General features: G+C 39.3%; 2 protein-coding genes and 1 long non-coding RNA gene across 3 annotated transcripts; 1 reads left to right on the plus strand and 2 right to left on the minus strand.

The window, feature by feature from the left end:
* The first annotated feature begins 236 nt into the window (after window positions 1-236).
* BLNK (B cell linker) lies at window positions 237-51,087 on the plus strand. The gene is made up of 16 exons (XM_090277920.1): window positions 237-298; window positions 3,751-3,800; window positions 14,190-14,230; window positions 18,811-18,967; window positions 21,416-21,576; window positions 23,585-23,666; window positions 24,049-24,120; window positions 31,118-31,190; window positions 33,714-33,741; window positions 34,557-34,599; window positions 36,846-36,930; window positions 37,400-37,431; window positions 42,583-42,653; window positions 43,478-43,561; window positions 45,606-45,761; window positions 50,695-51,087. Exons 1-16 carry the CDS (start codon window positions 246-248, stop codon window positions 50,812-50,814), a joined length of 1,308 nt encoding a protein of 435 aa, XP_090134046.1. The 5' UTR covers window positions 237-245; the 3' UTR covers window positions 50,815-51,087.
* A 22,970-nt stretch (window positions 51,088-74,057) lies between these two features.
* Window positions 74,058-83,232, minus strand: ZNF518A (zinc finger protein 518A). Its single transcript, XM_090277919.1, has 3 exons — window positions 83,139-83,232; window positions 80,735-80,850; window positions 74,058-80,587 (listed from the first exon to the last, which is right to left on the minus strand). Exon 3 carries the CDS (start codon window positions 80,454-80,456, stop codon window positions 76,026-76,028), a length of 4,431 nt encoding a protein of 1,476 aa, XP_090134045.1. The 5' UTR covers window positions 80,457-80,587; window positions 80,735-80,850; window positions 83,139-83,232; the 3' UTR covers window positions 74,058-76,025.
* A 985-nt stretch (window positions 83,233-84,217) lies between these two features.
* On the minus strand, window positions 84,218-102,444 carry LOC150009927 (uncharacterized). Its single transcript, XR_016511370.1, has 3 exons — window positions 102,357-102,444; window positions 99,900-99,982; window positions 84,218-84,342 (listed from the first exon to the last, which is right to left on the minus strand). It is a non-coding gene; the product is annotated as an uncharacterized LOC150009927 (long non-coding RNA).
* Between the last annotated feature and the right edge of the window lie 9,290 nt (window positions 102,445-111,734).

The raw sequence follows: 111,734 nt of genomic DNA on the forward strand, positions 1-111,734 counted from the left end.
CTTTTCCCTTTGCAGATGGTCACCTTAATTAAATATAATTAATATTAATTATATTAAATAAACACAATATAATTCATGCTCTTTGGAGGTTTATTATAGGGTGTTTCTCTCTCTCTTTCTCTCTCTCTCTCTCCCTTTCTCTAGGATCCTCTCTCTCTCTTCAAGAAGGCTAGAAGATTTTTTAAAATCAATCTAGTTATTAATAGTTTATGTTTAATTTTGTTTCTTATAGGCAACTTCAAAAGATGGTCCACGATATTAAGAACAATGAAGGGGGAATAATGAACAAAATAAAAAAGTAAGTTAGACTTCATAGCACCATATGAGCACTTACATGAATAACATTTCATGCCAGCCTATGCTAGGGGAGGAAAACTAAGTTTTCTGTCACCAGAGAGAGGAGTTGCAACCTCTTTAGCATATAACCCTTTCTTACTCAATGCTAGAGTTCACGGTACTCAGATCCACATTCAGGAAACATGGTGAGTGAATGGGATGGTTTTCAGGGCACTTTGCTTTTCCCCCTCACTGCTCAGAAGGTGAGCAATGCCACTTGAAGTGCTGATCAAATGTCAAAATGATGTTTATTGAAGCAGGACAATCAGCTTCCAAAACCATTTAGCTAAGGGCCAACAGGACATGGCTGGAAAAATCCAGAAGAAAGGCCAAGAACACAGCCCTAGCTTCTTTAGGATGCCATACCTGTTTTCTATATTTTAACTTTTGCTTTTTCAGTTATTATCTTCGATGTTGTTTCCAATTGGCACTTGGAGAGGAAAAGTTAAAATTCTAAATCTTCCTGCACACCAAAAACTCTTAAACTTTTAAAAAAGAGAATAAAAATTATACATAAAATTGTACATACTTGCATTTGACACCAAAATCTAAATTAAGAGAAAGGGGGAAATATTATATTATTAAGTTTTTAAGTTTGTTTGTTGGTTCTTTAAAGAAAGTAACACAGATTCATGGGGAGAGGAGGGAATCAAGGCGTTTCAGAGCTGTATAAAGTCAAAACCTCCTACTTCTTCATATCCCCACTTTAACCCACTCCCCAGAAATGGGTGTTGTCATGTGAGTTTGGTATACATATATGCTTACACACACACACACATACATACACTGACATAGCTATACACATACCTATACATACATACATTTTCATCATGAATGGTATCATACTACATAAACCATTCTACCAACTTGCTTTGTTTGGTGATTTTACTTAATGCTATATCATGGACAACTTTTTTTGTTGGTATGTGAAAATAAACGATAATTTCCTTTTAAACAGCTGATTAATAGTCTACTATAAATGTATTATTGTTCATTTATTCAACTATATATTGTTGGACAATTTTTAAAGGGGGGATGAGAGTTTAAACTGGCACAGCATTTTTGGGGGGCAATTTGGTAATATCACTTTAGATAAAATTGAAATTTGGGAGGCATTTATTTCAATTTAACTGTCACAAATAATATTTCAATAAATATCCTTTGCAGTCTTTGAGTATACCAGAAATCTAAATTCCTGAAATGAAAGTTCTGGGTGGAAGGATTTGTGCCCTTGAATTTTTTATTGATATTAGAAAATTGCTTTCCAAAAATGTTGTACCACTGATAATGTATGAAAGTTCATTTCTCTTTACTTCAAAACAGAGTATCTTCATTCTTTTTTGGTCTTTGCTAAACTTAAAAGTAAGGAATCACTTTTTGTAGTGTTTTCAGACTGTAAAAGATAAATGAGACTCAATATGTATAAGTGATCATCACAAAATAGTTACAATGATCTACTGCTTGTGGAGCAATAGTCATCTCGTAGAGGAAGAGAATTCCTCTTCATGGTATGTCCTGGGATTGGGAGAGGTGTGTGATTGCTTTCATTTATTATTTCAAAATCTCATTGAAATGAGAGAACCCTGCCAGGCATTGGTTTAATCACTAGCAATGTTAGATTATTGCACAGTTGCCAGGTTACAATACACTAGTTTTCTCAATAGTATGAAGCCTCTGTGAAATGTCTATTCCATGGTCAGTCATACTTACAGCAGCCGTGGGGCTGAAATTTTCCCAGACAATTTTTTTTCCATTATACCCATTGTCCCTAAATGCACTTGATAAATTGTGTTTCTTCTCAGCTTGCAAAATATGGCTGCTACAGTCAGCGGCTCTTTGGTTCTAAGTGACATGCAATTCTTAGCTCTCACTCATAGTCAGGCAACAGGTGCCACATTGAAAGAAGGAAGCACGGTTGAATACACTGGTTTCTTTACACAAGACCATGACATAGTTGTCACTGGTCCATGGCCAAATGAGAAAATAAGGACCTTGAAGTGCTGGGGGTTGGTGTGCAGCTGCTGGCTGCCAGGCCAGGTCCCGTCTTCTGTTCCTGGTCAGTGTTCAGTGACCAACAGTCCTTTCTTGGGTTTGTCCTTTATTCTGAGATGATGACCTTCATACATTTGGGGGGTATTAAAATATCCTTTTCATTTATGAAGTGATTACAAGAATGGGTAATAGTTGGTTTGTGCTTTTTTTTGAAATTTTACTGGTCCTTGAATAGACCTGGCACCAGACCCAGTTCTGTCTTTGTTTTTCTTCCCTACAATACCTTTGTTAATCTCTCTTCAGCACTTAGCATAGATCTAATGATTGTAACTTCCCGTCACACCCTGCTGTCTTGCTCTGAGAATTGAATGAAATAATAGAATGAGAGCCTTTGGGAAAACAGAAAGCAGAATTTCCTACAAATATAAATATTGTTATTTTTGTAACATTACAATTCTGGATTATAAGTCTTGTTTTTTTGTAATCAAACATGAATTTCTAAACTGCTTTTTTTCTCCAAAGAAATGAAATATGTTTTGTATCTAATGATTACCTTATATGCTGCTTCTAAAGAATGCAATATTTTAGTAAATAAAGTCTAGCAGATATAGGTTTCATTTATATATTTAATGTTTTAATTAAGTAAATCATTCTTTAAAAAAATTGGTAACTATTACTAAAAATAATAACTTACTATAAACCTTACCCATTTCAAATAATGGAAGGGAAGGTGTTGCCAGTACTTATAAAAAGCCTAAAAACTGGGACACTTTTTTTAAATGTAATTTTAATTTTCTTCTTTAATGAGTGGGGGAGGATTGTGAATATTCAGAACATTTTATTTGCATATAAAGATCCTACAGTAGTTTTGGAAGTGCTTGAAACCGTTCAACTTCTAAACAAGCGAAGTTTCACAACCTAGAAATCCCCAACCTAGAAATACTCACTGTTCACTTATTTGTCAGTTTTTACTGGCACAAAAATAATTTCAATCTACCCTACAACTAAAGTGCTCATTGTAACTAATTTTTCCTCGTAAGGCATTTATTAAATTATTTATTAGCATAGAGTACATCTTCCCTTACCTTCCTATCAACCAATCAACATTTATCATTTCTCTTCCTTGAACCTCTGGGTTCAGTGCTTACTAGCGCTCTGCCTTGCGAAGCCTTTTCTCCACTTGGTTTTACCTTTGCCAAGTCACAGCTACATTGTGCACTGGGGAGATGGGAAGAGGTGGGAAACCTCTGGTTGATGGCTTCGGTACATTTTCAATGTGTTTAGCCTTTCAATGAGATGGGTCAAAAAGAAGCCATTATTCTATTAGTTATCCATCTATTGTCTCTATATCTGCTTATATTATGGGCCTTGATGATAGTTGTCTTACCCACTGACCATCTGTTTAATGGTTGTTACCTACAGGCTGAAAGTCAAAGCACCTCCAAGTGTTCCTCGAAGGGACTATGCCTCTGGTAAGAGTATTGCTAATACTTGGATTCAATTTAATGTTTACATTTACCTTTTAAAAAGGGAACTAGGTTCTACTCATATGAAAACAAAAGGTGCCCATCCTAATTGTAAGAATGACCAAATCCCATCCATCCATCCATCCATTCAACCATCCATCTACTCATCTACTTACCAAACATTTATTAAGCGTCTTCCATGTGCCAGGCATATACAAGGTCTTGGGTAGAAATACAGTGCTAAACAAGACAGATATAGCCCTACACTTACAGAATTTATAGTTCAGAAGGGAAGATAGGTGTTAAAAGTAATTACAATTCAGTGTGATCAGGAAGCACAAAGTTCTACAGCCGTATCTAATTTAATCTGCGGGGGAGGATGTGGAGGAAGTGGGAAAGGAAGACTTCCTGGATCAAGAACTGCTAAAATGAATATCTGAAAAGGCGAGCCAGTGGGTGGGTGGGAATAAATTATTGACAGCACATGGTTACTCAATGCTCTCTGAATTTAACCCTACAACACCATTCCAGCTAGGGTCAATTTTGTCAGGGAAGACTAGGTTAGTCTTGAAATTGGTAGTTTTTATGGCAGTGGTGAGCAAAGTAAATTATGCAACATACTTTAATTTTCTAGAACAGACACCTTGAGAGGACTGGTCTAAAATGTGTTTCTAATTGGCTCAAATGTAAAGGCTTCTTGGATATGGACAGATCCATACAGCTTTCAGTTAAATAAATAAATAAATAAACAAACTAAAATCCTCATTTTTCTGTCCAAATTCTAAAAAAGAAAACAAAGCAGACTATATCTGTTAAGTATCCAAGGTTTGATGGAAAAATTATGAAATCATGGAGTGTCATGTTTGAAAGGAGCCCCAGAGATTATATAGTCTAACATCCAATACAGTGCTCAAATCTACCCCACCACCATGTACCGCAAACAAGGACCACTCTCCGTTTGGACATCTCCTGTGATGACCTCCCAAACCTGTCTGGTGCAGTCCGGGATAGGCAGCCCTGGAAGGATATAGATATGATTCATTTCCTTGTGGTTTCCATAGTCTGTCCTGATGGTGACACAGTGCAAGCCTTTAAATATTAAAGAAAGTAGAAACAGTGTAACTTTGGTGTAACTTCAAAGATAGAATTAAGAAGTTAGGTCATTTGCATGTTTTCTTTTCTAGAATAAACATCTCCTGGTGCTTCAGCTGTTCTACACGTACCATGATCCACTCAGCCAATATCACACAAATGTGTCCTTTGTGATCCTCACTGGGCTAGATACGAAGTGGGGAAAAAAATATAGTCCCTGACTTTAAGGTGCTCAAGGACTAATGGGGAGTCAGATAATAAATGAGAATGTTAACAGATAAATATAAATTACCCAACTTGGTCCCTGCTATGAAGGAAAACGGCAGGTGCAGTGACAGGGAATCACTGTGAGATGGGGAAACAACTTAGGTAGTCCTGGAAGGCCTCTCTAAGGAGGTGATATTTTAACTAGAGTTCTGGGAATGAGCAGGAACATTTGCCATTTTGTAGAACCAACAGCATTGGAGATGCTAGATACCAATGTTAGGAGCTCAGGAGCAATTCTCAGAAACCTAGGTAGACTGATATATCTGACTTCAGGGTGGACGTCTCCTGAGCATCCCCTCATGTTCAACCATCTTCTTGCTCATTCCCTCACCCAGGCCCCTCCTTTTCTTGTATGTTTTTACTTGGGCAAAAATCAGGTGGTATTCAGCATTTATTCATCTTTTTGCCTAACCCACACACACCAGGGATCATCGTTGATTCTTCCTCCACAAAACATTAATCTCTAAATCCTATTAATTCTAGCTTTTAAGTGTCTCTCAAATATGTTTGTCTCCCTCTATTCACATAGCTACAGCTCGACCCCTGTTATCAGACTGCTCGTCTGTACAAAGCCTTTAAGTAGTCCCCTTAATTCCTAATCCCATGTGGTCCTTTCAGTCTCCACCAGAGAGTTGTTCTGAAATACCTTTGTTTAAATGTTCTCATGGCTTTACATGATCAACAAAAGAAATAGCAAACCACTGAACCTGCCTAAAAGGTCCTTCAATGTGTAACCACAAGGCTGTGTAACCCTGGCGAATGCACTCTCTTCTCCTTATCTAGTATATACTATGTCACACAGGAACTGAACTAGAAGCTCTGTCAAGTTCCTGCCAATGCTAATACTAGAAACTCACAGAACCACAAATCTTTGGAGCCCGGGGCCCAGTGATGAAGCAAGCTTCTCCTAACCTTCCTTGGCTTTAGGAAGTTGCAGCTTCCAGTTTGTACTTAATCTGTCTTGGGACTCAGCTGGGTCTTCTAAGCCTTTGCTACTTAAAGTGCAATCCCTAGTGCACAGCATCAGCATTACCTGGGAGCTTGTCAGAAATGCAGAATCTCTGTCCCACCCTAGAGCTAAGGGATCAGAATTTTGCATTTGAACTCTGGGGGGTTTAAATGTATATTAAAACTTGAGAAGCCCTGCTATAAACCACCAACTGTATCCTTACTGCTGCTCCTGAACTGAAAGACAAATCCATTGAAGTTCCAGGATCTCAGAAATTCATCCTATTGCTTCACCAAACCAAAAGGGCCTTGCCTACTCTCCACTGCTCTGACACCTGGTCCCCAGAAAAGGTCCTTCCGGCAAAACCACCATCACCACCTGCAGTTAGTACCTCCCTTATCATTCTCACCCAACCCCCAACTCATGTCCTAGAAGCATTTCCAGCTGCTTCCCCTGAGCCTTGGGGACCCTGAGCAGTTGAAAGCCCAGGGCCTCAGAAACCAGTCCTGACAGCTCCTTCTGAACCCAGAGGTTCAGAGGTCCTGGAAGGTGCCGGTGCTGCGAGGCCTTAGCCCATCAGACCTCCAGAGCCCCAGAGGCCAGTCAGGTGCTCCCTGGAGACCTGTGTCTCTTCCAGATGCTGGAATGATGTCCTTTTTCCAGTCTCAGAAGCACGTGGCTTCCCCACCCTCTAGCCAAGGAAGTGTGTTGACCTTGGTGATGGTGATCTTCAGAAAGCAGAGGATAGAAAGGACCAGCGCCTCCCAGCGGTTAGTAGGAGAGTACCCACAGTCCCCGCTCCTTAAGAGAGTAGGACAAAGTTTGAATTAGGCAGAGAATGGAGGCCTGGATCTCCTCCAGATGCAGATCAGGCCAGGACGGAGCCTGCTGCTTTCAGTTCAGACATGCCAATCACTGCCCGAAGGGACCTCACGGCCCACTGAGCAGAATGTCTTATGCCCAAGCAGCTGGTATTCAGGAAGGGAAGATATCCAAAACATGTTGTATTTGCTGTTCTGGGTGTTAATCTAAGCTCTTTACAGACATTAGCTCCTTTATTCTCCCACTAGCACCATTATGCAGAAATGACTACCTTGGTTTCCCAGAGGAAGAAAATGCATTCCAGGAGCATGAAGTGACATGGCCAAGGTTACTTGCAGCCACGACAGGAAACCCACCCCAGGCTCTCATTCCAGTGTTCCTCCTTGACCAAGCTGAGATGGCTACACTTTGCTGGGGAATTTCTTACTATTCAAAAGGTCCAGAGCCTCTAACATTAATACCAGAACCTGCTTTCCGCTTCCTGTGCTTTCATAGTTGAACAGCCTCTTTGAAGTCTGAGGTCTGGCTCAGGAGGCAGGGTGGGGGTGGGGGTGGGAGGGGAGACTAGACATGGTGATCCCAGAGTCTGCTGAGGTCATTGCTGAAGCCCCACTGGTCACTGCACAAAGCCCGCAGGGGTCAGAACAGAATGAGGCCTTGTCTGCCTGGGCTCTGCTATCCAGGGGCTGCTTGGGTGTCCCCTGGAGGCCCACGTTCCCCTCCCACCACTGATGCCCTGCAGGGAAGAGCAGAGCAAGGACAGAGGTGGGGCAGAGCAGGGCAATGGCAGGAGTGAGGCAGAGAAAGTGACCGGGGTTGGGTGGGGTTGGTGTTCTTGGGTAAATAATTGCCACAGATATGCATAATAACCTTTTGTCCACAAAAGAAGTGAAGTGTGACCCTGCTTTTGCCCCATGCCCTGGTGTCCCTAGTGAAGCCAGCATGCACCTGGTTTTCCATCTCCTCTTTATACTCTAACTGGTGACACCAACAAAGTCTACACAGGGAGAGCTGGTTCCACATCAGTCCTGCCTCATGAAACTAAGCAGAAAATAATGAAACTTGGACTGAATGGTATTTTATAGCCTAGAAAGTCATGGAAGGTCACCCAATCCAAGCTTTTCCTGTTAGGGATAACCGGAGACCAGAGAGGCAAAGTCTCACAGCCAGGTGATGGCTAAGCCAGGACTATGTCCCCCACTTATGCACACGTACCCACCCCCTGTTAATAGGGCCTTGGGGGGAATGAATAAACATACCAAAAAAGGGAATTTCTAAGATCTATTTTGGCTCAATCACCTCTCCTAGCCAGGCTGGATCTGGGCCTTGGTCTCAGCTCCTCACACTAAGTCACACTCCTTTCTCCTCTCAGGGTGGACCTAGAGAGACTGCCCACTCACAGCCTTCCTGCAACCTCTCTAGTTCTATTTTCTGTTCCTTCCCTGAATTTTTTCCCACCACCCCACCTTGTTCACCTGCCTTCCTTCTTTCCTTCTTACATCCCACTGCAGTCTCCCCATTGGTCCCTGCATCCTGCTACCAGCTCTGAAGGAGGAGAAATAGAAGGGCCCAGTGGCTCAGAGTAGCACCGGAGTGGAATCAAAGCCACAACTGAGGCCATGTGTCCGACATGCAGCTATGAAGTGTACCCTTCAAAGCCCATGGCTGAGATGTCACCAGCACTACCCCCGGTCCCAGGGCTCCTGATGACCCAGAACCTAAAGGCTGATTTCATCCCCTCCCTTCACCCCTTCAATCAAGATCACTCCACAGAGTCCTTTGCTGTCCTTCCAGCCAGCCCTTCCCCTCCCTAGTCTGGTTCAGCCTTCATCTCTTCATGGCTGAGTTACTTAATCACCATCCTTGTCAGCCTCCCCATCTCCAGCTTGTCACTGGGACCAGTGTCCACTGTGGCTGGAACATCCCCTTGGCTGGTAATAAATCTAGCTTTGTTTTTCCTTCTTGGCGTATTCTCCTGTGACTCTCCAGGGCAGGTCATTCATTCTGTGCACATCTGTGCCTTATGGATGCTGCCTCCCATCCCTCAGCTACGCTCTGCTTCTGGGGCTGACACGCAAGCCCACCTTCATCTCCATTCTCTCACTCAAGTCCCACTGGTCCTTCAGGGTCCGATTCAATTCCACCTTTGACACAAAGCGTCATGCAGCCTCTCAGCCCTCACTAGTGCACCCTTCTGGAACTTACCCAGCACCTGGTCATGATTCCAGCTGCTGGGACACTTTTTAGGACATTTCACACCACCCTGGACTATCTAATACACAACTGTTCTCCTAGACTTTAGGTCTTTTGTTAATATTACACAGAGTGTCTCAGTGAGAAGACCTTGAACTTTGGCGTCCTTTTGGCCTGGGGTGGAATCCTGGCTTTGTCCCTTAAGCACTGTGGGAATCAAGAAAATTCTTGTAACTTCTCCAATCCTCAGATCCCTTATCTAAAACTAAGATTACCAATCCTTCAGGTTATTATGAGAATTAAGGCGGCGGCGGCAGCCGTCCGTCTCGAGAGACGATGGTGTAGCTTCTTAAGAGTCTATCTGCACCGCCGAGAATGGCTGTGCAGTCCGACTCAGGAGTGACATGGTATCTGTCTCCTCCCATGTTGAATCGACATCTTGTGATGACGCTGAAGCTACAGAGCCTGGGCAGGGTGATATGGGGGGTCTGCTGTTGCCCATGCAACAGACCCCCCCTCTCTTCGCAGCTGAAGGGTCCAAGGGAAAGACGGAGTCGATACAGCTTGGGTTCAGGTGCGCCGCAGGAGTTGCCGGTGTTGACTACGTCAAACCGCCTTAGGGACTCCGGCTCCGGATTTTCTGTCGGGGTTTACTCCCTTAGCCTTTCCCCTGAAGAGGTATGCCGCAAGGCAGCGGAGGTTTTTTGGAATCAGAGTTTTCCTTCTCTGATGTACCCTGACTGGAAGATCGAACCAGCGACACTTAGCTCGCAGGCCGACGCTCAATCCACTGAGCTAAACCAGCCAGGGCTTAAGGAGAAAGTCAATAAATAGTAATAACTATCATTCGTTGGGATCTTACTCTATGTCAGGGACTCTTCTAAGCACTTTTCATGTATTATTTCACTTTCATTCTCTCAAAACCCTATGATACAGGTACTGCTAATAATGTCCATTTTAGTGATGAGAAAGCTAAGGCCCTGAGGTTAAGCAATTTGCCTAAGGTCACACTGCTAGCAAATGGCAGAGTCAGGATTTTAAGCAAAACAGCCTGACCCTGCATGTCTTGCCTGAAGCAGACACTGAGATGGGGTCCATGGTGGCCATTGTCACATGTCACATGAATTACAAAGCCTTGGCCAGGCAAGGGGAGGAGTCCCTCTATTGTGTGGCATGAAATTTTGACACAGTCTTTGGATCATAAGCCCCAAACTAGGTACATGACACAATAGGAAAGGCTTTCCCCAGCAAGAAGGCCCACCCAGCACCTCAGCTTCTTGGCAGGGGCATGAAATCCCACACCCAAAATTAAACCATCCAGCCCATATTAAACTTGCATATCCCCTCCTGAAAATTTCACCCACTACACTAGAGGCTTCCTTGGGTTTATGTCTTTGTGGTTGCCATACGGCATGGTTACCATTAGAGTGAAATAGAATTGGGAGTGTTTTCAGGGCTTATTGAGAATTGTCAATACCCAAGACAGCAATAAGTAACATTCATACAGCATTTACTGCGTGCCAGGCTTTGCAAAGCACTTCACGTGTGTTATATTCCTTGACTCGCATAAAAACATGGGGCTTTCACTATTCTTATCCTTGTTTTACAGGTGAGGAAATTGAGCTTTAAACAATTAAAAGTACTGCTCCACTGCCAAACAGGTAGCAAAACCAGAGCCAGGATTGGAATCCAGGGAGCCTGGTTCTAAAACCACTACCTGCACACTGTAGGCAGGTCCCTGAGAGGCTGAAAAACCACCCACTATGTTAGATCTAGTACTTTGGCTTGTCACGCTTTTCAGTCTGGACAATGGCCTGCAAGGTTGACTTTATCAGTATGATGCTGTGAGGTGGTTGTGGAACCAAAAGACGGGTGTAGCTGGGGAGAGTGGGGCACCATCGAATAACCTCAACCACAAGATGCTTTTGTCTCTTTACTGCCTCAGTGGGCCACGATGCCTGGGTGCCTGAACTGGGCCATAACGATTTCGTCTAGGTATTATCTGAATGCTCAGGGAGGGCCAGGTGGTTCATATGAGATTTCAGCCACAAGAGCCAACAGATAACCAGGCCTTCAAAATGGCTCCCACACTAGCTAGCCATGTGCTCTCAGTCTGTGCCCTCAGACAGATTTTGCAACTTCTCTTAGACCCAGTTTCTTTGTGAAACAGAAATCATAATGGCACCTACCATATAGTACTCGTCGGCAGCCGTCCGTCTCGAGACACGATGGTGTAGCTTCTTAAGAGTCTATCTGCACCGCCGAGAATGGCTGTGCAGTCCGACTCGGGAGTGACACGGTATCTGTCTCCTCCCGTGTTGAATCGACATCTTGCTATGACGCTGGAGTGTCCTCTCCAGTGAAGCTGAAGCTACAGAGCCTGGGCAGGGTGATATGGAGGGTCTGCTGTTGCCCATGCAGCAGATCCCCCCTCTCTTCGCAGCTGAAGGATCCAAGGGAAAGACGGAGTCAATACAGCTTGGCTTCAGGTGCGCCGCAGGAGTTGCCGGTGTTGACAACAACGTCAAACCGCCTTAGGGACTCCGGCTCCGGATTTTCTGTCGGGGTTTACTCCCTTAGCCTTTCCCCTGAAGAGGTATGCCGCAAGGCAGCGGAGGTTTTTTGGAGTCAGAGTTTTCCTTCTCTGATGTGCCCTGACTGGAAGATCGAACCAGCGACACTTAGCTCGCAGGCCGACGCTCAATCCACTGAGCCAAACCAGCCAGGGCCACCATATAGTACTAGGTTGATGATAAATGAAGAAATACATTTATAATGCTTAGCCTAGCACCCAGCACATAGGATGTGTTCAATAAATAGTATCTACTATTATAATCCTAATTTTTGTTCCTTCAACTCATTTATTGGTTCAGACCTTTATTAGTGCATGGATTACAAATGCAAATGCCTTCCACATATGAAGATAAATTAAACAGGTCTTGCTTTTCAGTTTAGAGTGACAAAAATTAATTGTAGCACAGGGCAGGATGAAGCAGAAGTGACATCGAGGTGCCAGCAGCATCTAAGAGGGTCTAGAGGAAGAAGTGATAGGTTATGACCAGAGGGACTGGGAAGACTTTATGGAGGAGATATTTCCATTGAAAGAGGACGATAGGCTGGGGGAACAGCATGAGCAGAGCAGAGAACTATCAAAAGCACAGGATAAGAGGAACAAGCTCTCGGTATTACTGGAAGTGAACATGGAAGAGAATTCAGTGGAGGGATCGGAGGTGGAGGGGTTTGAATGTGCTGATAGGGAGTCTTGACTCTTCCATGGGAAGCCCCTGATAATTCTTGAGGAAAGGAACAGCATGATCCAACCTTTAAGAAAATAACTAGAAACAGCAGGAAGGATGATTGGAGAGGGAAGATAACAGAGACAGGAAAACTAGTTAGATGGCTACTGTGAGTACTTTCACCAGTAACTGATCATAAAGTGGACCCTGACTCACTGAGAAAAAGTCCAGCAGACACACTTGACCAAGATGGCAGGGCAGCGTGTTTTTTAAAGGCATTTTATAAAGGTTTCTATTTTAAAGGTTGAAATGAAAACATCGTCACCTTACATGTTGATTTTCAATTATCCCCAAACTTGGATTAATGGGAAGGGGACTTATCACCCATTTTTCCAGAGTTTCTTGACAAACCCCAATAGTTGCAATGCACTATAATTTAGTATATATAAGTAAACCCAAAGAATAATTTAATAAGAATTATTTTTCTGTTAATGTCCAAGTTTGACTCATTTATTTGGCTTGTAGAATGAATCTCCTTCATAGTGCCTATCATGTTCTTTCCCCAAGAGAGGATGCCATTATTTAACTTGGTCACTCTGATCCAGAGGCTTTCCTGCCCCATTTTACCTGCTCAATTTCTTTCCTTGTGCTTCTGGGGAATCCACCTGGAGCTGGAGTCAGTGGTCTGCTGTGGCAGAGGATAGAAATGGCAATAAAAGGTTCTGTTGGGTTTCTGGAGGATTCGTGGACCATCCACGGGGCCCTCTAACGGTGGCTGTTCCACAGGACGGGAAGGGCGCTAGGACCCTATGGTGCAGCCATTGGAGCCCCTCTGCCATCTGGACCTATGTCTGGCTGATCATCTACCTAAAATAGTAAATTGTATTTAAGCTCTAAGTTCAATTTACGTGATGTGACAGATGCTAAGCTTCTCATGCTCTGAGTGTGTTTAGGAGAAAAAAGGGTCAAATATTCCCCTTGGTTGTCATAATTCAGACCTATTTTAGTCTTCAAAATCAAAGACTATGTAAGACCTGTCATATCCATTTTTATACCCCTGCAGAGCCTAGGATGGTGCTCAAAGACAGCAAGGCAGCATGGTGTTGGGGTTCAGAGCATGCCTTTGGAAGTCAGCCTGCAGGGTTCATCTCTTGGCTCTACCATTTACTATCTGACCTTGGGCAACTGACTTATTTTCTCTAGGCCCCATTTTCCTCATTAGTGTTTTAAGAGAGCTCAGTGAATACGAATCTCTAATAATTTTGCCTGGCATATAGTAAGGCACTGGATACAACTTTTCTTAATAAAATGTCCACGTTAAAGCCAGAGAGAATCTTGGAAGTTATCCCCTCATTTTATAAGTCTATAAACTGAGGCCCAGGGATGTTAGTTGTTCTTGCCCACTCTCTGTTAAGAACAGAGCCTGGACGAGAATTTAGGTCTCTCTGACTGCCCAGCACTCTTCCTGCTACACTATACACCTTTTGATCCAAAGAAATCCTTGGAAGCAACACATTATGGATTGAAGATTCCTCCTGGGTTACTATAAGGTCCCCAAAATATCCCTTGACAAGGACAGACATGGGTCAGATGCACCATTTCTCTGCCCCAGTGGAACTTCTCTTCAGGCTTTGAGAATTGACTTAAAAAAAAAAAAAAAAGGATTCAGAAGTGAATGAACATCAATCAGAAGGCTGTAATAGCCATTCAACGACAGGTAAAGGGGACCAGCAAGCCCAAGGGCAGAGAGTGCTTGTGCGAGGTGCTTGTGGACAGCGAGGAGCTGGCCAGTTGAGATTTATGTTTGTGCATTCTGCTTCCTACATGCCATTTCAGAAAGCCCTGCTGATGAAGAGGAGCAGTGGTCGGATGACTTTGTAAGTATTTACTCCTGGGACTAGGAGGGTGCCACTTCCACCAGGGCCTGTGGGAGATTTTTTTAAGTGTTTGTTTCTGAATCGCATGCTGGTGGTCGGCTGCACACCACAGAGAGGAGATAGCCAGGCTAGAAGGGCCACCTACAGACAAGGCAGCAATAACATCACAATGACTGGTTTGAGCTAGCATCTTGTGGGCTCAGAGCTTTATATGCATTACCTCACCTAGTCTTCACTACTGCCCTCAGAGTAGGCAGTCTTGTCCCCACTTTATGCTAGTATTCAGAGTACTCACCAGCACGGCCAAAACAGAAGCTAATATTTCCATGTCAGTTGGCAAATGCCTCTGTCCTGAATTCCCCAGTGCCCTCCTCCTCCTGGCCCCTACACAGGAGCTCTAAACAAACCAACAGCCAAAGAGTAAGGCCTGGCACATCAGGGGGCCTCAGGACATTCTTTAATGCCACAGTTAAACATTTTGAATATCGGCCCCATCCATTCTACAGGTGAAGAAACCAAGGCATGGAGAGTTTAACCGACAGTTCCAAAAGTCACTCTCAGGCTCTCGGATCTCAGACTCGGGCTTTTAAACTGCCAATGCGCTTGCTGTGACCAAGCAGAACTTAGCAGAGTATTGAAAGCCACAGAGTGAGAGAGAGGAACCTGGCCATGATGACATTGCAGGGTGGTATGTCAGAATTCACTATAAGCCTCTTTGAGGAGCCTTTACAACCCACAAAGCCCCAGCAGTCACTTTTCTCTTAGACTGAGTCTTTAAGGGACAAGACATCCTAAAAACTTTTCTTCACAATAATTATTCCTCACATATCAAATTCATGCAGAATAGTAGCCTGCTCCAATCTGTGCATTTTATATCTGGAAATGGATCGAATAGAGTCTCCACACAACAACGCATAATATAAGAACACTAAGGCCAAGAGAATGAAAATGACTTGTCCATTATTCCTCAGTTACACAGCAGCCCAAGATGAGAACCCACTATTCCTGTCCAGTGCCCAGCATTCAGCCTGAGCTCCAGGTGGTGTATACCACCTGCAGCTTGTTTACTCAGAGTGTGAGGAGACAGGAGTTCCTTCCTTTTCAACTGCAGAGAAAAGATTTTTTAGAAGAGGGGACGAGATGGCCTCTCTACAGGTCACTTGGGCACGGAGTTCTTTCCCTGAGCCCAGCAACCACTGAGCCTGCAGAAGCACTGCAACTGCGCCCTCTGCTGGCTTCACGTAGAGAGCCACATCTTAAGTGAAGTTAAGAAGTTGGTCCTCAGGCTGAGGGAAGCCAAGAAAATTTAGCTTGCTGGCTGGATAAAAAAGAACACACAGCGAGGACTTAGGAAGCACAAAATAAAACCACCCTGGAAAGGAGGAAATGAGTTGTGTCTCAAAGTCAAACAACCAAAATCAAGGTACCAGCTATAATAAGGATTGAGAAAACATTTGCTTACAGTTATTTTTACCTTATTGGACTCTGATTGCACATAGAATGAAATCCAGGCTTGTTGCTAACACCTCTAGGCTCAATAGAATCTGGCTCCTGGGGACCTGTCCAGGCCGCACCCACTTTCATCAGGGCCTTGCTCATCACAGCCCAGTACCACAGGCCTGCCCTCAGTTCCTACAGCATAACAGGGTCCTGCCTGCCGCAGTGATTTCGGACTCATGGTCCTTGGGCAGGAACAAGAAGGTAAAAGAGGAGACAACACAGAGCCTTCTTCCATTCTGCCACAGTTGGGCAGCTCCTTCTTGTCCTTCAAGCTTGGTTTAAGTTTCTCCTTCTCAAGAAGGCCTTTCAGGTATCCCCATCCAAGGTAGGGTCGCTCCTCCCACTGCTGTCTGTCTCAGGACTCTGAGAGTGGCAGCTATTTTATCTGTTTCATGATCTACTTGTCATTTACTATTCACTATTTGTGTGTCACTGGGTGCCTTTGCTGGAATATAATTTCTGTGTGGGCAGGGACTGTGCTCAGAGTTGGGCAGGATGCCTGACACGTAGTGAGTACTCAATCATTGATAACTAAATAAATGAATAAATGGACGATTTGAAATTTTGTCTTACTACACATTACTTTCTTCAAATTTTCTATCAGATTTTCCATCATACTGTACTTGTTAAGTATTGAATAAATGAATTTAGAATAATTTGGAGGAAGGGGAATTTTTTAAAACTCTCAGAAGTTTGAGTATATTCCTTTTTTATTCTCTTGATTAAAAAGGCATTCAATGTATTCCACTATATTTAAAGCAAGAGGGGCACCGTAGCTGGTGTGGCTCTGTGGATCAAGTGCTGGCCTGCGAATCAAAAGGTCACTGGTTCAATTCCCAGTCAGGGCACATGCCTGGGTTGCAGGCCAGGTCCCCAGTTGGTGGCGCGTAAGAGGAAACCACACATTGATGTTTCTCTTCCTCCCTTTCTCTCTCTCTAAAAATAACTAAATAAAATCTTAAAGCAAGAGGGGCTCATGGGGCATCTCCCACAGAGAAGATTTTCCAAATGAAGGGCCAGCCCAGCACTTCTCCTGAGAGCCCATTCCTTCCTCCTCAGTCCCTGCAGAGCCCAGAGAAAGCCACTCAATTTATTCATTCATTCCACGGCTGTGTAGGGGGCCCCTACTCTCTAAAAGGCCTCATGCTGGGCCCTGGATGTACAGTCTCATTCCCTTCCTCATTGAGGGTTCCCATCTGGTAGGCAGGCCAGTGTCAGAGGAACAGATGGCATGGAGTCTTTCTTCCTCTACTTCTCTGCCACCTCTGCCAAAGTGGTCCTCTTATTCAGACCACCCAGTGTGAGGGGCTACAAGGACTCTAGTGTCCTCCCCAGGATACACACTGCTCCTCAGCCTCCAGCTGATTACATCTCAAAAGTTTCATCTCTCGTCCATGAAAACTGAAAGAAAGTGGGATGCCCAAACCGTCTCCCACGCAGGCACGTGTATCTGGGTGCCTGCTGATTCTCTCATTTTCCAGATGTCCATTCAAACAACTGCTTCTCAGCACTTGTACTAATGTCACCCTGAGAGGTCACCACAGCAGTGACTGGGTCCTTGTCCTGGATGAGAAGGGTGCCAACCACCTCATGCTGGACTAGATTAGCCTTGGGAAGCCAGACTCTTGTTCTGTAAAGCCTCCCCCCGCCACCCACACTTTCACTCCCTGAGAATTGTCATGCACTTCTCCAGAACACAGATTGCAGACTCAAATTACTCAATTCCTGTGCCTCCATTTTCTCAGCTATAAATGGGATTTTTTAACTATCTTGATTGTGGTGAGGAATAAATGAGGTATGCAGCTCATAGAAATGTCAGTTATAAGAATACTATTATTACTATCGTTATTTTATTCAGCCCAAATTTATGTTCATAGTCAGAAAGAATTATTGAGCCCCACTCCATCCCACCCCACCCCATCTGTGATTGCCGAGATCAGGGTTTGGGAAAATCCTCCCTACTGGAATTTTCTCATCTCACCCTACCCACCTTCTCTCTCACTCTAGGACAAGGACAAACCCAATCTTTTTTCAGCCTCCTTTCTCAGTCCTTATCCTGCTCTTCACCCCATTCTTCTCCTCTCCCCATCTCCCTAAAGATCAAAGAGGAAAACACAGACCTCACTCATGTATTAATTAACTCATTCATTCATTCCAACATACTGAGCCCCTATCATGAGCCAGCCCTGTTACAGGCCCTGAGGATACAGCAGTGAAGGAAGCACTACACCTGCATCCCGTACACCTGCATCAGTGTTATACAATTGCAAGTAAAGGAGGCAGGCCAAAGGGCAGGTGCATCACCCATTCACTGGGAAATCATGTATGGATCATGCATTGTGTCAGGCAGCGTGGGGGGGCAGGCAGTAAACACAGAGGTCAGAGGACCTTTTCACTCCTGAACCAAATATTTCTTCCCTATGAATATACTCATATGCACGCATGCTATACACATAAAGTATCTCTAAACAAAATGCACAGGACACTAGTAATTCTGTTTGCCTCTGGGGAGAGGAACTGAGTGACAGGGAAGGAGACTTCATTACATCCTTCTGAACTGTTTGAACTTTAGAACATGTCAATGTATTTTTCAATATTACTTAAACAAAATTTCTATTTAATAAAAGGAAGGGAGTGGACTCTGAGTCCGTTTGAAGCCAAGCCCCTCTGGCTTACCAGCTCTGTTTTTTAAAATAACTTTTTTTTTTAACTTCATCTCCTCAAATGTATTTATGTATTCCTGTGTGTCCCCTTCCCCTCCCCTTATTAAACTTACATTTTTCTCAACTGTCAGCATTCATGATAAATAAAACCTATCAGTTATTCTATTTTTCTGTCTTCTCTCCAACTATTCTTTGCCCATGTAGGATCTCAGCCACCTTACAGGTTAAGTGGTCCACTTGTTCCCCTCAGCTCCCATCCCACCATGACCACTTCTGGCTGCCTAACCTTGGTGAGCCAGCCTGTCCAAGACTTGCTTCCTCATCCCGACACTGTGGGGCAGCTCTGGCCCCTGAAGGCAGGAGCTGTCCTGAAAACTAAGCACAGCTGGGCACTGAACATGCTGTCTGCCCTTGCAGGACAGCGACTATGAAAACCCAGATGAGCACTCTGACTCAGAGATGTACGTGCTGCCCGCCGAGGAGATGGGGGATGACAGTTATGAGCCACCACCCGTCGAGCAGGAGACAAGGACAGTTCATCCAGCCCTGCCCTTCACCAGGGGCGAGTACGTAGGTGAGACTACCCACTGCCCCAGACCCTGGGTGCTCAGGGGGATGGTGAGCAGGGCGAGGTTGGTGGGGAACCTCCCATTTGCACCACTTCCATGTGGGTCATCTGGTCACTCACAGGTAATGGAACCCCAGCTGGCAAACTTACCCATTTGAGGGGGAAAGTTCTCCTCCTCAATCAGAAATAGTGGAAACAGGCACAAGATAAGCGAGCGCACCCCAATGGCTGCTCCCAACTCCCGACAGTCTGAGAAATCAGCCCTGTGACCAGGTTCTGAATTTTTTCTTGAGACATCTATACAGAATAAAGATGACCGCCAAGGCCCCCAGTGTCTGCTAATGCCCCTCCTTCTTCCATGCCCACCCCCACATTGGCTGGCTAAGACTGTAGACTTTTAAGTGTGGGGTAAAGGTGGGGTGAGGAGGTTTAAGCCTGGAATTAGCCTCAAAGGTTAAATGGACACAGCTCAAGTCTGACCTCTAGGCCTGAGTGTGGCTTTTAATGTCCCCCAAGTAGCAGTTCATGCTTCAGTCTTAGGAGGGGTGTGTGTCAGTGATAATCACAATGATACTCACAATTCTACAGAGCGTCCTTACCTGTAAAGCGCTTTTTGTCCATTATCACTGCCATGAACTGCCGCCTTAAACCACCAGACACTGCTGCTTCGTGCCGCAATCTACCGAGCACCCACTATGTGCTCTAGCTGTGCTAAGCATGGAGCATTCCACAGCAAGCAAGACAGACATACCCCCAGCCTTCTTAGTTTATGACTTAGTGCTTTCCAGCTACAGCCTGCTTCACCCTTTCAATAATCTTGAGAGAAGCATTCATCCCCACCTTACAAAGGAAGCAAGTGAGGCTCAAAGGAGTGAACTAACGGGCCAAAGTTTTATACGTGCTGGTGGAGCTGGGATGCAAGCGAGCCCATTCAGCCTCCAAAGCGCACACTCTTCACCGCTCTGCTTTGCACACTGCCCACCATTATTTTCAAGGGACTGTTCGATCATCGCAACAGCCTTGGGAAGGAAGGGGCTGTGCTAGGCCCATTTTACAGACCAGGAAACCACAATTCAGGGTGGCTAAGTGGCTCACTCAAGGGCACACCCTTCAAAGCCTATCTTCTGTGTTTTGCTAGTTCTGATGGGCTTAAATCTTACATTAAGAAATCTAAGTAAACTCCAGGAGCTCCAAATAAAACTATAAAAACTGACAATTAGGCACAGCAAAATAGATGCCCTACTGGCTGAGCACAGCTGTATCATCCAGGAAGAGGCTGCTGAAGAGGAATCAAATGTGAAGTTAACCACATAGCTTCAGCAGACATATGGGCTGAGGGCAGGAGTGGCACCAGGAGAAGAACAGAGTTGGGGGCATGACAGGGAGGGCAGTTGCATCAAGCTGGGGGTGAGCTGTGGCAGGAGGAAGCAGCAGGAAGTCAATGTAAGCACCCGTGGTTTTCCCAGAATGGGGAGTACATCAAGTTATTCCTATGGTAAGATTTTCCCACAATGCATAAGTTGGAATGCGTGTTCACAGAACCGGCTGGGCAGATGCCATGTTGCCTATGCCCTCCACCACCTTATGTGGGCAGTATCATTTCTATTTGTTAGGTGTTGACTCTACCAGACATACTGCTCCTCCTGCTTTCACTGTTCTCTTACTGATCCCTACAATATCTCTCTGACGCCGCTGTGATGATCCTCACCTTTAAATGAGGAATGTGACTCCCAGAGAGGTTGAATAATGAATAACTAGCCCAAAGAATTGTAGCAGAGCAGGGGACTGAACTCAGGGCCATTTAGCTTCAGAGCCTGGACTCCTTCCCTGATACCTGCTGAGGACACTCCTGGGCAGGGGAATTCATGGATTCTCCATGATTTGAGGGAAATCATTGAGGGGAGAAGCATGTAGGTTCATCCAAATGAGTAGTCACAACCATGAATACACTTTATAATAACCTGGGGAACCCTTAAAATCTATAATACTAGGTCCTTCCCTACAAGTTCCAACAAGTTATGTCTGGGGTGGGGTCTGGGCCTTGGCATTTTTTAAAACTCCCAGGTCGTTCTTATGTGTAAGTGAATTTGAGAATTTCTGCTCTTAAGGGTCATAGGGCAAGTGGACTCACAGCGGAGCACCCCCTCTTTAACCCCATGCTGCCAAGGTCATCACCTACTCTGCTGGGCAGAACGCTGGCTGTCAGCTCTCCTGAGTCAATGGGTCTCCATCCCTCCTCTGGGAGGATGTTTTTAATGAGGATCTTTTCCTAGTTTTTGTAATGTAAGCCAATGGGCAATGGAAGTTTTTTACTTAATGTGTCATTTTACTCCTTTAAGGAATGCCCTAATTAATCATTTGTGGTTACTTAGGCGCTGGGGGTTCCCCCCAGGGAATGACCCAGAGCCCCTTTCATCTTACACTTTGTTGTCATTGTTTGTTGTTCCTTCCAAGACAATCGATCAAGCCAGAGGCAGTCTCCACCCATCAGCAAGACCCTTCCTAGTAAGCCCAGCTGGCCTTCTGCTAAGGCGAGGCTGAACTCCACTCTGCCAGCTCCAACTTCTCTGCAGAAACCTCAAGTCCCACCCAAGCCCAAGGATCTTGAGGATGAGGTAAAGTAAACCTGTCCTGATGGCTTCCCATACCAAACGGAAGGCAGGATGTAGGTGGGGGAGAGAGGAAGGCACGCTTTCCTTCCTCCACCCCTGCTCTCCATTCAGCATTAGCCACTTTTCCCCTTCACTGCCTTACTTAACTCCAAATGTTATGCTGGAAGGGCGTTTTTCTTCTCTCTCTAAAAGTGGTGTATATGGCGTTATTATAAGCATTTTCTATCTCTAGAGACATATGGTATAATATCAGTACTGGATCTGTGCCCCTCTTTATTATCCCCATTCTCTTCCCTGGTTTCCTGTGAGTCTTCTCTTTCTTCTCTAAGATAGTTCCCTGCCTTTATTCTCCTTTGCTTCTCTGCCTAGTTTCCTTTCCTCCACCTTCTTTTCTCTCTGCTCTGCCATGGTCCTCCTCTAAGATGCAGAAGGGTGGCATGTATAAAGGAAACCCCTCATCTGAAGGAAGAGCGCATAGCAGTACTCACTTAAGTTGTCACAATGATCAAGTGACACAACACAGATAAAGTTCTCAGACAAACACCTGGCAATGCGTGCTCAGTGTTTGGTTTCTGTTTCTCTCAGTGCCCATCTTGGCTACACCTACCAACGCAGGCAGGAAAATCACTCTTGGGCTCTGATTATCTCATTTGCCTCATATCAATGTAAAAGCCATACCCTCCCTATATTTACAATCAATTATCAACAAAGGTGCCAAAACAATTCAATGAGGAAAGAATCGTTTTTTAAACAAATTGGGCTAGGATAACTGTATAGCCACATGCAAAAGAATAAAAGTGGACTTCTGCCTCACACCATATACAGAAATTAACTAAAAATGGCCCTTTCACTTAAATGCAAGAGCTAAAGCTATAAAACTCTTACAAGAAAACATAGGTATATATCTCCATGACCCCGGGTTAGGCAATGGTTTCTTAGATACAACACCAAAAGTACAAACAACAAAAGAAAAACAGATAAAATGAACTTCAAAATGTAAAACTTTTATGCTGCAAATGATACCACCAAGAAAGTAAAAAGACAACCTATAGAATGGGAGCAAATTTTTGCAAATTATATATCTGATAAGAAACTTATATTTAGAAAATTTAAAGAACTCTTACCACCCAATATAAAAGATGAACAACCCAATTCAAAACGGGCAATACGCTTTTCTCAAAAATATATATACAAATGGCCAATAAGCACACAAAAAGATGCTCGACATCATTAACCATCAGGAAAATGCATATCAAAACCATAATTAGATACTATTTCATACTCACAATGATAGTTATCATCAAAAAGTCAGATGACAACAAGTATGGTGAGCACATGGAGAAAGTGGAATCCTCACACATTGCTGATGGGAAACAGTTTGGTAGCTCCTCAAACTGTTAAACATAGAGCTACAACATGACCCAGCAACTCTGCCACTAGGCATATTCCCCAAAGCAATGTACATCTGCACAAAAACTTGTACATGAATACTCATAGCAACATTATTCATAATAGTCAAAAAGTGGAAACCACCCAAATATCCATCAACTGATGAATGGATAAATAAAATATGGGATAGTCATACAATGGAATATTATTTGGCCATAAAAAGGAATGAAGTGGTGATATATCCTACAACATAGTTGAAACTTGAAATTACCATGGTAAGTGAAAGAAGTCACAAAGGACTACATGTTGTATGATTCCATTTATACACAATGTCCAGAATGAGCAAATATTAAAGGCAGAAAGTAGATTATTGGTGACTAGGTCACAGGAAGGCCCGGATCCCTTTTTTGCATGATGAAAATATTTTAAAATTAGATTACAGTGATGGTTTTACACTCTATAACTATACTAAACACCACTAAATTATGCACTTTACATAGAGAAATTTAATGGTATATAAATTATATCTCAGTCAAGATTATGTTTTAAAAATTCACTCCTTCCCATACAATAATCTGTGAATGTACAGCATTTTTCTCATTCATTTCTGCATTCCTTTTAGGCTGATTATGTGGTCCCTGTAGAAGATGAAGATGAAAACTATATTCATCCCACAGAAAGCAGTTCACCCACATCTGAAAAAGGCAAGTGATTGTAGTCTAAAGCACCTGAAAATTTCTACCAGTTGATGGGGGCATATAAGATTATTTGGTAGCAAGCACCAAGGGGCTCAGAAATGATAGAGCCCAGGCCCTGGCTGCTGTGGCTCAGTGGATTGAGCATTGGCCTGCGAGCCAAGTGTCGCTGGTTCGATTCTCAGTCAGGGCACATGACTAGTTTCCACATCAGGTCCCCAGTTTGGGGCGCAAGTGAGAGGCAACCACACAGTGATGTTTCTCTCCCTCTGTTTCTCCTTTCTCCTCTCTCTAAAAATAAATAAACAAACAAACAAATAAAAAAGAAAAGAAATGATAGAGCCCAGGAGACTGCATCTATAATCATTATGTATATATTTGTGTGTTTTAGCTCCCATGGTGAATAGATCAACCAAGCCAAATAACTCCTCCAAGCCAGCCCCTCCTCCAGTGACAGCTTCAGGTAAAGTATATACGTGATTTTGTGTTTTTTAAATTGTGGGATGATTACATTTGGGGGTCTGCATCATTCATCCCTCAGCCCTTTGCTCTTCTTTCAGAATATCATGGTGGTTAAGAGCCTGGGTTTTGAGCCAGACAGACGTGGGTTGGAATCCTAGTTACCAGCTCTGCCACTTTGGGCCTTACATCACCTCGGCAAGCATCAGATTTTCTTACCTGTAAATGGGGATAGTGCACTATGACAGAAGAATTCTGAAATTGTGAATGCCAAACTCTTAATGCAGTATCTGGCACACAGTAGGTGCTCAGTAAAGAGTATTATTTTTCACTTCTTTAGGGTTCATCCATTCTTCTGGCTTTACTTCTTTTGTCTGTGGTGATAATGCTCTGGTGTCCAGCCCTGACCTGCTTTCCCTTCTGGACACCTTGACATGCCCAGTGCCTCCTACTCATCCATCACCTCCCCACCCTCTGGGCGTCCCTGTTCCACATTGCATGTCAGCCTCCAGGCCCCATGTATCAGTGCCTGTGTTCTTCCCAAAGGCTTTTTTTCCCCGAATTTCCTCTGCTATTTTAGTTGCCACCACCCTAGTCCAGGCTTTCTTTGCCTCATCATCTCACACCTTCTGCCTACGGGTGTCACTAGCCACAACTTTGCCTCTAGGCTCTCTTCTCAGTCATAAACTAAGCTTATTTGCTTATTAAGCTTATTAAGCTTAAAGGTTCTGTTATGATGCCAGTTTTATCCCATTACAAAGTTAATCTTTACCATGTCACATCTACCCAAACCATGAACTCCCAGTGGTTCCTGTAGGGTTTGGCAACCTCAAAACTGAGGCCCACAAAGCCCAGTGGTACCCGCACCCCCACCCTACTACAGCACAGAGAGGTGCAGGAGCCTCCTTCCAGCCCTCCCTGCTCCTCCCTCTCCTCTCCACCCACCACTCACTCACTACGTCTCTCCCGGAGCTGAAGGCCTGGAATATGGAGCTCTGTTTCCAGGGCCATGGTCCTTCAGAAAAAATGAAAGAAGAGGTTTTTTTTTTTTTTACCTTTTCCTACATTCATTTCTTGTACAATTGTTCACCCTCTTCACAAATTCTTGTCTCATTTATCCCCTCCCTTGGAACCCACAGACTCTTTATATCTGGAGAGTGACAGAGCCATCTTATCCAGCTCATTTAACTTCTGGGAACAAATGTCAACATATCAGTCTAATATCAAAACATCATGATTGCTTTGGTCCCAGCTGAAATGGAGACTCCTGACTCAGGAGAAGGCTGTTATCACTGGAACAGAAAATCTTTCATTGAAATAGATAAATGGAGGCTTAAACTTTCCTTTAGGAGAATAGTTTAATAATCTCTCGTGTTTGCATCTTCAAATGCTCTTACCGAATAAGGGCTTTTCTTCCTAAAATGCACCCAATGCTCCAATCATTCTATATTTCATGGGTTCAACCCTTTGGTCTTTGTGGTCTCATTTTTATGAAATCAAACCCTACCCATCCTTCAAGGCCCAGCTTGAGGTCTCCCCCTCCAGGAAGCATCCTATGGTTTCTGTAACCCTGAGAGAGCTAACCTTTGCCATCTCATCCCACGTACACTTCTCCCATACCTGTTCTCTAATTACTCTCTGTCTGACTCTGATCTCCCTCACTACTCTGCAAACTCCTTAAAGACATAACCTTAAACATCCCTTGCTCAGGAGGCCCTTCTTGACCCCATTTAGGGCTAGATCCTCTTGGTGTGTGCACCTTTAGTTCCTGACACTCCACCTCTATCCTGTGGTCCCTCCTGAGTTCTCGAGCTCTCCTATAAAACTCTCGGTGTCGCATCTTGCTCACAGGACCTAGACAGGACTGGCCCAGAGTAGGTGCTGAAATGGTGGATGGGTCAGTGGTTGAGAGAGTGGCTGAGTCCCCAATGCTGGCTATAGTTAAAGAATCACACGGCACCATCATGAAGGCCTCAGCCCACTGGATTTATTATTTATTATTTATTAATTTTCTGTTAATCAAGTATAGCTATATTTTAATACTAGAGGCATCAGATAAACAAACTAAACTTGAATAAGAAAATAGTGTCCTGATTATATGATTGTTGGATACAGATAGGAGAAAGTACAAGAGGGGAAAGAAAGTAAGATCATTTGAATGATTAGACTACTAGCATGTGTCCTTGAACCCTCTGTCGTACGTTAAAAGCCTCAGACAGCACCATCACAGCCATCATGAAAGGGCTAAGGTTTCAGGCTGGTGAGACACCATGTCACTTGCCTCTGGCTAATGTTGCTTTTGGCTCTTTGATGGCTATTAAGGTGCTATGGAGGCTTGTGTAGGGAATTAGGTGCAGCGGCAGGCTCTCCGTCCGCTTTGTGTTCTGGCCTGAGAAGGCCTATAACAGGACTGAGCACAGACTCCAAAGCCAGAGTGCTTAGGTTCTGGCTCTGACACTTGCAAGGGCACCAGACTTCTAACAAGCTAAGTAATCTCTCCGTTTCCTAGAGTGCTCCTCTGAAAAATGGAGGAAAAAATCTTGCTTATGCTTAGGGGTGTTGTGAGAATTAAATGAGTAAATACACATGAGTCACACTCCTAAAATGGTAGCTCTTTGTTCCTTGGTATTGGTCTTACTCAGAATCCCTAGTTTAACCTGCCTAAATTCCTGAACAGTCTGGCAGAGAAACATCTCAGGAAACAATTGTGTTTCTTCCATTTCATGTAAAGCTTTACGCTAAATCAGGGTTTCTCAGCCTCAGAACTGTTGGCATTGGGGGCTAGAAAATTCTTTGTTATGAGGGCTGCCTCGTGCATTGCAGGATGTATGGTTAGCAGTACAGTGGCCTCTGCCCACTAGATGCCAGCAGCACCCTTTCCCAGTAGTGACAAGCAACAGTGTCTTCAGACATTGCCAGATGTCCATGGGGGACAAAGAACCACCACTTTAAACCAACTGAAAGACTCAAGCCCATGGTGATTTATCTCTCAATGAACATTTAGAAGACAGTGCAACCTCTGGCTGAGGTGTAGCTTTTGTCAGAAGAGGGTAGACAGGGCTTGTATTTTTGACCTTCTTCTAAGTAAATAGCATTGTAAAAGTATTCTATATCCTTAGTTCCTAAAATAGGGGAGGAATTATTTACAATTCCTTGCTAATATGCAAGTTGAATTTTACACATAGTCCAAATTGTCCTGAAGTTGTTAAATTAAATCTCTTTATTTTGTAAGAGTCCATGTGGTCCCTGAGCGTAAGGGCTGCTTCAGATGGTGTGCAAGCCCCTAATGATAACAGGGTTTCTATAACCGCTAAAAGACAGTTAAATCCCAAGGGCTTAGAATGCAAACACTGCAATCATTAAGAATTAAGGAAACTTACCAACGTTGTATGTAAAACTAAAAAGAGAATGATGCATAAAATATATGTGGTAGAAGGGAAAACCAAGGGTAAATTGTTGAGAGACTTTGGTAATCACCAGCTTGTACAAAGCTCACATTCTTGTATCAACCCTTAACATCATTTTTTGATCAACACAATTAAAACAAAGCCTATTTTTCACTTTTATCCTTATACTGTGGGGCACATCTCCCTCTATCACATTCCCAAGTTCCCCCTTGGAGTATTCCAACCAAGAACTTGGCTTTGTTGGAAGGCAAGGATCCTGACAGTGAGGAGGGTACCGGGTTGTCCCACCCAGACCCAGAGCAGCAGAAAGGGTCACTGGCCTGTGCAAGAGAAGAGTCACACTCCATTCTCCCATGTGCATCCACAAAAGCAGACACTGTTTCACTAATCTTTCCCCAAATAAGGGAGAAGCGGCCAGTGAGTCCACATGCCAAATCATGCCCCAATGTAGCACGAGGTACTGGCTCGGGGAGAAAGTGCTTGCCTGGGCTTTAAACTCAGATGGCCTTGGTTTTCAACCCCGGCGCTGCCACTTAACCTCTCTGAGATTCACTTGGCCCCAGTGGATGTTAAGTGAGGCTTAGAGATAGCACATTTATAGTACCTCATAGAGTGCTCAGGTACTAGGGTGGTTGATAACAAAATGATAAAACAAAAACAGCAAAAACAGCAATAATCATATGTACTGAATTTCTTTATGAGTTATAATTTTTCACTCATTTTTCATATACAATTCAATGATGTTTGTAAATTATTACAATTACAGGGTCTTGTAACCATCACTGCAATCCAGTTTTAGAAATTTTCCATGCCCACCTCAACTCTGAAAGATCCCTTTCGCCCGTTTGTGTCCAATGCTGTGCCCACCTCCAGTCCCAGACAACCACCAGTCTGCTTTTTGTTGCTATAGATTTGCCTTTTCTGGACATTTCACATAGATGAAGTTATATAATATGTAGTCTTTTCCATCTGGCTCCTTCTACTTGCCATAATGTTTTTAAACCTCAAATACTTTTAATCCCTTTCCGAGAATATTACTTTATATTTAGCTAATTTTTTACATTTCTCAAGTTGCTCTATTATCTTACCACAGTAACTCTGAGTTAAGTAAGGTAGATGCTGGTGTCCCCATTTCACAGAGGTGGAAACTGAAACACAGTGGCTTATAAGAGGTCACCCAGCCAGCTTTCTGGCAGAGAAATAACTAGAACCCTGTCTTCCTGACTGATGCAAGACCACAGGTTTTCCACCAGCTCTGTCCTCCCCCACCAGCAGAGAACAGACATACCCTCTGATCTGATGGCAGAAGTTACTTGTAAGGAGGGAAGAGGAAGGCAGATGTTGGCAGACTGTTTGGAGATATGAAGGAAAGGGAAGCCTAGTAGAACAGCCAGGCAGTAGATGCGACAATGATAATGAACTCAGGCCAAACGAGCCCTTGGCATTAAAAAAGAGGCAAACCCCTCACCCTCCCTGGGAGGAAATTCTAACTTAGACTTTCTTTACACTTCCTTATTTTTCAGACAAGGTTTATTGTTCCTCTTCCTTGAAATTTTCATTAAAATCCATGAGTAGCCACGTGTATTTTTAGGGTCAATCCTAGGTATGAAGAATTTAAAGAACAATATCAGTTTGGTACAGTAGCTAACAAAACATAATGGGACTCATACTACATACTCAGATGACATTTCAGTTTTCTTGTCACATGAAATGTTACAAATACCAAACATAGCTTTTTTTTCAAAATGTTTTTAAAAATCACATCAAGGCCCGGTGACATGCAGGTAGGACTTTCCTGGGAGGGGGCATTTCTTTACGGGGTCCTGGGGAAGGCGGCTCATGGAATCAATACCACCCACTCTGTGCCACTGAGTATTTATGGGAGCAGTCCAGCATAAGAGCTGTGTGTGGAAGGGATTGGGAGGTTCAAGTTGGTAGTTGCAGAATGGTCATGAACATGGAGACTGCAGCATGCGGAACATGGCCAATAACATTGGAACGGCTATGTATGAGGCCAGGTGGGTGCTTGAAGTATTGCGGGGACCACTCTGTAGAGTGCGGGGTGTCTAGCCACTGTGCTGTGCATCTGAAGCTAATGCAGAATGATATTGAATGTAAATTGTAATGGGAAAAAAGAGACAGAAAAAAGGCACCGTGTGTAGAAAAAGAGCAGAGGGACTGAGGAAAAGCCTGAAGGCCTGTCTGGTAAAGTACATGAGAACTTTAAGATCTCTATTTTTTATACTTTTTTGAGGCCTTCTTTTGTTGTCTGCGTTTGGAATAGATGGTCCTGTCAGGTGAGGTGGCACGAGGTACACCTTCTCTCCTGTTGTAAATTCTGAGAGGTCAGAGGCCGGTCTCCACCTCTTCCCCTCTTCCATGGCCCCTGACATAGTGCTTTACAGATACCACATCCTCAGAATTCTTGGTAGCTGATCATTACTTCAATGTTTACTTTGTGCTTTATCTCGCAAGTGAAAATAATATATACTGAGGGGAGGTCCAAGCAACATCTACAGAGCATCCTCTTTAAGTCAATTAAGAATTGTGGACCTATAAATGTAGGTTCTTGATAAAATATTTATTCAGTTCAATTTAATTCAATAAATAAGCTTGGTCTCATCACCGAGAAATATGTCCATGCAGGTGAGCACGGACCTAAGAGGGGGCAGCCAGGACATGCTGAGGGGAGCTGCTGAGCTTCTGGCCTGGCCCCCTCCAGGCTCGCTCTCTGTCTCAGTGGTGAAGCTCTCTGTCTCTCTCATCTCCCTCCCCGATAGTGATTGCTTGGCTTCTATCTTCAGGGAGGGGGAGGGGGCACTGGGTGCAGGGGACAAGGCCCTCAGGATCCCTTCTGTGACCTCAGAAATGAGAGCAGGGCCGCAACTTGCCACTTGTCTCCATTTGTCTGTTTGTGTGGTGGGTAAAGGCCCTCAGAGCTCAGAGATGAATGAATGAGAATGCAAGAAGTTAGGTGTAGGTACCGGTGTTTGTATGATTATGAATGAGCAATGTCAACGGGTGTGTATCAGGCATGGTGGGTCTATGCCGCCATCTCTAGGCACCTCTGGTGTGCACATACATGCCAGTGTGAGCTGTTGGCTCTCTCTCACAGGAATCCTCATGTGGCTCTCACTGAGCCCACAGAATCAGGGCTCTGGGTTTGTCCCATGAGGAAAGGAGAAGGTCACTGAGAAATGTTAATATTACCAACTATATTCCTTATGCTGTACCTTATGTCTCCATGACTATTTTGTAACTACCAATTTGTACTTCTCAATCCTTTCACCTTTTCACCCAGTCCCCCAACACACACTCCCCGCTGGCAACCAACAGTCTGTTCTCTGTACCATGGTGAAGTCCTTAATTCACATCCTAGTTTTGAGCCAATAAGTGGACATTTTTAAAAATGTGTCGTCACCTTCACCTACAGGTTTCCCCCAATAGCTTCCATGTAGCTACCTATATATGCTCAACTGAAAGTAACAAAACAGTGTGCATGTCTTTCTGAGCCTGTCAAAAAGGCCAGCCCCACTGTGACCATCAGCCCCAGCTTTAGGACTTAGAGACTGACATGTGTATACATTTGTACAGGTCGAAGCAGCGGGGCCTGGGACTATAAGTCCTCTTCTTTACCTGCTGTGCCATCCCCACTGCCCAGGGCCGGGTGAGTACCTGTTGCGGAGAAGCAGCTCTGTGAGATTGGAGGGGACATTCTCCATCACTACTGGGAGCAGGGCTTGCCGGGAATCACAAAAGAGTCCTGCCTGAGAATCAGGGGGAAGGGTGCTTTTCAGCTGTTTTCATACAGAAGAGCACACCTGACCCAGCCTGGATACAGGTGAACCTCACATTACAATATACGTGTTCCTGAAGAGTGAGGAGATGAAACCCTGCTGCCCCGTTGTTCTCCTCCACCCCACAGCACGCTTCAAGTTGTACCAGGGACCCCTCTGCTGAAATAAAAAACAAGTACTCTTTCCTCCCGTTGACCCTTAGTTAGATCTTGAGCTCTCTGACCTACAATGTTCCACAAGACAGAAGCTCCAGCCCCTGAATAACCCTGACGCCCACTAGGGGGTTTCATCTCCACTTTCTACTCCTCGTCTCCTTTCAAGTCCCTAATGATCTCTAAACAAACATGTAGCTCATGCAGCATACACCGGGGTGTTCCACCAAAACAACGCTGCCAAGGTTCCTTTCAAAAGTGAGGTGAGAGAACCGCATCTTACTGAACCCCAAGGCGCTTTGTAAACTGTCAGTGAGGATTGTAATGTGCTACTGTCACCCCACAACTTTATTTATTTATTTTTTTAATTTTATTTTTTGGTTATTCAATTACAGTTGTCCCATTTTTCCCCCATTGCTCCCCCCTCTCAGCCCATTCCTTCTCCCACAATTATATCCCTCCCCGTTGTCCATGTCCATGCGTCATTCATATACGTTCCTTGACCTGACCCTTCCCTTACTTATCCCTCTTCTCTCCCCCCACTCCCCCTACTGACTACTATTCTAGTCTTTGCCTATTTAGTTCGTTTGTTTATGTTGTTCTTTAGTTTCCTGTATTAGGTGATATCATATGGTATTTTTCTTTCTTTACCTGGCTTATTTCACTAAGCATAATTCTCTCTAGTTCCATCCATGTTGTCGCAAATGGCAGGAGTTCCTTCTTTCTTTCTGCTACATAGTATTCCACTGTGTAAATGTACCACAGTTTTTTGATCCACTCATCTACAGATGGGCACTTAGGCTGTTTCCAGCACTTAGCTATTGTAAACAGGGCTGCTATGAACATAGGGTCACCCCACAACTTTATATTGGCTCAATATGTTGTTGTAAAAGTCCATTTAAATATGTCTCAGCTGGTCTGCATTCTGCCTCTGTGTAAAGCAAAGCAATTCTTAATTTCAGGGGTGTTTGTTAACCGAAACTCTGCACATCTCCCACACTGGACAAGTTGCTGAATCTTTTTGAGCCTCATGTCCTGATCTCTAAAATGTAGTAATAACATCCATTCCTGGGAAGTTTCAATAACATGTGAAGAACATAATTCAGTGCCAGGCATCATAAAAGCACTTGAGAATTGCTAGTATTCTTCCCCCATGCTTCCAGCACTCAACCAAAAACAAAGTAAGAGAGAGACAGACAGACAGTATTTAAAATAAACACAGAAGCATTAAACCTTAGAAATGTTAGATTCCAATCTCTACTGGAAGTAAAACAAACCAGAATGTTAGTTGAGGAGATCACCTTCAGGACCACAAATCACAGTGATTTTCTGTGGGGAACTAAAAAGTTCCTCGGCTAAAGTCTTGCTGACCGGCATCCTAAAGTTCTGCTTGGCATGGCCTCATTATCCCATAACAGTTGTCTGCTCCTAATTAAGGGCAACTTCCCTCTTTCTCTTCTTGGGAGTTGCTGTCCTTCATCGTAACTCTTATCTGTCAAGATAACGCCCCAGCTGCAGCTCCGCTCCTCCCTAGTGAAAAATTCCTCCTCTCCTGAGCTATAAGAATGCTGTTTTTACTAAGAATAAATGAGACTTGATCAGAGCACTGTCTTGTCTCCATTCTTTGTGCCTCTTGCCCCTTTCTCATCCTCACTCCCCCTCTAGGGTCCTCGTTGCTCGACCTGCGGGACGGGTCAATTTTCAAACTGGTGTTGGTCTTGACTTGTCTGCTCAGAATGAAATCCTAAAGTCAAGCAGAGAATAGTCACCTAGAAAAAGGGTGAAGTTGGCGTGAGGAGGTACCAGCGGCAACCTCACCCACAGGACCACGCTTGTATCTCCAGTTGGAGGAGGGAGGGCTCTGTATACACATTGAAAACACTGATTCTGGTCCTCAGTTTACAGATGAGGAAACTAAAAGTCGGACTGAAAGAGGCCTGAGGTCACGGAGTAACTAATAACACAACTGGAACAGAGCTCAATTATGCCAACTCCCTGGCAACTGATGCTTTGTTTATCCCCAATTAACTTCTTTGCCATCTGCTGGTATGCTCTATCTGAGGTGGGAGGTGGGGTCACATCCAAATCCTACTTCCTCCCTCTCCACCCTTGCAGGATAGTCTTTCTACACTCATATCACTTTAATTGCTCTAATTTAAATTTGAGAATAAAATGATAAGCAGATGGCTCTACTTTCTCTTTTTTATGTTTTAACAAAGCCAATCTTTTTTTATCCCCCAGGAAAAAGCCAGCTACACCACCGAAGACAGTAAGTTAATTTTGCAATTAGACATGCTTCACATTTCCCACAATGTCGATTCTTATCCACGTATTTAAGGTTGACAATGCTTCCAACATAGGTGAACACAGCAATATGAGCAACTGAAGCTATTTTCTGGACAGTCCAAGAAAAACTTGGGATCCTCAGTTAGCCTGAGAAAATGCTGCCTGGTAGGAGGTCATCCTCATTAGACCCTGGCAGCTTCCATGAGAGGCAGCAGCAGTGGCACATCAGGGGCCAGTTTCTCTGCCTCCCATGACATCTGTCTTCCCCTCGGGGATCCCATGTCCACTTCCCAACCCTCTAGCTAATTGCATATCAGGCACATGTAGGCCTGGCTAAACTCAGATACTGGCCAGAACAGAGGGAACCCAGACCAGTCCACTATTCAAGCAAGCCCACCTTGACCTGGTATCTACTCTGTAGCCTGACATTTATAATCACCCAGCAAACCCTGAGACGGTGGGATCCTGAGACCAAAGCCATACACTAGATTCCTATTGCAGAAGCACTACTGCCCAGCAGCTGCTGGGAGTCACAGTATCCATCAACTCTACTGACAGAGCAGGGAGGTCTCAATACCAAGCTGACATTGCTCTTTCCATGAGACACATCCAGTCAGTCGTCACTTAATGCAAAAGTCACACTGGACATCACGTGTTTTTAATTGTTGTTCTTGTGATTGAAAGAATAACCATGCACCAGAGAAATGTTCGCCCCCAAATGTTTATTTTAATAATATTGCTTTGACTTTTATTTCCACATTGAACTATATTAAATATCTTTGCTTTTTTTTAAAATAGACACCATTTGACTCTCAACAGAATGCCTCAAGTGTTTGTGAAGGTAAATCTCAATTATTTTAAAGAAGGATCATGTCCTCTAAAAATTATTTTAATTAAGGATTTGTATATAAATATCTTTCTAAATTCTCTTGTTATTTATAAGCTAATCATAAATATGAAACACAATTTTCTAAACAAAATGGCCTCCCATTGCAATGAGTACTGAGTAGCAAAGCTGGTCAGGACCTGAGCTTGCCTGGGCAGAGTCTCTGGGAGCGGTTAGTACACACACTCCAAACCTGTCTTGTCTGGACACAGGTATTCCTTGCCAGAAACAGTGCCATGGCCTTCCACTGGTGTGAAGACTAATTCAGAGCCATTCATGTGTCTTAGACTAATTGTTTAGTTCAGGAATGAAACTTTTAAAAACCTGTTTATTTGAACCAATTCTTTTACTAAATTTTCAAAATAATGTTTTCAGAGTTCAAATGTTTGTCTTAGTACACCTTCAGATGCTTTCCTTCTTTTGTTTTATCATAATCCTAAAACTTTACATATACTTCTTATTAGAACATTCCCATTTGTAAAATGTTTGTATTTGAAAAATCCTGGAGGGAAAAAAAAAAAACAACAGAAAGAAGAACCGTCCATAATTTCAACATTTAAAATACTATGTAAAAGTTAAATTTCTGCACCCATCTGATTCCACACTCGAAGATTCCTAATGTTAAAAGCTTGGTGCTTGTTCCTCTCACCATTTCCTGAGTTAATACAGGCAGATCTACATAAAGTGTTCTGGTTTCTCTGACAATGGATGATAGATATTTTCTGAATGTCCATTACAACTCATTTGTCTGCTTTAATTGCTCAATGATTAATTCCTTCAGTAAGTTTTATATCTGTTCCCACATCTCCACCCACCCCCACCCCCCGCCCAGAGCTATTTCTGAGTGTCCCTCTCTTACTGCTGTCTTGTTTTCTTCTGCCTTTCCTCTGGTGCTTTTCCTTGCTGGCCTTCCATTCCTTGCTGTCCTCTGTGCCTGTTGAGCAGGGAGCTTGGAGTGGCAGTGGAGCCACAGGGTGGGCCTCTACGGAAAGTTAGCACCATCCTGTGCAAATTTCATGGCTTCAGGAGCCTCTGAAACCAGCAAAGAAGGGGCTCATGGCATGTTCTGTGCGGCTCAGATGTCCTCATTCCCAACGGGCTCCCAGTGCAGAGCCATCCAAACCGAAAATGGGGAGCAGCCTCTTCTCACCTAGGAAGGAAGCCTCCAGGAAGACAGCGCCAAGCGGGTGTGGTCAGAGCTAATCAGCTATGGGAACCTAATGTGCTCATTGTTCCTCCTTCCAAGTTAAGTTGTGAACAAAACCTCTTCCACAGCAGCTCAAAGTAACTTGCCACAAACTTGAAACACGATCTTCAGAGGTTCGAGGCTCCTGAATTTCAATGCACTGCAAAAAACCCTGAAGTCTGTCTTACCATTTATTTGAATCTTTGAGTTCTTACTACTTTTATTCCTTGTGGGTTCCTATAAAAGGAGATAAACAACTCTCAAACTTTTTTCCATGCAAGAGACACACCATGGACATACCCAGATTTTAACACACCCTAGACCATATTTGAGGGAGGATAAAGCATTGAATAATTTACAATCACACCTATGAATGGTTCAGCAGTAAAGCTCACGATGGGCTTCAACATAAATGTCTTACATTGCAGGCTGCACCCATTTCCCTGTGTACTAGTTATAACTCCTCCCCTTCCTCTCTCCCTCAGGAAAATAGTGAAATGCAAGAGAGATTAACATTGTTATAGAGAGAACCTTGAATTTGCTCAATTAATTCTTCAAAAAGAATAGGTCATTCACAAAATGTCATATCTTACTGCTTATCAGTAAGAAATTTCTTAGAGTCACATCTTATGACTAATGAAGACACACCCAGGCTGTGGGAATACCAGTGTGGAGGCCGCATAGAAAGCAGGAGGTGGGTGGCTAACACCTGCTTGTTTTCTGGTTCCCACCTGCACTCACACACTTAAAGGTCCAGATCCCATGGGTTCGGTCTCCATGTACCTTACCAAGAGATGAAACACTGGGAGTGTAACACTGGGAGTGGGAGTGCTGGGCCAATAGCACAAACACATCACCAGACTGACAGGTGCACAAACAGATGGCATCCTGGTGAGAGACATGTTCATAGGAAGACATTCAACTAAATCCAGTGCTTCTCAGTTGATATTCCCCGGTTTTGGCACAGGGACCGTCATTTCACTCTAATTCTAATATGAGAATTTTTTTGATACAGAAAAACCTATACCTGCTGAACGCCACCGAGGGTCTAGTCACAGACAAGAAGCTGTTCAGTCACCAGTGTTTCCTCGTGCCCATAAGTAAGAATCCTTTCCTTGGAAAACAAGTTTCCTCCTGTTGCCGCAGGCATTGACGTCTGCGTTGTTACACCACACAGTGACACTGGCTTGCAGGGTTTGGTAAAGGTCTGATGTTCCATTGCTTTGCAATTAAATTCTAAAGAGTGTTACATTTTTAAGTAGGTAACAACTTTAAAAGAACGGCTTAGAATCTCAGAGACCTAATATTCAGGTTAACTACTGGACTTAACTAAAATGTAACACCTTAGTCAAGGTTCCTCCTCTTTCAAAAGTAAAGAGAGTAATTTTTTTTTTTTTTTTTTTATCTTGAAGGTTTGGTGTCTCTCCTACCTTTAGATCTCATTCACTGGCCATTCCTGTTGATTTCTTTGTGATGTACATGCCCACCGAGCCTTCACTGAAAACAGAAAGTCAAACTTACACATCATGTGCTTTGTCCTTTAATTAATCTGAAATTCTCTTTTTTCAGACAAGTCCATCAAAAACCCATACCTCTGCCAAGTAAGTACAATGAAGTCATGAAGAGTATTATCAGGTAGTCGTGGTTAAGGCTGGATCTTCCTGTCTGAGTCACCTGGGTTCTAATATAACTCTGTCACTTCCAGCTGGAGGAACTTGGTGTCCTTTCTAGCTGGTTTCATCTGTAAAATGGGGCCAAGAATATTTTTCATAGAGTTGTTTTGAAAAGTGGATAGATTTGAGATAATTTTCATGTTTTCATTTTTAGTATGTTTTATATTTTACTGGTCATCTTTCATTGATTTGACTTGATTTGATTTTTTTTATAAAACCAATACAATTGTTTTCAAAAGAGGTGAAGCAACCTATGGAAAGTACCTGGTATAGTGCTCAGGACATAAAAGGTCCTCAATAAATGATAGTTCCTTAAATTAAATCTGAAATATATTTTAATAAGCATATACTTGATCTGCAACAGTTACCCTGAAAAGAGTTGGAAAATATCTGGATAATTTTCCGAAGGCAAACATTACATCACCCTAAAAATATATAAATCAGAAAGGTTACACTTGCAGAACATAACTGCCCAAAACTTGATTTGCTTTCTATTCTATGTAGGGAGAAAGAATTGAAAAAATAAAACAAAATGAACCCTGCCTTACATGGGTAATTTGGAAAATATTCCAAAATAATCAAGATTCAATAAAGTTAGATACAGAGAATAACTGTTATATAATAAAATTTTGTGTTTGTTTATAGTGAACATAAATCAGTTTTTTTCACTAGACTATTCATTCTTCTTAAATGAAACATACAATTTTTTTTCAAAAATTCTGAACACGTGAAAATGGTTTGGCTATAGAAATTTTATGGTTCACTATGTAAAGCTTTATTATCTCTTTTATTATTTTGAACCCAAAGTCATTCTTTCAATTGGGAAATAGTTACTGACCACCTGCCATGTGCCAGGTGCTCTTCTAGACACAGGGAATAACAGCAGTGAGTAAAACAGAGTCCTTGCCCTTATGGAGCTTCTATTTTACTGGAGGAGACAGGCAGAAAAAATCAACAACCAGATGAATTACATAATATCAAGTATATGCTAGCATGCTACAAAGAAAAACAAAGCAAGATAGCAGAGGATGGGGTCGCAGAGACTACTGTTTCGGATGGGGCAGTCAGAGAGGGCCTTGTCTGTAAAATGGGGTCTAACAGCTTCTCCCACAAAGGGCTGAGGTGAGGACAGAATAAGCAAAGATGTGGAAAACAGAACAGGACTGGTACATATTTATAGCTCAGAAAATGCCAGCCTTGAACTGCCCAAACTGCAGAAACCACCAATCATCTTATACTGTATGTCTTGGGAGAGCCTGATATCCCACTGTCTTCTGCTTCTCCCCACACCCCTGGAACACATCCTTCCTTCAGACCCAGCCTGGCTGGGCCTGCCACCCTCAGTGCTCCTCCCTGTTACTTCGAACATCCTACTCTCTCCTGTGAACTCCTAGGACACGTTCATCTGAAGCACTTACTTTATCTAAACCTGTTTCTCCTGCAGATTTTGCCTTTTCATAAAGGACAGCTCTGATTGCACTAGTCAAAACCTTAGAGTCACCCTTGGTTGCTTTCTTCAAACACGTTCCAGCTCTTTCTTCAAAGTATATTTGGAATCAAATAACTCACTGCTTCCACTGATGCCATTTGCTTCCTAGACACATCATCTCCTGCCAGGGTTTGCAGGACCCTGAATAGGCCTCTTCTCTCTGCCCTTACCCCTTTTATCTGTTTCCAACCCTGCAGCTAGACTGACCTTGTTAAAAGCACAGATCACATTAACTATTCTGTTCAAACCTCCAAATGCTTCTCATACCATTCCTGTTAAAACTCAAGCCATGTCAAGGGGTTCACCAGGTCCTACAAATCTGGTTCCTTCATTACCTCCTGTCTGACTTTACCTCTTATTGCTCTCTCCTTTCCCCACTGCACTCAAGGCCCTCTCTAGGCCTCAAATATGCCAGGCCTTGCATTCACTGATCCCTCTACCTGGAATATTCTTTCCTGGGATTTCATATGCCTCCTCCCTCACCATTGCAGATCTTATCACAATGTCTCCTCAGCGAGGCCTTCTTTCCCTGACCAACATTTTTTTTAAAGTATATTTTATTGATTATGTTGTTACAGTAGTTCCAATTGTTTTCCCCTTTGCTCCCCTCTGCTCAGTACCCCCCTTCCCTCCAGCAATCCCACCCCTCTTAGTTCATGTCAATGGGTCATGCATATAAGTTCTTGGGCTTCACCCTTTCCTATATTATTCTTAACTTCCCCCTGTCTATTTTGTACCAACCGATTATACTTCTTAATCCCTACACCATTTCCCCATTTATCCTCCTCCCCGCTCCCAGCTGATAACCCTCCAAATGATCCCCATACCTATAATTCTGTTCCTATTCTGCTTTGCTTAGTTGGATTTTGTTTTTATTTTTTAGATTCAGTTGTTGATAGTTGTGAGTTTGTTGTCATTTTAGTGTTCATAGTTTCGATCTTCTTTTTCTTAAGTCCCTTTGACATTTCATATAATAACGGCTCGGTGATGATGAACTCCTTTAGCTTCACCTTGTCTGGGAAGCACTTCATCTGCCCTTCCATTCTAAATTATAAATTTGCTGGATAAAGTAATCCTGGTTGCAGGTTGCCCTTCATCACATTGCATACTGCTTGCCAGTCCCTTCCTGCCTGCAAAGTGTCCTCTGAGAAATCAGCTGATAGTCCTATAGGCACCCCCCTGTAGGCAACTTTCTGTCTCTCTCTTGCTGCCCTGAGGACTCTGTCTTTATCTTTCACCTTTGGCATCTCAATCATAATGCGTCCTGGTGTGGTCCCCTCTGGGTCCAGCTCGCCCGGGACCCTCTGTGCTTCCCGGACCTGTATGTCCATCTCCTTCGCAAAATTTGGGAAGTTTTCCGCATTTTTTTCAATTCTTGCTTCCTCATTCTGCACTGGTTGACTGGTTTTTTCTTCCTTATATTCCAAATCATTGATTTGAACCCTGGTTTTCTTCCCTTCACCGTTGGTTTTGTGTGGATTTTCCTTCGTTTCACTTAGCATAGCCTTACTTCTTCTCTTATGTGTTTGCCATATTCAAGCATATCTTTCAAGCCTGTGAGCATCTTTATCACCAGTGTTTTGAATTCTGCGTCTGTTAGGTTGTCTATCTCCTCATCCTCGTCACTTAGTTCTCCCACTGGAACTTTGATCCGTTCCCCCTTTTGGGCCATCTTCTCTGTCTCCTCATTCTGACAGGCTTCTGTGTTTGTTTGCCTCCACATCCGAGGTAGAGCTGTCACTCCTGTTACATTATAAGGGGGCGGAGCCTTAGGGATTCGTCAGTGCAGAGCGACCTGTTTCACCACATTGTGGCGCTGCATGTGGGGGAGGGTCTGAGAGGGAACAATGTCACCTGCCCAGCACTCACCCCTTTTCCAGGCACCTCTCCCTCTTCTGCACCAGACTGGCACCCCTTTAGTTGCTCCCCTGGCCGTCATTCCCAGAGTGGGTGGGTCTGTGAATGTTCTAGGACTGTGGGGGCCCTTAAACAAGCAGACTCTGCTGAAACCAGTAGTTTATGCCTCCACCCCAACCCCCACTGGTCTGCACAGTCAGAAGCAATGAGGCTTGATTTCCCCCGGTGCTGGGACTATGAGCTGCTAGGTCCCGTGAGGAACTGGGAACGCTCCCCAGGTGTCCCTCCTGACCTTTTAAAACATGTGACTGCGCTTTCTGGCAGCCTGCTGCTGTGGCTGCTATTGCTGCCACTGCTGCTGCCACCACACTGCGTCCTTTCCGCCCCAGCTCCGCCCCTCCTACCTGTCTGGATGAGTATTTCTTCTTTATATCTTTGTTTGCTGGACTTCCATGTACTTTGATTTTCTGGAACTTCTGGTTTTTCTAGTTTTGAGGTAGTTGTATTCCTTCTTAGTTGTGGAGGGAGACACAGTGTGTCCGTCCTATGCCTCCATCTTGGCCGGAAGTCCTCAACATTTTTTAAAAATATTTTATTGTTATTTTATTATAATGGAATATTATGAAGCAGAAAGACAGAAGGAACTCCTACATTTTGCGACAGCATGGGTGGAACTGGAGAATATTATGATAAGCGAAATAAGCCAGTTGATGAAAAACAAATACCTTATGATCTCATCTTTAAGAGGAATTAAATGATAACAAAATAAACTAATGAACAAAATGGAACCACAGGAATGGAAATATGTAACAGACTGACAGTGACCAGAGGGGAGGAGGAAGAGGGATGTTGCTGACCAGCTGTCTTCCCACCCTTTCCCTGCTTATTTTTCTCCAGAGCACTTATGACTCTGTAATATTATATCTATTTACTTATGTCTTTATTGCCTATCTCATTCCATTAAAATTTAAGCTCCAGGAGGGAAGAACATTTTGCTGTTTTGTTGACTTGTATATTCCTAATGCCTTGATCCACAGCAGACACATAATCATGAATGAATGAATGAATGAGTGAACGAACAAATAAAAGCAACTAAGTATTTTCTCTATTTCATGTGTCTTCACACTTAGACTGAGTTTATGCCTTAAGGCAGCAGTTCTCAAACATTTTGGTCTTGAGACCATTTAACACTCTTAAAATCAGACCCAAATAAATTTGGTTTATATATTCCTATTGATATTGAATGTATACATTAAAACACATTTAAAACATATTTATTAATCCATTAAAATATTAAACTAATTACATTTTAACATAAATAACATTTTTATGAAAAATAATTATATCTTCCAAACAAAAACAATTAGTAGGAGGAGTGGCATTGTTTTACATTTTTAAAATCTGTATAATGGCTAGAATAACAGAGACAATTGGATTCTCCCATCTAATTCTAAAGTCAATCTGTTGCAATACATTTTTCTGGTTGAAACATATGAAGAAAACTGGGCTTCACAGAGATATATATTTGAAAAAAATCCCCTGAAACGATCTTGGGAATTCTAGGCATCCTCAGACCATACTTTGAGAACCATCGCTCTTAAAATTTTTTTTTGGTGTGTGTGTGACTTTTTAGTGTGTGTGTCCCCTGCAGCACCGCTATTGGTGTTGTGGTATGGGCATAGTAATTGCTCCAGAAATAATAAACATCCATTGATTTTTCAAATCCATTTCAGGGTTTCCAGAAGGGGGCAGCCCAACTGTGGATGTTCCATTACCCAGCTTTTCATCTAATGTGTCAGAACAGGTATGAAATGAACTCTAATTGTTATCAGTAAATTGCAGAAAAGGGCGTGTTTTCTTAGAGAGTTTAGAGTGAAGCTTGAGAACAGACTATATTTTAAGCTGGCTTGTGAGTTGTCATTTGCTGATGGGTACAAAATTTTTTCCCCAGTTATTAAGACCTTTCTCCATTTGTTCTAATTAGTATTCTAGATGTCCTAAATAACATTGTGGTTCTTCAAAACTATAAAAGAAGTGTGTTGTTTTTTATTGTTCTTCCTCTCACACAGCTTCTCCTAAAACTATGTAATTTTCTCAGAATAGATCTGTGGAGGCATATGGTATTAAAACACACAAAACAGCACAACCTATAAAAAGAGAAAGGACTCTCTGTGCCCTTGGGCAAGTCTCTCTAGGCTTTTTCAAATGTAAAATACGGATGACAGCAATTATCCTTCTTGCTTTCAAAGTAGTTACAAGAATCATATAAGGTAACATTTGAAAAATACTTTTGAAATTATAAAGCACCCCACAGAGCAAAAACAATGAGATCACAATGGAAAGGGAGATTACAACTTATTTAGGAGAAAGGAAAATGGTTTGAAAATCTAGGAAAATTTAGTTCTTATGTTCAATTACTACAGTTAGTAGCTAAGGCCAAATGGGAAAAAAGTAAATTACATAACAGTGTAATTGATCAAAGGAAGCATAAATTCATTACAAATTACTGGTCCACATGCAGTTAGGCCTGTCTTGGTAATGCAAAATGGAACCCTGTTTTTCATGCACAGAAGGTACAGTGTCACTGAAGGACCATCTCATGCTAAACCAATTCCCTCTATTTCACAGGAAGCTGATGTTCACTGTAAGCCATGGTATGCTGGTGCCTGCGATCGAAAGTCTGCTGAAGAGGCATTATACAGATCAAATAAGGTTTGGTCATTTTTAAATCTCATATCCTGTCCTCAGCCTATAATAGGCACAGTTGTCATCCTAACATTAATAATATGCTAATTAAATAACTTTACTTACTCAAACGGAATTGCCATCCCCTCCTCTCTTTCAAGCATTTTCCTTTGTTCCTCCATCTCATCTCTATTTGTCTTTTTATCTTGACAAGGATCCATAGGCTCCTCTGCCCTCCAAATAGTGGGAGAGAAGTAGGCTCCAAGGGGCGATCTCAGAAAGGCTTGGTGCTACATGAGATCCATTGAGGAGTGCAAAGTAGCAGGTTATTTTGGATCAATGCACGGTATAAAAAGGTTGAGGTCAAGATGGCACAAAGTACCTGGAAGGAGATTTTAGAAGTAGCCAAGCCCGGTCATGTAGGAACACTAGGAACAATTTGGATAATCCAAGATTAAAGTACCACTTTTCCTTTTCTTTCTCTTTTCCCCTTCCACTTTTTTTCACTTGCACCCTACAGTGTCAGAATATGTAATATTTATGTACTATATTTGCCACTCTCATTTTAATCCTAACTGTACCATTAAATATATTAAATGCTCTCCATCATTCCCTTTCCTGGCTTCCCCAGTTATCTATTTGTTTGATGAAGCTTACCTTGTACTAGGTTCTTAGGGAGAACTGTGTTTACATTATCCCCTGAGTTATTGCACATTCAAAACTTTTTTCCATAGCCTGATACCTGGAGAAAATCTTGGCTGGATATAAAATCCTGGGCTTGAGTTTTAAAGTATTGCTCCACTGGATTGCCTTGTTCTACCTGATGCTAATGTTATTTTCTTGCTATTATATGTAATTTAATATTTTAGTCTAAAACTCTGCAGACTTTTTGTTTTTAAACTTTGATAGTTTTGCCAGAATATGTCTCTGAGTTGACTTCCAGGTCAGTTTTTTTCAGATAGATGGGAGCGTTTCAACAAATAAATTTGTTTTCTTTTATTTTTAATAAATTTTCTTAATTATAGTCTTAAAGAGTCATTCTGTTTCCTTGTTTTCTTTTTCTTCAAGGACTCAAATTACATGCATTTTGGACCTTTTTTTTTTTTTTTTTTTTGCATTTCTTTCATTCCAACCAGACTGACTCTGTTGTTGTACTTCATTTTTTAAATCTTCCCCCACCCCTTTCTGTTGGTGGTTTCCATGCCTTCCTTCAGAGATTTATTAAATCTTCATTTGAGATAAGTTTGTCTTTCTTTTTATTTTCTTTGCCAGTTTGAGCAACTGTTGTTGCATTTTTCTTCCTGCTTTTTGTCCATTTTTAGTTCATAATTTTTGAATTTATGATTCTAGAACATTTTATAAAATATTTAACTAAATTTGGAATATTGTGTTAGTTTTTATCTGCTTCAATATAAGTTTTTGGGGAGAAAATTTTCATCAGCTAAAGTATTTTTATTCCCAATTTCTACTTTCTTCTTACAAGTACTTCAGAATAAAATTTGTTTGGTCTTTATTTTTTTAATAGGCAACTTGTGGACATAGTTCTTTGTTTGCGTATCCTCTGAGGTTGATCTCAATGTGTTCCTTCAGACAGTCTAAATCCTATAAACATAATATCTTATTTAGTGCATCAGAAAGTTCATTGAGTGCTGGCTGGTGTGACTCAGGTTGCAGGTTCAATTCCTTGTCCAGGCGTGTACAGGAGGCAACCAATCGATGGTTCTCTAATGCATCAATATTTCTCTCTTTCTCCTTTCCTCTTTCACTGCTTTTCTCTCTAAAAGCAATGAAAAAATGTCCTCAGGTAAGGATAAAAGGAAAGTGCATTGCTCTCATTCAAGATTTTCTGTAAGTATATAAAACATATGTAAATATAAAATATAAGTTTATATTTTGTATAAGTATATAGCTTACTGAAGTAGTCCCTTGGAAAATGATAAAACAAAATTATCAATAATAAAATTATATAGCTAAGTAATTATATTTCAAATATAAGTATTTTTCATAAACTGATTTCTAACCTGTAGAAATATAATACTAACCATAATTATGCTTTTTGTTTAATAAACAGGATGGATCATTTCTTATTCGGAAAAGCTCTGGCCATGATTCCAAACAGCCATATACATTAGTTGTATTTTTTAATAAGCGAGTTTATAATATCCCTGTGCGATTTATTGAAGCAACAAAACAGTATGCTTTGGGCAGAAAAAAAAATGGTGAAGAGGTTAGTAATTTCTCTTTTAATCCAAGTCTATACCTATGTATTGAACACAATGGCATCATACTATATTAAGAAGCTAGAAATGAGGGAAAAGGATACAAGAGTACTTGGTCCAAGCCTTGCATACATGTTATAAACAGATAAAGTACTATGTTTGGGGAGTATATCCTATGAGAGAATAGAAAGGAGGAAAGACTGCTATGCTGTAAAGACTACACTTTAGTCCTTTTACTCTGTTACTTAGTGAGGTCATTCTGATTCAGTATTTTAGTCCACGGGAACATAAAAATCAAGATTGAAATGTCAAGTGAAATCAATATTGTAAACATCAAGTTCAGTGTCCAGAGCTCCTAAGTCAAGAACTAGGATCTCAACTTAAATACGACAGTGGATGATCAGGGAAGGATCAAAAGAGATGCAGTAACCTGAGTTGAAATGTTAGACTATATCCCTGGGCCAGAATAAGCTTTTGGGCTTGCAGCAAGAAAAAAAAGCATTGCAGTAGGTCTTGAACTTCAACTTTTCTTTAATCTGCACCAAACTCAATGCTTACCATAGCTCTCTTTAGCCAGTTTGTTCCTATAAGTAAGCCTAAAATATGGACCAGAGTAACCCATGAATGGTCAGAAAGGGAGCAATACTTGTTCTGGTCTTGAATGATGGGTTGAATTATAGACAGAATGGAAGTTGAAATGGATGAGAAGAAAAGTGGAAAGAACAACCTAAACAGAGAAAATAGAATTTTAAATGTTCAAAATATTTATTTTCAATATTCTTCCAGGAAGAACTACATCCATTCCAAACTCAGCACTCGTTAGTTGTTAGAAAGTGTCTTCTCCACTAGATGAGGCCAGGAACGAGACTATGTCTTGTTTATCTCTCTATTTCTAGAACCACAGCACAATGGCAGGCTTCAGTGGATGCTTGATCAGTACTTACTATTAAATGAATGGATTTGTTGATTGAGTGATTACAGGCAGGAAAATAGCATTTGTAAAATGAACTGATAAGGTCTTATGTCAATTAGTGTACTCTTTATTTCACTTTTTTAAAAATATGGTAAAAATACACATAATAAAATTTACCATATTACCATCATAAATGTATAGTGTAGTAGTGTTAAGTATATTTACAATGTTGTGAAACAGATCTCCAGAACTTTTTCTCTTGCATATCTGAAACTATTGAACAATTCCCCTTTTCTACTACCCACAGTCCATGGGAACCACCATTTTACTTTTTATTTCTGTGAATCTGACTACTTTAGGTACCTCATATAAGCAGGATCACATAATACAATGTTTGTTCTTTTGTGACTGCCTTACTTCATGTAGTATAATAACCTCAGGGTTCACCTGTGTTGTAGCATGTGACAGGATTTCTTTCTCTTTTTAGGCTACATAGTATTCCATTGTATTATGTACCACATTCTGTTTATCCACTCATCTGTTGATGAACATTTAGATTGCTTCTACCTCTTGGCTATTGTAAATAGTACAGCAATGAACATGGGTGTGCAGATATCTCTCTAAGACTCTGCTTTCAATTCTTCTGGATATATATTCCAGAAGTGGGATTGCTAAAACATATGTAGTTCTACTTTTAATTTTGGAAGGAACCTCCATGTTGTTTACCAGTGATTGCATCATTTTATAATTCTACTAACAGTGCACAAGAGATCCAACTTTTCCACATCCCTGCCAACACTTGTTTTTGTTTTTTTTTTAAATAGTAGCTATTTGCATTTCTCTGATGGTTAGTGATATTGAGCATCTTTTCATGTTTGTTGGCCATTTGTATATTGCCTTTAAAGAACTGTTTATTCAAGTCTTTTTCCAATTTTTAAATCAGGTTATTTGATCTTTTGTTGTTGAATTGTAAGAGTTCTTCATTATTCTGGGTATTAACCCCTTATCAGACACACAATTTACAAATATTTTCCCCCATTCCATTGCTTACCTTTCACTCTGTTGATTTTGTCCTTTGGTGAACAAAAGCCTTTAAGTTTGATGTAGTCCTATTTGTCTATTTTTTTTTTTTTTTTTTGTCACCTGTGTTTTTGGTGTCATGTCCAAGAAATCATTGCCAAATACAATCTCATGAAGATTTTCTCCAATGTTTTCTTTCAGGGGTGTTTATAGTTTGGGATTTTATTTTGCTTTTAATTAAGTCTCAGATAGTTAGAAAATGCAAAACTCTTAAATCTGAAACCACAAAAACTGATCAAGATTAAACTTGGATTTTAAAATATAGATTGCATTATCATTTAACACCAGTTAAATGTTAACACTGTCTGCTTTTCCCCACTCACAAAACCTTCATTCTCACTACTACTTTTATCTGACAAATCTTTTCAAATAAGTGCTTCTAACTGTAGTAATCAGTGGTAGGACATGGTGGTGATCCTAGCAGGAGGGTGACTTTGGATGGGTGGTTTCATTGAAAAGCCTCCCCAGGGGTCCCATACTTCTATAAGAGGCTTAAGGGTGGGTGAGGGAGCTGTCCTCTTAGAGGTCCTGAAATTCTGGTAAACAGGGAATCCTCTTGGCTTTAAGAATCTTCATCCTAAAACCCTAATTCAAAAGAACTTATGCACCCCTATGTTCATAGCAGCACTGTTTGCAATAGCTAAGCGCTGGAAACAGCCTAAGTGCCCATCTGTAGATGAGTGGATCAAAAAACTGTGGTACATTTACACAATGGAATACTATGTAGCAGAAAGAAAGAAGGAACTCCTGCCATTTGCGACAACATGGATGGAACTAGAGAGAATTATGCTTAGTGAAATAAGCCAGGCAAAGAAAGAAAAATACCATATGATACCACCTAATCCAGGAAACTAAGGAACAACATAAACAAATGAACCAAATAGGACAAGGAGCAGAATAGTAGTCGATAGGGGGGAGAGGGGAGGGAAAGATGGGGGATAAGTAAGGGAAGGGTTTAGTCAAGGAACGTGTATAAGTGACTCATGGACATGGACAATGGGGAGGGATATGATTGTGGGAGAGGGGATGGGCTGGGTGGGGGGAAGCAATGGGGGAAAAATGTGACAACTGTAATTTAAAAATAAAAAAATAAAAAATCTTCAACCTTATCTCAGAATGGATAGATCAAAGCTCTTACTTAAATTTTCTATAATAAAAAGATTATTTCTCCCATTTACTGAACGTCTGAATGGAAAATGAAAACTTTAGTTACAAGATGTCAACCTTGAGGATATTTTGAAAAGTTTGTCTGTATTTGTGTTTGGGTGTATATGGGTAGAAAAAAGCAACCAATTGATTAATTGTTTGACTTTTTATGTAAGTGTTTTGGCATTATGTAAAGTATTGAGTAGTTTTAAATATCTGTTTGCTTTTTTAAATTGGTCATGAGATTTTCAGTTATCAAACAAGTTGTTTGCTTATGTATGAATATCTTGAATACACTGAATTAGACTAGACAGGGGGAAAAAGGACCACTGAGGAGAAAGGATCACTGAGGAGAAATGCAACGAAGTTAGGCTCAATTCTTCATGTAATTAAATTTTTTTTAAAAAAGGCCAAGAGTACTCCCTACTACAAACATTTCAACTCAACTCTCTTCTTCAAACATTAACTCTCCAAGCAATACTCAAAAAATATTCAAGGACTAGGAAAGAATGAGATGTTTGTTTAAGTATATCAACTCTCTTATGTTTCTTGAGTTCAGAACACGCTTTTCCCTTGGAATCCACTTCAAAGAGGTTCTGCTATTTCATCTCTGGTTCTTCAGTCCATCAATTTAACTTCTAACTGCATCAGTTTAATAGCATACTATTCTAAACAAACAGAATGAATGTCTTTATGCATATCATTGGCAATTGCAAAAGAGCTAAATGATTATAGAGAAAGTAGGAAATAAAAACTGCAGATACTCAAAGGTCCCCATCTCTCACTTCTCCACCCTGAGCTAATATTGATAGCCAATTATCTAAAAGACAACTGATATTTCATTTGAAAAAGTTGACCAGTATTCTGAATAATTTATTTTATTCAATATAGAGATATTTCAAAGCTATCTAAAGAATTAATATGGCTTTTTAAATATTTTTATTCCAGATGTTTGTCTTTAAAAAATTAAAAAACAATAAAATCAAGTGGTGATAACTGCTAAGTTTACGGCACTGTTGCAAAACAATTACCACTTTTTAAAAGGTGATTCTGAATGCATTTATTTGATGATTATGAGCTTGCAGTACTTTTGTATAATCAATGAATTTGACTTCATGGACTGTGTTACATTTATTTTACCTTTCATTTAAAACATTGATCATTCTAAGAAAAAAATATTATAACCTTAAAATCTAGAAAGCAGGAATATATGGAAAAATAAATATGTATGATAAAAGCCTAGCATGAAATTCCATTTTCAGTTAGGCACTAATTTACCTCTAAACTTAATGGGTGCTAAAGCAAAAATGGAAATATGAGGGTTTATAAAGCTTTTCTTATTTATTCAAAAAAATAAACAAAAAGAAAAACGTGAATTAACTTAGGAAATAACTCTTTCCTGATACTAAATTCTACAGTTAACTTATTACATCAGTCCTTGTATCTGACTGTGCAACCTAACAGTAAATCATGTAGAGAAATTTACTGTATGACAGTTTTACACTTGACACTAACTAAAAAGACAATATTAAATATTACATCATAATTCAATGAAATAATTTCTCTAAGTACTTACACTAATTGAAGCTGTCAGTTGTGTTTTTAGTCTTACTGAATATAGGAAAGGCCAAGGTCTGCCACCTTGAAGTTTATAGTCTTTGTTAAATTAGACATTTTTGAGTAGAATGTTAGCTGGGGCCTAATAACTGACTAACTTGAGAAAACAGAAGAAGGGGGGAGGCGTGAAGCTCAAAGTTAATATAAATGCAAGTGTATAATTCATCTACATTTTCTTGCTCCAGTACTTCAGAAGTGTTGCTGAAATTATCAAGAATCATCAACATAGTCCCCTGATTCTTATCGACAGTCAGAATAACACAAAGGATTCCACAAGACTGAAATATGCAGTTAAAGTTTCATAAAATCTTTTTAAAAGGGGAGATCAACGTCATTGCTCCAGACATTTACTCTATTTCTACTTTTAAGAAAAAGTGCCCAAGCTTCATACTTTGGATTACGGTTCATCCAGTAACAAAGCAGAAGATGGAGGCAGCTACTAAGGTGGTCACCATTTCCTTATAAGAAGTTCACATGAACTTGTTCTATTGCCTGACCTGATGAACTGTTAATATCTGGTGAGGTGGAATTATCATGCTATTAATATTCTCCAAATAAATGTTCTTATTTAAAAGAAATTGGTGTAAAGTATTTTCAATTATGTAAGAAAATAACACTCTTTTCAAAATAAGAAGACAATAATCTTGGATAAAACAGAGCAGCTGGAAATTTAGGCCACTACACTATTCAGTAGTGCACTAATGTTAACTGAGATATCTACTGCCAATACTTGAGAATTATGTCTTGGTTATAATTTTTATTGGTAGAAAATAAAATATAGATAACTTATGATAGGGGAGGTGTAATGATTCCAACTATGGGAGATGTATATAGGTATAGCCTTTCTAGAAGCTTTTGTCCATGATTATGTTGTTAGCTTTGCTTATTAAAGTAATTATACCCTCTTTGATTTGCATGTCTATTAAATGGGCACTAAACTTGATATGAGGTTCAAAGTAAGAGGAGAACAAAATTAGACTAAAAAAAGCCTAGGGAACAGAACAAGGGCAGGAAAGCAGACTGATGAACACAAAAGATACCATTGTGAGCAGCCACACCCAAGGTCTTAGCTCACCCCAGAAATGTATCACACTTTGTACTTTTTATTTTACTCACACTTTAGACAGCATTAAAATGATAAATTAAATAATTAAGATAAATATAATAATTAAATGAGGGATGTACTTGATCACTGAATAAGATAGCAATCTCTGAAAGGATTTTGAAAAGCTAGAAGGTAGTGATTTCAGAGTAACTCAGACTCACCTGTAAAGATAACTGTATTTTTAAATGTCATATCCGTCGTCAGCAGCCGTCCGTCTCGAGAGACGATGGTGTAGCTTCTTAAGAGTCTATCTGCACCGCCGAGAATGGTTGTGCAGTCCGACTCGGGAGTGACACGGTATCTGTCTCCTCCCGTGTTGAATCGACATCTTGCGATGACGCTGAAGCTACAGAGCCTGGGCAGGGTAATATGGAGGGTCTGCTGTTGCCCATGCAGTAGACCCCCCCTCTCTTCGCAGCTGAAGGGTCCAAGGGAAAGACGGAGTCAATACAGCTTGGCTTCAGGTGCGCCGCAGGAGTTGCCGGTGTTGACTACAACGTCAAACCGCCTTAGGGACTCCGGCTCCGGATTTTCTGTCGGGGTTTACTCCCTTAGCCTTTCCCCTGAAGAGGTATGCCGCAAGGCAGCGGAGGTTTTTTGGAGTCAGAGTTTTCCTTCTCTGATGTACCCTGACTGGAAGATCGAACCAGCGACACTTAGCTCGCAGGCCGACGCTCAATCCACTGAGCTAAACCAGCCAGGGCAAAAAATGTCATATACTGTCATGATTACTATTTATAAGTTGAATTGTGTTCCCCAAAGAAAGATATGTTGAGGTCCTGACCCTCAGCACCTCAGAACGTGTTCTTCTATGGTCTTTACAGATGTGGTCAAATTAAGGTGAGGTTATTAGGGTGGGCCCTAATCCAGTATGACTGGTGTCTTTATAAAAGGGGGCATTTGGACACAGACACAGACATACACAGAGGGAAGACAAAGTGAAGAGGTACCCAGGGGGGGATACCATGTGAAGACAGAGGATTAGCGATGCATTTACAAGCCTAGGAGTGCTGCAGATTCCCAGGAAGCCACCAGAAGCTAGGAAGAGGCAAGGAAGGATTCCCCCACACATTTCAGCGAGAACATGGCCCTGCTGACACCTTGATTTCAGATTTCTAGCCTATAGAACTGGAAGACAATAAATTTCTGTTTTTTTAGGCATGCAGAATTTTTATGAGAATAATATATATAAATACCTAAGGAATAGTAGGTCTCAATAAATGCTAACACCATAGCTGAAGTTTCAAATACTCCACTTGTAAGTCTAAAAGAAAAGGACACAATTTGAAGGTTATTATCACAGGTCTGTTATGAGAAGATATGAACCTAAAACTATGGTAGCGACTGAGCCCAAAAAGAAACAGATATTAAGTGAAAAAAAAAAAAAAAAGAAAAAGAAAAAGAAAGAAACAGATATGAGGGACATGTCTAAGGACAGTTGCAGGAAAGCTACCGCACTGCATTTCGGGGATAGAGGAGAAATAACGAGTTCATACCGACTGCTGTTTCAAGCCTGGTGACTAGGAAAACAGACGTGCCTCTTTGCTCTTCAGGTTGTTTCTCGGATCTTTGCATTTTAGTTTTCATACAATTTTTGAAAATAGGATTTCAATTATTAATCCTTCAAATTTTCTTTTTTCTGTCCTTCTTCTCCTTCTTGTCACAGTTGCATGAATGTCGCATTATTTGATATTGCCTCACAGTGTGGCAGTCATGGAGGTGCACTGTTCGGAACTGCCAAGAAGAAAAATGTGGCATTCGTCTCCCAGGAGTGTAATTAACTGGCGGCCTTTAGTTCTTAGTGTCTTCAGAATCTGCATTGGGTTTTGAGCCAAGTCTTTGCTCTTCCTAGGCAGCCCTCATTCTGGCCATTTCTGCCCAGAATGGAACTCCTCTAATACACAGTCTTTAACCTGAAGCACCGTTGGGTTGGCTGACTTTATCAGTGATGCATGGAAGTCTGAGGCTCTCTATACCAAACCTGCTTCCACTCACCAACACTTTTCTTTCACCAGTATCTTATCTGCCTTATGGTCTGAAGGCTTTTCTTACTAAGTCTTACTCCCTCCCCTTTCATCTTTCCAAAACATTACTGCCCAATAAACCTTACACTCCAAACTCCATCTCAGCATCTTCTGCCCAGAAAACCCAGCTGACAGAGTTAGTACCAGGAGTGGTCCAAGAGAGTAGGTAGTAAGCTGGAGTCTTTGGACCAGATTACTCACCACTTGGCTGGCAATAAGGACCCCATCCTAGGGGTATTTGAGGCATGAATCATCCCTGGTACAAAGTGCAATTCAATTGCTAATCTCCTGCAGTGGAGAAAAAGGAAGAAAGAAAAAAAAGGGGGTGGGGGGAAGACCAGACTCAGGATTGAATAGAGTTGCTGAGCTGCAAAGATAACTTAATGCCAAACCAAGACAGAGCTCTTATGCCAAAGTCAGAGTCCTAGTCTGAAAAACCTGGGACCCTGACAGATGGGATGAGTATACCTGGTGATGAATGGTAGTGAATATTACCAATTATTTGGCTTCCCACATTCCTCTGAATGCTTGGAGTCTGCAGAGATGTCACATCTCACTAAGAACTAGCACTCTCCCTATGTGGGAAGATACTGTGAAGGCCTCTCCCCTACAAGGCAACAGAAATTCCCCTCAGGATGTGTCCCCACCCCCCATCAACTGCCAGGCCACAGAAATCAGCTATGAGTGCTCTAGGACTGCTAAGGTAAGAAAAGAATAAATCCTGAAGGAGATGGAAGAATTAGGCACCATGAACTGACAGGAGTCAAGGGAGTACCATGGGACTAGACTGTGAGAATGCTTGAGCCAAGGAGCCAGGATATGAAGAGAAAAGGAAGATTTTATTAACTTAGGGGGAAAATCTCAGGATACAAGATTAAACACCCAAGCAAAAACCCTAGAAAATGTGCAAACTCATTGGATGGCTCCTGGGAGACGAGAGAAAGTGATGACCTTCGCTGATTTGAGGCTGCAATGCCTGAATCACTGTGGCAGATGGTGGAGGAAAGGATTTAAAAACTCAGGGAAGAGGGCATGCTGGAGTGGATATATTGTGTAAAGGCAGAAGACCCACCACAGAATTACATTCCAGAGGACAAGGGTGTTCACCAAGGTCATCAGAAATGCACTGGTAAGAGAATGAGCATCACTAAGAAATTCATTGTTGGTCCTATTCTGCTGGCCAGGGCTAACAGTACCTAGGGCTAATTTTCACAAATACTGGCACACTGATAGCAGCACTTAATTATCAGAAGTCAGGAGTATCAATTATCTATACAATTGACAAAATATGGGTGCTAGTCAGGGGGCTTGACTCACGGAGTTGTAAATACAGTTAACAGAATGTGGCAACCACTGAGGCAGAATACGGGCAGCCAATAAGGTGTGGTTTAATATATATATATATATATATATATATATATATATATATATATCCCTTCCTGGTTCTAGGGTGTTTTTTATCCTATCAGTGGATTAGGGAAGCCCAGAGACAATCACCATCCAGGGAGTTTCTCAGCCACCTGGCAGGTCACATTTTTCAGACCAGTTCTGGCCTGTGACATTCTCCACTGAGCTTCCATGCTATCCTCCAGGCCAGTTTTTGCTAACTGGATCTAGCCCATCAATGCTCAGCAGTGAATTTCTTTCAGCCACCCATTAGGCTTCAGCTGGGCCACACCCTCTAGTGAGTTTCTCTGCTACCCAGTGGGGCAACTTCCTGTGGATCAGCTCAAGGCTCTAGTTTCTTTAACACTCAGCAGGCTGTCTACAGCAGCCCAGCTCTAGCGGACCTGTGCCCTTTAATGAGTTTCACAGCCACTGAATTGATTACTCCTACAGACCAGCTCAGGTCTGCACTCTCTGGAGAATTTCTTCACTATCAGCAGGCTGAATGTATCTGTGGCAGCTACAACCTCTTCAATAAAGTCTGAATCTCAGACAGGGGTGTAGGGAGCCTTATTCTAAGTGCTCAGTTTCTTTCTTGTTTATTCTCTCTCAATTCTATACACAGGGGAACAATTTTTAACATAATTTCTGTTGAGTTCTATTTTTCAGCTGTTTTAGACTTAAATATGCATGCTGACTTCAAAACTATAGTTAGTTTTCTTCTATCACATCAAGTTTTTTCTGTACAGCTTATCTTAATGTGACCACTCTAGGCTGGATCAAGCCTGGATCAAGGGAAGCACTAGTGCTCTCCTATTGGCTGAGAGCAAGCCTCCCTCGAGTGGGGAGGGGTGGGGGACCACCTGGGAGACCAGCGACAGGTTCATACTTGTCTAGGCTATTCAGTTACACATGAGACAGTGTGGTGAGAGGCTGTGTGCCGCTCTATATAGTGAATTGTATTCCAAACTGTAGTCTGAGTTCTTGTCTGTATACAAAGAGTTAGCAGAATTTATTTTTTTTATTTACATACTTATTTCCTTTCCTTCAGATCATGTCTGCCTTTGCTATTTCTCATCGTAAGTGCCTAAACAACACTGATTTATTTTGTTATATCTTTCACCATTCCCAGTCAAAGGACAAACATCAGCGCATTTGTCAGGCAAGCCTATTTTGCATATTTTAAAGTAAAACTTGGTGATCCAGATAAGTCTTGGGCCCCTCACAAGGTATGCAAGCAGTGTGTTGAGAGTTTACGGATGTGGACTAAGGGAACACGTGATAAATTGCCATTTGGAATACCTATGGTTTGGTGAGAGCCCAGAGATCATTCAAGTGATTGTTACTTTTGTATAGTGAAAACGTCAGTACATAACAAGAAAAATACATGTAAAATAGAGTATCCTAGTCTACCATCAGCTATACGCCCAGTGCCTCATTCAGCTGAAATCCCAGTGCCAGTTTCCATTGAACTACCCTCTTTTGAAAAACAGGAATATGTTGAAGAACTAAGTGACAGCAACGATGAAGATTTTGAAATTGAAGATGACTCAGTTCATATGGGATTTGATCAGCATGAGTTGAATGATTTGGCACGAGATTTGGGACTATGCAAAAAGGCTTCAGAACTCCTAGCATCAAGACTACATGAGAAAAACTTGTTTGAAAAAAGAGCGAAGGCATCCTACTTTCAATCAAGAGAAAGTGCCTCTGCAGTACTTTCAAAGTGATGGTGACTTTGTGTATTGCCATAACATACATGGTTTAATGGAGGAATTGGGAATTCCAATCTATAAAGGAACTGAATGGCGACTGTTCGTTGAGCTCAAAGTGGAGCTTGAAGTGTGTCCTCCTCCACAATGGCAATTTATTTGGTATGGTCCCAATTGGCCATTCAGTTTGTTTTCATGAGGAATATGAAGACATAAAAAGAATATAATCAATAAAATATACTTAAAAAAAAAAAAAAAGAACCTTGAAAGGTATGTAAAATTTCTATTGTCATCTGATAAACAGAGGCCAGGGATGGTGCTCAAATCTTATAATGCACAGAAGAGCCCTCACAATAAAAAATTATCCAACAAAAAAAAAAAAAAAAAGAGTCATTGAGGAGAGGAGAAGATGGCAGCGGAGTAGGTAGCAGTGTTGTCTGCTCACTCCCATCATGGAAGGACTTGGGGTGCAAACATGGAGAGAAGTGAGTGAGTGAATGAGTGTGAATTTCAGGCAGCGTGACAGGGAAGGGAGTGTGGGAGCAGCGTGAAGGAGGGTGGAAAGTTCACCCGTGCACTCCAGGCTGAGTCACTGGGCCTCCGGGACTGGCGCATCTGCTGTACCACACCTGACGGGGGCAGCTGCTGACTGGCTCGTTAGCCAGGAGCTGCTTGGAGGCTTCCCACTGCCAGGGGTGCACCGACCAGTGAAGTCTTGCAGGGAGTCAGTGAGAAGGTTTGGTTGAAAAGGCTGGAGGCGTGGGAGGACAGTGAACAACACCGACTGGGAGAAACTGTATGAACTGAGTCTAGGTGGAGACTCCCTTGGCTGCAACCTGGGACTGAAAGCTCTGTGCTCTGGGTGCACACAGCGCTCATGTCAGGGCCCCACTAAGCAAAGGGGCAGCTTTGAGCCATGGAGAGGGGCCCATACCAGAAAGCTGTGGCAGGACTGCAGACTCAGTGGGGACCCCAGGCCGGCAGGTGGCGCACACAGACATATAGGCAGGGACGCGAGCGGATGCTGTAGCTCGGGAATAGAGACACGACTGAAGGTTGAGCAGAGATGACTGGCATGCGCATGCTGGCCCACCCGCAGAACAAAATTGCTAGACAAGCCTGAGGAGGGCTGAGGGTGCCGCAGGAGGGGACTTAACTAAACGCAGCTCACAGCGGAGCGGCAGTAGGCTCACGAGTAAGAGACTAGCAACCCCAGAATCAAGCTGGATCTCCCCACAGCCAGCCAACCAACCAGAAAAGATTTGAAACCCATGGAATTTTGACCAGGGGCGGATCCAGAAAAAAGGAGACTGCGCCTAAAGGTTGAACTGAGTAAAAACTCTTTCTTTTTTCCTTCTTTTTTTCCCCCTCTTTCTTTTCCTTCCATTTCCTTTTCTTTTCTTCCCTTCTTCTTTTCTCTCTCTTTCTTTTTTCTATTTCTTTCTTTCTTTCTATTTTTTAAAAACTCTTTCTTTAATCTGTTTCCTACCTTCTATGCCCCCAATCCTTCTGCTTTAATTTTTGTTTTTTTGTTTGTTTGTTTCGTATATCCTCCCTCTCACACTAAACATATAGCATATAACTGTTATACAAACTTAATACTATACACTTCCACTTTCTCACTTCATTCTGCATTCTTCTCTTCCTTTTTAAACAGTGTAAATATTACTTGCTGTCTTGCATGGCCTTGACCTTACTTGCTACTATTATTATTATATCACCTTCCCTCTCAAAAATCATCTTTCTTTCATTTAAAACAACTCCTATCTCTTTCTCCTATAAGAGTCTTAATTTCTCTACATTTATATTAATATTGACTTGTTTGCTGATGATAGTGGGATTGTGGGTGGGGGATATTTTGGAGGGTGTGGGTTTCTTGCCTGAGTTGTGTGCTTATGTTTTAACAGCATATCCAGAAAAGAACTCAGGACAAGGTGGGCAGACTGACTCTCAATTAACTAGGCAGAGGAAAGGATACACCAAAAAGTAACTGAAATACAACCAGACAGCTTAAACAAATGGCATAAAAAGCAACACAAGAGCATCAGTCTCAGAAGATCAAAGAGACTACACCAGCGAATCCCCCAGGTCTTCTATAAAGAATCTCAGATCACGAAAGCGGGAAATCGAAGCAGACAAATCTAATAAAAAAAAAAAAAAGAACAAGAAGAATTCAACATGAGAAGACACAGAAACAACTTCCCAATGAAAGGAGAAGAGGAATCCCCAGAAAGAGAGATAAATGGAATAGACATAAGCCAACTCTCAGACATGGAATTCAAAAACATGGTTATAAAGCTCAATGACCTTGACAACTTCAAAGAAAACTATGACAAACTCCAGGGAAATTACCAGCAACTCCAAGGAAACTATAAAGAATTGCAGGGAAGCTACAAGGAACTTACGGAGACCAGCATAAAAAAGGACATAAAAACTATTAATAAGAACCAGGAAGAAATGAAGAATACAATTTCTGAACTGAAGAACACAGTAGAATCAATCAAAAACAGGCTAAACGAAGCAGAAGATCAGATCAGTGAGTTAGAAGACAATGTAGAAAAAAATTCCCAGACAATACTACAAAATGAAAAAAGATTTAAAAAGAATGAAGAGAATTTAAGATAACTGCAGGACAACATGAGACTAAACAACATTAAAATCATATGGATACAAGAAGGAAAAGAGGAGGAAAAAGGGATAGAAAACATGATTGAAAAAGTAATGACAGAAAATTTTTCTAACCTGGTGAGAGAAAAAGTCATGCAAATCCAGGAAGCACAGAGGGTCCCAATGAAGATGAACCCAAAAAGGCCCACTCCAAGGCACATCATAATTAAAATGGGAACATTCAAAGACAAAGCAAGAATCCTAAAAGCAGCAAGAGGAAAACAGCAAATAACATACAAGGGAGCTCCAATAAGGCTATCAAATGACTTCTCAACAGAAACACTACAAGCCAGAAGGGAATGGCAAAAAATATTTCAAGGAATGAAAAACAAAGGCCTACAACCAAGACTACTCTACCCAGAGAGGCTCTCATTCAAAATCGAAGGTGAAATAAGGAGTTTCTCAGACAAAGGAAGACTAAAAGAATACATCTCCACCAAACCAGCATTGCAAGATGCTAAAGGGAATGCTTTAAGAAAAAGAAGAAAAAAAGAGGAGAATAGGAACGCCAGTACAAGGGGAAATGAATAAATACCTATCAATAATAACCTTAAATGTAAATGGATTAAATGCTCCAATTAAAAGACATAGGATAGCGGAATGGATACAAAAACACGACCCACATATGTGCTGTCTACAAAAGACACACCTCAAAACAAAAGATTTACACAGACTGGAAGTGAAGGGATGGAGAAAAGTATTTCAAGCAAATGGACATGAAAAAAAAAAAGCTGGGATAGCAATACTTATATGAGACAAAACAGATTTCACAGTAAAGGTCATAAAAAGAGACAAAGAAAGACATTACATAATACTTAAGGGGAAAATCTATCAATAAGATATAACCCTTATAAACATATATGCACCCAACATAGGAGCACCAAAATATGTAAGGAAATTTTTGAAAGACTTCAGGATGGATATAGACAACAACGCACTCATAGTAGGAGACTTTAACACCCCATTGTCAACAATGGACAGATCTTCAAAGCAAAGAAACACCAAAGATATTCAGGCATTGAACACTCTAGATCAAATGGACTGAGTTGATATGTATAGAATTTTTCCTCCCAAAGAAGCAAAATATACATTCTTTTCTAGTGCACATGGAACATTTTCAAAGATAGACCACATGGTAGGACACAAAACAAGCCTCAACAAATTCAAGAAAATTGAAACTATATCAAGCATCTTCTCATATCACAATGGCTTAAAGCTGGAAATCAACTTCAAGGAAAAAACTCAAAAATATTCAAACTCATTTAACATGCTGTTAAATAATGAATGGGTTAACAATGACATCAAGGAAGAAATAAAAAAGTTTCTGGAAACAAATGATAATGAACACACAACAACCTAAAACCTATGGGATACAGCAAAAGCAGTCCTGAGAGGAAAGTTCATAGCAATACACACCTACCTAAAAAGGATAAAAGAATCTCTAATAAAAAAATCTAACCCTACAGCTACAAGAACTAGAGGAAGAACAGCAAGCAAAGCCCAGAGCCAAGTATAAGAAAGGAAATCACCAACATCAGAGCAGAGTTAAATGACATAGAGATCAAACAAACAATTCAAAAGATCAACAAAAGTAGGAGCTGATTCTTCGAAAAGGTAAACAAAATCGACAAGCCTTTAACCAGGCTCCTCAAGAAAAACAGAGAGAGGACCCAAATAAATAAAATCAGAAACGGAAAAGGAGAAATCACAACCATTACTACAGAAATACAAAGAATTGTAAGAAATTATTACGAACAACTGTATCACAAGAAATTTGACAACCTATATGAAATGGACAAATTTCTGGAAACATATAATCTTCCAAAACTGAATCAAGAAGAAGCAGAAAGCCTAACAGACCAATAACAACCAGTGAAATTGAAGCAGTAATCAAAAAACTCCCAGCACACAAAAGCCCTGGACTGGATAGCTTCACAGGTGAATTTTACAAAACATTTAGGAAAGAAATAACTCCTATCCTTCTCAGACTATTCCAAAAAATCCAAGAAGAGGAAAGACTCCTAAACTCATTCTATGAAGCCAGTATTACCCTAATTCCAAAACCAGGCCAAGACACAACAAAGAAAGAAAACTACCGGCCAATATCGCTCATGAACATAGATGCTAAAATCCTCAACAAAATATTGGCAAACTGGATCCAACAACACATTAGAAAGATCATACACCATGATCAAGTGGGATTCATCCCAGGGATGCAAGGATGGTTTAATATTCACAAGTCAATAAATATAATACACCACATAAACAAAATGAGGGGAAAAAAACCCCACATGATAATATCAATAGATGCAGAAAAAGCATTTGATAAAGTACAACACCCATTTATGATGAAAATACTCAGCAAAATGGCAATAGAGGGAGCATACCTCAACATAATAAAGGCCTTTTATGAGAAACCTGAAGCCAACATCAAACTCAATGGGCAAAAACTGGAAGCATTCCCTCTGAGGTCAGGAACAAGACAAGGATGTCCACTCTTTCCACTCCTATTCAACGTGGTCTTGGAATTTCTAGCCACAGCAATCAGACAAGAAAGAGAAATAAAAGGCATCCAAATTGGAAAAGAGGAAGTAAAACTCTCATTATTTGCAGACGACATGATAGTGTACATAGAAAACCCTACAGACTCCACAAAAATCTACTCGACCTAATAAGTGAATTCAGCAAAATACCAGGGTATAAAGTCAATATTCAGAAATCAAAGGCATTTCTGTACACCAACAATAAAATATCAGAGATAGAAACTAAAAGAAAAATCCCATTTACCATAGCAACAAGAGAAATAAAGTACCTAGGAATAAACTTAACCAAGGAGGTAAAAGACCTGTACTCAGAAAACTACATAACACTGAAGAAAGAAATTAAGGAAAATACAAATAAATGGAAGCATATACCATGTTCATGAATAGGAAGAATCAACATCATTAAAATGTCCATACTACCCAAAGCAATTTATAGATTCAAAGCAATCCCTATTAAAATACCAATGACATATTTCACAGACCTAGAACAAATACTTCAAAAATTTATATAAAACCAAAAAAGAGCCCGAATAGCCACAGCAATCTTGACGAAGAACACAGTAGGAGGAATCACAATACCTGATATCAAACTATACTACAAGGCCACGGTAATCAAAACGGCCTGGTACTGGCATAAGAACAGACACATAGACCAATGGGACAGAATAGAGAGCCCAGAAATAAACCCAGGTCTATATGGTCAACTAATATTTGACAAAGGGGGAAGGAACATAAAATGAAGTGAAAAGAGCCTCTTCAACAAATGGTGTTGGGAAAACTGGACAGGGACATGTAAAAAAATGAAACTAGACCACCAACTTACACCGTATACCAAAATAAACTCAAGATGGATCAAAGACTTAAATGTAAGTTGTGGCACCATAAAAGTTCTAGAGGAAAACATAGGCAGAAAAAATATCAGATATTCCGTGTAGCAACATTTTCACTGATATATCTCCTAAGACAAGGGAAATAAAGGGAAAAATAAGCAAATGGGACTACATCAAACTAAAGAGTTTCTGCTCAGCAAAAGAAAATATCAGCAAGATGAAAAGGAAATCAAACATATGGGAAAATATATTTGCCAATAATACCTCAGACAAGGGATTGATCTCCAAAATATATAAAGAATTTATATGACTCAACACCAAGAAGACAGACAACCCAATTAAAAAATGGGCAAAGGACCTGAACAAACACTTCTCCAAAGAGGACATAAAGAGGGCCCATAGACATATGAAAGAATGCTCAACATCACTAGCCATCAGAGAGATACAAATAAAAACCACAATGAGATACCACCTCACACCAGTCAGAATGGTCATCATCAACAGATCAACAAACAACTTGTGCTGGTGAGGATGTGGAGAAAAGGGATCCCTGGTGCACTTCTGGTGGGAATGCAGACTGGTGCAGCCACTATGCAAAAACTAAAAATGGAACTGCCTTTTGAACCAACAATTCCATTGCTAGGATTATATCTGAAGAATCCTGAAACACTAATTCAAAAGAACCTATGCACCTTTATGTTCATAGAAGCACTATTTACCACAGCCAAGTGCTGGAAGCTACCTAAGTGCCCATCTGTAGATGAGTGGATCAAAAAACTGTGGTATATTTACACAATGGAGTACTATGTAGCAGAAAGAAGGAACTTCTACCATTTGCAACAACATGGATGGAACTAGAGAGAATTATGCTTAGCGAAATAAGTCAGGCAATGAAAGAAAAATACCTTATGCTCTCACCTATTACAGAAGACTAATGAACAACACAAACAAATGAGCAAAATAGAACCAGAGGTTTGTAAACCAGGAGTAGACTAACAGTAACAAGGGGGGAGGAGGGAGGAAGAGAAGGGGGAAAGAAGGGGAAGGGTCTAGTCAAAGAACATGTATAAATGACCCATAAACATGGAAAACTGGGTGGGGACTGACTGTGGGAGAAAGGGTGGGCAGGGTGTGGGGAAGCAGTAGGGGGAAAAGTAGAACAAATGTAATAGAAAAAAAATTTTTAGTGGGGGAAAAAAATATAAAAATGGAAATGCAATTCTAGTGAATATTAGAAGGACAAGGGTTTTTATTCACACTGTATATTTCTCTCCCTACCTGATCCCTCCAGAATTTGGCATTCTGAAGAAGTAAGTAATGACATCATGTTTTTTGCATAAAACTAATAAGACCACTTGTTAATAGAGGTTTTGTTGACCAAGACTTTGACTGGAATGTCATGCCTGAAGGAGACATGCTTGGGCTCTGGTTGTTACCAGAAAGCCCTGAGGAACTAAGATTGACTTTATAAAGTAATAAAAGCCCATGAGAAAAAAGACCTGGTACCTAGGGTGGATGTGTGGTCCATGGCAATCTTTCCAGGGAAGGAATAAAGGTTGCTTTCCTGAAAGATGGCTAGAAGCGGCCTTAAGGCACAATGGAAAACCTGAAGGATTTGGAAGAGACAGGTGTACAGGCAAGGCTGAATGGCAGGGATGTGGCTCAGCTTCTGTGCCCTGAGGGGCAGACCGAAGGTCACCCTAAATATTCCTTGTGTAAGTTCCAGCAAAGCAGACTTAAAGATCATAAGTGATCATTTGCTGCTCTTGCTGTTTATGCAAATGAACAGGATAAATTTAAAATGGACCTAATGCAGTCCCTTTAATGACAAGGAGGATAATCTTAAGGAGAAAAATTGTGATCCAAGGAAAATCACAATGCTCAGTGGTAGACTATAAAGTAGTGCAGCTAACTGTCTTTAAAGTTTCTTTTCATTTAAAGTTTTTCATTTGTAAGTTAAACTAGGTCTGTGGCATCATCAAAGATGCTTAATTTACAGGCAAGAAGATTGTCAAATGCCTTGAACCGGATGTCTTTCCAATAAGACAGTCTTACAGATTTAGAGACTGGTTTGTGGGTTATATTGCGTAAATTAATGTGTTTTCTGTTTTTAAAGGTCATAAGCCTATGACCTCATCACCTGAATGATTGTCTGTACGTATAGGCCTCACTTAATCCTGTCTGCATCGCTGTCTCCTGAGACTCAATGGTTTGACTGAACTAAGTGGCTGGGTTGGTGAAGAATGGGGTGGTCTGTGGGTTTTTTTCTATCCTAATGGCTTGGACCGAAAGGACCCAGAGGTCTGAGAGGGGGGAAACCTAAAATATTTCCCTCAGCCCAAGCTTAGTGGGCAAAAGGGTTTTGGAGAGGTATGATGTGCCTGGCACACCTTCTTCCAAAGAAGTCCTTTTTTTCCCCCTAATGTGGGACATTGAAAAATTAATACCTGCCTTTTGCCATCTAGTGGTTATGGATTGAATGATGTCTTTTAATCCTGTTGCCAAATCTGTTGCCCCAAGAATACAGGGATGCCAGCCTGTTAAACCAAGCATGCTGTTGTCTGGGGACAGCCACCCGAGCTGGAGTCTGCAAGATCCTTTCCCATGTGGGAAGGCCAACCTCCCCTCCACACCCCCACTATTATTAGGGATTTTTAGACCAAAGGGTAGGTAGGACGACGACCATGTCCAGCTTGAAGCAGCTAGAGGAGCATGAGACTGTCGCCCATTGTCGTCTATAAGATTATAAAGGGTCTTAACTATGAGAGGGGGGATTGTTATTTTTTATTGTTATAAAAAATTAATTAATAATAATAATATAGGAAAGGGAGAAACCGGGGAGCTTGTATGGATGACCCAGGGCATGGGCTCTGGGGCAGGTGGCATTGCTGTGGGAGGGGGGTGCTGGGCATAGGGGAACAAAGGGGAAAAAATTGGAACTACTGTAACAATATAATCAATAAAATATACTTTAAAAAAAGAGAGTCATTGATCTGTTGCAGTATCACAAACACAATTGGATCATCTGTGTTGACCTTAAAATGGTGTGCTTCCTTCTTGGTTAGCAATGCGGATATGCCGAGTATCCCTGTTTTCTGCGTATGTGGGACAGCAGAGCTCATGAGAAGCATTGGGTGGAGTCAAATTGGCATCCAAGATATGACCACAAACCTGGTGATCCAAACATTCTACATGAGCCACTTGTTGACAGAAAGAACATTATATTCCCACCTCTGCACATAAAACTGGATTTCATGAAGCAATTTGTTAAAGCTTTGCCAACAACCTTCAAGTATCTCACTTTGGCATTTCCTAGCCTGTCATTTGAAAAGATAAAGGCTGGTGTGTTTGATGGTCCACAGATTCGGCAGCTCATTAAAGATGAACACTTCATTGGGACAATGTCATAACTCCAAAAGAATGCTTAGTTGTCATTCAAAAACTATGTCAAGGACTTCCTTGGAAATACACAAGCACAGAATTACACCGAAATTTTCCAGAAAGTCTTGGAGAGCTTCAAAATTCTATAAGCGTAAATTTTTACCTTAATATGCATGTTTGGTAGCAGAACTTTACTACTTGTACACAATTTGACTTACAGTAACAATATATAGCTTTTACCCTGGCTGCTATTGCTCAGTGGATTGAGCCTCGGCCTGTGAGCCAAGTGTCGCTGGTTCGATTCCCAGTCAGGGCACATAACTAGGTTGCACATCAGGTCCCCAGTTTGGGGCGCTAATGAGAGGCAACCACACAGCAATGTTTCTCTCCCTCTCTCCTTTCCTCTCTAAAAATAAAATAAATTATTAAAATAAAAAACAATATACAGCCTTTATATGAATAAACTAACTCTAAATAAACAGTATATTCAGGTAATTTTTTCTTTATTTTCCTTTGTATGTACATTTTGTATGATTTTTGGGACAAAGGGAGGGTATCCTATACCTTAACAAGTTGACATGATAGATAAAAACTGGGGTCATTTTTTGGATTCAGATGCAAAAAGTTAGTCAAAAAGAAGTGTCAGATCTAACTTAACAAAAACTGTGTTCCCCAGTGATAGTAGCTAGTTCCTGCATTCACCATTTCTCTATTCCTTAGCATCCAGTTTTCCCCTTCTACTAGTTAACCAACTTCTACTAGTTGACAATTTTAATGGCATTATTGAGATGTAATTCACATAAGATTTACGTAATTCAGTCAGTTTTACTATATTCAGAGCTGTGCAGCCATCACAATCTGTTTAGAACATTCTCACTTCAAAAGAAAAATCCCATATCCAGAACCAGACACTCCATTCTCCACCAACTGCCATCATAGACAACGACTAATTATTTTTTATCTCTAGACTTGCATACTCATGACATTTCATATGAACAGAATTATACAATCTGTGCTTCTTTGTGACTCGATTCTTTTATTTAGCATAATATATTCAAGGTTTACCCATGGTATAGCATATATCAGTATTCCATTTCTTTTTATTGCTGACAATACTATACAGATATAACACATTGTTTATCTATTTATCAGTTGATAAACATTTGAGTTGTTTCCACTTTTTGGCTACTATGTATAATACTGCTATAAAGACTTGTGTTCAAGTTTTTGAGTGGATGTTTTTCATTTCTTTGGGACATACATATAAAAGTGGAATTGCTGTCATAAAGTAACAATATTTAACAATTTGAGGAATACCCAACTGTTTTCCAAAGTGACTGCACCATTTTACATTCTGATCTACAATGTTCCAACTTCTTTACATAACTTACCAGCACTTCTCATTGTCCATCTTTTTTATTATACCCATCCCAAAGGATGTAAAGTAGTCGTCTCATTGTGGTTTTCATTTGCGTTTCCTAATAACTAAAGATATTAAGTATCTTTTCATGTAGTTATTAGCTATTTGTGTATCTTCTTCAGAGAATTGTATATTCAAATCATTTGAACATTTTTTATTATCTTTTTATTTTTGACTTGTAATTTTTATATATTGAGTACAATTACTGTATCAGATATATGTGTGATTAGAAAATATTTCCTCCCATTCCTGGGTTGTCTTTTCAAATCCTTGTGTTACTTAAAACACAAGTTCGTGCTCTTGATGTCTCACTTAAGAAATGATTCTCTAATTCACGGTCGCAAAGATTTACACCAATGTTTCTAATATTTTTACAGCTCCATCTCTAACATTTAGATCTTTGACCCATTTCGAGTTAATTTTTATGCATGCTGTGAAGTAGGTGTCCACGTGTATTCTTTTGCATGTAGATACCCAGTTGTCCCAGCAGCATTTGTTAAAAGACTATAGTTTCACATTGAATTGTCTTAGCATTCTGGTCTGACATCAACTGATCATTAATATATGCATTTATTTCTGAACTCTCAATTCTATTCAGCAAAACTATCCTTCAAAAAGGAAGAAAAAATAAAAAATTCCCATTGCTAGCAAACTTGTCCCACGAAAATAAAAATGATACAATGAGTCCTTCAGAATAAAAGCACTAGATAGTAACTCAAACCCATACAAAAAATACAGAACTAATAATATACACACCAGCATAGGAAAACATAAAAGAGTAACTTCCAGTTAAGATGGAGGTATAGGTAAACATGGCTTACCTCCATTCACAACCACAGCAAAAATTACAACCAGACTACAAAACATGTTATCACCCAGAATCGTCAGAAAATTGAACTGTATCGAAGTCCAACAACCAAGGAAGAAGCCACATTCATCCAGACGGGTAGGAGGGGTGGAGACACAGATTTGGAATGGGCAGTTCCAACCCACATGTGGTGGATAAAAATTGGGAAGGATACCTGGGGAGCAGGGGTTCCTGGGCCCACACCGGACCACCCGGCCAAGGGTGCCAGTGCCAGGAAGATAAATCCCCATAACCTCTGGCTGTACAAATCAGTAGGAGTTGGGGCATCAGGATTCTCAGGGGTCTCCTCTTAAAGGATCTGCAACGGACTTAGAACTTACACAGGCTCACTCCCTCTGGGCTTCAGCACCTGGGCACTAGCTGGAAGGGCACCAGTAACATGCAGGGAGAAATTGAAGTGTCTGGCATCGAAATGAGAGCTGCAGGACAGCATCCTCCCAGACAACACTCCAGCGGCCAGCCAGCACCACTGTCCCCTTTCTGAGCCCCCCCAACACACACACACACACACAGAGCCACAGAGCTATGACACCATATTAGAAGACTCCATCAACCTACTTCACATGGGTTGCTCTGCCCTGGCAATTACCTAAGGCTCCACCGTACTTACCAGTGTGCTTTTCTACAATAGGCCATACTACTAAGACAGGGAGTCAAAGCAGCTCTGCCTAATACATAGAAACAAATACAAGGAGGCTGCCAAACTGAGGAGACACAGAAATATGGCCCAAATAAAAGAACAGAACAAAACTCCAGAAAAAGAACTAAACAAAATGGAGATAAGCAATCTATTAGATGCAGTTCAAAACACTGGTTATTAGGATGCTCAAGGAACTCATTGGATACTTCAACAGCATAAAAAAAGATCCAAGAAGAAATGAAGGTTACACTAAATGAAATAAAGAAAAATTTACAGTGAACCAACAGTGCAGGGGATGAAGCTGAGAATCAAATCAATGATTTGGAACATAAGGAAGAAAAAAACATTCAATCAGAACAGAAAGAAGAAAAAAAGAATCCAAAAAAACAAGGACAGGCTAAAGAGTGAGCCTCTGGGACAACTTCAAATGTACCAACATTCAAATCACAGGGTGCCAGAAGGAGAAAAGGAAGAGTAAGAAATTGAAAACTTATTTGAAAAACTAATGAAAGAAAACTTCCCTAATTTGGCCAAGGAAATAAGACATACAAGTCCAGGAAGCAGAGCCCCAAACAAGATGGACCCAAAGAGGAACACACCAAGACACATCATAATTAAAATGCCAAAGCTTAAAGATAAGAGAATCTTAAAAGCAGCGAGAGAAAAGAAGAGAGTTACCTACAAAGGAGTTCCTGTAAGACTGTCAGCTGATCTCTCAAGAAATTCTGCACGCTATAAGGGACTGGCAAGATGTATTCACAGTGATGAAAAGCAAGGACCTACAACCTAGATTACTCTATCCAGCAAAGCTACCATTTAGAATGGGAGGGAAGATAAAGTAAAGCTAAAGAAGTCGCAAAGCCATTATTATATGAAATGTTAAAGAGATTTAAGAAAAAGATCAAAACTATAAATATTAAATTGGCAATAAATTCATAACAACAATTGAACCTAAAAAACAAACTAAGCAAACAAGCAGAACAGAAACAGAATCATAGATATGGATATCATTCGGAGGGTTATCAGTTGGGATGGGGAAGGGGGAAAATGGGGGGAAAGGTACAGGGATTACGTAGTACAAATTGGTAGGTACTGAATAGACAGGGGGATGGTACGAACAGCACAGGAAATGGAGTAACCGAAGAGCTTATATGCATGAGCCACGGACATGAACTATATGGGGTCGGGAAGTTGCCAGAGGGAATGGGGTTTACCAGGTGGAGGGGGGCCAAAGGGGGAAATTGGGACAACCTTAATAGCATTGTCAATAAAATATATGGAGAAAAGACAGAGTAAATGTATTTTTTACTTGTATCTTCTCCCCTCCTAATTTAAAAGACAAATACATAAAACAATAATTATGTCTGTTTACAGGCACACAACGTATAAAGATATCTGTGACAAAAGCAGAGGGGAGGGAATGAAGCTATATAGGGCAAAGTTTTTATTATTAGAATTTTAAGTTAATCCAAACTAGACGAAATAGATCAGCTCTACAATCTCTTCTAATAAAAATTCTCTATCTTTTAATTGCCTGTTTTTAATTTTTTCATTTATGAACTTGATGTAATATTTAAGGCTTTGCCTAAAAAAGGTCACAACTATTTACTTCTATAAACTTTAGTTTTTGCTTACATTTTGGTTTATGGCCTATTTTGAGTTTTTATATACTGTGAAGACGACTTTTTCTTCATTCTTTTTTTCTGTGCTTTAGCTTTCATAATCTCTACCAATCTATCTGCAGGTTTGCTGATTCCTCTACCAGCTGCCACCACCAGCTCAAAATAGGCATTCTGTGGGACCCAGGTGTAGAAAGTGAAATCTACCAAATAGGGGTATATTTAATCTTACATCCAGAAACACTGTATACCACTGGTAGGTTTTGTGTTTTTTTTTCTTTTGACAGCTTCATACTTTTATTATGTATCTTCTTTTATTGTTTCCCAGATGATTCCTGATAAGCATTCAGGAAAGTTATTTCCAGTGTACGTATTTCTTTGGATTTTCAAAATATTGGAATCAGGTCATTTGCAAATAATAATTCAGTCTCTCTCCAAGTTTTACATTTTGCTTTCCTATCCTTTTATATTAGCATGAAATAATTGTTTCACTTCTTAATTGAAAGAAGCAATTTGAGTTGGTTGAAGGACTCTAAAGTATTAAAAACTCTTCTTTTAACATATTATAATTTTCTTTACTAGGAATAAGTATTTTTTTCTAAGTACATTCTTGGTACTGACCAAAATCATCATTTTAAAATTGGTATTTATTATATTAACACTCTTGCTACAATACCCACTTGGAAGTTTACACTGTCATAGTGATAGTCATTTTTTTAAAGAAAGCAGATTCTTAAATTTGGGGCATTTATTAACAGAAGCCCTTTGAGACACAGAACTAGTCAAACAATAATTCAAGGTGGTGAAAAACAAATACCATATTATCTCACCTAACACAGGAAGCTAATGAACAAAACAAATGAACAAAATAGAACCAGAGTCATGAAAACAGCGAACAGACTGGCAGTGACCAGAGAGGAGGGGAAGGGGGAGAAGAGGGGAAAGAAGGGGAAGCGTTTAGTCAAGGAACTAGTATGACCCATTGACATGGACAACAGGGTGGGGACTGACTGTGGGAGAGGGGATAGGGTGGGTGGGGCAGGGGAGAGCAAGGGATGGGGGGAATGGGAGAACTGTAATAGAGCAACAATAAATTGAAACTTTTAAACAATTAATTCAAAGAAAAATTTGTCGAGCACCTCTCCCAAGGTACTGACTTCTTCTTAGTTGTCCAGTTACTAAGGAAAGTTTAGTTGAATAATTGAGCACCAAAATCAACCAAGCTGAAACTATTTCAATTCCCCATTGCAGGAAAAATTTTCTGCTAATGCCACACTCCTCACTAGAGACAATTAATGCCCTGAAAACTCCTCCACCAAGTTTTGCTGATAAAATTCTCAAGAGAGTCAAGATTTTAAAAAATTTCTCATGTATTGATGTTTTAGAAAGGGAGGCAGGGAGGGAAGGAGAAAAGGAGGGAGGGAGGGAGGGAGAGGAGGAGACTGGGAAGATAAGACAGACAGACAGACAGACAAATATGACTGGTTGCCTCCTGGATGTGCCCTGACCAGGGATACAACCTGCAACCTTAGCATAACAGGCCAGGGTTAGAGTCAAGGATTTTGCTGAAAACAAAGATCTTAACAAATTGCTATGGAAGAAACAGAGCCTATACCCTAAGTCAAATGGGACATATCCCAAGTAAAGTAAGCACATGTCAGTGGTGGGAAGAGATTGCTTATTTTTTTCAAAACTCAGGAATTAGCTGTATGAAATTAATATCCCTCCATAAGTTGCATTACCCTTAGCACACAAATGACATATCTACCCAGTCATCATTTTCATTACATTTACATTCTCTTCACTTGTAAGCACAGATTTACATTGGTAACTTTATATATATTTTAGTTTGTATACTTGGTATCTTTTATACAGATGGTGTAAACATCACAAAAAGCTGTACCAAACCTGTTTTTAATTAAAAAAAAAAAAAAAACCCACCATAGAGTAAAATTTTGAGAGAGCAAAGGTTGGTAAACTATTTGGTTAGTTAAATTTGGCCCAATATTTTTTTCAGTTAAAAAACACAGGCACACTCATTCAGTAATGGGTTGTCTATGTCTGCTTCTGCATTATGAGTTTAGTTAAGACAGACTAAATGACCTACAAGCCTAAGTTGTTTACCATCTGACCCTTTACTGAAAAACCTCACTGACCCCAAAATTTTTCACCAAAAACAATTTACTTTTGAATCTGTGTCACTGAGTGCTTAGTAAAACAATAAGCTCTTTAAAATTAAACTAATTTTTAAGTTAATGTCAAATAGGCCCATTTCAATGGAGATGGGCAAAGTGAAAAAAATTAATTCCTGACAAAGTTAGATAGTAAAAATAGAACTTAGTCTAATACCTCAAACTAATGAATATCATATTTTGTAAAGCCATTTTTAGCTTAATTTCAATGGAGAAAAAAGAGGATAGATTTTGTTTTCTGCTCTGGCAATAAAGCAGCTCTGAACAGGTTTGCCTTCTTCAGAATAACTTAACAAAGTCAGAAAAGCTACTAACGAGAGTATCTGGGGCATGAAATGTTTTTAAATGGCTTTTAAAACTTTAAGGCAAAAAGTATGTATCTCAACATACTGGTATGACTTTTGAAATGTATTTTTAACTGAATCTATTGGGGTGACACTGGTTCACAAAACCATGCAAGTTCCAAGTATACAACTAAATCTACATCATCTGCACACTACATCACATGCCCATCACACAAAGCAAAGTCTCTTTCCGTCCCTATTTATCTCCTTTGTCCATCTCCACCTACCTCCACCCCCCTTTCCCTCTGGCTATGAGCACTGTTGCGTCTATGTGTTATATCTGTATTTGTTTCGTTCTGTTTTTGTTTTGCTTAATCCTTTCACCTTCTTTTATCCAGCCCTCCAAACCCCCTCCTCTCTGACAGCTGTCTGTTCCATGTAACCACGCTTCCATTTCTATTTTGTCAGTTTATTTGGCCCATTAAATTCCACATATAAGTGAGATCATGTGGTATTTCAAATGTATTTTATAGTGCTGCAAACACAGGTGGGATAGTTCTGTCTTCTCTATCCACAGAAGGCAATGCATCACAATAGATCTATCCATAACAACAGAGCACTTCAATTTTATTGCTGTTACGGTACTGAAGGACGTTAAGTCTCTCTAGTGGTTTCCTAACCAGCACAATCATAGTAAAAATATGGTATTTGCTACCCTTCTCAAACAAAATTTAAAAATTTCACCTATGAAGGATGGGAGTAGGGGGAGAATTCCCCACTTTATTTTGCATAGTTTGCTAGAATTTAAAAAAAAAAGCTATAAAAACTAAGTATTTCCCAATAGACTAAAATTCCCATTTGATTTTAGCACAGTAGAAAAATTGTGTAAACACAAACTTAAATTTAATTGAAAACGTTCATTACAGAAATTAACAATGTTTACCATTCTTTAAACACCACATACATTATTAACATATACTGTATATTTCCAATCACCTCCATTCTTAGGCTCAATTTAATAAACACAATTTTAACAGGTTTTATACAAAAAAATATTTCACTAAGAAAGTAGACAAACTGCACAAAAACAGTACATGTGTAATGTGCATAGCAAGATTAACTTGAAGCATCTATGTATGGCTTTCTTTAAAATAAAACTATTTGGGGAATGGGCCCATTTGGGACCTACTGTTACAGTTGATAAATGTAAACTGTTTCACATCTTTTAGGCACTTGCTAACAATAGTGTTCAATCCCTGAAAAATGAATTTACGCCCCCCAAAAATTCTACATCTGAAATTAAAACCAAGAAAATAACATGGGTAAAGTCTTACATATTTCTGTTAAATTAACCAGTTTTATTAGTGCATGCACAGAACTAAATTGAAAAAAAATAAACTTTGTCAAAAACTTTCTGTGCAAAATTTACACAATGAAAGATACAAAAACATGTACAAGTTTAAATTCTTTGTTATACACAGAAAAGAAGCCCTGAAGTTTTCATTCTATCAATGAAAATGTCGTAATACTTATAGTAACAATGGAACAAAAAATTACATAGCATGTAATTTTGCAATACAAGAAACTCCATTATTCAATGATCAAAAAAAAACTTGGCCCAAACTTATAAGGTGAAAAGTTTCAGCCGATGACTCTGCGGTTGTCATGAAAATATCCATTTTAAAACTTTCTCTGTTGGGCACATCCCTTAGAAGTTTTATGTGTCACTGCTGAGTCCATTATTAATGCTTAGTTTCAAATGCTGACAATTAGTAAATAATCTGCTTTGGGTTGTGTCATACTGAAAAGTTACTAACAAGAATGGTTTGTCCCAATGTGCAGATGTTCACACACTGACAGTAATTAAACACAGACAAAAATATGATTCACTTTGCTAATCTTGCTTCAAAATATCATTTCTGTAGAATTTTGTTTTTGAAAAAAGCCATCCTCCCCTTGGAAGTGCTTCTATGTTCCATTCTTTTTAAAGGAATGACAACCAAGAAAAATTGGCAATTCGGTTTATGGAGGACAACTTAAATCAAATAAGCATAGTTCTATGCAAGGGGATCACTGGAGAATATAACCAAATTCAGAAGTGTTCAAGCTCCTTAATTGTACTTCACCCTAAACCAAGAGTTTTAATTCTTTAAGGCTGCCCATCTACTGCAATGCTTAACCTAGCCATTTAGAAAAGCACCTTGGAGAGGTGTCACAATCTCTCACATGGGACACAGCTTATGAGGAAAAAAAACAAAAAACTATTTATCAAAAACTCTTTTTGAGCATTATGAGTTCTAACTGTAGTGAATGAAATGTACTCTCAAAGGACCCTATACCCTTCGCAAGAACTCTATTTAGCAGATGCAGAGTAAGTTCTTTACCCAAGCTCTCTTAGTACAGTATTATCCTCACAAATGATGTCAAACTCCTTCAGTTCTGTGGTGAAAGAGCTCTCCATCTTCAGGGGAACTATACTTATCAGATTCATAACGCTGGTGAAAAAAGGGAAGGAATGGATGGGGCTGTCAGCCAGTAAGTCACTGAAGAACTAAATTGGGAAAACTTTATCAAATTTTTCTTTAGGCCTAACTTCTCAAGAACACATTTTTAAAAAAGTCAAATCAAGGTACATCTGTGCTGTGATGAATTCTTTCAAAATTTATGTGTGCCGTGATAGCATTTTCCAACATCACACATAAAACTTTTTCTCTTCTATAGAATATAGCCAATTATATGTTTAATTTCAGGTACTATATTGAAGTAGAAAATGTCTACATTAAGGTAATCAAATCCACTGTTTTCTTCTGAGATTATTTTACTTTTCCTTGGTAATTACAGTAAATTATTCTAACATATGCCAATCACGAGTAGCTTCCATTAAATGTCTCTGCCCATGACCAGCCCAAGCATCCTGATTGTCAAATATTCTACCACAAAACCAACAGTTAAATTTAGCCTTCAGAACATTTTCAGAGGTAGTTTTCACAATCTGATAATTGTTTTTGCTTGTCTTTTTGAGTGTTAATTTTAGCACAAATCTTTCTTTCACAGAACTAACAGGTTTAAATGTTTTGTGCCTCTTGGAAAAATCACCGTAAGTTGTTTTAGAAGGGTTATAACAAACTGGTTTCAGTAAAGCATTGATAGTTCTTTCTGACAATGAAACTTTAAGTACACGTCCATTAAATTTAGAAATTGTTTTCATTACATTTACTACTTCTGGTGCATCTGCATCTGGATGATTCAACACTACAACTGGTTGATTTCTCCTGGGACATGTCACAAGCTGTTTGGAACTAAAGGGAAAGAGTCGCAAAGTTCTGACTGAATCTTTGGAAAGCCGAGGTCTGCAAAATCCAAATGATTCGTGGACATCTTCAGGTTTAATCTTTTCTTTACATTTTCTATGTAATGTTGCTTTTTTTCTTGGAGGTTCTAGGTAACTATCCCTACACTTTTGTTTACAATTTCTGCTTCTAGATACACTGGCAGTTTCAGAATCTTTACTTCTTACGTGAGATTTTATTCTTGAACATTTTTTTTTGGAAGTCTTTTTTCTATTAAAGCTTCTCTCAGCTGTACAATTTGTTTTACACCTCAGTACCCTGGCCTCTGAACCATCAGTGCTGTGTACCGGTTCCTCAGAAGATTCTGGGCATGTTGTAGTAGAAGTTACCACAATTTCATTTGCTGGCATCATATCATCTACTAAGAAGGGTAAGGCATCTTTAGAAGATTCTGGCTCTTTCTGTTCTCCTCTTGCAGTCTGATTAGATACATTGTCTTTCTGCAATGAGGATGCAGAGTTGCTTACTGACAGATTATTAGCAGCAGTCACATTTAAAACAGGGTTAAAAATTTTCAGCAATATTTTTTGTGGTGTTCCTTCAGGTTTCTTTGGCTGTATATTTTGATAGTAAGTACTATTTTGGACTAATTTAGGCTTAAGCAGCTCAGTTTTATTTGGCATCACACACTTTAAAAAAACAGTTTGTTTGCCATCAGGCAAGAGCGTAAAAAGAGGTGGTTTTGGAAAAATCTCATTCTGCTGTTTCACTGAGTCTGAGATATTCGACTTAGTGCCCCGAGGTTCTGGTATTATATCAAGAGTAGAAACAGCTTTCACTGAAGAACTTGGTGGTGTTTTAATAATGTAAGGGCTTTTTAATGGCAAAGTATTTTCTGAACTACTTTTCATGCTTAAACAACTGCCAATGCTGGAACAAAGTGCAGGTGTCAGACAATTACTGTTTGGTTCTACCTTTAAAAAAGGTGTTTTGCAAGGCTCTTTTGTTGTAGTTCCACAAGCTTGAGCACCCTCACTTTTGACAGTGTTAACACCTTCCAATTTCCCATTATTAAATGTTAAAATCATCCCAGGTTTCTTGTTTAGAAGAAGAGAAGCAGGTACACCTTGATTACTAACCTGTGGTTTTCCTGAAACAACATGTAATCCAGGCCTGTTAGCAATGTGCAATGGTACAAAAATGCCTTTTGGAGTATGAACAAATACAGCTTTTTTTGGTTCTGAATTTACAAGTGGACTCTGCATATATAAAGACCCTAAATTGTGTGTAGTGGCTCGTAGTTTGTCTTTTACAAGCTGCTGTGTTATTATTGCATCTGATTGAGTCTTAAGTAATGTGCCAATACCGGGAGTTCTAGGTGTCCTCTCTGAATCTTTCATGTCTGGTGACACTGGCAGCATTTGTGTTTCTTTTCCACTACACTTTAAATTCACATCATTTGTAGGCACATTAATACCCATACTACCAGACGGAACTGGAAAGATGCCTTGTACTTTGAAGTCTTTTGAAGAGTTAATAGTTTTGCCTTCTCCCTCATGTTTCTGAAAGGGCTGGTCACTAGAGTCTTGTTTTACATCAGGTTTTATTTTTAATACATCTTGAAGTAACTGGTTTAGTTCAGGTGGCAAAAATTCTGATGCCTGTTTGCTCTGGAGAGAGAACACAGATGTGATTCTAGGCATCGGAGGTGACTCAACACTGGAAATGTCATCCCATTTAGATTGTTCAGTCATATGCTCTAAATTTTGGTTTTCATTAATGTATAGGTTCTGTCCATCAATGTTTTGTCCTTTTTCTAAAACACATTGTTCTTCTATTTCAGCCTGAGTTTTTAAAGTTTCGTCTTTACCATTTAAAAGGCTAAGAGATGCTAACATGCTATCTGGGTTTGAGCTCTCCTTTCTCACTAGTGATAAGACTGATTCACTTACTGGTTGTTGAACAACTGTCTTGCTTGATGAAGATTCTCTTTGAGGGCTTTCACACATTGCTGTTCCTGAAGACCTACGACGTTTATTAGAATTATTCACTTTTGAGTAATTATGAAAAGGTAACGATCCTTGGTTGGAAGATTCAACAGGTGATTCAAAGTTGACATAATTAATGCAATAGTTATGCATATCTCCATTGTTGTATGCATTTGGCTTGGTAGTAGAGGTGACTTTATCTGGACTTTTAATGGCAGTACCTGATACCTCAGAGTGACTATGAGTAATATGACTTCCTAATAAGTCAACATTCTCTCTTGTTTCAACTTTTGTGGTCAAATTCATCGATGATGTAACTAATTCTGATGGTGTTGGAAAAGAAGGTACACTTTTTTCATCATCCACAGTTTGAAGTGTATTACTCCTTTGAGAAAGCAAAGCTATTTCTTTTTCTGAAGTTACTTTCCCTGCAAGTACAGGAGACGAACATGAAAATGTAGTTGCTTTCATGTAAACTGGGTCACTTAAGTCAGTGGTTCCTCTTGTTAAAAATCCAGTGGTGTCCAAAGTCTGCAACTTCAAATTAGCAGTACTGGTCTTTGCAACATCTGACTGTGAGCTTTGTGAGTATAAATTCTGTTTATTGGTAGGCAACAGTTTTATTACAATATGTTGTTTTCCATCCACCATCTTGAAGCCCATAAACTTAGCACTATAGTTAGCTGGAACTGTTATTCTATTGTTTTTCACCATTAACACTGTAGGTCCTTGTATAGCAGTCTTCAAGAAACCTGAAAAAGAATTTGATAGTTCTTCAGCTCTATTATACTGTCCAGTGGACACAACAGTTGGCTTTTCCAATTCTGACTCAGCAGGTTTATCATTACTCTCACAGGGTAGTTGTTCATCCTTTCCTTCATTTAAATGTTCTTGCATAAGATGGCTCTTGTCTTCAAATTTAGCCTGTGTTTTGTTCATTTTTTTAAGTACTTCAGTGTTTTTTTCTATAATTTGGTCACTTCCACTGTTGATTTTCTTACGTTTCCAGAATGTCTTCCTTGAAGCACCTATTTTGTATCTTTTCAATATCAGCTTAAGTCCTACTGAAGTCTTTGCCATCTTTTTTTCATATTTGTCTTTTTCCAGTTTTTCTTTTGCATATAAATGTTCCTTGTGTAAAGTTAGGACATGTCTTACAAGGTGCTCTCTCCTCATGGCACCATAGCTACAATATTGACAAGTGAAGGGAAACGTAACAGAATGAACATGAAGGTGCTTCTGAATCTCTCCTCTGGTAAAATATATATGATGGTATTTATCACTTTTATAATGGATTTCATTGTGTCTATGAATGTGCTGGACAAATGTGCCAACATCCAGGGTGGAGAATTTGCACTTTTCACATTGAAAACTACCATTTACACAATGTGTGGATACAAAATGTTTTGTCAGCTCTAATAAAGTATATACACTCTCATTGTTACAAATTTCACATTTTACTAAAGTGCTTCTATGGGTTCGTCTGTGTTGTTTAAATGACTGGAAGTCATTTGCTGAAAAACTACACATTTCACAAGGATATGAAGGTAATTCGCCATGGTGCCACATTTGAAAGTGTTTCTGCAAATCATTTGGGCTATATCGAGTGCTATCTTGGCATTTTAAACAGTTGAAACTGAGTATTTTCGCAGACATTTTTATACCTTCTTCTTCAACTTTCTCAGACTTATTGAACAACATACGCTCCCTTATAGAGCTTACAGTCTTCATACTGATAGATTTTCTTGCAGTCTGTGGTTTATGCTGAAATAATTTTCTATATTTGTCAACTTCATGTTTCAACAGGACTTCATTTGGAATATTTATCTTCGGCAAATCAATTTTCACATTTTTCAGTTTATAATGAAAACTAATTTCTGAAATTTTTGGTTTAATTACTGACCTGATAGTATTAGCTTTGTCACTTTTCACATCATAATCTTTTTTAAAAGTAGCTTGTTTTTCATCAAAAAATAACTGTTTCTGTTCAGATGGCATGATTTAACAACAACAAAAAATCCCACTTTCGTTTTTTCTGAAAACTCTTGAAATTACTTGTAATTTAAACAGGAAACAATGCTGTGCTGACACATCTTCAAAATACCAGGATTTTCCCCACATTGACTCACCTGAAACCAAACAAAGAATTGAAATTTTGATCACAAAAGTATCAGTAAATTTCACATTTTTAAGTTTACTTTGAGACAGTATGTTACTCAAATACATAAATAAAATGTGTAATACAAGACCTGTCAATTATTTTAAGAACAGCTTACCAAGAAGGAAAAGTCTGAAGTAGAAACAACTTTAACATGGAAGTCAGGGAATACAAGCTTTATTTCCAGCTTTGCTCTGTGGCACTGGGCAAGCTTCAAATTCTCTGTTTCCTCATCTAAAGAAAACCACAATTGGAAAGGCACTCTTTAAGCTCTAAGATTTTTATATTAAGTTGATGCTACAGTTTTTAAACAGGATTTTTAAAAGCTTAAAAAGAGAGCCCTAATACCTTATGTTCCAATTATACACATGTACCATTAACTTTCTCACTTGCTTATTGATCCTATAGCTCTTACCTTGTGAAAATTACAACAAACTTCTCTCCATATTTTCTACTTCCTTAGCACCTCAGAGACAATTTAGATTTAAAATTAAAGTTTCATTCATCGCCCTGGCTGGTGTGGCTTAGGGGATTGAGCGCTGGCCTGTGAACCAAAAGATCGCTGGTTCGATTCCCAGCCAGGGGCACATTCCTGGGTTGCAGGCCAGGTCCCCAGTTGGGGGCATGCGAGAGGCAAATGATTGATATTTCTCCCCTTTTCTTCTTCCTTTCCCCTCTAAAAATAAATAAAAAAAATCTTTTTAAAAAAAGTTTCATTCATCTGACAGCAAAATTAACATCTGTTATCAAGTTATCTCTAGTAACATGTAAAAATAGAACATAACAGAAAAAAAAAAAAAGAAATAGCACGTTCCTTTGAGTACTCCTAATATTCACCTACTACCTTTCTGGATCCCTATCATTTTTGCTATTTGGCTTTTTGTCCCTAGAACTCAGACAGATGGCAGCAAGAAAAGCTCTTGGCAGATTAAAATGTACCCATTACTATTTGCCTCCAATAATTCAGACACTTTCTGGTTTAAGTGTCAATCTGTGCCTTAGTTTCTTCATCTATAAAATTGTTGTGAAGATTAAATGAGAAAATATATGTAACAGTATCTGGTAAAGTGCTAAATAAATTGCACCTACCATCACTACTGTATGTAACTACTATGGATGAGGAAATATGATTCAAATTTCAGAGGAATAAAAAATAGTAACGTAAAAAGATAGTATATTGCTGAGATTGGAATATGAGTACTGAAAGTTCAGTAGTAAAATATCAAATTGTGTATTAGAAAAATTACATTTTCTTACTTTAGTGGTCTTAAATATGTATTTGAATAGATAAAATTAGATAAGCTAACGAAAATAAAGTGAAAATCACATTAAGTTTCATCTATAATGTCCATCCCAAAAGTCTCAGCTTTATATTTCAGTTAATCTAAATAACTAGGAACTTCGCTATTGTAGAAATAATTTATTTGAAGAACATAATTAAAAGTCAAATTACATATATTAAAAGGCCCTTTTAATATTAATCAAGCTTAATACTTTTGGGTTGGGTCTAAAAAACACATTCATATATAAATATGCTAACCTGATAATAAATTCATTAGAAAGATACCAGTTTACTGAATATTTAACATACTATACCTATACAGTAAAATAGTAAATTTTTACTGTAATTGTTTTACTATATTATCTAAAGCTAAATGTAATAGCTTTTTCTTTAAAAGCAAGAAAAACAATGGCTAGAAAAAATTCAATGATATCTGGTGGTTATCCATATCAACTAAGAAGATCCCCTAAAGATGATCAATCACATTCTCAACAGCAACAAGTATAATTACCTATGGAGTTTTCACCATACCAAAATCTGGGGGTAGGAGTCAAATATACGAAATTATTTAAGGACACCTAGAAATGGTTCTTCTCCATTTGCTGTAATACCATATTATGGTCATTCTGGATTATCCTTACCCCACCTTTTCTATTATTACATATAATTAAGAGGATTCTGTATCATGAGTTTCATCACAAAAGGCAAATTGTTTTTATAGTAATATTTCATGTGTCCAAAAATGCTAAAAAAGAACAAATTTTATTAATATCTCTAAATACCATTAATGCCATTTCAAAAAATCTACACAACTTAAAATTTTTCTTATAAAAAAACACATATCTCAAAGTCTGACAACCAGTGTAAAAATATGATTTTAAATAACTCAATCAACTAATACTAATAAATATCTACTATGAATGCGAGGCATTTTGAAGGGTGTCATGGAAAGATTCAAAAACTTGGTCCTTACCCTATCTGCAGTTTACAATCTAAAAGATAGAGGCAGGACATACACCTTAAAACATTGCTTATTCAGAGTTAACCATCCAAGAATCTCACCCTTTCAGTACACAAAGAACAGAAAATAATTAAATAGAATACATGGCAGCCAAATCAGATGCCACAAAGTTTACCCATTAAAGTGCATGCTTTTGCCCTTGCTGGTGTCGCTCAGTTGGTTGGAACATCAGCCCATAACTGAAAGGTTGCAGGTTTGATTCCCACTCAGGGCACATACCTAGGTTGCAGGTTCAATCCCTGGTCCCGGCGCAAACAGGAAGCAACTGATTGATGCTTCTCTCGCACATCAGTGTTTCTCTCTCCCTTCCTCTCTCTCTAGAAGCAATGAAAAAATGTCCTTGTGTGAAGATTAAAAAAAAAAAAAATACATATATAAATAAAGTGTATGCCCTTTTCTCACAGGTAAAACAAACCTGAAAAGAGGGACCAACTTATTAAGAAATCCACATAACTTTTACTTAAGTTTGATAACTGCTGATTACTACTGTCAATTTTTTTTTAATAGTTAATGTATGACACATACAACACAGTATTAGGGAAATATGTGTATTTCAGGTAGTTCTGGGTTCATTATTTGCCCGCAAATTTTAAATTTTTGTCTTCAATTATGTTCAACCTGTAACATATGGAAGCAATCAAAGATGATACCCTGGTAGCAAATCATACTAGGGTTGCCAAATACGGGGAAAAAAATGTATTGCCATGTTCAGAACATTACAGATTTAACATAATAAAAGGAAAGATAAATTTATTATAATTTTAATCTTCCAAACTATTAGCTCTTTTCACTACAGTCTAATCTCTACTCCACCAATAACGATTACTGATTTAAATCTTCTATTTAAACCACTGCCTTCTAAATATGTATTACTTCCTCATAAGGCTTGACCAACATTTCATCAAGCCTTGAAGTAATATAATTTGTATAAAGTATGACTGTCCCTTTAAAGTAACGTAGAAATGGAAACTTAAGCAATTTGATTTCATTTCCTTTCCCAATTGCTCAATGAAGCACAATCCAAAAAAAAAAAAAAAAAAAGAGAATTTTACAAAATGGCTAGAAATTAGAAAATATGCCATATACATATGGCAAGGTGTTGGTAGGAAATGGTCCAAAGAGAGAAGAGTGAAAATAAACGCTGACCAACTCTCAAGCATCACTTTTAAAGAGGGGCCCTACCAGGGGACATTGGGTATCCATCTGTTAATATTATGCCCTTAGTAAGGAAGTGAGTAACATAATTCCATCTACTCCCTCCCCTAAATATACCTTGGAAGAGGAAGCAAGCGCTTGAAAGGAAGATGTGTGAAGTTCCCTGGGGTAACAGAAGTCTCCAACTGAGGTATGGAGAGGAGAGGATGAATCCAGAGCTTTGATCTGGGTCCAGAAGCCAACCAGAATTGGGGGTTGCTAGCACCAGCTATAAGGAGAGAAATGAAGAGAAAAGTATTTCTGAACAAAGATATATCTTTCCAAATCCCTGGCTATCACCTTCTGCTTAAGACTTCTGTCTCTTCTCCACAGAAGTAATTATTTCTAAGCTATTAGAATATTATATTAATTTTCCTCCACCCTCCAACTAAAAAGGGAAAAAAAAAAAAGAGTATCCTATAAGAATTTATCTCAACTACCAATGCCATCAAAAAAGGTAAATAATCAGAAACATCACTGATTATAGTTGCTCAAAAGGGCAATTTCTTCCATCTACCAGTGAAAAACAGTAACTACAATTAAAAGTTACTACAGGAAAAAAAGAAAGTGTTAAAAAATAGTCAAGTAATAATTGGCAATCTCATTTTTTAAAAAAAGAATATACTGCTATGAAAGAGAAAACAAAGTAGACTGGGAGAAATATGATTTTGAAAAACAGAGAAAATTACATTGAGTTTTGTTTTTTTAAGACTTGAATTTTCAAAATCAAAGGCTCCCCAAATGCCTGGCAAGATTATTAGTGGGGGCGGGGGGGGTGGAATATAAAATTCATTACCTACAGCTTATCCTAGTGAAATGTTTTAGTTTAAAAATAAAAATGAAATACTATTTTAAAAAATTAGGTGGAAAGAAACAGTTACCTAAAAAGATATTTGAATTTTCATCAGCGCCAACTTTAATCAGACAGCAATATTAATCAGACATTTTACTCACAATTCTATATACCAGAGACAATGAAATAACATGTATAGAGTTCTCGGAGAAAATAATTAACCCTATACCCAGGTGCTCTCATATGTGATGGAAAAATACAAGTTTAGATATGAAAAGATTCAGATAATATACTACATACGTACTCCAGAAAAAAAAATTAAGTAAATACTTAAGTAATATCAAATTTCAATCAGAAAATAAACTTTAAAAAATAAGGATAGGTCAACAATCTACAAAACAGAAATAAACATAAATATTTTGTTAATACAGTGAAGAAACCAGAAAAGACTGAAAAAGTAGATCATTTGTGTCATGACTACTAAAAGAAGGCCTTAGAGAGACTTCCGGCCAAGATGGAGGCTTAGACGGACGCGCTAGGTCTCCCTCTACAACTAGAGAGGAATACAACTACTTCAAAACAAAGGATAACTAGAAATTCCAGAAAATAAAACTACACGGAAGCCCAACATATGAAGTTATAAACCAGCGGCGCCCTTTGGGCAGGTAAGGGGAGCGAAAGGGGGCGGTGCTGTTTGCGGTCGCACCTGGGACAGCGGCGGGGAGAACAACCCCGGCTGCAGTCGAACCCCCGGCAGCTCGCGACCCCAACGCTGGGGAAAGCAGCCACCACATCGCCTTGAACAGTGAGGCCCAGGGGGGCGGGAGGACGGATCCCGGTCTCCTAGAGGAATAACTGTGTGAATCCATCTTGGACCCCCGCCCCCAAAGAAAGCGCCACAGGGCTGCGAAATAGGTCGCGGACAGGCACCGGTCGCTGGATTGTGACGACAAAGCACCACGGCACAGCAAGAAAGGTTGCGGATCGCCGCGGGTCGCTGGGTCATGACGAGCGCACAGGCACCGCCCCCTATAGCCGGCCCAAGAAAACAAAATGCATCTGTCAAAATGAGGCAGACAACTATAGAAATCCTGGTGGCACAGCTCACCAGGCAACAGATGGAGAACCTGACAGATGAACAGATAAGAAACCTGTCAGAGGCTCAGTTCTGGGCCATTGTTATCAGGTGGCTTACAGAATTCACAAAAGATCTGGAAAAAGATGAGAAAGAAGCGAAAAACACTCATAATGAAAGGAACAAAACCACATACGAGACAGATGGTAAGGAAAAAAAATCCAGAGTTCATTTCAACAAACCGGAATATGGAGAAGGAACAAGCAGTCAACCAATGCAGGGAGAGGAAATGGGAAGCAACGATGAGAGGATCAGAAACCTCTGGGACAGCTATAAAAGGCCCAACATAAGAATCATTGGTTTGCCAGAGAGCGAGGAAGATGAACTAGAACTTGAAAAATTGAGGAAAATATAATAAAGGAGAACTTCCCAGACCTGGGGAAGGAAATAGACTTACAGGTCCAGGAAGCACAGAGAGTTCCAAAAAAACTGGACCCAGGGAGAACCACTCCAAGACACATTATAATCAAAATGTCAAAAATTAAAGATAAAGAGAGAATCTTAAAAGCAGCAAGAGAGAAGAAAAGAATTATGTACAAAGGGGTCCCAATTAGACTATCAGCTGACTTCTCAAGGGAGACCCTGCAGGCAAGAAGGGACTGGCAAGAAATATTCAAAGTAATGAAAAGCAAAAACCTACAACCACGAATACTCTATCCAGCGAAATTGTCATTCAGAATAGAAGGACAGAGAAAGTGTTTCCAGGACAAAATAAAACTGAAAGAGTTCATTAGATCCAAACCACTGTTATATGAGATGTTAAAGGGACTGGTTTAGAAAAAGGAGGATCAAGACAATGAAATCTAAAATGAAAACTGCATCACAAGAAACAACAGAAGCTAGGGAATTGAAACAAAGGCAAACTAAACAGGCAACGAGAGTGGAAAAAGAACTATAGGTACGGGGAACATATTGGGGGGAGGTCAACAGGGAGGGGGAATGGGGAGAGGGAGGGAGATGATATAGGAATTAAGGATCATGGTAGGAGGGAATGGAATAGACAGAGAGAGGTTGAGAAGAACTGTATGCACAACTAATGGACATGATCTAAAAGGGGGGGACAACTGGAGGGAGGGGGGCCACCGGGTGGAGGGGAGCAGAGGGAAGAGAAATTGGCACAAATGTAATATTATAATCAATAAAACACATTAAAAAAAAAAAAGGCCTTAGAGAAAAATTAACAATGGAAAACAGAAGAGATTATAATAGCAACAGAATTCTAGATACTGGAAAGCAGATAATTAGTAAAAAACTTTGCAGAGTCAAGAAAACAATCCCAGACAGTGTGTAAAGCTAAGAACTAACCCATTTTACACTTTCAGTCTTCAAAAGGATATGGAACTGGCAGCACCAAGTAACTCTAAAATGGGAAAGGAGGAGGAAGCTAAAATAAAGAGAAATTTGGAGAAAGCTGCTTGAGTTTTGGTTAGATGCTAAAATTCCTCCCTATTCCATGCTAGGTAACTGCTGTTCCCCTACTACAGTAGAAGTCTGGAGGTTTATTCTCTGCAGAGTAAAAAAGAATCTCTGAAATAGCCGATATCAGACACAGATGAGACAATGGGAACCTAAATGTAACTATCAGAGATGTTCATTACAGCACTGTTTACAAAAATCACAAAATTTAAAATAACTAAATATCCACTAAAAAATAAATTATGGTACTTTCATTCAATGAGATATTACTCAATTTTTACAATATATTGTAAACATACATTTACTGATAGAAAGATGTCCAAGATGCAGTAAGTGAAAAACCAGAAAACAAACAATAATTATCAGGCTACAACTATCAATGTAAACAGAGAAGCAATGCATAAGCAAACAGACACATGAACCCATACAAACCCTCAGTAAAATATAAAAATGTTTATAGTGATTACTGGCTATCCTTAGGTCAGTATTTCTTAAAATGTTGTCCTTGGATCACTATGGCCTCCACACTGGCATACTTTATTCCCTTATCATAGCATAAGCAAACAGATTACATTTGGATGTAACAAAAGTGACAATCTCTTTGCCTCTGGACCATACTACTATGAAACTTTATCAAAAATGGCACGAAGCCATGAAAATTTTTTAATTCTTAAATAAAGCAAGCACTTCTGTGGTAAAACAAGTTTTTCTTGAAGAACTTTAAAATACTAAACTTGAACTAAAACAAAATTGATGAATGCTTACACTAAAGCTGGAAAAGAAATAAAAATACAATAGATAGTATTCAATGTTGTACTCTTCATATAAAAACACAAGTACCCAATCACACCACAGTAGAAGAAAAGCTTATAACAAAGTTAATGGCAAACATAACACTGAGAGAATGAAGAATTATGCTATTAGATGTCACTCATGCTTTATAAATCCATGCTATAAGTGACATCTTGTTTATTTAACAATTAATTTGTGAGCCATGTTGTTACATAAAAAGTAAATAAAGGGAAGTGGCACCACCAGAATAGCAGCTATGTATGCAGTGCTGCTACACAAATAAAAAAGTTACATGTATTTTATATAAAAAATAAATGATAATAATATGCTTCATGATCTTGGTACATTGTTAAAAGAATAAATAGTAAAAATTATAACATCAATCTATTTTTTTCTATATACTACACAAATAGCAAATATGTTTAACTATTTTTGCATGAATTAAGCATATTATTCTTTAATAAAATTCTAGTTTTGATCTGACAAAGTTTTATTTAAAATTTTCTTTTTCAATGTTTTCTTTGAAAGTTTTGCTATTTCATTTGCTTTGCAACAGTTCACTAAACATGAGAACAGTGTGCTCCTTAAAACTGCATAGACTACTGTATACCCACTTTCTGATTCCACTCAAGATGGCGGCACAGGTAAACATGGTTCACCTCCTCACACGACCATGTCAAAATTACAGCTAAAATGTACAACAACCATCACTCAGAAACATCAGAAATCAAGCTGAATGTAAGTCCGACAACTACGGAATAAAAGAAACCACATCTATCCAGACTGGAAGGAGGGGCACAGACGCAGAACGGACTGGTCCCACACCCACATGTGGTGGATAAGATTTGGGAGGGATATCTCAGGAACAAGGAGTCCCAGCCCCACACATGGACCCCCAGCCCAGGTTCCAGTGCCTGGAAGATAAGTCCCCACAACTTCTGCCTGCAAAAACCACCAGGGATTAAGTCAGTGGGAGAAACTGCTGCAGCCCCAAGCAGTTCTTCTTAAAGAACCCACTCATGGACTCACCTACTCAGACTCACTCCCACTGAGCTCCAGCACTGGGGTAGCAGCTTGAAAGGCACCAGGGGTACATAGGGAGAAACTGAAGTGCCTGGCATCAAAGCGAGCAGAGGCCATTGTCCCTTTTCTAAAACCCTCCACCTACAGAGCCAGCAAGCTGGTGCCACATCTGAGACCCCATCAACCTGGCTAACACAGTGTGACCCACCTTGGAGATACCTAGAGACTCTGCCCCACCCAACTCACAGGCCCACCTAAGCTGCTTTTCCATATGAATGGCTGGTCTTGGCTCATGCTTCACAACTTCCTAAATCCTATCTAACAAGCAATAGACGGCCCAATAGTGAGCTCAAGGGCCAGCACTATAGTTGTAAAGCTCAGGCAGGGTACCTTGGGCAAAACACAGGTGGGGGCTGACCTTGGCCTGCACCACCTGGGAAACCTCAGTGACAGTGCACCAAACAGCTCCAGACCACATCGGAGCACAACCACCCCACCCCTGCACAGCTGATCCTCCACGGAGGGCGAAGGCTGGTGGTCAGTGGTCAGCCAGTCCTTGCAGCTGACTGGACTGGGTAAATCCCTCCCATTGACCTGTCAACAGCAACCAAGGCTCAACTACAAGAGGTGGTGTACTCAGCCCACACGAAGGTGTACTCAGCCCCACCTCAAGTACCCAGCTTGGGTGATAAGGGAGGAGCTGTACCACTGGTTCTACAGTACACTTACTATATTCGGCCACACTACCAAGACACAGAGTCAAAGCAGACCTACCTAATGCATAAAAACAAACACAGGGAGGCTGCCAAAACAAGGAGGCAAAGAAACATGGTCCAAATCAAAATTACAGCTAAAATATACACAGAAAGAACAGATCAAAACTCCAGAAAAAGAGCTAAACAAAATGGAAATAAGCAATCTATCAGGTGCAGAGTTCAAAACACTGGTTATAAGTATGTTCAAGGAACTTAGTGAGGACCTCAGCAGCATAAAAAAGATCCAGTCAGTAACGAAGGATACACTAATTGAAATAAAGAACAATTTACAGGGGAACAACAGTAGTGTGGATGAAGCCAAGAACAAATCAATGGTTTGGAACATAAGCAAAAAATAACCAATCAGGACAACAGGAAAAAACAATCCAAAAACATGAGGATAGCATAAGCAGCCTCTGGAACAACGTCAACTGTTCAACATTCGCATCTTAGGGGTGCCAGAAGGAAAAGAGAGAGAGCAACAAATTAGAAATCTATTTGAAAAAATAATGAAAAGAAAAAAAAAAATGAAAGAAAACCTCCATAATTTGGTGAAGGAAATAAGACACACTAGTCCAAGAAACACAGAGTCCTAAACAAGATGGATGCAAAGAGGCCCACTCAAAGATATCATAATTATAATGCTGAAGGTTAAAGATAAAGAGAGAATCTTAAAAGCAGCAAGAGAAAAGCAGAGTTACCTACAAAGGAGTACCCATAAGACTACCAGCGAAATTCTCAAAAGAAATGGTGCAGGCAAGAAGGGACTGGCAAGAAATATTCAAAGTTATGAAAAGCAGGAATCTATAGTGAAGATTGTTCTACCCAGCAAAGCTATCATTTAGAATCCAAGGGCAGATAAATTTTCCCATACAAGAAAAAACTAAAGGAGTTCATCATCACCATATCCTTATTTTTTTAACTTATTTTTATTGTTTTTCTATTACAGTTGTCCCACTTTTTCCCCCATTGCCACCCCACCACCCAGCCCACCCCTTCTCCCACAGTCAATCCCCACCTCATTGTATAAGTCCATGGGTACCATATCTTATTATATGAATTGTTTAAAAGACTCATTTAAGAGAAAGAGTAAGATCAAAACTATGAACAATAAAATGGAAAAAAATACGTATCAACCATTGAATCTAAAAAACAAACTAATCAAACAAGAACAGAGACAGAATCATGAATACAGAGAGCGTTCTGATGGTTGCCTAATGGGCAGGGGACTGTGGGGGAATGGGTAAAGAGGTGAGGGGTTTAAGAAGTACAAATAGGTAGTTACAGAATAGCCATGGGGATGTAAAGTACAGTAGCCAAAGAACTTATTCCCATGACCCATGGACATGGAACAATGGTGTGGGGATTGCCCAAGGGAGTGGGAAGTGCTGGGTGGGGTGATTAGGACAACTGTAATACCATAATCAATTTAAAAGAACTGCATAGATTATATACCAACAAATCTATATGGGACTTGTACTTATATGGATTTTAGGCCTTACAATTTTCCAAGTGGTTTCCAGGTCTCTGAATTTGTTTCAGTCACTTTCGGCAATTTATATTTTCCTTGAAAATAATCAATTTCCTTCACTTTTTCTAAGTATACTCCCATAATCACTTTTTACATTCTATCCTACAAATAAAAGCACCACGTATAGATATATAACAGTATGACTTAAACATCCATGAATAGGAAAATGATTAAATTACAGAATACATGAAAACATTATAAAGAGGTATATGTATTGAATTGACTTATAAAGATATTTATTGTGAATTTTTTGGTTTTTTTAAAAAGGAAGTTGCTGATTAAGGCAAGTAATACATTTTTAAATTAGGAGAAAAAAATCCTCATTTTTATATCTGGAGGAAAGGTCCTATGAGTATGTTAATACAAAGACAAATTTATAGAAAGATATCCTCCAAGCTATTGAAAATGTTTGTATTTTTAAAGGAAGGACAACACGGCATAGCAAAAAAGACAAAAAACAAACAAAAAACCCCAAGACAACAACAGGGAATCATCAGCTCTTCTAGGTACCCTGACTGAAACCAAGAGGGTAATGTCAAGACAACAAGTCTTTACTGAGGCCTGCCCTCTATATTCCTGTCCCTAAATTCTAAGAAATCCTGTATCCTTAAAATAATTTCCCCTTTACAGCTTACACTATCTTAAACTAGCTAAAGCTAGGTCTATTACTTGTAACCAAAGGCTCTTACTTAAGACATTAGGTTGATAGATCAAGTTGACTGTGTTTAAAATCAGATGATCCTTTAAAGAGTAATGGGATTTAAACAAGTAAGAAAGGAGCAAAGCTATCTAGACCAGAAAAACAGAATAAAGAAACACTGGGGGGAAAGCATTTTTCTCTTGTGGCACTGCAGGATCTAGATCAAAGAGAGAATGTATAATGAGGATTTAAGTGAGAACAGAGTATAGAGAACAGATCTGAATTTGAAATAAAAGGTAACCAGGAACAACTGTTATTTCTCAAGCAGAGAGGAGTTATAAAAACACTATTTTAGAAATATTAGAATGATAGTAAAAAGAAAGATACAGTAGAGAAAGAGTAAAAACTTAGAAGACTAAGTGGCAATCCAAATAAAAAGCAAGGATTCAGAAAACTGGCAGTGTTAGCGTGGATTAGGAATTGCACAGGAGGTACAGAGAAATTTTAAAAAGACAATTCCCAAAATAAAATGCCAAGGGTAAGGAAGACTTGAATAAGTAAATTAAAAAGTACCATTCCTAGAGTTTTGTTTGCTTTCTACAACAGATTAAAAAGCAAGAATGTTCCAGTCTTTAGTTTTAGCGAAATGGTATAAAAAGGAATCTATGTGCTGTTCACTACATTTTAGTTGCTTAAACATTAAACAAAGAACTAAAAAACTCTAATTTTAACTTATCCCTATTTGTGACTCAGCATGTCGCTCTGTAACATAACTAGTCACAAAACACAGGAAGGAAAACTAATACAATTAGTCGTATATTTTTATAAGTATTGCATTCCTTGAGTCATCAAATTTTTTTCTGCAGATACAATTGAATGAAAAGTGGTCATACGAATACTTAAATGGATATAGAACAAAAGCAACATGCAGTAGGAAGAGCTCACTGAAAAATATAAGGTTCTGCCTAAAAGAAATCTAGAGCACACACAAAAAACCCTAAAACTCCTATTTTCAAAGCAGAACCTATTTTAGTGCCCTCAAGAAAACTATCATCTTTTCATGATGTGGAACAAACATTTTTGCTTTTGTTTTTTGTAGCTGTTGTAAGTTTTTTCTAGCTGTTTTTTCAAAGTTAACCCAAGAGGATAATGCCCATATTTTAAACAAACAAAAGAATAAATTTCCTAGAATTTATGTATATAATGAAAGCCAGCTCCCTTCAAATCGTTGTGACCTAATGAGCAACTTAAACGCAGTAAAAAAAAGGAAGAGATAATTATGCAAATGTAACTAAGTACAGATCTAGAAACATTCAAAATGCTAGTGTACACATGAGCCACATACCATTCAGGTAGGTGGGCGACACTGGTATACAATTATGAAAAGGTTTAAGAATGAGTATGAGCCTTGACTAGTGTGGCTCAATGGATGGAGCACCAGCCTGCAAACCAAAGGGTCACCAGTTCGATTCCCAGTCAGGGCACATGCGTGGGTTGCAGGTCAGGTCTCCAGCCAGGTCCACATCTGGAGGCGTGCAAGAGGCAACCATACATTGATGTTTCTCTTCCTCTCTTCCTCCCACCCTTACCCCCTCTCTAAAAATAATAAATAAATAAAATCTTTTAAAAAAATGAGTTTCAATTATGAAAGAAAATTAAAATACAAAAGCATTTCCAGGTTCAAGTGAATCTTATTTCTTATTACTCTCTGAAACTTTGCCCAGTATGTATATGTATGTGGGTTTGTGTGTATAGTGCTCTATTAATATGTAAGATGCTTTCTGCGGGCCCCCTCCCCATCTTTGTTTAACTCTGTTCATACTTATCTTTTGCCAGATTTGTCACCCTTCTCTCTCTCTTACTTCAATACTGGTCAAACTTCCTTTCTAACTCTACCTTCTACAGGGATATGAAACCTTCTGTAAAGCACACTAATCTCTCCTTTCTCTGAATATTCATTTAAAGGATAGCCATTGCTCACCACTTTATTATAAACTCTTCTATAGTTACATTTCATTTTTTAAAAGTTTTACCTCAAAAGATAATTTATAAGCTTTGTAAAGACAGTTCTGTATCATATTTTTCATTGATCCCTCACAAAGACCAGATGATTGGACAGAGGGACCTAACACATTCTTAACTCATCTGTTCTTTTATTTTTAACTCAAGTATCTGACTTGCTGTGATTTCAGATTAAATCACCCTCCAACAAATGCCACAGATCATATAAACTTTTCCTCTGCAATGAAGTTTGATTTAAAATACATGTACACAGACACAGTTAGAAGACACATTTTTATTACGTTGGCATTAGGAGAGAAATCAGAAATAATCTATTCAAAGTTTAAAAAAGGAAATTAAGACCACTGGATCAAGAATGGGAAGGAGAAAAATTACCTTCATCTCTCGTTCCGGTCTTCCTCTGTCATTTTGCTATGACAGTCATTTAGGAAAACAGGCAGAATTTACTTAAGATTTTGAACACATGCATGGAGTGGGGGTGGAAGGCTTCAAAAGATTAATTGCTCCTTGGTTAGGAGAACATGTCATGCATTTCCTCTCAGCTTTCTGTTCAGTTTTTCTCTGGCTCTATAAAAACCCTCTATTAATAGAAAACGAATCCCACTCTCCAGGCTTCCCTATCTTAGTATATGGCACCACAACCCACCCAGTTACCAAACCCAGAAATCAAGCAATCGTTCTTGATTTCTCTTTTCCTTACTTTCCACATTATGTCATAAGCAAGTCCTGTCAATTTTATCTCCATAATGAATCTTGAATTCTTCTCTCCATCTTCACTATCATCATTTTAGCCCACTGTCATCTCTAACTTGGATTAAAATAAGTCTTGCTAACTAGTATTTCATGTTTTCTTTTTGTGCAATATCCTCCTCTGACTCCATTCTCCATACAGAAGTAAAAGAGATCTTAATATAAATAGATGAATTTCCCCAACTTAAAGCTCCTTAGTGGCTTCCTGGGGCACCTCAAGTAAACTTTAATCTCTTTGTCAAGGCCTACAAGGACCAGTGACATCTAATCCTGGACCTTTATCTTCAATTTCATCTCAGACCACTCTCCCCATCTGTAAATATACTCTAGGAAGCTACCAAAAATAGTCTCTCAGTTTCTCAAATACTTCCTACCTCAGGCCTTTGCACTGCTGTTCCCTACTTGAAAGTCTTTGTAAAACTAGATGCTTCTCATCTTTTAGGTCTCAGCTCAAATGTTACCACTTCAGGAAGGCCTTATCCAACATATAAACCAGACCCTCCTCAAACAGAAAAAATTTGTTCTCTATTTTAGTCCCTTGCATTTCTTTTTTTTATACTTTTTTCTCTGGCAATATTTTATTTGCTAACTTATTTTCCATCTGTCTCTACCACTGAAATAAAAGTGTAAGCATAATGACCAACCTGTCACATTCTTTGCTGTATCACCAGCACCTAGCATAGTGGTAGGCTTGCAGCTAACAGCAAATCTGTGCCAATCTTTGTTCTTAGTACTGGGAATACAGCAGGGAATAAAACAGATAAAAATCTTTCCTCTCATGAAGCTAATGTTTTACTGGTTATTTAAATAGCAAACAAAGTAAGTTATATAATATATTCAAAAGTGACCCATGCTGTGGAAAAATAGGCAAAACTAGGAAGTTGCCATTTTAACTACTGTCATGGAGACCTCACTTAACAAGGTCTAACTTGAGCCAAGATCTTAAGGAACTGAAGCAGACATCATTCCAAGAAAAGAAGTAAGTGCTAACACCCTGAGTGTAGAGTGTGCCTAACATGTCTGGAGGGTACCAAGAAGTTCAGCATGACCGGAACAGAATGCACCACAGGGAAAGGAATACATGAGGTAAAAGAAGTAACAAGGGGATTGAAACAAGGCTTGATGGACACTGTAAGGACATTGGTTTTACTATAAACAAGATGGGAATCTACTGGAGCATTTTGGGTGAAGTAACATGAGCTGAATTATATTTTTAAAGACATCACTTTGACTATGTTAAGAACAGAGTTTTGGGGAGGAAGGTTAAGTGTGGAAGGAAGGAGGCTAGTTTGGAAATTATTACACTGCAATTACCCTGGTAAGAGATGATGGTGTCTTAGCGGAGGCAATGAGCCATGGTCAGACTCTCTATATATTTGAAGACTGAGTCTATGCGATTTTCTGACAGACTAAATTTGGCATATAAAAAAAAGAAACATGTCTAACATAATCTAGAAGTTCTGACATCAACAACTGGAAGAAATACGTTGCTATTTATTATTAAGTTAGAAAAGCCTGTGTGGGAATAGTAGGTTTGGCAAGTATATCAAGAGTTGAGTTCAGTCACGTAGGATCTGAGATATCTAGCTGACAATCAAGTTGAAATGTAGAATGTGTAGTTGAATATAAAATACAGAGGTGTACGTATAAAAGTTTAGGAGTCACTGGTGTGTGTACATTTTTGTGTGTATGTATTTAGTATATAGACCTGTATGATATCATCGAAGGGGTAAGTAAACAGAGAAGTCTAAGGCTTGAGCCTGTACTGGAACATTCAAGAGGAAAAAGATGAGAAAGAACCAGCTAGCAAAACTAAAAGGAATAACCAGTGGGACTGAAGGTAAATCAGGAGATTGGTATCCTGAAAGCAAAGTGAAGAAAGTGCTTCCAGGGTCAGGGACTGATCAACTGTCAGGAAAGATGAGGACTGAGAATTGAGCACTGGACTTAAATCATTTTCAACTCTATCCTTTACTTATTCTCTGTGCCTATCAAAACCAGCCTCATTAAGTTAAAATCTATTTGAAGTTATACGTTCTTTAAGAAACCTTCCTAGACTGGGCCTGCCCTAACTAATTTCCTTCCTACCAAAACTCAAGGCTTAAGATCCCTACTATACAAGTATGCATTCACTTATCTGTTTCAGCTGTTTATGTTGTGTTTCACATGCATTAATCTGGATATATTAACTAAACTATAAGTATTTTGAAGGTCAAGAACTCTTATTCTTACATATTACTAAAATGCTAAGCACAGCACTGATAATTCTCAACACATGTTTGTTGATCTGTGTAACTTAAGTATACAAAAATGTGCTTGTATTAGAGGAAGTCCACCAGCCACTCAGCTTAGAATGTGTAATCCTTGACTAACCAGGCAAGTAAACATACTTGTTCATTGTAGACAATAAAGGTAAGGTTGAACCAAGAAAGGACTGCATGCATTCATGAATGATGAATGAATAAAGGGCATCTTTTATAAGGTGGAGGAAAAGGACAAACTGTTGATAGATATGAATGAGCAAATTGAAGTTATAGGTTTTAAATTCATTCTGCCGTAATCCAATTCAAACTACTACATATATAGAATTTTGGCCCAAGGGACTGGGAAGGACAACAGCGTAGCTGGCAAAAAAAAGAGAGACAAACACTGATATCTCATACCATAGTCTCTGACTGAAACTGGCACTCTTATCTCCATTCGCCTCCCATTCCTATATAGCTTCACTTTTTCCTACCAGAGATGAGGTTCTCACACATCTCATACCCTCCCAAATTAACAACTTCAGAGAGAAGAGAGCATCTTTCTTCTTGCATTCATACTTCAATTTCAAAGGATTCTGATTGGGTCTGCTTGACTAACTGGCAATCACTGTTGTAACAGGGATGACTAGGCTTGGGTTATAAAACTTTAAGACTGACAGCCCACCAACCACTCACAATAGAAAAGGAATGGTTCCTCAAAATGAAGATATACTGAATTAACAAAAATTGTAGATAGAAAGGTCTTCTATCAGATACAACCTCCAACATCCAATTTTAATTGGTGATGATTTTACCACATTTTAAAATTATTTGACATTTTACCCTGTCGAGTGTGGATCAGTTAGTTGGAGCATTGTCCTATGAATTGCAAAGTAATGAGTTCGATTCCTGGTCAGGGCACATACAAGAGGCAACCAATCAATGTTTTTCTCTTGCATTGATGTTTCTCTCGCTCGCTCTCTCTCTCCTTTCCCCTCTCTCTAAAATCAGTGAGCATGTCCTCAGGTGAGGATGGAAAAATAAATAAATTATTTGACTTTTTAAAGGCCAGTATTTGCTTTCAGCTATTGCTCTTACCACACTTCTTGAAATGAGACCCATGTGAAGCCACCTAATTTTTTTAAGCTTCAAGTCATGCACCTCTATTCTAATACTCTGTCACTTATTTCATGCAGTCATACCAATTACAATTTAAATTTTCAGTCAGACTTTGCTTAGTTTTTTAAGATAGAATAACTCAAATCATTTTGGTCAGCCATCAAACAGCAGACCCAGTTTAGTTTTTTATATTTGAAGCTTTCATTCTTCAACATATAGTATTCCCTCACTTATCGCGGGTATTACATTCTAGACCGCCCCGCGAAAGGTGAAAATCCACGAAGTAGGAACCTTACATTTATTTTAGTATTTATATATATTTATAGGCTTTATAAACCCTTCCCACACACTTATAAACCGTTCCCAGTCCCTTATTAACCTTTCCCACTCCCTTAACCTTTTCCACACTTTTATAAACACTACTTATGTTCTTAAACATATTCTACACTCTTAAACCTACGTAACTTAAACAACATACGTATACAGTACCGCAAAATCCCCCGATATAGCGAAAAATCCGCAATAAGTGAACTGCGATATAGAGAGGGACTACTGTATCACTTTTTCTGGGTAGTTTGGATCAAGCACAGTAAAGAAAATTCTTAACACTCAGTATTTACTTTCTCTATTCCAGATTAGCACAGTATACATATGAATCTCATGTGGTGAGAGGTCAAACAAACGTTATGTAGGAAGAAATTATGCAGGTAAATGAACATAAATGAAAACCTGGTATCTCCATTCAGCTTTGTTGCTCTCGATGCATGGTAGTTGTTAGACATCAACTTTTAATAAAATTTAAAATGCATGCCTTTGTAGAAATGGCTCTGAAAAAAAGCCATCTGCTAATAAAGTTAATGGAACTAAAGTAATGATTTAAGTTGGTGTTATCTATTTCAGCTATTTTTAGTAGTAACATACATATTCTTAATCCTAATTTTGGGTTATACCTCTGTGTGTATTTATTGCATTTGGTGATGGAAATTTTGATACTGAGGTATCACAGGAACAAACAGCAAGAGACTCTTATTTAAAAACACTGCTGTTTCAGGTCTTTTTTTTTTTTTAAGGGTACAATATTTTCCACTGAGTTTGCAAAGCTTTCCTTAGAAACCAGTCATAAATCTATAGTGATTCCCAAGTCCCTTTTCTGACTCATAATGTAAATGCCATTAATCATATTAGACAATTTTTCTTCAGGTGGATTATTTTGTCCTTACTACAGAAAAACACAAACATTCTTCTGGCCAGTCATATAGTTTCAAAACATCTTCCTACCATATTTATCTCTACCATTTATTACCCCAAAGCCCTTAATGCCATTTTTATATTTAGAAGGATAATATAATTAAAATCTTTAGACCTTTAATGAAATGTCAAATAACAATAAATCAAAAACTACTTTTTCTGCTTATATTATAATGAAAAACTATGTGTATTTTAAGCCGGATAAAATTATAACTTATGAAAGCTCATATATACATAACTTTTATTTTGTCCAAGATTAAAACATATTAACTTACTACTTAAGAGACTATATAAAATAGTACTTCAATCTTTATCATACCTCTTTCTTCAAGGAACAAAAGGCACACAATTTAATGCTTGCACAAAGCCACGATCAGGAACAGTGATCAAAAGAAGAGATATCTGGAAATGAAGACCAAGATTTTTAACCTTTGACTGCAAAAACTATTAGTAAAATATTGTCATACTGTTGATGCAGTTATGTTTCCTATTCAACATATGTATATAAATTTAGAAGAAAATAAGGCTCTCTACACTTAGGCAAATAACCTATCATTGATACCCAGTGACATCATGCATTTACAAAGGTCAGAAAACTCAAAGCTTAGAAGGGAGCTCAGAATCAATTTAACTCAGTATCTTCATTTATAACAAGATAGGGAAAATGAGTCACTTCTGATATCTAACATCCCATGAAAATTGCTCACCACACAAAGCCAATACCCCATACAGAACTGAAATACTCAATAGTCTTCACAACTTGGATCAGATAATTAATAAAAATTTCAACTTTATTATCACTTTCTTCTTCTGTGTAGAGTGCTCTGCCAAAAAACCTTACTTAGTAAAGTACCTAAAGAAACTGGGCAAGATTCAAGTCTTTTATCCTTAAAAAAAAAAAAAAAAATTGTATTAAGTGATCTGAAACACACAATGCTTTAATAACAATTCCAAACAAAAAAGTAAGCAATAAAAGTGTATGAAAGGGCACGTGTAAAACATATTTTAACGTCAAACTCTACATCTATGCTAAAATATATTCCCTCTGATACGTTTCAATATATAAAAACTTTTGGGATCACAGTCTACTATTACCAGAGAGGATAAGATAAGATTTAAAGTGTAATAATGATAAAAACCTCAAGCACTTAAAAAAGCTCTTGCATATCAATGCGCACAGTAGGTATTCATTGTGGTTGCTGTCCTTTAATTCTTCCATACAACCACATATAAAGGGCTTTGAATTGGTATTTACATTTACTCTGATGGCAACAATAAGAAAAAATTTAAATGTGTAAAACAGGTTGTTAGATACCTATATTTTATATCTCCCTCTCCTTTTGTTAACAATATTCTAGATAAGGAGCTATTGTTTATGAGAGTTTTAACAAAACTTAGCACAGTCTACTATCTTACCCTCCCTATGAAATATTAACATCCTAAAAAAGTTAACACAATGCAAGTCTTTGAGTTTCAGAAGAAGCCATTTCTATTGATTAGCAATTAAACCCTGAAAAAAATGTTGGGGTATTTCACTGAAACAATTTTAATGGTTTCAATCTTTTCACCCCAGGATATTAACTTCATAGTACACTCAAATCAGATCTCCTGCTGCATAAAAACCAACTCAACCATTTAAACTAGGTCTAACACACAGCTGCTCAAGTTCATGAAATTCTTACCCTAATGTTCAGTTTGATGTCTTCATGCTTCATCATTGTGACAATCGCACAAAGTTCAATATGCTTAAGAATTCCTTAAACACTCGCTTTATTTTTCAGGGATTTTTAAACCTTCGATAACCAAACATACCCAACTAACGTTTCCGCTAAAATACCTCACAAACACTAAACACCTCCAAATGTAAACCTAAGAAGAAACTGAACCTTTAACTTCAGCATTTTGAACCTCAAAGCTCCCAAATGTATTTTGCTGGTCTACTTTAAGAGTTATAACATTTACCTCATATACATTCACCCTATATATTTTCAATTACCAGAGCAATCTAGGAAGAGACGATCTACTTGACAATGAAGACACCATGTTAAGAAGAGACTCAAAATGGACCCTACAAGTGAGAAAGCCAGTTACAAAGAAATCCATCTGCCACGAGGTGTGGTTGAGGTTTGCAGGGAAGAGCGCCTTTGGCAAACTCCGAGGAAGGAACGCGCGCTAGAGAACTGGGCACATCTGCAAGAAAAGACCTCCAAAGACCATGGACTGGACCCACAATGGGGACGCCGTCGAGTGGGGTGCCGTGGGGCTGCGAACCTACAATTCGACGGGCGCGGTCTAAGGAGTGCCCATGCTGTCTCCGCCAGCCCCCGAACGCGCCGAGTGGGTGCTTCGAGCGCCGCGCGCCCTGCTCCGTCCCAAACACCGTGCCCGATCCGCCCCTTCCTCCGGGGTTGCGCTGCCCCTGAGGCGCGCGGAAGCACACTATAGCCGCACTTCAGCTGCAGCTCCTAGGCTGTGGGGACAGAGAAGAGTTTAAAAAGCCCAAACGTAAAACAAGCATGGCTAAGGTTCGTTCTAGCAACCTGAAAGAGAACCGACAGAAAGGACCGACTTACCTAGAAAAACTTTATAGCAAGTTAGGCGAAAGCACTGAATGGCCGGGACTATTTAACAGGAGCTTCCTATCTCAAGAGGCGGATCCCTGTGCCGGTTCAGGGAGCCCCTGAAGCACCACAAACTCGCCCTTTGCCCCCTCGCTAGCCCTCTAGAAGTTCAAGCATCCTAAACAAGTCTGGGCGGCCCCGCTCACAGGGAATACCTGTCGTGGTCCCCATTGCCTGCGAGTCCCTGACGGCGGCCATTACATTTCCATCCGGGTCTTGCCGAAAAGCCGATCGCCGCGCTACCGTGAGCGCTGGCTGAGGCGGATGGATCTGCGATGCACCTGGAACAGGCGGAAGAGGACGGAGGCCGGCAAGGCCCGTGCCTCTCCCTGGCGAGACTAGGCCATTGAGCTGGGATGGCCGCTGACCTCTCCAATAGGCGCGGTTGCCCGGTACCCGCCACTGCAAGGACTCACTTTACCCCTTTGCTCACCAGTAACTGGGGAGATCCTACTTCCAGCGGAATAGTAGAGAAGCATCCATTCTATGCTCTTGCTCTTCAGAGTAGACACCAGAAGCAGGAACTGTGGTATTGGCAAGCCCTTGCTGACTGGGAATGGTCTCAGTCCTGAGATTTTAATCATTTCCGGCTTTGCAAATGGCGTCTCCCCACCCCTTGCTTTTGAGACGTACGTTTTTGCGGCCTTTGCAGCCCTTGTCAATGAAGGAGGATGTCGCAAGCAGTTGTGGAAGACATAGTGAACTCCAAACACATACATATTTAACAACTGATCTGAAAACTACCTTTACAAGGGAAGCTCTCATCCTCATTGAGGGAATTCCTCTGCGCCTCACAGGGTTGGACAAAGAGGCCAATTAATATTATGGCTAGATTTCCCGTAAAGACCAGTATGGCTCCTGGTTTCTCCTTTGGAGCATTTCTGAAATCCAACTTACTAATTGGTCAAACATTGTACACAAATTATAATTTGAAAAGAAAAGACATGAAGGAACTTTTTTTAAAAAAAAAACTCCACAAAAACAAACAAAAAAACACCGACTGGGGCAAAGGAACATACCAAAATATTAAAAACGAAACTACGATAGCATTTTTTTGTCTGTTTTTTTATCTCATTTTTTAGTAAGTATATATGCAGTTTATAATTTTTAAAATTATCATAAACATTTTTCATTGTCTTAGAGTATGCTTTTGAAAATACCGACCTGTATGAAGCCATACACAGGTTTTCTCCATGCTTTAATAAAAAGTGCACTGAAGTAACTTCACCTTGTCTTGAGAGAGCTTTCTTACCATTCACTGAGTCTGCTGGTCTACCTAACTCCTCCAGGAAAAGGCAAATGAGAGATCATCCACATTAGATGTGCTCGTACATCCTGTGCTCCAATGCCTTTTATAAACACACCAGGAGAAATCTTCAGTAAATAGCAAAAGGGGTACCATGGAATGAGAAACATGTAATGGATTTTATTTTGCATTAAATATCAACCCCCTCTCGCTCTGGCTTTCATGTCCATTCAAATCAGACATGCACACATATCACAGAGTAAAGAAATAGAATAGGAATGTTTTTTAATAGCAAAAAAAAAAGATCGTTGGGAATGTGAACAGAGTAGTTTTGTGTTTTGATGTAATTTTTGTTTTTCACATTAAGAAATTGTGCCCTCCTCAGCAATATTCATGTTATAACTTCATTCTTACTTATACATATATATTCACCTACAAAATCTTGCAAACCTGCATATATGTTATGCAAGAATTTGAGTGTATTTTTTAAGCAAATAAAATTACTCAGCTCCAACCTTATCTCTTCCCCTTTTTCTTTCTCCCTCTACATCACAAACCCTCCACCCACTCTCTTGCCCTCTTTTTAGATTTTAAACATTGAGATCAGCACAGTTAAATGGAGTAAAACGGAAAGTAAAGAAGGAAGATGACTTAACAAGAGAGAAAATACAAAGAGTGAAAGTTAAATCATAGCTTAAGAAAGGATTCTGAAATATTTTGTATTTAATAAAGATGGTTAACAGGGACAGAGCATCTAGATTAGTGCTTTAAACAGCTGATTTCTTCCAAGATCTGAGTACTATTTTTTAGCTGAGGGTATTTAACCTCTGAGCTTCAGAGAGTTATGTAATGCATAACTAATAGAGTTGACAGATAAGAGAGAGTAATCAACTCCATTGCATTCACAGTGCAAATGGTGGAAGTAATGATGGTGGTGATAGTCACAAATGTTCCACCTTGATTACAAACCTTTATGTGCTTTTTAATATATAATTCATGAATGCTGTGTCATAAAGCAAGTAATTTCAAGACAGTGAAATGTTCTTCTAAATATAATATATAAGTGGGAATTACATTTCACAATAGGGATTCACACCTCTGAATTATAGAAAACACCATACCATAATAAAGTTACAACAAACATATACGCATTTTAAAAATGTGAGCATGCTTTTCATCATAGATAGCTTGGTATATCACAAGCATTATGTAAATGGTAACTGTTACAACCATAATTAAAGAATTAAATTATATTAATTTGAGGAGCAGGAGTCTCTAAAACATGGCTCTCTTCTTTTTGCTGATCTCTCAACTCAAGTTCAGACTCCCTACCTCCAGCAACATAAAAAAATGCAACCAGAACTGGAAAAATACAAATATAGAGAGCCTGAGTAATCTAGCTTAAAGTGGTTGCACTGCTTGGTCAAGAATATTATAGTTGATTACTCTCTGCAATCTATCATTTGAACATAAGCCTCAAGTATTATCCTCCCCAGTATCCTTTGAAATGTTTTTTTTTTTAATTTACTATCTATTCAACAGACACTTTCTTGAACATCTATTATGTGCCAGAAATTGTACTAAATCAGGCATGATCCCTCAAGGAGTCACCACTTTGATGGAAGAATTTTAAATATCTACAGGATTTAATTCTTCAACATAGCGGTTTAGCTACGAACTTCAGGAAACTGCTCAAGACAATTGACTTGTTTTCTCAACCAAACAAAAAAGATATGGAAGGTAAGCCTATCAATTAAAAGAGACCCTAAATATATATCAATAAATCACTGGATGTGGAAGTTAGTGACTTGGTTCCTGATTCAAGCAAACAGGCAAAAACACACTTATGACTTGTACTAGACAATTGGAAATTTGAAGACTGGGAATATTTAATGATATTAAGAATTGTTTTGTTAATATTTAGGTATAATGTAGATATTGTTATGTTTTTAAACTATTAGAGATGTATGTCAAAAGAATTACAGATGAGATTGATAATGTGTCTCAGATTCTCTAAGAGCAATAAAAAAAAAATATCCTTGGGTGAGGTAAAAAGAAAAACAACTGAAAAAGTAACTTTGAGGAAAGTTTATGGAGCAAGCAGAAGAAAGCAAACTAGTAAGCAATTATAATATTTCCAAATAGATGAGAAAATATACTGCAACTATGAAATAAAAGCAGGAATACTACGAAAAGGGGGTAACCGGAGGCAAAAAAGAGCTCTTGAAAATTAAAAACATGGTCTAAATTATTCAATAAAGTTTAAAAAATCAAATTGTAAAAAATGTCACCCCAAAATAGAAAAAAAAATAGAATAAAAAATAAAAATATTAAAAAATTAAAACCTAACATCCAATTAATAGTTACAGAAAATTAGAAAGTAGAGGTGAAATTATAAGATAATACAAGAAAACATATAGGGGAGTGGACAAATCCCAAATGTATGGTGCAATGAATTTTCTCAAAGTGAATACACTCATGTAATCACCACAGAGGTAAAAAAATTGCCAGCACCTCAAAAACTACCGTAATGCCTCCTCTCAATCACTACACAGTCTCCCTTCCCCAGAGGTAATCACTTTCATGATTTTTATTCACCAGAAATTAGTTCAGCCTTTTTTCTTTTTATATTATTTAAGCAAAATCATACAGTATGATTGTGCTTTTCTGCACTTATTAATTCAACATTATATCATCCATTTTCTTGTGTAGCAATAGATAATTATTCTTAAATTGCTGTGAACTGTTACCTTGTATGAATATACTACGATTTATTTATCCTTCCTACTGTTGATGAACAGCTGGATAGCTCCCAACATGGGGTAACCACAAATAAAGCTACTATGCACATATGCACATTTATGTTGGCTATATACCTAAAAGTGAACCTGCTGATCATATAATTGTGTAATTTACTTTTACTATCCATTGCCAAATCACCTCTGAAGTGATCACACTAATTTGCATTCTGGCCAGCAACGTATGAGAGAGTACTAGTAATTCTACATGCACACCAATACTTGACACTGTGGTTAGATTTGTATTCTGTTATTTAATGATGATGTTGAGCTCTTTCTATATACTCATTAGTTAGTTGGATTCTGTTCTGTGAGGTGTCTAAGTCTTTTGCTCATTTTTTCTATTTGGTTGTCATTGATTTACAGGAGCTCTTTGGATACAGTATTCTGGATATTAGTTCTCTGTAGATTAAATGTATTGTAAATATAGTCTTCCTTTTTGTGGCTTGCCATTTCAATCTATTTTTTCCCAGCTTTATTGAGGCATAATTGGTATACAAAAACTGCACATCATTAATATATACAATTAGGTGAGTTTTCACATGTATATACTCATGTTATTTATTATTACCCCATTAAAATAATAAACATATCTATCACTACCAGATTTCTTGGGTGTCTTTGTGGTTTGTTTTGTTTTGTGTTAAGAACACTTATCATGAGACTTACCTTCTTAACAAAATTTTGAGTACAAAATGCCATATTGTTAACTATAGGCACTATGTTGTACAGGATATCTGAGACTTACTCATCTTGTGTAACTTTATGTCCATTGAACAACTCCCCAGATCCCCCTTCCTGCATCCCCTGGAAATCACCATTCTACTATCTACTTCTAAATGTTTGACTATTTTAGATGCCCCATATAAAAGGAACAACGCGGAATTTGTCCTTTTGTGATTGACGTATCTCACTAAGCATAGTATCTTCTAGGTCTCTTCATGCTATTATAAGTGGTATGATTTCCTTCAATGGCATCTTTTAATGAACAGAACCTGTAAATTTTAATGTAGTTCAGTTTATTGATAATTACAGTGTCTTTTTATGTTATTTAAGAATTATATTCTCACACCATCCCTGATCTGAATAACTCAGTTGGTAGGGTGTCATCCTATAAAGCAAAGTCACATGCCTTGGTTGCATGTTCCATCCCCACAGGTTGGGGCACATGCAGCTGATCAATGTTTCTCTCTCACATTGATGTTTCTTTCCCTCTCTTTCTCCCTCCCTTTCCCTCTCTCTAAAAATAAATAAATAAAATCTTTAAAAAGAGAAGTATGTTTCCACACCAAGGAAGATCTTTTCATATATTACTCTCCAGAAGTGTTGTTGCTTACTTTTCAAATTTAGAAGGAGGAGTTGTTTTATTTGTTTGACCTAGAGACATTCAATTTTCCCAACCTTATTTATTGGAAAGACAACCCTTTCATTACTGTGCTATAGAACCATCTTCTTCATAAATCAACTGTCCATATGAATGTGGTGTATTTCCAGACTGTCTCTTGCTGGCCTATTGTTCTATTTCTATATACTTGCATCAACAAAACATTCTTAATTACTGTAACTTTATGTAAGTCTTGATATGAGAAATTCTTCCCACATATTCCTTCCTAATTCTTTCAAATTGTTGTCAATACATATTTTCAGCCTCTTGTGAACTTAAATGTAGTGTTTTACTATTTGGTTTTTGTTTGTCCTACATTTCTGTGCTTTTTCTCCTTTTCCTTTCTTCTTTTGAATTGATTGGGTGTTTTTGCTGTTCCTTTCTGTCTTTTATCACCTTGGTATTTACTTATTCCTTATTCTTCTTTAAGTGCTTTACCTATAGTTTATCTTATTAACTTCTGACTTATTAATATCTAATATATATTGGTATTATGTTTCTCCTGGATAATGAAAACACTGACTCAGCTCAATCCTATCATTCCTGACTTATGTGTTATTGTTGTTCGTGTATTTTAATTTTTTATATTTTAAACACCAAAAGACATGGTCAATACTGTTTTATATAGACATAATTGATTTAGATTTACTTGTTTTCATTTTTTTATTTAAGATGTACTGTATTTTTTCCATTACCACTTAGTCCCCTTTTACCCCCAACCCCCAGGCAAACACCACACTGTTGTCTCTGTCCACAAGTTCTTTTTTCTTGTTGCTCAATCCCTCCACCTCCTAACTGCCCCGCACCCACCAACTGTCATCCTGCTCTCCATCTATGAGTCTATCCCCATTTCCTTGTTAGTTCAGTTTGTTCATTAGATTCCACATATGAGTGAAATCATATGGTATTTGTCTTTCTCTGAGTGGCTTGTTTCACTTAGCATAATGTTCTCTAGGTCCATCCATACTGTCACAGGGTAAAACTTTTTTCTTTTTTACAGCTAAGTAGTATTCCATTGTGTAAACGTCTCATAGTTGTTTTATCCACTCATCTACTGATAAGACACTTGAGCAGCTTCCATAACTAGACAATTGTAAATAACACTGGAATGAACATAGGAGTGCTTATATTCTTTCAAATTAGTGTTTTGGGTTCCTTAGGATATATTCGCAGAAGTGGGATCACTGGATCAAAAGGCAGATCTATTTTTAATTTTTTGAGGTATCTCCATACTGCTTTTCACAGTGGCTGTGCCAATCTGCATTCCCACCAAGAGTGCACTAAGTTCTCCCTTTCTCCACATCCTTGCCAGCACTTGTTGTTTGTTGATTTATTGATTGATGATAGCCATGCTGACGGGTGTAAGATGATATCTTATTGTGGTTTTAATTTACATTTCTCTGATGGCTAGTGAAGTTAAGCATCTTTTCACATGTCTATTGACCATCTGTATGTCCTCTTTGGAGAAGTGTCTATTCAGGTCCTTTGCCTATTTTTAAATTGGGTTGTTTGTTTTTTGGTGTGGAGTTTTTTAAGTACTTTATAAATTTTGGATATTAACTCCTGATCAGATGTATCAGCAAATGTGTTCTCCCATTCAGTAGGTTGTCTTTTGACTTTGTTGATAATTTCTTCTCTTTTGTTTCCCTTGCCTGGGGAGATATATTCAATAAAATATTGCTATGAGCAATGTCTGAGATTTTGCTGCCTATGTTTTCTTCTATGATTTTTATGGTTTGGGGTCTAATATTTAAGCCTTTAATCCATTTTGAATTTATTCCTGTGCACGGTGTAAGAAGGTAGTCTAATTTCATTTTCTGCATAGGTCTGTTCAATTTTCCCAACACCATTTAGATTTACTTGGTTTGCTTAAAAGAAGTACCCTTTATTAGGTCCTTTGTTGGTGATGAATTTTTTCAATTTTTGTTTGACTGTACATATATTTGTTTCACACTCATTACTGAACGATATTTTTGTTTAGTATAAAATTCAGTTACTTTCTTGAACTATGTTGAAGATATTTTTATGTCATCTCTGGTTTCCATTGTTTCTACTGAGAAGTCAGAGCTATTTACCGAATTTCTATTCAATTGAAAGTAATGTCTTTTAAAAGTCTTTGTACGAAGATAATTTTGCTTTAAAAGATTTCCCTTTGTCCTTGACTTTAGCAGATTGGTTCTTATGTGTTTAGTATAATTTTCTTGTATTTATCTTGCTTGTATTTTAATAAAAATGCTTCTGTTTTAGAAATTTTTCATGTATTAGCTATTGGTAGATGCATAAGAAGTACCTCAAAGAGTAGCACATGAAATCAATGAACATTTATTATCTTACACAATTTTTGTGAGTGAGGGAACTAGGAGCAGCTTAGCTATGTGTTTCTGCCATAGAATTTCATATGAGATGACAGCTAACATGTTTGCTAATACTTCAGTCATTTGAAGGCCTGACAAGGGTTAAAGAACTACCACTAGGTGTCTTCCTCATATTCCTGGTGAGTAAATAGAGCTGAATATTAGCAGATAAACTCAGTGCAATGTCATATGGACCTGTCCATAGGACTGGTTGAGTGCCCTACTGGCATGGACAGCTGGCTTCCATAAAAGCAAGTAATCCAAGAGCATGCAAGATGGGTAGCATATTGTCTTTTATGACATAGTTTCAGAAGTTACAGTCTCTCATTTCCACGATATCATACTAGTGACAGAGGCCAACTGTATTCATTGTGGGAAAGAACTACATAAGTATTTATTCTTTTATGCATTTCTGTACTTTCATCTGGAAGCACATCTACTCTCTGAACAGCTTCCTTTATTATTTATTTTACAGAAAGTCTGCTGAAAAAATATTCTTTCGGGTTCTTTTGGTCTGAAAATGTTCTTACTTTGCTCTAATTTATTTTCCTTTACTTTTGAAGGACAATTTTTTGCTGGTTATAGAATTCTACCTTTAGGAATAGTTCTTTCAACAATTTGAAGATGTTCATCACTTGCCTTCTGATTTCCTCAATTCCACTGAAAAGCCACTTGTCACTCATATTGCTGCTCCTTTGAAATTTGATGTCTTATATCAGTTTTGGAAAAATCTCAGCCAATATGTCCTCAAACATTGCTACTAATTCTATTCTTTCCTCTTCTTCTGAGGTTTACACACGTTAGAACACTTCGCCATGTTCTATATATTCTTATCCTCGTTAAGTATTTTTCATCACTTTCTCTCTGTGCTTTAATCTTGATATTTTCTACTTACATGTCTTCTAGTTAACTTAACCTCTGTTTTGATGTGCTTACTCTCTTATTAAACACATCAACTTATTGATATTTCTCACAGTTAGTTATAAGTTTTCATTCCTAGACCACTATTTTCTTTTATTTTCATTTATTTAAAATTAAATTTATTGGGGTGACAGGGTTAATCAGAGTATATAGGTTTCAAGTGTACAATTCTATGATACATTATATGTATATCGTATTGTGTGCCCACCACCCAAAGAAATCTTCTATCACTATATATTTGACCCCCTTTACCCTTCTCTACTCCACCATCCCCTATCCTTTTGTAATGATTATTCTGTTGTCTGTGTCTATGAGTTTTTGTTTGCTTTTCTTGCTTGATCATTTGTTACTTTCAGATTACTCTCCCACATGTGAGTGGAATCATGTGGTCCTTAACTTTTGCTCTCTGATTTATTTCACTTAGCATGATATTTTCAAGCTCTGTCCATGTTGTCACAAAAACAGTATTTCATTTTTTATGACTGAGTAGTATTCCACTTAGTATATGTACCACAACTTCTTTATCCAATCATCTATTAAAGGATACTTCAGTTATTTCCATGTTTTGACCACCAAGAATAATGCTGCAATGAACACAGGAATGCATATAGCTTTGCAAATAAATGTTTTCAATTTTGGGGGGTAGGTACCCAGAAGAGGAGCTAATGGGACATATGATAATTCTCTTCTTAATTTTTTGAATGGTCTCCATACTGTTTTCCATAGTGGCTGTACCAGTTTACATTCCAGCAACGAATGAGGGTTCTCTTCTCTCCACAGCCTCTCCCATACTTGTTATTATTTGTCTTGTTTATAATAGCCATTCTAAC

This window comes from Furipterus horrens, unplaced genomic scaffold (assembly GCF_987537825.1).
Source record: "Furipterus horrens unplaced genomic scaffold, mFurHor1.1.pri manual_scaffold_5, whole genome shotgun sequence".
Lineage (NCBI taxonomy): Eukaryota > Metazoa > Chordata > Mammalia > Chiroptera > Furipteridae > Furipterus > Furipterus horrens.

Excerpts from the sequence above, each read along its gene's own strand:
- BLNK (XM_090277920.1), top strand. The coding sequence starts at position 246 with ATGGTCCACGATATTAAGAACAATGAAGGGGGAATAATGAACAAAATA. Across the intron at positions 24,121-31,117 it reads TCCTCCAGTGACAGCTTCAG|GTCGAAGCAGCGGGGCCTGG; the intron begins GTAAAGTATATA and ends ACATTTGTACAG. Across the intron at positions 33,742-34,556 it reads CAGCTACACCACCGAAGACA|ACACCATTTGACTCTCAACA; the intron begins GTAAGTTAATTT and ends TTTTTAAAATAG.
- ZNF518A (XM_090277919.1), bottom strand. The coding sequence starts at position 80,456 with ATGCCATCTGAACAGAAACAGTTATTTTTTGATGAAAAACAAGCTACT.